The 121,896-nt window shown below is 37.3% G+C and overlaps 8 protein-coding genes across 27 annotated transcripts; 3 read left to right on the top strand and 5 right to left on the bottom strand.

The window, feature by feature from the left end:
* Positions 1-4,028: 4,028 nt before the first annotated feature.
* kcnc4 (potassium voltage-gated channel, Shaw-related subfamily, member 4) lies at positions 4,029-33,651 on the bottom strand. 2 transcript variants are annotated; one of them, XM_048210216.1, is made up of 4 exons: positions 32,343-33,651; positions 10,912-11,848; positions 9,507-9,662; positions 4,029-5,319 (listed from the first exon to the last, which is right to left on the bottom strand). In XM_048210216.1, exons 1-4 carry the CDS (start codon positions 32,967-32,969, stop codon positions 5,252-5,254), a joined length of 1,788 nt encoding a protein of 595 aa, XP_048066173.1. In that variant the 5' UTR covers positions 32,970-33,651; the 3' UTR covers positions 4,029-5,251. The 2 variants fall into 2 exon arrangements, with proteins under 2 accessions (XP_048066173.1, XP_048066172.1); XM_048210215.1 differs by having other exon boundaries at positions 9,507-9,701; positions 32,343-33,648.
* Positions 33,652-33,957: 306 nt separating this feature from the next.
* Positions 33,958-37,711, bottom strand: hspa1b (heat shock protein family A (Hsp70) member 1B). Its single transcript, XM_048209872.1, has 2 exons — positions 37,090-37,711; positions 33,958-36,416 (listed from the first exon to the last, which is right to left on the bottom strand). Exon 2 carries the CDS (start codon positions 36,388-36,390, stop codon positions 34,474-34,476), a length of 1,917 nt encoding a protein of 638 aa, XP_048065829.1. The 5' UTR covers positions 36,391-36,416; positions 37,090-37,711; the 3' UTR covers positions 33,958-34,473.
* A 107-nt stretch (positions 37,712-37,818) lies between these two features.
* On the bottom strand, positions 37,819-67,815 carry ahcyl1 (adenosylhomocysteinase-like 1). 4 transcript variants are annotated; one of them, XM_048209874.1, is made up of 17 exons: positions 67,320-67,815; positions 52,291-52,405; positions 51,601-51,744; positions 49,089-49,189; positions 48,598-48,700; positions 48,403-48,497; positions 47,911-48,017; positions 47,582-47,698; positions 47,389-47,452; positions 46,429-46,517; positions 44,566-44,636; positions 43,292-43,386; positions 42,765-42,863; positions 40,219-40,287; positions 39,964-40,042; positions 39,744-39,864; positions 37,819-38,910 (listed from the first exon to the last, which is right to left on the bottom strand). In XM_048209874.1, the coding sequence occupies exons 1-17, from the start codon at positions 67,503-67,505 to the stop codon at positions 38,904-38,906; spliced, it is 1,662 nt and encodes a 553-aa protein (XP_048065831.1). In that variant the 5' UTR covers positions 67,506-67,815; the 3' UTR covers positions 37,819-38,903. The 4 variants fall into 4 exon arrangements, with proteins under 4 accessions (XP_048065831.1, XP_048065830.1, XP_048065832.1 ...); XM_048209873.1 differs by having other exon boundaries at positions 52,291-52,408; XM_048209875.1 differs by lacking the exon at positions 67,320-67,815 and adding an exon at positions 61,535-61,691 and having other exon boundaries at positions 52,291-52,408.
* Positions 67,816-68,562: 747 nt separating this feature from the next.
* nfyal (nuclear transcription factor Y, alpha, like) lies at positions 68,563-80,938 on the bottom strand. 13 transcript variants are annotated; one of them, XM_048209882.1, is made up of 10 exons: positions 80,711-80,932; positions 79,991-80,076; positions 79,156-79,242; positions 78,379-78,525; positions 77,991-78,122; positions 77,414-77,516; positions 76,530-76,702; positions 71,637-71,810; positions 71,441-71,548; positions 68,563-69,343 (listed from the first exon to the last, which is right to left on the bottom strand). In XM_048209882.1, the coding sequence occupies exons 1-10, from the start codon at positions 80,916-80,918 to the stop codon at positions 69,281-69,283; spliced, it is 1,281 nt and encodes a 426-aa protein (XP_048065839.1). In that variant the 5' UTR covers positions 80,919-80,932; the 3' UTR covers positions 68,563-69,280. The 13 variants fall into 13 exon arrangements, with proteins under 13 accessions (XP_048065839.1, XP_048065840.1, XP_048065843.1 ...); XM_048209883.1 differs by having other exon boundaries at positions 76,548-76,702; positions 80,711-80,927; XM_048209886.1 differs by lacking the exon at positions 79,156-79,242 and having other exon boundaries at positions 76,548-76,702; positions 80,711-80,869.
* On the top strand, positions 80,852-83,894 carry ngrn (neugrin, neurite outgrowth associated). Of its 2 annotated transcripts, none has more exons than XM_048209893.1 (4): positions 80,852-80,982; positions 81,590-81,811; positions 81,882-81,992; positions 83,133-83,894. In XM_048209893.1, exons 2-4 carry the CDS (start codon positions 81,591-81,593, stop codon positions 83,704-83,706), a joined length of 906 nt encoding a protein of 301 aa, XP_048065850.1. In that variant the 5' UTR covers positions 80,852-80,982; position 81,590; the 3' UTR covers positions 83,707-83,894. The 2 variants fall into 2 exon arrangements, with proteins under 2 accessions (XP_048065850.1, XP_048065849.1); XM_048209892.1 differs by having other exon boundaries at positions 80,953-81,081.
* On the bottom strand, positions 83,892-104,420 carry sort1b (sortilin 1b). The gene is made up of 20 exons (XM_048209871.1): positions 103,833-104,420; positions 101,965-102,024; positions 101,150-101,223; positions 100,953-101,055; positions 100,532-100,693; positions 98,962-99,035; positions 97,583-97,629; positions 95,105-95,259; positions 94,883-95,027; positions 94,472-94,627; positions 92,692-92,798; positions 92,462-92,564; positions 90,527-90,698; positions 90,204-90,391; positions 89,920-90,109; positions 88,311-88,427; positions 88,018-88,126; positions 86,545-86,657; positions 86,323-86,443; positions 83,892-86,208 (listed from the first exon to the last, which is right to left on the bottom strand). Exons 1-20 carry the CDS (start codon positions 104,091-104,093, stop codon positions 86,194-86,196), a joined length of 2,472 nt encoding a protein of 823 aa, XP_048065828.1. The 5' UTR covers positions 104,094-104,420; the 3' UTR covers positions 83,892-86,193.
* Positions 104,421-107,590: 3,170 nt separating this feature from the next.
* sypl2b (synaptophysin-like 2b) lies at positions 107,591-111,627 on the top strand. Of its 2 annotated transcripts, XM_048209899.1 has the most exons (6): positions 107,591-107,719; positions 107,960-108,034; positions 108,694-108,815; positions 108,911-109,115; positions 110,431-110,619; positions 110,856-111,627. In XM_048209899.1, the coding sequence occupies exons 2-6, from the start codon at positions 107,963-107,965 to the stop codon at positions 110,964-110,966; spliced, it is 699 nt and encodes a 232-aa protein (XP_048065856.1). In that variant the 5' UTR covers positions 107,591-107,719; positions 107,960-107,962; the 3' UTR covers positions 110,967-111,627. The 2 variants fall into 2 exon arrangements, with proteins under 2 accessions (XP_048065856.1, XP_048065855.1); XM_048209898.1 differs by lacking the exon at positions 107,591-107,719 and having other exon boundaries at positions 107,945-108,034.
* A 144-nt stretch (positions 111,628-111,771) lies between these two features.
* On the top strand, positions 111,772-121,619 carry atxn7l2b (ataxin 7-like 2b). Of its 2 annotated transcripts, none has more exons than XM_048209894.1 (10): positions 111,772-112,427; positions 114,684-114,752; positions 114,839-115,145; positions 115,225-115,397; positions 116,502-116,584; positions 116,693-116,904; positions 117,054-117,222; positions 117,407-117,528; positions 119,445-120,198; positions 121,335-121,619. In XM_048209894.1, exons 1-10 carry the CDS (start codon positions 112,274-112,276, stop codon positions 121,350-121,352), a joined length of 2,061 nt encoding a protein of 686 aa, XP_048065851.1. In that variant the 5' UTR covers positions 111,772-112,273; the 3' UTR covers positions 121,353-121,619. The 2 variants fall into 2 exon arrangements, with proteins under 2 accessions (XP_048065851.1, XP_048065852.1); XM_048209895.1 differs by lacking the exon at positions 111,772-112,427 and adding an exon at positions 113,814-113,851.
* Positions 121,620-121,896: the final 277 nt, after the last annotated feature.

A 121,896-nucleotide genomic window follows, 5' to 3' on the forward strand; every position in this document is an offset into this window, starting at 1 on the left:
GAGTGACGTATCCTTCATACTGTCTTTCCTCCAAGAACGCTTGGAAATGGGGCGCACCCCTTCTACTCTTAAGGTTTACGTAGCAGCCATTGCGGCGTTCCATGCTCCCATTGCTGGCCAATCAGTGGGACGTAACGGCCTTATAATCCGTTTCCTGAGGGGTGCTAGGCGATTGAATCCTCCTCGCCCCCTCACCGTTCCCACTTGGGACCTCTCGTTGGTCCTCAGGGCCTTAAAGGGAGCCCCCTTTGAGCCAATGGGTTCAGCCGATCTCAGGCCCCTAACGCTAAAAACCGCTCTGCTGTTAGCACTGGCATCGGTTAAGCGCGTTGGCGATTTGCAGGCCCTCTCTGTGAGCCCTGCATGCCTTGAATTTGGGCCTGGAGACTCGAAGGACGTTCTGAAACCTAGGCATGGCTACGTTCCTAAGGTGCTCTCAACCCCGTTTAGAGCTCAGGTCATCTCGCTTTCTGCTCTTCCTCCCTCGGCGGATGAACGAGAGCTAGAGCTACTCTGCCCAGTCAGGGCATTGAGGACCTATGTGGAGCGATCGCAGCCTTTCAGGCAGTCGGATCAGCTCTTTGTTTGTTTTGGTGGCCGCACCAAAGGGTCTCCCGTCTCAAAACAGCGCCTTTCCCGTTGGATAGTGGACGCTATTAACCTGTGCTACTCCTCACTGGGTGCAGACTGCCCCATAGGAGTCAGGGCCCACTCCACTAGAGGAATGGCTTCCTCGTGGGCTTGGTCCAACGGAGTTTCCATTCAAGACATCTGTGAGGCGGCCGGCTGGTCTTCGCCGTCCACTTTTGTCAGATTCTATCATCTCGATGTCCCGACCTTGCAAGCTCGGGTTCTTTCAGTGTGATTAAGCGGCCTCTGGCGAGTTCCGCCTCACACAACCCCAGGAATTATTTCCTTAAGTGTAACTAGGGTTCGATTAAGGCTTTGCCTTCTCGCTTGTCTTTTGGACCCACTCCCATGTGTCCAATATCAGGCTGTATCGTTCCCAGCCGTGGCACGGCGTGGTTGAATTCGTTCCCCATGCGCAGTACGAGTGAAGTATCGAAAGGGAACGTACTCGGTTACTAACGTAACCTCGGTTCCCTGAGATACGGAACGAGTACTGCGTCACTTGCCGTGCCACGAGGCTGCGGCTTCAGGGTCGTCGCTTCAGTCGATTACACTGAAATCCTATGGCGAAACGCCTGCTTATATAGCCCCTAACCCCGCCCATTTCGGCGGGAATATTCGAGCGCTTTGTCGCCATAGGTCGCGCAGCTATGCCGCGCCGTCATTGGTTCAACAACTTGTCTATGAGTGAACCAATGACGATGCAGTTACACTGCGTTATTGAAAAAGGCTTCAGCAGCGGGGAAAAAGGGAGACCTTTCCCCATACGCAGTACTCGTTCCGTATCTCAGGGAACCGAGGTTACGTTAGTAACCGAGTACGTTTTGCCAACAAAAACACGTCATCTCTGAGGCACTCTATTAGTATCAGTATCAGTATTAGATATGGCCTTCATTCATGAAAAGATACCATTAAACAAATATTTAAAATATACCGTCTTTAAGTTGTTTCTACATTAATTTGGAGAGTAACGTGAAATTATTACAATATAAAAATATTAAAAACTCTGAATAATGTGCGATTAATTAGTTATTTTTTTTAATCGATTGACAGCACAAATTATATTTTTATTATATTATGAATGAATCAACCTGACTACATTAGGTTACACCAACAAAAGAAATTTTAAGGGTCAGATAAGGGTCTTAATTGCATGTTTCCATTTTTTAAAGTAGTATGGTATGGGAAGAGACATGGAGAATATTGAAGAAGAGAGAGACAGAAGAAGGGGAAAGAGAGAGATGCATATAGAGAATGAAGGAGCTAAACAATAATTAATGGGGCTTATCTCTCACAGTCGCCATGGAGATGGATGTGTATCCGCTGGAATGGAGCCAGCACAAGCTCAGGTCTGCAATCAGACAGACGCGCTGAGGCTTTGGCTGCCATTCTCAAAATACACAAGAACGCCTGTATTCCAAAACATACAGCTCAGACACTGATGGGACACCACTCGAAATAAAGCAGTGCAAACCTCAGTTCAATATTTAGATTTTATTTGTATTCCTGCAGAAATGCATAGACACACATGCCTACATAATACAAGATATGAACTGCTTTTTCATTAGACATATAACATTGTACATGTTCATCCAAAAGTTACAGTGTTGTACCATATCATCTATTAGTATACTGTATGAGGCTCTTTTTTAGCATGTTTTTAGCATGTCATCCCTGAAACACACAAACAAACTCACGGTTACTGGCTAAAGGCAGATACTGTTGGACTGTATAACTAGACAGTGAATGCACCTTCTTGCTAGATAGTGATACTCTGCTACATACAGCAGTACTGATATTTACATTATGCACTTTTTGGGTCTAAATAACATGTTGCACTTGAACTGTTATGAAACATAAGGCAACTATGGCAGACGACAAAGTTTCACACAAAAAATGTTTTTGTTTTTTTGTCTGTGTGCGAACATGATTGACATCTCAGCAATATGAGCCTTTCTTAACAACAAAGTATTCCACTGTTTTTTTTATTATTATTATTATTAGTAGGAATATTATTAGTAGTATTACAAGACAGTAGGCACAACTTGGACAGGTTATACAGCGTGTACTCGCAAAAGAAGGTTAGATTACAGTGAACTAACATCGCAGAACATAAAGGTTTCAGATTTTGGTCCCATCTCAACCAGCGATGTTATGTATATTGATGATTTCAAATGTAAGACTTTACGTAATTTGGATTACAGAAAACGATGGTTGGAAAAGCATGCAGCTGCCACTGTGCTCTTTAAGAAAGCTGCATTTGGTATTTATTTCCTTTATAAGAAACTGTTTTATGCATTTACCTTCACGTTTGGAAAACTCCTCTTGAAGATCCTTGTTTGAGGGTTATTTTTACAGTGATTAATGGGTCATTTTTACAGTCGTGTTAGTTGGCCTGTGATCTCTGGAACGATAATATACAGACACAGGCTGGTTTCTGCTTTTGTCCAAATTAAGACAAGCTGAGAATTGGTATCCTGAGGGGAGAAATGTTTTATATAGATCTTGAAGTGCACTGCTGTTCGAAAGTTTGTTTGTTTTTTGAAAGAATTTTTTTTTTTTTTATTCAGGAAATATTCATTAAACTGATCAAAAGTGGCAGTTAAGCCTTTTATATAGTTACAAATTAGTTTAATTTCAAATAAAATCTGCTCCGAACTTTACGGAAGAGGATTAGGGCCAAGTAATAATAAAAAAATAAAACCATCTTGAGATTAAAGTTTTTAAATTTCGAGAAAAAACTCGTTAAATTTTGAGAAAAAAGTCGAAATAAAATGTTGAGAATAAACTCGTTAAATTATGAGAAAAAACTCGTTAAATTTCGAGAAAAAAGTCGAGATAAAATGTTGAGAAAAAACTCATTAAATTATGAGAAAAAAGTCGTTAAATTACGAGAACAAATTCGTTAAATTGTGAGAAAAATATCATAATTTAACGAATTTGTTCTCATAATTTAACGACTTTTTTCTCGTAATTTAATGACTTTATTCTCAACATTTTATCTCGACTTTTTTTCTCGAAATTTAACAACTTTTTTCTCATAATCTAATGACTTTTTTCTCGTAATTTAATGACTTTATTCTCAACATTTTATCTCGACTTTTTTTCTCGAAATTTAACAACTTTTTTCTCATAATTTAACGAATTTGTTCTCATAATCTAACGTCTTTTTTCTCGTAATTTAATGACTTTATTCTCAACATTTTATCTCGACTTTTTTCTCGAAATTTAACAAGTTTTTTCTCGTAATTTAACTAGTTTATTCTCAACATTTTATCTCGACTTTTTTCCTTGAAATATAACGAGTTTTTTCTCGTAATTTAATGAGTTTATTCTCAACATTTTATTTCGACTTTTTTCTCGAAATTTAACGAGTTTTTTCTCGAAATTTAACAACTTTAATCTCGAGATGGTTTTATTTTTTTATTATTGCTTGGCCCTAATCCTCTTCCGTAGAAATTCCTGTTCATCAAAGAATCCAGAAAAAAGAATCACTTTCCATAAAAGCTTTAAGCAGCACAACTGCGATAATAACATTGATAATAATAATAAACATTTCTTGAGAAGCAAATCAGTATATTAGAATGATTTCTGAATGATCATGTGACACTGAAGACAGGAGTATTGGTGCTAAAAATTCAACTTTTTAGTTAAATTGTAATAATATTTCACAATATTACTGATTTTATTGTATTTTTGATCAAATAAATGCAGCCTTGGTGAGCATAAGACACTTCAAAAACATTTTAAAAATCTAACAGACCCAAACTTTTGAACGGTAGTGTATCAAGAACAGGAACACTGGACATTTCTAATGATCTTAGTCTGATTTTGCACTTTTAGATACATAATCTTGACAATTTTTGTAGAGAATCTTGTATATAACAGAAATATTACAGACTCAGTGAGAGAAAAATCAATAAAAATCTTAAAGTCATCATGAAATTGACCCTATTTACTTTGTTAGCACACATTACCAGTCTCGTGGTGAACAATTAATCCGTGCAAGTTAATACACAGAAAAAAAAATTAGTTTGACGTGGTAATCTTTAATCAAGATCTGAAAATTTGCTTCCGCTCTGGAATGGTGTTCCTTCTTTGATCAAGTCAGTTTGACGGCTTGGGTTGAATATCCTTAACCACTCCCCTCCAGCCGTCAGTCTGCTATGAGCGAGGGATGGAGAGGAGGTGCGCTAAAATTAAACTCCGCCCTCTATTTAATATTCCGTTTCACTTGGAAATACGTCACAACACTGAAGTAAAGTCGGTTGCAACTTCTGGTTCACGGAGACTTTAAAGACACCACAGAGTTTTCTTTCCTGTGCTGACATAACAAAAGAAGGGCTGAAGGGTTTGTCCTTTAAAAAAGTTATTTTGTAAACTTTCAGCATTAAACAAGCATTTAGAATGATCCTATTTTGATTTAATGGAGTCTTAAGCAAAACTGATCACCAGTAATATTTTAAAGAGACAGACGTACATGATGATTTGACTAGAAATCATTCACATTTTACCAGTCTACAGGGGTATCGCACCCTTCACTGAGACAGATGATGCATGACTGATGAGAAGATGAATGATTGGTGAATATCTCAGAAGAGTCCTATCAGGACAAACCCCCTCAGGTCAGGGTGGTGACTTCTGCTTGAGTGTAGTTAGCTGGGGATGTGAGAGTGTCTTTACAGCTCTCTGAAACAAAGACACAGAGAAAGAAATCAGTTGAACCAAACTTACCATTATTACACATTTAACCAGCAAAAATGTTAAAGGTGCCCTAGATTATGTTTTTAAAAGATGTAATATAAGTCTAAGGTGTCCCCTGAATGTGTCTGTGAAGTTTCAGCTCAAAATACCTCATAGATTTTTTTTTATTAATTTTTTTAACTGCCTATTTTGGGGCATCATTATAAACGCACCGATTTATGCTGTGGCCCCTTTAAATCCTGTGCTCTCCGCCCACAGAGCTCGCGCTTGCCTTAAACAGTGCCTTAACAAAGTTTACACAGCTAATATAACCCTCAAAATGGATCTTTACAAAGTGTTCGTCATGCATGCGGCATGCATACGTCGGATTATGTGAGTATTGTATACTGTTATATTGTTTACATTGATTCTGAATGAGTTTGAGGCTATGCTGCGTGGCTAAAGCTAACATTACACACTGTTGGAGAGATTTATAAAGAATGAAGTTGTGTTTATGCATTATACAGACTGCAAGTGTTTAAAAATGAAAATAGCGACGGCTCTTGTCTCCGTGAATACAGTAAGAAACGATGGTAACTTTAACCACATTTAACAGTACATTAGCAACATGCTAACGAAACATTTAGAAAGACAATTTACAAATATCACTAAAAATATCATGATATCATGGATCATGTCAGTTATTATTGCTCCATCTGCCATTTTTCGCTGTTGTCCTTGCTTGCTTACCTAGTTTGTTGATTCAGCTGTGCACATCCAGACGTTCTGCCCTTGTCTAATGCCTTTCATAATGATAATGTTGGGAACGTGGGCTGGCATATGCAAATATTGGGGCGTACACCCCGACTGTTACGTAACAGTTGGTGTTATGTTGAGATTCGCCTGTTCTTCGGAGGTCTTTTAAACAAATGAGATTTATATAAGAAGGAGGAAACAATGGAGTATGAGACTCACTGTATGTCATTTCCATGTACTGAACTCATGTTATTTAACTATGCCAAGATAAATTCAATTTTTCATTCAAGGGCACCTTTAACATAAGTGAGATGAAGGGGAATCAGCGCATGTACACACTGCAGCTAAATTCGGTTGTCAATTCACCTTTTAGTGCTTAATCCTGTTCTATTCACACACAGTTCAGCAAGTTACAGGAGTGACAACCGCATTTACATGCAGTGTGTACAGAACCGAACAGAACTAGTTTATTTAAACACACATCAGAGATCTGTTTCTCTTCTGTAAGAGTGGTGCAAGAAATCACAGGGAAAGAGGTATAAGCGTCGACTTACTCTTGTTGACAGATCTTGCAAACTTCCCACTTTAATAACAAAATAAACTTGATCACTTCATGAGTCAAGCCCAAACAAGCCCAAAAGACGGTTATAATATGTGGAAACCTGGCAACTCTGCTTTGCAGAGTGTTCTGCAGTGTTGCCAGGTTTTCACAAAAAAAACCTGCCTAATTGCTTCTCAAATCTAGGCCAAAACTAACCCAATTGCATTTCAGGGGGGCCCCTGGTAAAATTCGCATTCCAGGGGTTAAATATCATGTTGGTTGGAGTCGCTTCAACCCGCAGACATGGCAACACTGCTGCAAAGCAGCCTTACAAACATATAAAAACACAATGCCTCTGTAGATGGAGGTTTAGTTAAAATTGCAGAACATAAGACTTTTGTCTCTGTATTAATACTTGTGGTCAAAATAGCGGATGGTAAACATGCAAGTCAATCATGTCAATCATCACAGTTTTGGAAGCGAGTTGTGTTCCGTACACACACAGAACAGTAATAATTTAGGGGATTCACTCCTGTATTTGCATTTGCATGGTTGTCACTCCTGAAAGTTTACAGTGTGTGCGTGCCCTTAGTGAATTAAGTAATTGGAATTTAAGTCCTTTTTACGATTTCAAATTTTAAAAATAAATAGATTTTGCAACAAAACGACGAATACTGAGTTTATTATCTGAAAACAAGTCTGAATATGTAAATACAAAGTTGCGTTATGAAACTCTAGATGGCGCAGGCTAATAGGTCCTTTAACTCAAACTTCTCGTAATCGCATCATTATCTATAGGACACAGATGATTGGTTCCTGATGTATCAGTAGCCAATGAGCTTGCATGCTCAACCTTCAAATACATGAGTAGCATTTGCCTTAGCAGTGCAGCGCACTTTAAGAAACCCTCCACCTTCCCCAGCTCCACCTGTATAGATCTGCTATGGATAATTCATGTAAACTATATTGTACAGCAGCAGCATGTCTTGCTTGCTCACAGCTGCATGTCGTGTATGTATTGGCAGTAGCAAATCCCGTACTTGCTCTGCAGATCAACAGTCATACCCATTACCATACCAAACACTCTGAGAGTTTCATGACAGAATTTTCCTCACCTCATATAAGAATATTTAGATAATTCTACTGTGTGTATTATATGGCAACAAAAATACTCCAGAAATTCAATAACAGGGGGAAAATATTTCCTCTTAATAAAGTTAATATCTGAGACTGACTGATGTACATTAGTGGTGTGATTTAGATCATTGAATCAAGAAAAACTTTAGACAACAACACTGCAAATGTATTTATGTAATATTGTTAAAATAGAGAAAGATTCCTGCCTATTAAAACAAAAAGACTTCTGGGCTTCAGAAGCCTTGCAGTGAACTCAGAGACTCTGGGGAAGCCTTGGGGTTTGTCCATGTTGCTAATGGAAACCTATTAGCAGCAATTAAGTTGAGCTGCCTTTCGGGACCAGAAGCAGATCCAGAACTCGCATCAGGACTGCTGTAGATGATGCCTTTTACTGGATGACTGGCTTGCCACATAATTACACACAAATCAAGAAATAAGTCAGCGTGAAGAAAAAAAACTGCTGTATGAGGGAAGACAGTAGCCAGTGAGACTCTGTCTTTACTGCAAATAAACATGCTTTTGTGTGTGTTTCAGAAAAAAATATAGAAATATGCTTAAAACAAGTCAACATGTATTTAGCAAAATAGGAGAAGACTTGTTTTCAGTTTTCATATGTTTCACACAACAAATAAACGCACAGAAGAAAGTGTGTCTCTGGCCTACGGATCATTTGTACATATTTATTTTTAACATCGGCGATGACATTTTCAAGGATGGAGCATCTTTGCTATGTCTGGTGAGGGAATTATTGTCTGTAATCACTGTTCATTTTCTGACAGGACCACAGCTGCTGTCGCTCTGCCCCTCATTGATTCCCAGAGTGCATCTGTCTCCACATCAGCGAGGAAAATTGCATGCTTTTCACACAAACAAGAAATCAACCATCACAGAATGTCTGAAGGGCTTAGACGACCTTTGTTTGAATCTTCCGAGAATGGAGGGGAAAGGAGATCAAAACAAACATGTATGCTAACTGGTGTGATTAATATTCATAATATTTCCTTTTATTGCCTCTTGAAATTAAAATTCATGTTCATGCTGCATCAGCTAGTCAAAGATGAGATCACATGACTTTATTTAATTATGCATTTATTAATTTATGGAAATATTCATTAATTTACCCATTAGTGAAACCAAATGTATGATCAGGCTCAAAACACTGTATTGGGGGCATTAGAAAAACAACTACACCACAAACTGTAGCAATTCTCAGTTGCAAGAAATACTGCAATCACAAGTTTTTCCGGTGTAATGTTCAGTTATGGATTTCAGATGATTTTTCCCACCTATCAGTTGTTTCGCTTCAGCAACAGGTGCTAATAAGCTCCTGTTTTACATCAGCAGCATCGATAAAAGAGCCCTCCTGCATCTTCATTTAGAGAAGGGGGCTTCTAGGATGTAAAAGGTGGAATGTTTGCTCAAGCAGCTCGTGATCAAGCGATTATCTCCAGAAATAGACTGCCGGCAACCTGTCAGAGCTTTGGGGAATTTGGGAGCTGAGGCGCAAGTCAGTCAGGCTGAGACGAGGTCTGACTTGACAGCAGCCGGTAATGAAGGATGTCGGGTTTGTCAAATGGTTTGTCTATCATGATGCTCTCCTTGTTTTGTGTGAGGTTATCATCCTATTTTTCTCAGGTTTGAAATGTCAGTTTACAGAATATCTGCACTTATTATATGGCGCTCTAGAATCATTTATTCTGATTAGTAAGTTATGGCAATTTGCGGTCAAATAACTCCATAGCCACCAGTTCCCCTTTACCTGTGTGGATGGTGGGGTCAGCTCCACAAGAAAAGTCTCCAGAATTCAGCAGGAAGCAAGTTGACTCTTTCATGGTCTTGTCTCTGTTGCGTGAACATCGGACGGTCCACCTGTCGCTCGGAGAGAGCGGTTGGGTCAGACTGCAGCCCTCCTCTTCTGAAAGAGTAACATTGGCATCACCGTTCTGCTTTGAATCTGACAACAGGACAAAAAAGACAAAAACATGCATATCATGACAATGCTGGCCATCAGGAAAGAACAGATTTCAATATTTGTGGTGAATATAATGTTAATTACACCGATCAGGCATAACATTATGAGCACTGTCAGGTAAAGTAAATAACACAGATTATCTTTTCCTCACGGCACCTGTTAGTGGGTGGGATATATTAGGCAGCAAGTGAATATTTTGTCCTCAAAGTTGATGTGTTAGAAGCAGGAAAAATGGGCAAGCGTAAGGATTTGAGCGAGTTTGACAAGGGCCAAATTGTGATGGCTAGACGACTGAGTCACAGCATCTCCAAAACTGCAGCGTTGTGTTCCCGGTCTGCAATGGACAGTATCTATCAAAAGTTGTCCAAGGAATGAAGAGTGGTGAATCGGCGATAGGCTTAATGATGCACATGGGGAGGGAAGGCTGGCCCGTGTGGTCCGATTCAACAGACGCCGAAAGCACCAACAGTGGGCACGTGAGCATCAGAACTGGACCACGGAGCAATGGAAGACGGTGGCCTGGTCTGATGAATCTAGTTTTCACGTGGATGGCCGGGTGCATGTCCGTCGCTTACCTGGGGAACACATGGCACCAGGATGCACTATGGGAAGAAGGCAAGCCGGCAGAAGCAGTGTGATGCTTTGGGAAATGTTTTGCTGGGAAACCTTGGGTCCTGTCATCCATGTGGATGTTACTTTGACACATACCACCTAAGCATTGTTGCAGACCATGTACACTCTTTCATGGAAACAGTATTCCCTGGTGGCTTTGGCCTCTTTCAGCAGGATAATGGGCCCTGCCACAAAGCAAAAATGGTTCAGGAATGGTTTGAGGAGCACAACAACGAGTTTGAGGTGTTGACTTGTCCTCCAAATTCTCCAGATCTCAATCCAATCGAGTGTCTGTGGGATATGCTGAACAAACAAGTCCGATCCATGGAGGCTCCACCTCACAACTTACAGGACTTAAAGGATCTGCTGCTAACATCTTGGTACCAGATACCACAGCACACCTTCAGGGGTCTAGTGGAGTCCATGTCTCGACGGGTCAGGGCTGTTTTGGCAGCAAAGTCATTGTGTTATGCCTGATCGGTGTATTATTTTCTAAGTCTTAATATAAATGGTATTTATTTAAATATATTTCGTTTTAAGAACAGACAACACAATTGTCATGAAAATCCTGATTTTCTACCTGAGCGGTTTCTTCCGATGTTCTCCTCAGCGGCGAGGGGGCAGGTGTCGCTCTGTGTGCTGTTCCTTGGCGAGTTGCTTTCAGACTTCCCAAATGAGGCTGAGTCCACCACCATGTCTGGGTTTGGGTTGTGCTTCTTCTTCTTCTTGGGCAGCTTCTGCTTGGCCATAGCTAGGGAGTAGTACATCCCAAAATTGTTAACGATAACAGGCACCGGCATGGCGATGGTAAGCACGCCCGCTACTGCGCATAACGCGCCGACCATCATGCCCAGCCACGTCTTAGGGTACATGTCCCCATAACCTACTGTCGTCATGGTGACCACCGCCCACCAGAAGCTAATGGGAATGTTCTTGAAGTGAGTGTGGCTGCAGTCACTAGGATCTCTGGGATTTGCGCCGAAACGTTCGGCGTAGTAGATCATGGTGGCGAAGATGAGCACCCCGAGCGCAAGAAAGATGATAAGCAGGCAAAACTCATTGACACTCGCCCGCAAGGTGTGGCCGAGAACCCTGAGACCCACAAAGTGTCGCGTGAGCTTAAAGATCCGTAGGATGCGCACAAAACGGACTACACGCAGAAAGCCCAGGACATCCTTGGCAGCTTTAGATGTGAGGCCACTCAAACTCATCTCTAGATAGAAGGGCAGGATGGCTACAAAGTCAATGATATTCAGCATGTTCTTGACGAAGAGAAGCTTGTTCGGGCAACATATGATGCGGACCAGGAACTCAAAGGTAAACCACAACACGCAGATTCCCTCCACCAGCGTGAGCACTGGTTTGGTCTCCATCTCCAGGGTGTAGTTGGTGATGGTGGTGTTTCCCACTAAAAATGTTTCAGTGCGATTATGAAGCTCATTAAAGTGCTCATGGGTCTCCAGGCAGAAGTTGGTGATGGACACCAGGATGAAAAAGAGCGAGACAAAGGCAATTATCTGAAACAGACAAATGTAGAGGTAAGCAGATCAGACTAGAAATAAAACACATCACAATAAACAAGTTTTTAAATACCTTTGATTGGACCATAATATTTTAATGAAGCTTTTTCACATTTTATGTTGACAGTCTGATAAGATGATGATATGCTTCGCAAACCATACAATAAACCCAGGGCCCTTTTTATGAATTATGTAAATGCTATTTAATTTATGTCTACTTACACATCAAAAGTGAATGTTTCTTTTTCTTCAAATTTAATGTATTTTGCCCATTTCATTTCCTTATGATGGTCATTTAAATCAATTTAATTTTTAGCAGTATATGTCAGAATATGTTTATATTTTCCATTGATCGTTATGTTTTCATTACTGAAAAGTCAACATTTTATTTATAGTTTACAGTTTGCTTTAACCCACTGCTGTAAAGTTAACTCATTTAATTCTGTGAAAACCAACTGAAAGATCGATTTAAATATATATATATATATATATATATTTTTTTTTTTTTTTTTTTACAAATAGCTAGCATTAGCCAACATGCCAAAGGTAATAGAATATTAAACTCTAATAGATCTCCCACTATATTAAACTTGTGCGCAAACAGATTTCATAACAGTTAATTTCAACATTTTCTCTCCTTACACAAAGCATGCTGATTACTGTTTATTAGTTCACATAACTTCTTTCCATTAAGTGCAATGAACCTTCAGTCATAATTGAGTGAAAAGAACTTGTTTTATTTAGTAAACTTTAGAGTTTTTGTCACATATTTAAATGAGTTGCTCAATACATTACCGAGCTTTATGCTATTACAAGGATTGAAATCACTTTTTGCAGTACTTGCCCGAAACTCTCTCACACCATCCCCAGGCCACAACCAATCCTTATTTGTTGAGCCATATTAGTGTATGGAATACTGAAAATTTGACAACCATTCATTTCTTTTTCCTTCATTAGCAAGAAACAATTAAATTAGCCCAAATTAAGCTCCAAATTATCTCCAACAATGATGCCATGCAGAGTTCAATGAAAATCATCAGAAGAATTGAAATGAAATTAACAGCAGCTAAAAGAATCTATATGGACTAAGTGGCAATTTTCCTTTTTTTTTAAGAAACTGAAATAGAAAGAATATATGTGAATATGTAGAGAAAGGATGGAACAGCAAAGCAAGCCTTGGGGGGGGGGGGGGGGGGGGGGGCGTGTTTGGGGTTAGGTAACCATGACAACCATGTCGCACTAGCACCGCGCTGTTGGAGACTTGTCACGCTCAGGGAGATACAAGCCCATGGGCGGCACGAGAGCAATGTAATCAATTTTATTTATGTTTACACACATCCTCACAGGAGCAATAAATAAATGAAGACACTTTTAACCATTTTAACAAGCTTAAGATTTGGCGGGCTTAATAAACCATGACAGAGCTTTAAGAGCAGGAGTCTTCAGTCTTTTTCAGGTCAAGGACCCCTTGATGAATATACAAGCATATTGTTAGTTATATGCTTTTTTAGGCTAACATTTGGTGAACATGATTTCACCAAGTACAACATGTTACTGGATCAATTATAGAAATGAGAACAGCATCGGAGACTGACACAAAAGAGGGAATAAAGTCGTCAAAAAATATTCTCGTCACTGTAGTCACATGGACAATTTTAATGATGTCTTTACTATCTTTCTGGGCCTTGAAAGTGGTTATTGCGTTGCTGTCTATGGGAGATCAAAAACATTAAAAATATCTTCATTTGTGTTCCGAAGATGAACGAAGGTCTTATTTGTTTGGAATGACATGAAAGTGAGTAATTAACGACAGCATTTACATTTCTGGCTGAACTAACCCTTTAAGCTTTGTTTGAAGAAATCATTTTCCTTTTTCTTTACTGCTATTGTCCTTTTTTACACAAAAAAGAGTTTCAGATAACACAACAATTGCCGGACACCCTGTAGCTCCAACTGTTGAAGACCTCTGGCTTTGACTTCACACAAAGCAAGCTTCTCTGTATTTGTTTTTGAGAAGGTGAACCATCAATTCTCTTTTGAGGAGGTGAACATATTGACCCTGTACATTTAAAATGGGCAGATGTGTTTGTGCAAAGGAGAGCGATGGTCACGTGACTAGGATGGACCCACCTCAGATCCTATATAGAGCACTTCCTGTTGTTGTACGGATCAAAATGAGCAAACTTCCTTTACACTTATATACTATCGCATATCTGTGCATACACTTTTCCCCTGAATTATGCAAACACAACAATACTTACACCAACCAAGGCTCATTGGAAAAACTTGGCTGTTGTAAAATTATATTTCACTGCTTCTTGCACATTTTGTGACACTTTCAGAGTTAAATGTCCAGCAAGTGTCATGTTCAGTTTTATAAAAACAGATGAATGTGAATCTGGCAAAGTTTTGTTACATTGTTGTACTTATTTCTACAGTGTGGAAATGAAATAGCTGTTGAGTGATACTAAAGGCCAATTCACACCGCAGAGACAAACACGTTTGTTGGGTTTTTTCTGAACAGTGTGTTACCCCTGTTGGCATCTGTTGGCATTGATTGAAGTTTGTTTTCATCCGACTGAACATGTTCAATCAGTGTTTGTTGGTGTCTGTTTGGGCAGTGTGAACATGACAGTTATTTTTCATAAAATTCTAAAATCCAACTTGTTTGTTGGCATTTGTCTGTGTGGTGTGAATTGGCCTTAAAAGGTTTATATTCTATCGCGTTTGAAAATAATGTACCACCTTCACTAATCCCTACCCTAAACCTAACTGATAGTGTTAACAACAGCAAAAGTGAGCTTAAAAATGCATTGGCTGAAGCAACAATTCCATTTTAACTTGCTTCCTTAAATCTTTGTGCTCTTTTATCATTCACAGGAGTCATTCCTGGACGCTCAGTTTACTGCATCACTGTGCTACCGAGCAAGTTTACTATGTTAGAAAAGCCTTATGGAGCTGGTTATGTGATGCAAACATCAAAATGTATAAATCATGCACTATCGTAAAAGTGTTTTGAGGTCTTAAAGGTGCCCTAGAACACCTTTTAACAAGATGTAATATAAGTCTAAGGTGTCGCCTGAATGTGTCTGTGAAGTTTCAGCTCAAAATACTCCGTAGATTTTTTGTATTAATTTTTTGAACTGCCTATTTTGAGCCATAATTATATATGCACAGATTCAGTGCGCGGCCCCTTTAAATCTCGTGCTCCCCGCCCCCGAGCTCTCGACTGCCTTAACCAGCATAAACAAAGTTCACACAGCTAATATAACCCTCAAAATGGATCTTTACAAAGTATTCGTCATTCATGCTGCATGCATACATCGATTCCTGTGAGTATAGTATTTATTTGGATGTTTACATTTGATTCTGAATGAGTTTGAGGCTATGCTCCATGGCTAAAGCTAACATTACACACTGTTGGAGAGATTTATGAAGAATGAAGTTGTGTTTATGAATTATACAGACTGCAAGTGTTTAAAAATGAAAATAGCGACGGCTCTTGTCTCCGTGAATACAGTAAGAAACAATAGTATCTTTAACCACATTTAACAGTACATTAGCAACATGCTAATGAAACATTTTGGAAAGACAATTTACAAATATCACTAAAAATATCATGATATCATGAATCATGTCAGTTATAATTGCTCCATCTGCCATTTTTCGCTATTGTTCTGGCTTGCTTACCTAGTCTGATGATTCAGCTGTGCACATCCAGACGTTTTGCCCTTGTCTAATGCTTTGAACATGAGCTGGCATATGCAAATATTGGGGGCGTACATATTAATGATCCCAACTGTTACGTAACAGTCGGTGTTATGTTGAGATTCGCCTGTTCTTCGGAGGTCTTTTAAACAAATGAGATTTATATAAGAAGGAGGAAACAATGGTGTTTGAGACTCACTGTATGTCATTTCCATGTACTGAACTCTTGTTATTCATCTATGCCGAGGTAAATTCAATTTTTCATTCGATGGCACCTTTAACATAGTATTGTGCAAGGAACCGTGTGAAAATAAGTCTTAAAAACAATAATATGCGTCTATAATCATTAGGGGTGTGACGAGATCTCGTGGCACGAGATCTCGCGAGACTAATATGTGACGAGATTTCTCGTCGAGGCGAAAAGTAGTCTCGTGATGTTGCCATAACAGAGTGTTAGAGTGATTAGGAAAGAATATGCCACCGCTTCATTTACATTACGCCTCTACTGTCATTTTGCTTTGTATTTAAATAAAAAACATTTAATTAAGTTGGATAACGGTCGCCGCCGCTCAATATTTACAGAGTTACGCGCGATCGCTGAAAGTGAAAGTAAACGCGATCGCGCATTCAAACGCGATTTCAATACCCGCATTTTGAAAGCGGCTCCCTGATAAATGCACATATCTCTCAATATGAAAGCTATTTTAGGCTGGGCAGTGTAGTTGTAACCATCTCTTAGCTCTGTATCAGAGAAAAATTTGGTCTTATTTGAATATTGAGAGAGTGTGATTATGGTTGCACTTATTGTAAAGTGTTAGGCTACCATAAAAGATGAATAACAGTTTTCTCTTAAGAAGCACAAACAGTAAGGTTTCATTTGTTAACATTAGTTAATGCACTGTGAACTAAAATGAACTAACAATAAATGACTATTTTTATTAACTAACATAAACAAAGATTAATAAATACTATAGTACATATATTGCTCATTGTTAGTTGAAGTTGGTTAATACATTAATGTTAATAAATGAGACCTAATTGTATAGTGTTACCATTTTTACTTATACTGTTTTTATTTCTATGATCTGTTTGTGGAAAGGAGTTCAGTTAGGAGGTCAAAAGTTGTAGAAGCTCATAAATCATGTACAGTAAGGTCTGAAGAGACTGAAAGCATACAGAAGAGAAGTCAGTCAGTTGAGTTAGTGGCAAAACCTTTTACAGTGCTTGAGTATTGTTGTCTTTTACTGCATATGATAATTCATACTCAGAAAGTAGAACTGAAATGACATTCATTACAAGATGATTAGTTAAAACATTTCAAATACACGTGCAGAATATTTTTTCTAGTCATGTATTTCACCATCGAGGATTTCTTAAAAATAGTGTGTAAAAATCTTGTCTCGTCTCGTCTCGTGAACTCAATCTCGAGTCTCGTCTCGTCTCGTGAGATACCTGTCTCGTCACACCCCTAATAATCATAATTTGTGTGAAAAGATAGTTCTGTTACTGCCACAAATGGTCATTTTTATCAAAAATGTAGGTACAGTAGACACACATTTTTCTAAAAAGCCTGCTGCTTACACAATGCACTTGTGCAAATATATAGAGAACCAAAGATGAAGTATGACCTTTAAACATAGCGATTGGAACTGTGGACTGTTCCAGCAGCCCTTTCATTTCTTCTCCTGATTAAAATGCTGTACTGAGTACCTTTAATCATCTTTAATCAATAGCAAAGTGGTCACAAAAATGGAAGAGCCCTCAGATTCAAACCTGCAACAATTTCAATCCTGTTCAGGACCACATGAAGCTTTTTCTTTTTTCATTTTTTTCAGCAGCTAAAATGCAAATGCAGTAATTAAATGAGAACACATATGTGGGCAGAGCAAGCCAGGGCGTCTGTGTTCAAAGGCACTTCTTCAGGAGATCTTTCTAGCAATAACAAATCTGAACCAAATGCTTTTAACATCATCATTTAGGATTAACTGGTGTTAACCATAAAAATTGATTCTTTTAAACAATATTTTAATTGTAATAGAGAAGAGATGTTCTACATTTACTTCAGGAAATAATTTACTTAAGTAAAAATGTTGGCATGTTTCTAAAGTCACTTTAAGGAAATTTCTACCACAAAGGATCTGCAGAATTCTCTGACTTACACTAGCATCTTAACTCATACTAGCTCTTCATGCCCATTCACATAAAAGCAGACACCATATTTTCAGTAATGTACGAGACGTTGTTCCGTAGGAAGGGATTCTTAGCTAAAAATATTTGTGTTCTAATGAGGAAATGGGGAAATAATTGAGTCGAGCTGCTGTCGCACCCCGCAGAGTGCTATTGTTACAACATTAACAAAACCTTTCAGAGTGCTGAACACAAACAGTTTAAGTGGAGTTGTAAATTGCTGGACAGATGGGTCATTATGCACGTTTATCCAGCACTATATCACATGACAGAACACACATTATAAAGACATCCTGTTGCAACAGTTCATTAAGAATAATTCATTAAACAAAAGCTAATCTCACGTATCCAGTGCAACTGTTTTGTATGCTGACAGCATTTTCCCCATATGAATTATGTATAAATACATGAACATATGAGGATATGGAAATATGAGCTAAGATCTTGTATTTGAGCAGTAACAGTAAGTACAGACAGGTTCTGTATTGGTTGCTACACTGTGCTAAAAGTGTATTAACATAGAGGCCAGATGGCTTAGTATTCATCGTAAAAATAAACAATGATTGTTATGTGAGATCTACTCAGTTCATTTAGGTGTAGAAATCACTATTTTTGTCGAGTGATTCATTGAAATAAATCTGGCAGCATTAACACTTTATCTTTTTACTATAACTGTTACTGAAATCTTACAGAGTATATACACCACGAAAAATGTTGAATAGGTGATAGTTCGATGTTCGATAGACCGATGATGAAGAACTATTTATTCAACCCGAGCCTCCAACGCAAGAACTGATATACTACTCAGTCTGACGTATATTATGAGATGTCACAACTGCAATTCCTCTACATCAGCATTAACAAGAGTATGTTAATGAATCATATTTAAAGGGCCGTGAACAGTGTGTTGTGATTAAAAGTGTGAGATCCTCTTTTCTTAAAATTAAAACAGGTATTCCTCAGGGCACGGTCTTGGGACCCATACTCTTCAGTCTATACATTAATGACTTACCGGATGTAATATGTCCAGATATAGGTCTACTGATGTATGCAGATGACACAGTGGTGTATGCATCTGCTGATACATGTATCTCTGTGGCTGACAAACTTAATACTAATTTAGAAAGAATATCATCTTGGCTGGCCTCATCTTGTTTAACTTTAAATACTAAAAAAGCAAACTCTGTCTGCTTTTCTATTCAAAAACGACCTCCAACACAACTTTTGAACATAAAAATTAATGGGGAACTTATTGAACAAGTACCTGAAGTGAAGTATCTTGGAATAAATGTAGATTATCAGTTGAATTTTAAAAGTCATATTAAGAAAATCTGTAAAACTATTAGGGCCAATTTAAGTTGTTTTATGATGATAAGAAACTGTCTGACTCTTGACTGTGCTTTTATTTTTTTAAATTCTATGATTCTTTCACATATATCTTATGGCCTAACCACATGGTCCCAAGCTCATCAGTCATCAGTCAAAATCATAGAGTGTCTTTATAATCGAGCCTTGAAAGTTCTGCACAAGAAGAGAATAAGGTACCATCACTGCCAAATTCAAAGTAAATATAAGATTCTAAGTTTTGTTAATTTTATTTCTCTGCATCTGGTTAAACTGGTCTTCAAATGCTTAAATGATGCTGCTCCACTACCGCTTTGCAAAATAATAACAAGACAGCAAAGTACTAGATCCACCAGATCTGCTTCTAAAGTCAATTGTAACATCCCTTTTCGTAGAACATCATTTGCCCAGGTTGCTGTTTCAGTGAAAGGGGCAAAATTATGGAATGCTCTGCCAGATCATCTGAAATGTATCCCGACATTAGCCACCTTCAAAAAAAAAAATCAAATTGTGGTTAATTCAGGAACAATGTTGTTCTCATATTTAGTCCTTTGACTTTGCCCTTTCTGTATACTTTTAATCCTTTTTTATTATTTTCTATTGTATTACATTTTTATTCTTTTTCCTTCCTGGTCTTTTATTAATGTTGATGTTAATGTTAAACTGTATTGTTTTTTTGTTTTTGTTTTCCAAAAAAGCCCTACTAGGGACAAGTGTTGTAAATTAGCTTTAAGCTAAAAACATTGATACATGCATCAGATGACTGTCAAAGTTTATCTATGTTATTTGTATCTGTCCCTATCTAAATAAAACAAACAAAAACAAATCTTGCTCCATCCTTTATCATTACTCTGAGTTGTAAGAACGACAGACAATCTGCATTAATGGACACAATTTAGGTAATAGTGGGCCACAGCTGATTTGCAGAAGTATTTCAGTATAATGTGAGTTAGCCGGTTAGTCGGAGACATACACAATATAAAACACAAAACTATGTGTTTTGAACAGCCAGTAGAAAATATATAAATCAATAATTAATCGTACTTAAAGCGTTAGTTCACCCAAAAATGCATTACCGCCCCCTTCTGCTCCGGACTGTGACGCTGATGACGTGTTATGTAGTGCGCCCGAGCTTCGTTTACAGTCTGAGGGAGGCTGTCTTGTATTCAAGCTATTCTACATTGTTTGTATTTTGGTATTGCTATATTTTTTAAAATGGTGCGTAGGTGTGCATGTCGCGGATGTCCTAATCGCGTCACAGTCCGGAGCAGAAGGGGGCGGTAATGCACCAATAAGCTGGATGCCAACCGCCGTAGAAGAAGAAGAAGCAGCGTCACTGTGGATATAGACCTTATGTAGCCCCGCCCCTTTTCAGCGTTGCGCTTGTTGTCTTTTGACTTCCGGTTTGTATTTCCACAGCGATATTACATTTATGAATGAACTGCTTGTTTTAAAATCTTCCCAATCTACTGACATTTGTGAAGACATCTGCTTTAAACATAACAATGCTCATGATAACTTTCATTAACTCTACAACAAGTAAATCCACTTAACCAACTAATTATTCTTTGACAGCGATGCCATAGAAATGTACAGAGCTACCGCAAAACGGAAGTTCAAAGACAATTTTATAAAGATGGCGGCGCGCTTGTTTCTCTGGTAAATAAGGTCTATACACAGACCCGGAAGAGAAGACAATGCTGAATAAAGTCGTAGTTTTTGTTATTTTTGGACCAAAATGTATTTTAGATGCTTCTCCTCACGGAGATTTGAGAAGCAATCGTAAAAATGTTATTCTGCTGTTATATCGCTGTGGTAAGTTTAACCACTGACTCTTCACATCCTCATCCTTTGGAAGTGTTTATAAAGAGGATTTGCTTTTGCAGAGCAGAAAACAGCGTCTTCTCGACATGTATACAACACGAAACAGCTACAGCGTTTGAGGGCGGGTCAAAGTAGATGTTGTTTGCGGACAGCCAATGAACACCATAGGCGGGCATCAGGCAAATGTGTTACCCAGTGACGTGTAGACGTGTAACGATTCGTTTAAGCGGTTCAGAGTCAATTCTTTCTTTTCAGAGACAATAACTTTATTTATTGTGCACTTTCGGCTTCACAACTTTGCAGATCATTTACATTCACAGACAACTATGTTACACGAAAAAAAATGTCTCTTATGCTCACAAAAGCTGCAATTATTTGATAAAAAAAGGTAATATCATGAATTATTACAGTTAAAAAAAATCTATTTTAATACGGAATTTATTTCTGTGATGGCAAAGCTGAATTTTCAGTCTTCAGTGTCACATGATCCTTCAGATATCATTTCAATATGCTGATTTGGTGCTCAAGAAACATCTCCTATTATAATTGATGTTGAAAAAAGTTGAACTGCTTAATATTTTTGTAGAAACCGTGATCATTTTTAGGGACTGTATGATTTATAAAAAGTAATATTAAATAGATAGACTTTATTTTATCACTTTGACAATTTTTAATCAATTTAATGCCTCCTTGCTTAATAAAAGAAAAAACTATACTGACCCCAAAATATTGAACGGTATATGTGTGAGAGTGAGAGAGCAATAAAGACAGAGGGAACGTGTTGCTTGTGTCTGTGAGTGTCCACTTAGATCGTCTCCCGTACCAGCTGTTCACTACAGCAGCCTCCAGCTCATTTTGCATTTAGTCACACCTCACAAAGACATTTACCCATAGTGCAGCTGTCACATTCCAGTCCACCTGTAAGAGCAAACCCTATTGTTTCATGATTAAGTTTCCATGGAAAATAATTCAAGCCTCCCATAACTGTTAAAAAAGAAAAAAACAATATCAGTATAAAGCAGGAAGACTCAATATATAGAATAAATGATAAATATAAACTTTCAGTCCTCAGGGGAGGTGTGCTAGTACCAGTCTCTTAACCACACAGAAGCCTTGCCTAGGACTGGAAAAACAAATATGTTACCTATCCATCAGTTCATTAACATCTTTTACAAAAATATAACACCCTAAATTGACATCCTGTAGCTCAAACAGTAGGGCACGGCGCTCAAGAATGCATTTATAAATACAATGTCTTGAATGCAATATACGTTGCTTTGGATAAAAGCATCTGCCAAATGGATAAAACTGTAAATGTAATAGTGTTGTTTGGCTATAAATGTACCATATTTTTAATGTTTTAATGATAATGTTTTTGTGAGGGATAAAACAACACCAAAATTATAATGTATATTTTTAAATGAAAAATATTAGTGGAAATTATTAATATAATCTTCCCCTCTGCTATAGGTCTCATCTCTAATTCATACTTCCACATATCCAAACTTGCTATATCATGATAAATCACATGGCAACGTTATTGACAAACCAATGTTGAGTGCAAGATTTGAGAGCTCAACAAAAGAATGAATGACTAAATATCTTTAAAAATGCAAAGCTCTATAACACTTAGCAAAGCTTCAGTAAGTGAACCATGATTTCGACTGACGAGAAAGATATTCCCTCCATGCTTTATATTGCTCCTAAGCTGCAGACTGTAGGGAATGAAAGCAATTACATACACCAGGGATGAATTAAGTCACTATTATTTTGTCTGTCATATAACTCTGAGTCCAGTGCCAGAAGCCCGTAAGCTGTTGTGCCAAGCATTTCTCCAGAGAGACTGTCTTTTCCCTGCATGAACAACAGTGTTTGTGCATTTGATACATTTCTCTGCATTGGCTTTTGTGTGCGAATGCTCATTTCTGAGAGTAAGAACATTAAAAAACAAATGTCAGGGAAGTTTTTTTACTGCACATGGTGTCTAGCAGTAACATGCTGGGGCAAAATGCTCTTGAGTTAAGGTCAGATTAACCACAGAAACCCAGGAATGAAAAGTGCTGAATAATTTAAATCACAAATCAAGCTGTTCTGCGCTTGGTCTCCTTGACCTTGTGCTTGTATTTCTTCATTGTGTAAAAGTCTGTCACTGTGCATAATTGTGAAAACAAATCAGTATCAGTAATATATTTATTCCCTATATGGTCTACAAAGATTTTAGTTTTTTAATATATGATAATATTTTTACTTAATGTTACATATTACATTAAAGGTGCCCTAGATTCAAAATTTGAATTTACCTTGGCATAGTTGAATAACAAGAGTTCAGTACATGGAAAAGACATACATTGAGTTTCAAACTCCATTGCTTTCTCTTTCTTATGTAAATCTCATTTGTTTAAAAGACTTCCGGAAAACACGCGGATCTCAACATAACACCGACTGTTATGTAACAGTCGGGGTGTACGCCCCAATATTTGCATATGCCAGCCCATGTTCCCAACATTATGAAAGGCATTACACAAGGGCAGCCAGTAACGTCTGGATCTGCACAGGTGAATCAACAGACTAGGTAAGCAAGAACAACAGCGAAAATGGCAGATGGAGCAATAATAACTGACATGATCCATGATAACATGATATTTTTAGTGATATTTGTAAATTGTCTATCTAAATGTTTCGTTAGCATGTTGCTAATGTACTGTTAAATGTGGTTAAAGTTACCATCGTTTCTTACTGAATTCACGGAGACAAGAGCCGTCGCTATTTTCATTTTTAAACACTTGCAGTCTGTATAATTCATAAACACAACTTCATTCTTTATAAATCTCTCCAACAGTGTAGCATTAGCCGTTAGCCACGGAGCACAGCCTCAAACTCATAGAGAATCAAATATAAACATCAAAATAAATACTTTACTCACATAATTCGAAGCATGCATACAGCATGCATGACAAACATCTTGTAAAGATCCATTTGAGGGTTATATTAGCTGTGTTAACTTTGTAAATGTGCTGTAATATAATCGAGAGCTTGTGTGGCAGGGAGCACGCGAATTAAAGGGGCGGCGCGCTGAAAAAATCAGTGCATAGTTAATGATGCCCCAAAATAGGCAGTTAAAAAAACTAATTTAAAAAAATCTATGGGGTATTTTGAGCTGAAACTTCACAGACACATTCAGGGGACACCTTAGACTTATATTACATCTTGTGAAAAAGCATTCTTGGGCACCTTTAAAATGCAAATCCTCAAAAAGTCCGCATGAAATAAAAGTGTTCAAAAGTTTGGGGTCGGTAAGATTTTTTATTGTTTCTGAAATAATTTTCTTATGAAAGGGCTCCATTTGTTTGATTAAACATATAGTAAAAACAGTAATACTATGAAATATTATTATAATTTAAAATAATTGTTTTCTATTTTAATACGTGATTTATTCCTGTGATGTGGAATATGCTGATTAGGAAACAGTCTTAATTTGATCAATGTTGAAAACTTTTGTGCTGCTTAATATTTTTGTGGAATCTGTGATAGATTTTTTCAGGATACTTTGATGAATAGCAAGTTCAAAAGAACAACATTTATTTGAAATACATTTTTTTGTAACCATGTAACTTTACTGTCACTATTTATCAATTTAATGTGTCCTTGCTGAATAATTTTTTTTTTTTTTTTCATCTTTCTGAGCCCAAACCTTTGAACAGTAGTGTTCCTGGTATTTTAATGGTTCATAATTGCACATTGCTTCAAACAACAAATAAGGTCTGCATTAGTAAACTTTTATCAAAATGTAATAACTTGCTCCATTAATAAAATGACTCCTTTCCATTGATGTCACCAAGCCCTCTTTACCTCCAAACACATCTAAAATAAGATTTTTTCATCTTTATTCCCAATTGTTATAAATAATTAATATACATTTTCTGGGTCAAGTTGACTTATTTTAAGTGATTTTCTCAAAAACAATCAGCCCAGCCATTACAAAACACCATTGCAGTGAAAGTGTCATTGCAACAAGCTGTGAGTATAGGTCTGTGAGCATGTCTAGCCTGTGAAGGATATCTACATTTTGGTTTATCTAAATGCCAAATGGTTTACCACACTTCTAAACAGACAAAGCCAACCTGTTCATACTCTGTTGCACAGAACTATGAAACTGCTAGAGACACAAGTCTGTTATTTACACACTGTCATTGTGTTCATATAAGGCTCATACCAGAGACCACTGCTCACTGCATACCTGGACCAGCTTGAGCAGGTATAAATTCTGTGCATTTTATTAGAAAGAGACGTACAGCCTCTCTAATGACTTGATTTATTTTTTCAAACACACAGTTTACATGATTTTGAGATTACATAGTAACAATAAACAGGGCGTTCTTTAAATCCATTCCCTTGCCAAAAACCTTTTCGTGTGTAAGCCACTGCTCCGTACTGCCTGTTAAAAGCTTCCATTTCCATTTTTAATAGTTGTTATATCGATGAAAAACAACAACAACAACAACAACTACAAAAACTGCTTTGTGAATCTGGCAGGCAGCAGGCAGTCAATATCAAACAATAATCCCACTACATCAACAATGGTCAAGAAACATACCTTTTGTGAGAGAGAGAAAGAGAGATGTAAAATCGATCAAATCACAACAGAATAACTGTCAATTTGAGAAGCAAGAGCTTCATTTGCACACATTTTACTTCTAGTAATTTCTCAAATTCAGCGACGTGTGAAAGTGTTCAAAATCTAGAGCAATTCAATCATATCTAGCGTGTTATGCTATTTAGAAAATAATACAGTTATTGCAATGATTCACATTTTGTTAGAGGCAATTGTTTATGCCTGTGGAAATTTGGATCTTAGACAGCACATGGCATGAATACTTATGCAGCTGCACATTTTAGATTATTCTTAACAGTAGACAAAATCCCATTTAACTGCTGTTTTCTCACCTTAAGTGCTAAAAAAATGTGTATCTGCCTTAGGGCTTAGCAATATATATATATATATATATATATATATATATATATATATATATATATATAAAATATTCACATATTCATAATGAATTAGTTAGCAATATAAAATTGAAGGTTCACTAAGTAACTTTTTTTTGTTTAAAATGATCAACATTTAAATAATGAGTCAATACAGCTTAAACCCTTCTTCCAAAACATGCATTTGTCTTACCCTGATTCACTATTATTAGCCTATTTTAAGTGATTATGGGATGGTTTTCGCAGGAAACTGCGCACATACTTCACTCGCCCATGCATGTCTCATCATATTCATAAATAGAGAAAAGTTACTCCGGCTACTTTGTTTTTTCCTGTGGACACACAGTTTACATGATTTTGAGATTACATAGGCTGTGTGTGCTGTGAGAGTGGCATATGTTAGTTGTCACAATGAGTGAGAAAGGCTCACATGGATGGAGGATGCTAAATCTTTGGGGAATCATTTGTTTTAAAAAATGCTTTTGGCAAAAAAAAAAAGAGAATGCAATAGAGTTTGTAATAAAATGAGAATCAACACTGGCTTGCTTTTTCAAGGATAGCGAGAACTAAGGGATTTGAAATATTGTAAAAGTGATGAAGAGATAAATTGCTTTATTTTCAAGGAAGTACTGTTTCTATTAATGAGTTTAGGTAAGGTACAGTAAAGCCTTCAGTTAGTCAGCTTGAGATCCTTTCCATCTAAACACAGGTGCCCATATTCATCTGCACAGTCACGCAAAGCCAAAGCACAACCAAAACAATGTTCTTCAGCAAAATGCATTCTGTTTTGTTTTTTAAACTCTAGGGGTCGAAAGTTACATAGTGGACCTTTAAGCAACAGTGAATATCACAAGTTTTGGATGAATTGATTGAGTGAATCATTCAATGACTCGCTCATAAAAGAGACTGTCCTCCTCCAAAAAACGACCCTATAGGTCATGCACCCTCTAGCTGGCGTAAATATAATGACAGTCATGTTACGTCGCTTGTCATGAAATGACGTATGACCGTCGTTACCAATCAAAATGTGTGTTCATTTAAATGCAATGTGTGGACTTTTTACACAGTCCCTTACCCACCATTTGTCCTATTTCCATTTAGCAAAACTCTTTTTTTTTTATTAACGACTACACCTACCCCAAACCTAAACCTACCCTTAGTGATTTATAGTGCATATACACTTTATGAGCACATGCGTTCCCTCGGATCGAACCCACTATCGCATGATCACATGATTGCATATTGTTGTATATTGCAATGCTCTACCAATTGAGTCACACAAAACCAGAAATGTAATGCAGATAAAAGGGTACAATGCATTAAAATTAAAGTCCTATTTCAGGGAAGTGACAAACGACCTATATGGACGTATTGGTTGGAGGACATCTTGTCATAAAGAATAATTATTTCAAAGAATCATTAAATCATTATTTTGTTTCTGAATGAATTGAATGCTTGAACGAACTGATTGAATAAGTGATTCAATAACTCACTCATAAATTCTCTTTGGCTACGTTCACGCTGCAGGCTGAAACGACCCAATTCCGATTTTTTTGCCCCTATGCGACCTGTATCTGATCTTTTCATGACAGTCTGAACGACACAGATCCGATCTTTTCAAATGTGACCCAGGCCACTTGGGTATGTGGTCCTGAATCCGATACGTATCCGATCTTTTGAAATGCGACCTCCGTCTGAACGGCCAGGCCACATGTATCCGACCCGTACGTCATTGATACGCTACAAACGTCATAATTGTGCGTTGAAGTAGGCGGGAACGAGAAGATAAACAACAACCATGGCGGACGATGCTGCTGAGACCAGTCAATGGAAGGGAAGCGAGGTCACAGATTTAATTAATATTTGGGGTGACAGCTCTATTCAGGCCAAACTCGAGGGCTCTTATCGGAACCGGGCAGTTTACGAAAACATTTCCAGCGAAATGGCAGAGCGTGGTTACAGACGAGAAGATTGTAATTGTGCTGGCTCCGTTGGGAAAATAACTTTAATATTGCAAAAAGAGCTCCGCTGTTGACTACACTGTTGTTGACATCCATGTTTAACGTTAGCTACTTCCGCAAACAACGAGTGACGTCGTTGACAGTTGCGTACTCTTCTGCGCATGCGGGTCACTTCTGGGTCATTTCACGTTCACACAGAGGGTCGCATTTAATTGAAAATGTGAACGGCCTTGCAAAAAAATCTAATTTTTTCAAAAAATCGGAATTGAGCATTAAGCCCTGCAGTGTGAACGTAGCCTTTGCCACCTACTGGTACAACAATGTAATGTACAGAAAGAGTCACTAAAAAGTAAAAACCTCATAAGTCACAATTAAGAATAGCAAAGGTTCAAAATCTCTGTTAATGAGCAGAGAGACCATTGTCTTACACAGTGAGTTCCCTATAAGCCTTTCAAAAGAACAGACTGTCCACATGCCACTGAGAAATACATGCATGATTTAGACTTAGCCATTTATATGGCTGATTAAACATCAGGTTATATTTTATATTAGGGATCTCTGATATCTCATAACTTCTCCACTAGAGCCCCTTTAAATCCCAAGAGCAAAAGGCTTTTTAATAGCACAAAACCATTCAAAATCATGTTAGCAGAATGCCTAGCACGGCACACATCCAGACAGTGTCTGCCCTCGGTCAATTACCCGGTGAATGATTAATTACCATGACGGTGAGAACGTAATGCTGTAATTATGAGGTAGAGCTTACACATCACATACAAACACCAAAACCAATAAAAACAATCAACACATATCCAACAAAATTCCCATGTTATAAAACAGCTTAAAGGGACAAATGATACGTGAATAACACTAATGTAGAAACACCTAATCCTGGTTGTAAACTTGACATAAACTGTAAAGTTGTCCCTTAAATCTGATTGGTTGTTTGGAGTGTTGTACAAAAATGTTGTACTTGGTGAAATCACATTCACCCATTGGATGGATAAAAAAGTAAAATGGAAGTCAATTTGAACTGAAACTGTTTGGTTATCAACATTGTTCAAAATTTAGTCTTTTGTTGGGAATGACATGATGATGAATTTTCATTTTTGGGTAGACTATTCCTGCACTTTATTAATGTATTAGACTACACTTGGGTCAAATTATTATTTTAATAGGGTAAGAAAATAAACTAAAGTAAATTTATCTTAAAGGTTTTGACATTTTTACTGGAAGACAAGATAAATGTATGTAAAAATGCTGGTTAGGAAAATTCATTTTTGCAGTGTTTCTATCTCTTTCCATTTCTCCTCTGCCGTTTGGATCTTGTGATTAATAAAAGCCCTCATAGATGGATTTTCCTCTTTTCTAACTGTATTATCTGGCCTGAGTAGCCGTCAGTATGGTAACATGAGCCCTGCAGCCCATAATGCTCAAGGCAGAGATAATTGAGAGAGCCGAAGAGCAGCAGGGTCCAAGAAACCCAACCATTTGCTCCTTGTCAATTCTGGGTTATTGGAATATAATGACGTCTTGTTTGCTCTGAGAGGTTTATTCTTTAGAAGGTGTGTCTGTTCTGTTTTAAATCTTTCTTCCTTATTACTGGTTTTCTGAGAGGCGTGATCCCCATCTAGTCTGTCAGGCCTGTATACTGGAAATCATCTAAATTAATTATGGAAAAACAAACAGCTAGCTTAATAATGATGAAGTGATGGACCTCAAGGCAATGGTTCAGCTGTGATGTTAACAACCAAAGCAGCTCAGCTGTGACAAACACACTGCATATCAATGAATCTGATGTCTGTTTTGTAGCCTGAAGAAAAGAGACACATTGTATGACAGCATTGTTTTTTTTTTTTTAAGTGACCTCTCTGCCAAGCAACTAAACAATTAATTACTTCTAAATTCCTCTAAGGGAGGAAATTGATTTCTCGGTCAAAACAAAGGAGCCATAAGGTCCAGGGTTCAATATTGTAACAGATATTTTGTCCAATAAAAAGGTTTCACATTACTGAATTAAAAAGCTCATTTCAGCAGAGATTGTATGTTCTGCCAAAAGTGCTCTTGCTTGTGATGTAATTACACTTTGAAATGTGCCTCAAAACACTCAGATATGATTAGCTACAAAATGCACAAAATGGGTGTTATAACAAAATCCTCAGTGCAAGTTTGGGGTTAGTAAGAAATTAATACTTCTATTTTAGAGTTTTCAAAGTTTTATTGCATAATTACTATAATCTTACAAAAGTCGATCCTACTCATCATTCCATCATCATTTGATGGACTTAAAACTGACATATAGACATTTTAAAAGCACTAACCACACTCTTTTCTGTCATTAATTACTCACCCTGTCCTTCCACACCCGTAAGACCTTCGTTCATCTTCGGAACACATATTAAGATATTTTTGATAAAATCTGAGAGATATATGTCTCATCCATAGACAGCAATATAATCAACACTTTCAAGGTCCAGAAAGATACTAAAGACATCATTAAAACAGTCGACAAGACTGCAGTGGTTCAACCTTAATATTATGAAGCTACGAGAATACTTTTTGTGCGCAAAAACAACAACAACAAAAAAATGTATTCAACAATAATAATATGTCATTCTCATAGATTGTTTACGTCCACCGCTTCCAGGTTCTACGTCAGAATGCTGACTCATTATTGGCTGGTTCCTGCATCAGCATCACACGCATGCGTCGCGCTGCTCACGTGATCAGCTTTGGCCAATACTGAGCCGGCATTTGGACGTAAACACAGAAGCCTTCACTGTGCTTACTGCGTCACCTGCATAAGGATAATGACAGGGAAGAGAAGAGATTGTTGAATAAAGTCGTTATTTTTGTTATGTTTTTGCGCACAAAAAGTATTCTCTTCGCTTCATAAAATTTAGGTTGAACTATTGCAGTCACGTCGACGGTTTTAGCAATGTCTTTAGTACCTTTCTGGACCTTGAAAGTGTTGATTATATTGCCGTCTATGAACGATTCATATCCCTTTCGGATTCCATCAAAAACATCTTGATTTGTTTTCCGAAGATGAGAGAAGGTCTTACGGGTGTGGAATGACATGAGGGTGAGTAATTAATGACAGAATTTTCATTTTTGGGTGAACCCTTTAAGTCTCAAATTCTAAAGATCACTCCTCGACACAGCCCTCAAAGCGCATCCTTTGTCTAGAGCTGGTTAAAGGCCATTCCAGTGCATTTACCTAATAAATCACCAACCTAGCAATAAAGGAGACAAGTAGACAAATCTGAATGTTGCACAACTTTTGATAAGTGGGCACCATTAGATTTCATTAAAAATAAATCACTCTGTCTCTGTAGCATCATAGAAACTTCTCAAAATGACATTCATCCATCACAGAAACAGAGGATTTCACACATCTGACATCAGCATGTGACACATAAACACTAGAGCAGGTGGCATCTGGGTGAGTGCATGTTTGCAACAGTGTGAGACAGGTGCTGTTTAAATAGACAGTTGGTGCTGACTGTGTTTCCACTGGTAACCACAGAGTAAAGATGATATTTTATTCAAAACTAACTTACAGATTGAGAGTAAAGCCTGAAAACTCGAATGGCCACAATGCAACACCTGCTGGCATGCATCACCTGTTAGAAGTGCATAACTTACAGTAAATACTAAATGATGCAAGACTATTTTTGCCAGTCTTATAACAATGGTTTCTAATTTAGATGCACATATTATGATCTGGTTATGGCTCATTAAAACATGTTACACTTTGGTGTTGCACTACCTTTTTTAAAGCATTATAGAATCACACACGTTGTTAGAACTCTTGGATATGTTAAATAGAACTATTATCTAAAATAAAAATTAATCTATCCTCAAAAGTAGCTTGTTTTAAACACATGAAAAGCCTGCGTCCCCCCTTTTAAAAGTGATTATGGACTGTTCCACCTCAGATGTTAAAAAACAGTTGGTGCTGTAGTCATTTAAAACTTTTTTAATGTTCATTTACTTTTAATTATCAAATATGTGACAACTAGCTGTATCATATTTCATTATTTCCCCCTCATTACTACAAAAATTTAACATTCCTTAACATTCTGACACCCAAGAAATAACATACAGCAATTTGGCCCCTTCCTTGAAATAAAGGTTCTTTAATAGGTTTCCCTCTAAGAACCATTTTTGAATGTATAAGGTTCTTGAATTGAGCTACAGCTCCTTGAAGATTTAAACAGAAGTTTCATTATATGTTTTTCATACCATTGTTCTGGTTTTGGGGTTCTTTAAAGCACAAATACATTTATGGTTTTCAAACAAAAAGTTTTCTAAGGAACTTTACATAGGTATGTTGTATATCATATATGCATACGATGAAACAGCTCATAGGATAAAGGATTAAGCATCTCCTCGACCGTTTGTGGGGATTTTTTTTCTTTTCAAAGGCCTAATTTCCCCCCCATATTCGTGTATTGTGCATTCTAATCTCTTACCCGGGCTGCACGCGAAGAATATGGATCTTCAAAGAGCGCCCATATTTTTGGTTGCCAAACTTCACAGCACCCCCTGGAGCGGTCAGGGCTGTCTTCAATGCCGAAGCGTCTGGGCAAGTCCTGGTCGTCCTCCGCATCCTCCGGATCTGGCGGTTCGAACATGTCAAGCGCCTCTTCTGCGTCCCTGTGCTGGCGGTAGGTCATCCAGCAACAGGGCTCCACGTCCGTCTCATCAATGCCCCAAAATGCCAACTCCTCTTCAAACAGAGGGCCGCACACATCCGCCGGGCAGTGGAGCTTGCCAGTCCTGTAGTAGTTCAGCACGTAGGCGAATATGCCCGGGTGTCGGTCAAAAAAGAATTCGCTGGTGGTGGTGGTGGTGGGCGTCTGTCCCGTGTCTGCGTCCGGGTTCCCTTGGTTGTCCGTGTCGGCGAGCCAGGCGAGTCTCGTGCCCGGTATGGTCCTAAGGGTGCTCCTGTAGGTTTCGTGGCGCGTGCCGCCAACGTTGATGATGATTTTGTCCGAGTCTTCCCCTCTGGCCATCTCTTCCCTCAGACATGATTTGGAAGGAGGTTTGTTGCCTGACTTGCGCCCGCGGTACGACGAAACACACACCGAGCTGATCATAGATTTCGATGAAGAGGCTTTTACCTAGTAACTCTCTTGGCTTTCTAAACCTGCGCAGCTGTCGTCAGTTATAAAAGTCGAACAACTGTAGTGAGTTTCCGGCGTCAACATGACCATCAGAGGCGCGAAGAACCACCTGTTAACGGAGAAACTCTTCTCGAGTCTCAGTCTAAGGGAGGATGCTTGCGTTGATCCTCATTCATGGGCACTCTGACACTATAGTTAACCCCAAAACATGAGCAAACCTTCCGCGTATCACGACAGAATTAAGCGCGAGCGCTTCGGCATTTATCACATTGATAAAGAAAAGCAGGTTAGTTCAAATAAAAGTCACACAACTCTAAAAATTCTCCCAATTTCATCTCTTTCAAAACTCTCGTCACCTTGTCGTTTGAATTAGTAAATCCCATCCTGCGCGCGCATTATTCCTTAATCACAACAATGAATTTACAATAAAACCTTGCTGAATAGCGTCTGCGATGTTAAGGCCAAATCATCTGTTGTCGAAGGTTATCATCAGTTTGTTGGGAAAGATCTGTTGCATCTTTGTGACAGTCAGACGACACAGCCCATGGGAGGATGATGATGATGATGATGATGCTCCAGCGTTTCAGTAACCCTTACAGCGCTGCATTACGTGTGATTGTGAGCTGAATTTGATTAGTATAGAGGAAAGGTTCAGTTTATCAGATTATGGACCTTTTTTCACGAAATATGATGACGTATTTCCGCATTAATTAACATTTTAATTTGATTTATGTACATTTATAACACTATATTTTGTGCATTATTATTTATTATATTGTGCATTATTATTATTATTATCCAAATGCATAAATGTAATGGCATTAAATTACAAAAAGAACAACAAAAAAACTACTAAACACTGCTGCATGGGGGTTTATTCTAATACAGTTGGGGGATTGACGGTAAATTTGACATTTCTATAATATGACTGCCATATAATGTCTCTATATATTTTTGTCCTCTTTTAGAAAATCATAGGAACGCAGTAGTTTATTTATTATTGATTTATTTTGCTGTTGAAGAAGCAAATGGGAAATACTACAGCTATATATATAGTTATTTATGGCTATATGCCCTGCTAGTTTCCAAAATGTGAAAAGGGTCTGTCTTACAACGTCATCTAGTGTACAAACTAAAGTAGAGCAGGTTTAACATCATGCATTTTCTACCATGGCTGCTTTAATAATAATAATAATAAAAAAGACTGGTTTCTTTGATTTTTGTGGTTTAAAATTCGCATTTATTTTTATTCTTGTAAATAATAAATACATTATATCACCATATTAATTTATTTCATTCCATTAATTCACTTATCAGCTGACACAGCTGAAGGACAATTGGTCTTACAACATTTAAATTCAAGCACATTTGACAAACAAGATATAAAAAATAATTTAGATCATATAAATCTGGAAGTATCATACAGTAAGGCCACTGAAATTAATTTTGCACTATAGTAAGGCAAATTTTCCCTTCTTTAATCCACCTCTTCAATGGTGGGACCCTTTGATTCAGGCTGGGCTTGGAATCCACAGCCACCTGCGGGAGGAACTCCTCCTTGATACAGCCGACTGATGATTGGATTACACACACTTTCCAGTTCCTTCTGATGGTGCTCATACTCTTCCTTTTCAGCCAACTGATTGTTCTCCAACCAAGTGATAACCTCCTTACACTTATCAATGACCTTCTTCTTCTCTTCTTCACTAATCTTTCCTTTCAGGTTTTCGTCCTCTACGCTGTTCTTCATGCTGAAGGCGTAAGACTCCAGGGCGTTCTTCGCAGCAATCTTCTCTCTCTGCACCTCATCCTCGGCTTTGTACTTTTCCGCATCCTGCACCATTCGCTCGATTTCCTCTTTGCTCAGTCTACCTTTGTCATTGGTGATGGTGATTTTGTTCTCTTTTCCTGTGCTCTTGTCAACAGCAGATACGTTCAGGATGCCATTGGCATCAATGTCAAAGGTCACCTCGATTTGGGGTACTCCTCTTGGTGCCGGGGGGATCCCCGTGAGCTCAAATTTGCCAAGCAAATTGTTATCTTTGGTCATAGACCTCTCGCCTTCAAACACCTGGATCAGGACGCCTGGCTGGTTATCAGAATATGTGGAGAAGATCTGCGTCTGCTTGGTAGGGATAGTGGTGTTGCGTTTGATGAGAGCAGTCATGACTCCACCTGCGGTCTCGATACCCAGGGACAAAGGAGCTACGTCCAGAAGCAACAAGTCCTGAACGTTTTCCGAGGTGTCGCCCATTAGGATGGCGGCCTGCACCGCTGCTCCATATGCCACCGCCTCGTCTGGGTTGATGCTCTTGTTGAGATCCCTGCCATTGAAGAAGTCCTGCAAAAGCTTCTGGATCTTGGGGATCCTCGTGGAGCCGCCGACCAGAACAATATCGTGAATCTGAGATTTGTCCATTTTGGCATCTCCCAAAGCCTTCTCAACTGGATCCAGAGTGCCTCTGAAGAGCTCAGAGTTAAGCTCTTCAAAACGAGCCCTTGTGATGGAAGTATAGAAATCGATGCTGTCAAACAGGGAATCGATCTCGATGCTGGCCTGAGTGCTAGATGAGAGGGTTCTTTTAGCTCTTTCGCAGGCCGTGCGAAGCCTTCTCACTGCTCTCTTATTCTGACTGATGTCCTTCTTGTGCTTCCTCTTAAACTCTTCAACAAAGTGTTTCACCATCCGGTTGTCGAAGTCCTCCCCACCCAGGTGAGTGTCCCCTGCTGTGGCTTTCACTTCAAAGATCCCATCCTCAATCGTCAGGATTGAGACATCAAAGGTGCCTCCACCCAGGTCAAAGATCAGGACGTTCCTCTCTCCTCTCCTGCCCTTGTCCAGCCCGTAGGCAATGGCAGCCGCTGTGGGCTCATTGATAATTCTCAGCACGTTCAAACCGGCGATCACCCCTGCATCTTTGGTTGCTTGCCTCTGCGAATCGTTGAAGTACGCTGGGACCGTGATGACGGCGTTATTGACTCTCTGACCCAGGAAGGCCTCTGCGATCTCTCTCATTTTGACAAGGACCATGGATGAGATCTCCTCAGGGTAGAATGTCTTGGTCTCTCCTTTGTACTCAACTTGAACTTTTGGTTTGCCGTCTTCGCTGATGACCTTGAACGGCCAAAGCTTCATGTCAGACTGGACCACTGGATCATTAAACTTTCTACCAATCAGCCGTTTGGCATCAAATATTGTGTTGTTGGGGTTCATGGCGACCTGGTTCTTGGCAGCATCTCCAATGAGTCTTTCTGTGTCTGTGAAGGCAACATAGCTAGGAGTGGTTCTGTTTCCTTGATCATTAGCAATGATTTCCACCTTGCCATGCTGGAACACGCCCACACAGGAGTAAGTGGTTCCCAGATCAATGCCAATGGACAGACCTTTAGACATCTTGATTATTAGTAATGAAATAACACCTGCAACACAAAAAAGTCATGAGTTATTTCATAGTTATTACTATGAATATCTTTGTATAATTCATGTTCAATATAAATATTTAAATGAATAATTAAATATATTTAAGATCTATTAAAGATTTCATCTCTCATATTAGACTCATTAAACAATTTTAAAAAATCAATAAACCAAATAATCTATACTTAAAGGGATAGTTCACCTAAAAATAAAAAATCTGTCATCATTTAATCACCCTCAAGTGATTTCTATAGTATTTTTTTTCATACTATGAAAGTCAGTGGCTACAATCAACTGTCTGGTTACCAACATTCTTCGAAATATCTTCTTTTGAGTTCCACATAAGAAAGAAACTCATACAGGTTTGAACAACATGTGGGTGAGTACATTTTCATTCTTGGGTGAACTATCCCTTTAAGAAAAAGTTTTCAAGTTTTAAAGCTTTAAATTCCTAATAATTTATATATATATATATATATATATATATATATATATATATATATATATATATATATATATATATATATATATATATATAAAGATTTCAAAAGTTAATATAACTCAAAATAGTTAAGGTCTCTAAATATTAGACTCAATTTAATAATCCAAAAGCTTACAATTATATTTTAATTTATATTAACATATAGCATATAGAAAATATATAGAGTCACTTACAGGTCTTGTGAGTTTGTAGTATCGCTTCGGAGAGCGGACTCTTCTGCTCTGCTTTGCTTCAGGTTGCTTGAGTTGTCTTTTCTCGACTGCCTTGACCCGAGTGATACTTCGAGCTTTATACCTCCCATGTTCCTTCTAGAAAGAGCAGACTTCTCTTGACTCTGGTAACTTTAGAGGCTGACGAGCCCTGAACTTTCCAGGCGCGCACTGATGATCTCGTACATACTGCGGTCCAAACATAGAAATAGCGTAAGTTGGCTGGTACTAGGACCGGGTGGGGTTAAACGATGTGTCGAAATGAGATTTTTTCTTTTATAATTTTATAACTCTGTATTTTTATTTCAAACTCCATTCAAATTGGTCATTATTCCGGAGTAAATTGTTGTTTATAGCGTTGTTGTTGTTACTGTAAGCGTCTGTCGTTACTTCAGCAGTCTGACTTGATTTTCTCAGCGCTTGCCAGTATGGACCAATCATAGTCGTTTGTTATTACTACATATGGATTCAACCATATTTCATACAAATTTATGGGTGGATTTACGCTTTAACGTGGCGGATTGGCTTTTTTGGCCCCAAGTTCACAATTAAACATGAATTCCTAACATTTTCCTACTAGATTCCCTTTGCACATGGCTATCTTATCATAAAAAACAATATTGTTGCAACAATATAACAAACTTTTTACACAATAATTTTACACATAGAATAAATAGAGGTCAAAAATGCATATTTAGTGACAGCAAGATCTTTAATGCAGGGATTTGATGATGACATCAAGGCAAAGGGAACACATCTGACAAATGATGTAATGCAAAGGTAAATCACAAACAAAGTGCAGATGAGGAAAATATTCAAATGACAGCATTCACAGTGATTTTTTTCTTAAGACATTTGCAGTCCCTTAGAGATGGTGATCAAAATATGTGTGCTTCTTGTGAATCTAGCTGACTGCGTGTGGGAATGTTAGGGGTCGAAGGTCAATAATATTAAGCGAACGTCTTACAGAATATCCCAAAATCTCATTTCAACTGGGGTTACATTTATACTCATCTAAAACTGGCCTACATAACATATAATGGTCTATATTATTTGAATATAACAACTATATAAAAGGCCACAGAGATGTTGAAGGTGTGTGAGAAAGTGAAAAGGAAAAGAATCCCTGTTGGTGACAATTCATAAAATCCCCCAAGCGGGGTATATTTAGCAGCAGGTGCTGCCGGGTCACGGAAGTTTCTGCACACAGTGGTGTGTATCATATTGCCAGAACACTCTAGCTTTTACAGTTATACACAGTACATTCATTCAAAAAAGCTATTATATTTTCTTATGCAAGAGCAATAAATCAGGAATATTATGCCGAGACTAACATTTTTTTATATTAAAAAGCCACAAAGACAACTTTTTGGTCATGAACGATTGAGTGTAGCGTAACCTTGGGTGAATGGAGTAACCATGTAAAAACAAAGCATATAGTAATAATTATCAATTATTCTATGAGATCAGTAACTATAACCAATATTTGGCACATTTTTTTGAGCCATAGATAGATAGTGGTCCTTTTCGTATTTTAGGTTAAAAGAAGATTTACAACAATTGCTATAATACATGAATTCTAACAATGCACATAAGCCTAAAAGTGACATGAATGTATATTTTGTCACAGGACATTAGTAACACTATTAAATAAGAACAACATTCAGTAAAATCAAGTTTTGCTTTAAGAAATGCATATTAATATAAAATAAATATCTTGCTTCACTGGTTAATACAGGTCTCTCCATCTTTGATGAAGGCTGATCGATCCAGTCACACTAATATCTGTAAGTAAAACAATAGAAAATGTTCATTTTTGTCATAACTGTTCAGTCTGGTATGAAGAATATTTATAATATAAAAATTATTTAGTTTTTTTTTTTTTTTTTTAACTGATTCTTATTAATTACACTATTCAAAAGTTTGGGGTCAGTTTTTAAAAAAATAAATTTTATGCATCAAGGACACATTAAAATGATCTAAAGTGACAGTAAAGACATTTATAATGTCACAAAAGTACTGTTTTTTACTTTCTATTCATCAAAGAATCCTGAAAATCCACAACATATTAAGCAGCATGACCGTTTTCAATATTGATAATAATAAGAAATGTTTCTTGAGCTTATTATCAGCATATTAGAATGATTTTTGAAGGATCATGTGACACTGAAAATCCAGCTTTGCCAACACAGGTATAAATTTCATTTTGAATCAAAATATTACTGTATTTCTGATTAAATAAATGCAGCCTTGGTGAACATAAGCAACTTTATAAAAAAAAAAAAAAATCTTACAACCCCACATTTTTGAACAGTAGTGAATGTCATACTGATCAGCTAAAATAATACATTTATATATTTTATATATTATTATAAATAATTGAAAAGATTTGTACTAGACTAAAATGCTGAAGACAATTAGCGGTTTCGCTGGTTGCTGTATGTGAGACTTTTATTGAGAACCAGCAGAGGGCAGTAAGTGACCAAACATTTTATTATTATTTAGTTGCATGTGTTCATCACACACACTAGGTATATAAAATGTGTACATTATGATGAGTACTATCAGTCAAAATCAACAGTATAGTGATGTGAGGTGTTTTAGAGCACCTCTCATACCTGTAGTAATTTGGTTTGAAGGGTCCATTCTTATTGAGGCCCATATATTTGGCCTGCTCATCTGACAGCTCGGTAAGATGAGCATCAAAATTGGGTAGGTGCAAGCTGGCCACATATTCATCTGAAACACACACACACACACACACACAATTTATCACAGTTAATGCATATAACTGATGTATTTAAGTTGCCAGTTGCGATTGGTTTAGATTACTCTTACCCATCTTCTTGGGCAGCAGGTAGACATCCTGTTTGTAGCGACCTTCTGGTGCATTATACAGCTCTATTAGGGCCAAAGCCTAACATTAAAATAAAGAACACAACAGCCTGCGATTAGAGATGTTAAATCAGGAATAATAATCACACAGCTGTGCAGCAGCACTCAGAACCACTAACATAAATGGATAAAATGTCATCCGTACAGAGGGTACAAACACACTTCGGCTAAAACCCAAATGGTGACAAGTTAAATTACCTGGGTTGTTGCCGTGATTGACAGCACAAATGAGGGAACTGTTGAGCAGCTCAGGTTCAAGAGCCGGCCCTGAAAAATAGCACACAAATGACTGAGATTTACTGTGCTCCACCAGGAGAACGCACAAAGGAAAGAGATTTATCTTGGTGGGCACATTAGAGAAAACTGAGGCTTCTGTGGAGGGAGCTATGGACCATTATCTTGTCATGGTACAAATCACGATTTAGTGGGTTTATTGAAATCTATGGATATTATATCTATTGATAGAAATAAATGGTTTTGATATTAAATGACATTTGCATAATCCAAAGAATTAAATACTTAATTTCGTTTGATTATTTACTTGGATGCAAACCAAAACACATGATTATTCATCACATCAGTTCAAAACAAGTGTTAAAAGAGACTAATAGACTAATATTATATTTGTATATAAAAATATACACTACCGCTCAAAACTTTGGGAACAGTAAGATTTTTAAATGTTTTTGAAAGAAGTCTCTTCTCACCAAGGCAGCATTTATTTAATCAAAAATACAGCAAAAACTAATATTGCGAAATATTATTACAATTTCAATTAACTATTTTCTATTTAATATATTTTAAAATGTAATTTATTCCTGTGATGGCAAAGCTGAATTTTCAGCAGCCATTACTCCAGTCTTCAGTGTCACATGATGCATTAAATTGATCTAAAGAGACAGTAAAAACATTACAAAAAATATATATATTTCAAATAAGTGCTGTTCTTTTGAACTTTCTATTTATCAAAGAATCGTGACAAAACGTATCATGATTAACTCAAAAATATTAAGCAGCACAACAGTTTCTCACTGTTATCTCACTGAACCCAAACTTTTGAACAGTAGTTCATAATAATGCATACATTTGCTCTGTAACCATAGGCGGAGGGTGAACCAACTCTAGGGCAAGGCTAGATGTGATTCCTCCATAAAAACACATTTAAATAGAATATATTGAATAGTTGAAATGAAATAGTTACGTGTTGCCTATCAGCAACCTGCGCATCCCAGCAACTGTATGCATGATTTTGCAATTGCCTGACCATTGCCTTACCTAATGCAGCAAAACATAGATTTTTTCAATTTCTGAATGAATTATATATCGCCTAGAAAGCGTACACAAAAGCGCTCCCTTTTCGATCGGTCATTTTCTAAAAAAATTTAAATGTATATGCAGGAACACACCAAGCCGACGGTCGGCCGTCGGGCAGTTTTTCTTCGTCAAGTTTTCAAGTTTTCTCAGTGTGTTCTGCACCGTCGGCTGAAGTTGGTCCTCGTCGGCATTTTTTCGGCCGATTCGACATGTTGAATCGGCGTTGGAGCTCGTCGGTCCGTCTGGCCATCTGATCATTCTGATTGGCTGTTGAGCTACTGCCGCCTGCCGTTCGGAAAGGCATTTCATCTCACGCAGGCGTCGAACTGACGTGCTACTTGGCCGTCGGCTGTTTAGCGTCGGTTTGGTGTGTCAGGGCAACTTTGAACACAGACGCTGCCGACGTGAGCCAACCCCGCAGTTTGCTTTCGTCGCCACTAGTTCGTCGGCGTCGGCTTGGTGTGTTCTGGTAAAAAAAGTATCACCTTCCAAGTGCTTCCGCCAAAACCGCACTTTCGTATTCCTGAAAAAAGCTTACGCTGTCGCTGTATGTCCTACGCCTTCCCTATTCTACTTACGGATAATGCTTTTTTTATATAAAGCAGATACATTTACATTTTTTAGAAAATGACCGATCGTTTCGCTAGATAAGACCCTTATTCCTCGTCTGGTATCGTTTAAAGCCCTTTGAAGCTGCACTGAAACTGTAATTTTGACCTTCAACCGTTTGGAGGCTATTGAAGTCAATTATAAGGAGAAAAATCCTGGAATGTTTTCACCAAAAACCTTAATTTCTTTTCGACTGACGAAAGAAAGACATGAACATCTTGGATGACATGGGGGTGAGTAAATTATCAGGAAAATTTTATTTGAAAGTGGACTAATCCTTTAAGATGAGTGACAGCTTGGTGAATATAAAGGGAGCGCTTTTGTGAACGCTTTCTAGGCGATATATAATTCATTCAGAAATTGAAAATAACGTATGTTTTGCTGCATTAGGTAAGGCAATGGTTAGGCAATTTATTATTTGAACTGGCTGCCTTGCAAAATCTTGCATACAGTTGCTGGTTATAGTGCGCAACGGTATAAAACAAAAAAAAATTATAATGCAACATGTGCAGATCTATATTTAATGCCGCAATCAACACTTTTCATTGAATTTTCATTTTCTCTTTATTACTAGATTTAGTTTAAATAAGCCTTACACACGCTCCGCCTATGTCTGTACCTATAAAACAACAAACAACTTGCTTGTCTTGACTTGTTGTTTGGGGCACTTTTTTGTCGCTCTCATGTATAAATAATGTGAAGTTGTTCTAAACCTCAGATTGCCATGCAAATACATCTAGCTTAGTATAAACTGTATGAGCCTATCCGTCACACCGCTCATACTGGCACACATTCATGAAAAAATGAGAAGAAGGAAAGACCTCTGCCAGTAAAATCACTCGTTTCCCGTCAGGCCAGATGACGTGGTCAACCTGTGAGCGCACCCTCTCCCAGGTGAGCTCTGGAGTCCGCAGACTCGTCTGGAACAGAGGAAGAACAGACACACATGAGCGCACACAAACTAACAACACCCGCTTTAACTTTTCACCAGTACAGGCTGATAAACCTACAGAGCTAAAAACACACACACACACACACACACACACACACACACACACACACACACACACACACACACAAAAGGGCATTCACTATGAACACAGTCAGCACACTTGACTTTGTTGTCAGAAACATGGCGCTAAGAGGCTTTCAGGTTGATTAAGTGGCCCTGCTGCTCATGGAACATCTACAGCTGTTGACGTTAAAATTCTTTCCCTGGACTACATTCACCAGTAAAGTACACTACAGCATGAGCAAATGGAGCCTGCTCATAAATACTGAAAATATTTTCAACAAATAAAGATAAATGCGAGGGAAGGCGATACAAAGAATTCCGAGAGTTACTCACAACATCAATCTCAGTGTTGGAATGGCCCATGTTACAGACAATACAGCCGTTCTTCATTCGATCCAAGTGCTCCCTGGTCACAACATTTTTGTTCCCTGTAGAAACAATTTTTTTTAAGGAAACCCCAGTAGACATATTTGTGCAAACCAATTAAAATGTGTCCTTTTTTTCTAACTAAAATTTGTGATTTTACAGAGTGTAGCAGTCATGTTCCAGAAGTAAAAATTCCATAAATTTTCACCATAGGGAAAATGATTTTTAATAATAACTTATAAACCATTTAAAACAGACCAACTGTGGACTATATATTGTTAATCAATGCTGTATAGCCACTATCCCATATTATTTATTCACTTTATTTAACATATTTTTCAAATAATCGTGTGAAATTCCTAGTGGAAAAACTACATTACCCATGATTCTGCACCATAACAAGCAAATCATGGCAAAAGGACACTTTCCCATGAAGCACTGAGAATGACAATTGAGTTAATCTCCCTACGCTCTCAAACTACTTAAATATATTTATATATGCATATTTTGCAATAAACTCAAAATATATTGCTTCTAAATACATAATCAACGTCCTTAAAATAAATAGTTTTATACTTACGCATCATTTTTAATTTAATAATATCATTTGCAATGCTTCATGGGATTGTAGTTCTTTTCCCCATTAAAGTACACAGTCTTGTACCGTTGTCTTTTTGTCTGATTTTCAAATGTTTTTAATCAAAGTTTGTAATGTAATGCTTCAACAAAGAATTTAATAATCCCTATGGGAAAAATACTTCCGGAACCAACACTGCTGAAGAAGGGGGTGGGCACTGTTGCACTCCATTAAGAAAAAAATATCAAACTTTCAAATATGGAACCAAAAACAAATATGAAACAAATCTTTTCTTACTTAACAGTAATATTATTTAAATAATAATTCAAATTACATTTAAAATAATACATTATGCATTAAATAAACTTAAATTTAATACAAAGCAGTGCCTTTGACTAGCAGAGACCACACAGAACTTATCTAAACCTCAACAACTCTCTACTATGTATTTACACAAATATTTTATCACTTGCGGAGCAAATATCACTTTTCCAAGACTAGTTCAGAGTAGCCAAGAGATCAGCCACAGCTGACAAAGGGCAAACCGTTTCACAGCAGCTCAATGAAAGGGCATTTGGGAGGATGTGTTTGTGCTGATAAGAGCTGCATGAAACAGAGGAAATGGATCTGAAATTGGAAGCGAGCCAGCTGTAACCAGACGTACCCGTGCAGGTGATAACCATGTCCATTTGGCGAACCACCTCATTTAGCTTCACCACTCTGAAACCATCCATACTACGAGGGAGATAAAAACAGATCGATTCAACTGGTATCTTAGGTCTTTATACAGACAGTGAGGGAAAATGTGGTTAAATATTCTTGGTAAATAAGCACTTCAGCTTGTTCACAGACTTCCTGTGTAAAGACTTCCTGTGGCCATGTGTTTAGCTAATATGGGAAGCTAATAAGAGACTAGTTTTCAGACGTTGTTTGGAACAAAACCGCTCTGTAAATACTAAGGAAACATTTTAATAAATATATATGGCAATAAAAAAAAAACTTGCTGATATTTAACTTTTTATTGTTCATATTGTAAAACTTTTGTGGCTCTATTTGTAGTCGATATAAATCTGATTACAAAATTGACTTTTAATATAAAATATACACAATTCACACTTTGTGTGAAGAGCATTTATCGCTTTTTGTAACAAAGTGTAATGCTAACTGTTGCTATTTTACACTGTATTTGCTGCCAAATCAGTATTTAATCTTCAAAACAGTTATCATGATTCCTCTGTGTTTGCAGGCTAGTAATCGTCATACCATTTTTTCTATGTTTTTTGTATCTTCCACTTCCGGACAAGCGTATGAGTGTACCGCAGCGCTGATTTATCATTGTAGATACATTTGAGTGCGTTGCTGCCAAGCGAACGCTGTTAGACACTTGTTGCACACTGCAGTAAGCTAGATCGATTTTACAATATCATATTAAATGCTGGATGGCTTGTGCTGATAAATGGCATGCAATTAAATACAAATGTATTGTATGATGGAGAAAATGCTGTATTATACTGTTACTAAAAATAAAGCTGCATCTGATTATGCTCTGTTAGCTACTACACAAAATAGTGTTTTTCTCTGAGGCATGGTAAAGCATGGTACTCGCAAAAAATCAAGAAAACTAGATTTAAACAAAAAGACTGAACGTGTTGAGCTATATAACTATAATTTGTTTTCTGTCTATAAATGTAACCAAACAATTGTTCCCTTGTCTAATAAAACGTAATATATTAAAGCGTCTTTGGTGTTTCCATGGTTTCTACAAAATAAAATCAGAAATTGTTGATAGGTGACGCACGGACAGTCGGACACGCCCATGTCCTGGTTAAAAATTGCTTATTTCTCTGGATTTAAGCATTCTTGGAAACATTTGGGATAATGTACGTATACAAGTCAACAAAATATATAACATTGTTCTAGTGGTTTTTGGATATTTTAATCCAAAAATCCTACATATTGTGCCTTTAACTAAAGCCCATTGGCTATTTTAAAAAAGGGAAGTTGCTTTTTTTAAGTGTTTGGATCAACAATCCTGTTACTTGTTATTGTTAACTAAAACTATTACAAATCACTTTTGTTAATTGAAATAAAGCTGAAATAAAATATAAATTTAAATATAAATATTAGATGAAAAAATTTAAATTAAAAAAACAAACTAAATTTGTGTTGCAATGGCAACAAACTGAAATAAAATAAACAAAAGTACTAGAATTATTGAAATAATAAAAATAAATTAAAGAAAGCTAGAAATAATATAAAAAAAAAAAAAAAAATGACTAAAGCATATAACAAAAGTACTAATACCTAAAGTAAATATAAAAATAAAAGTTAAAATTTATAAAAAATATTTTAATATATTTATTAAAATTAAAAATATTAATAAATAATGCTATAATATTATTTAAATAATTTTTTTTATATATATATATATATATATATATATATATATATATATATATATATATATATATATATATATATATATATATATATATATATTATAGTAATTTGTGGGTGTTTGTCTTACCAAGCTTGAAGAGCACAAATAGGGTCGATCTCCGTCACGCATACAATGGCTCCAAGCGCTTTCAGAGCTGAACAACAACCCTTTCCCACCTACACCAGAATCAATACATGAATGAAAATAAAACCCACAAAAATATTCTTAAAATCTCTGTGCTTGTAGTACCCTAGGGATGACGTGTTTTTGTAGGCCAACCCGGAAGTTAGCGGTGCACGGGTTTCCTCGATTGAAAGCCTATGCATTTTTCCCATAGACTTTTGGAAAATCGCAGAAAATAAGCTCTGTGTTTAACAAAGGGTCATGACACTTGCACGTTTTGTCTATCAAGATAATCTTTACAAGTTAACACAACATTTATAGATTTTGAAGCCTAAATAAAGTCGTCAGATATAAAAGGCTAACAGTAGGCTATAAACGGACTACAGCACACCATGGTCGCGGATCGACATCGTCACCACCAAGCTTCCTCAAACTGTATTTAAAAAACAACTTTATTTATAAACATGCTCGCTGATTATGATCTGTGCTGTTATGAAGACTTATCCACTTTTTCATGAGAAATGCTGTCCAAATGTCCCGTTTTTAATGATGACGTCTAAAGTCCCCACCAAAGGAAGTAGTCCCTTTTAGCAATTTGTTAGCAACCGCAGATTTAAAAAAAAAAAAAATTACAAGTGGGTTAAAACTGGCGTGTTTTATGTGATAGATCAAAACGTGAAAGTATTTAGAGGCTTTGTTAACCACAGACCTTATTTCAGGCGATTTAGCAAAAACCCATAGACTTTACGGCGTTGGAACCGGAAGTCCTAAAATGCTAACTCCCTTCCGGGTTTTGCCTACAAAAATGCGTCATCCCTGAGGCACTCTGGCAGTTAAGAGAAATTTAGAGATAATTTTTTGCATTATGCAGATTATCTAAAATCCACTTTGGGGCATTTTACAAAATCACAGATGTTGACTGACCTCTCCATAACCACAAACCACAACCTGCTTCCCACCAAACATCACATCTGTCGTTCTCTTCAGACTAAGAAGAAAGAGAAGTCAACCATGATTATACTCTATGATAAGTTTTAGTCATGCTTGGTAAGGAGTCAGAGAAAGATATGCTAAAACAAAATCAGAAAAGCATATGTCAGCATTGCAGGTATCTTACCCGTCCAAGATGGACTCCCTGCAGCAGTACAGATTATCAAACTTCTGCTTGGTGACAGAATCGTTGACATTCATAGCGGGGACACAAAGCTTGCCAGCTTTGGAGAGTTGGTACAGCCTAGCAGAATGAATACAAAGAGACAAATTTGATTCAAACACAAATATGTTTCTATTAGGGAAGTCAATTAAATATTCAAATGTGATTAATCTCATTATTCTAATCATATACAGATTAATAATACAATAAAAAATAAAGATTTGTGTTGTTGTGTTAGGTTATTGTGTGGGATGACAAAAATAATAAAATAAAATAAAATAGTCCTCCCTTACCTGTGTACACCTGTAACGCTCTCCTCCACAATCCCACGTACTTTCTTAAAGACACTGGGATATTTCTTATACACCCAGTGGGTCAGATCGCCCCCATCATCCAGGATCTGTAACAAAAAAAATGGTATGACGATTACTAGCCTGCAAACATCAGGAATCATGATAACTGTTTTGAAGATTAAATACTGATTTGGCAGCAAATACAGTGTAATAGACACAGTGTGCTAGTGCAAATAGTGGTAGATATGTTTGCACAAAGTGTAAATAGCAACAGTTAGCATTACACTTTGTTACAAAATGCGATAAATGCTATTCACATAAAGTGTAAATAGACGTAATATGCAGTTTGTACAATGGATAAATGCTGGTTGGAGTTACTTAAAATAATCTTTGCACACAAGGATGGTTATCTGCACTCAGTGTAAACAGACACTGCCCATTATTTCAGTTTTTTTTTATATATCACCAGATATTAAGCACAGAATATTATACCATGTTTGCCTGCCAGCCTTCCATGTTGACACAGCGATCGATGCACCACCAGAAGTCGTCTTCCGATTCACCTTTCCAGGCAAAAACCGAAACACCTTTAAAGGGCACACAATAAATACACTGTGAGTCCAGAGCCACATTGGACCAGGTTGGAATTGCTAGTTTAGAAAACATTATGTTTAAAGGGTTGTTTACCGCTCTCTGCCAAAGCTGCTGCCACTTCATTCTGAGTGGAGTAAATGTTACAGGCAGTCCAGCGACACTGAGCACCCAGTGCCACAAGTGTCTCAATCAGGACCTGAAAGAAACCAGTACGGCATATCAAGCACATGGGAAAGCAAACTAGGAGTAACAAGGTGTGTATTTACATTTATTTGTTCTGGGATATGTTCACACATAAGCAAATATACATTGAGCACTGTGGTTCTGATTTATTTATATGAAAATAAAGTAGTACTATGGTTACTTTTGCTCATTTGTTGATCATTCAGCTGGGTATTTTAATGGACGCAATGCTGCTACAGTGTTATTTTAGGATTATTTATACAATACTACAGTACTGTGCATACAGCAAACTTTAAGATTCATCCAAAAAACTATAAAAATATGTAAATATTTTGTATTAAAATCAAAGATTGGTTGAAGAAGTGTGTGTTTGAATTAGTGCGGCCCTGATGAAAACCTACTGCAGTCTGTGCAGTGATGTGGGTACAGCCAACCACTTTAGCCCCGGCGAGGGGTTTCTCCCCTTGAGCTCGCTTCCGCAGGGAAATGAGTGCAGACATATCTGTGAATATGATTGAGTCAACAGTTTAGAGATGAGACAACTTTATTAAGGAAGGTACAGTCTAGAGTCTGAGACAGAGATCAAACCTTTAAAGGAATAGTTCACACAGTATTTGCTCACACTCATGTTGTTCAAAATCTGTATAATTAATATTGCGTCGCCGTAATCGATTACGTCAATTATGCACTGTTTATGTTCATCCCTAATTCCCTGTCATGTTTCACATCAAACAAAACTCTAGAGCAGATGCAAATATCTAGTATGGCAGCGCCACTTAATACGGTTGTGTTATTAAAGCATTTTTTTGAACTGCATTCTATAACCGAACTGACACCTGCACATTTTCAGGACTCACTCTAGAGCAGGGGTCACCATTCCTGCTCCTGAAGGGCCGGTGTCTCTGCAGAGTTTAGCTCCAACCCTAATCATACACACCTGAAGCAGCTAATTAAGGTCCTACTAAGCATACTAGAAACTTCCAGGATGGCATGCTGATGCAAGTTGGAGCTAAACTCTGCAGGACACCGGCCCTCCAGGAACAAGTTTGGGGACCCCTGCTCTAGAGTTTTGTTTTGTGTGAAACACGAAAGGGGGTTAGGGATGAACAAAAACAGTGCGTAATCAATGTAATCGATTATATCGACGAGTCGTTCCAGTTCTAAAATTCAACCCAACAAACATTTGGATCTTTAATGACCGTTGAAAAGACAACCCTCCGACACGTTCCGTCATGGTTGAAAAATAGTTCCAAAATAAAATGTGAACGGACATCTTTGACGTTATCTAATGAATTAATTAACTATTATACATTGAACTACACAGAGCTAAAAGTCAAAGTAACAATTACACATGCAACCCCAGAGAATTGTAGAAATGTACAAACATATCTTAATGCATTTTTAGGAAATGTTCTGTGTTACGTATTTTTATAGATTTATGCTGTCCAACCACGACTATTTTTGGCCAGGGACACAACGTTGCTGTCTAACCAATGTTTGCTGGGAATGAATGTGGACTGAAGCTATCAAGTTTACAAAAAGTACACAAAAGCATCATAAAAGCATAATTAAAATGGTCTGTATATGAATCATGCACTATATTCCAAGGGGCATTGTAAGAGAAACAGAGAAGTTTTTTTATTTTGGGATCATTTAGTCACTGAGTTGAACTTGAGTCAGTGAGTTGAGACATTTTTGTGTTTTTTTCCTAAAACAAAGCTATTTGTATGGCTTTAGAAGACTAGTATAACGAAATGTTAGGCTTTTTCTTTTTGAGTAAACTGTTCTTTTAAAGGGATGGTTTACCCAAAAATTAAAATTCTGTCATTAATTACTCACCCTCATGTCGTTTTAAACCTGTTAGACTTTTGTTCATCTTCAGAACACAAATGAAGATCTTTTTGATGAAATCTGAGAGCTTTCTGTCCCTCCATAGACAGCTACGCTACTGACACTTTGACGCTTCAAAAAGTTCATAAAGAGATTGTAAAACTAATCCATATGAATAGAGCGGTTTAGTCCAAATTTTCTGAAGAGACTTGATCGCGTTATATGATGAACAGATTTAATTTAGGCTTTTATTCACATATAAACATTGACCAGCGAACATAAACAGAAACTCAACCGAAACTGTTTGACGCACAAGAACAAACATCTTCCAGAAGCTCAAACGTGCTGCATAACACACGAGAATGAACCTCACTGGATCTCGCACATCAAGCAAACACACTTGAGCTTCTGTTTATATGTGAATAAAAGCCTAAATTAAATCTGTTCATCATATAAAGCGATCGAGTCTCTTCAGAAAATTTGGACTAAACTGCTCAATTCATATGGATTACTTTTACGATCTCTTTATGAACCTTTTGAAGCATCAAAGTGTCAGTTGCATAGCTGTCTATGGAGGGACAGAAAGCTCTTAGATTTCATCAAAAAGATCTTCATTTGCATTATGAAGATGAACGAAAGTGTAACGGGTTTGGAACAACGTGAGGGTGAGTTATTAATGACAGAATTTTCATTTTTGGGTGAAGTAACCCTTTAAGTACTGTACTGTATGGACTGTGTTGATGGCATTAAGATCTTGACCCAGTTATCCCTTTAAAAAAGTTGAAATCATGAAATTAAATTGAGTTCCTGACAGCAGCAGCTGTTACCAAACATGGTTTACTTGACAGCACTTATACACACCTACATTTGTGTTCAACCGGTACAACAGATGTCCTGAGTCAACAGTACATTACTAAACCATCAAAATTAATTTAGAAAATTTGACAAAACATGACAAACTAGTTGAGAATCAATACTGTAATGGTTATGTAAATCCATATTTATATCACACAGCAACAAGAATGTGAAGGTGTGAAGAAAACCTGACACACAGTAACAACCATAAAAGGCGACTCTCCTAACCTTGCTCAGCGATCTCGATCTCCCGCCGACCAAACTCTGCCTGCTTGATGTTCTTGACACAGAAGTCGCTGCTGCCCTTTGAGTTGACCTGGCTTTTCTCACGAGGAGACGTCTCATCATCTGAACTGTCGGTGTATGAGGCCGCTACAGAAGCATGGAGGCACATTTTAGTTCATGCATTTAATCGTGTTTGCAATAAAAACATGACATATGAAAACCTTTCTTCTGATCTTATGAAATTATTTTTCAATTCTGTTTCAGCAGTCTGCGATTGGTGGGGGTCGGTCTGCAGTCGCAAACATGTAGGAATGTTTATCCCTCACTTTTGTTGGTATTACGAACGATTTAGGAATGTGAATTTGTCTGATCCGCTGCCAACGCTACCAAAAGTCTGTAGTTTTCGCTTTAAGCTGGTCTGGGATTATGTTATACAACACACAAACTAGCATGAACAAGAAATAAGCAGTTTTGGGCCACAATGATGTTTGTTGACATTAAGTTTCTGGAATAAAACTAAACCCATTTATGTACTAAAAAGGTATTAGACCTGAAATGTATACATTTGCATGCATTTAACGCTTCATGCCACATGACAATGTTTGTGTTTTTGTTCTTCTTCTGAACTACAGAACCTTATTGACATATATATGGCTCTGTTTGGCTTGCAGTGAGGGTGGATGAGGGTCTGACCTGAGCTGTAGCTGTCCGTGGAGGACTGAGAGATGGAGCGAGACAAGGAGCGACGGCCGGTCTTTGTAGGAAACTTGCTGAACTCCTGCTTTTCCTCTTGGTTGGCAAACTGAATCTGCTACAGTAAGATGGAGGTATGGAAAAAGAGAGGATGGGGGAGGGATAGACACATGAACATGTGATTTCGTTGTATAAGGCTTTCTAGCAGTACATTTGAATGTAGTTAAAGGTGCCCTAGAATTAAAAATTGAATTTACCTCGGCATAGTTAAATAACAAGAGTTCAGTACATGGAAATGACATACAGTGAGTCTCAAACTCCATTGTTTCCTCCTTCTTATATAAATCTCATTTGTTTAAAAGACCTCCGACGAACAGGCGAATCTCAACATAACACCGACTGTTACGTAACAGTCGGGCTCATTAATATGTACGCCCCCAATATTTGCATATGCCAGCTCATGATCGAGGCATTACACAAGGGCAGCCAGTATTAACGTCTGGATCTGTGCACAGCTGAATCATCAGACTAGGTAAACAAGCAAGGACAACAGCGAAAAATGGCAGATGGAGCAATAATAACTGACATGATCCATGATAACATGATATTTTTAGTGATATTTGTAAATTGTCTTTCTAAATCGTTTCGTTAGCATGTTGCTAATGTACTGTTAAATGAGGTTAAAGTTACCATTGTTTCTTACTGTATTCACGGAGACAAGAGCCGTCATTATTTTCATTTTTAAACACTTGCAGTCTGTATAATGCATAAACACAACTTCATTCTTTATAAATCTCTCCAACAGTGTGTAATGTTAGCTTTAGCCACAGAGCACAGCCTCAAACTCATTCAGAATCAATTGTAAACGTCCAAATAATAATACTAACATAATCCAACGCATGCATGCAGCATGAATGACGAAGACTTTGTAAAGATCCATTTTGAGGATTATATTAGCTGTGTGAACTTTGTTTATGCAATGATAGAATCGAGAGCTTGGGAGGGGGCAGAGAGCGCGAGCAATTAAAGGGGCCGCAGCCTGAATCGGCGCATTTCTAATTCTTTGGGAACCAGACTGTTGACGGCACCCAGTGACTTCCATAGGATTTTTTTCCTACTATGGGTGCCGTCAACAGTCTGGTTCCCAACATTCTTTAAAATCTTATTTTGTGTTCAACAGAAGAAAGGAACTCATACAGGTTTGGAACAAATTGAGGGTGAGTAAGTAAGTAATGACAACATTTTAATTTTTGGGTGAACTATCCCTTTAAGACATATATAGCAGATATTACTGTATATCATCCTACATTTACCTTAATGCAAACAGCAATCTCTTTATAGTTCAGGCTCGATTTCAAGCAGTACAAATTTAATCAAACAAAATATGAAAACATAACTTTGAAATATAACTACTGAACATTAAATACACCAAAATACTCTAAGGATCAGCACAGCTTCAAACATGTGCGGTCTTAATTTAGCCCAAAAGAATGCTATAAATAGCATCTGCTCACTGCTGTATTAAATATATTTCACAATTACATAACAGATGTGGGGAACGAATCTCATAAGGGGATTTCAGTTCCATTTCAGTCATTTTAATAATGCAAAACTTTAAATATTCATGGAATATATGCTAGCAGACTGATGAAGGCTGTGTTTTCTATGTGTGTGCACTGTGTGATCTTGTTTTGTGGAGAATGCAGATGAACTTGACTGTTAAATTATAGCTTAAGTATAGCTTAAGCAGCAAGATGCTTTGAGCAGATTACAAGAAAACTGTGACTGTAGCTTTATTCTCTGAAGTAAACACTATGAGTTAGCATTGAAACAAATGCAATTTTCTTTCCTGTGTTGTTGTATTTCGCCAAAAGCGTTTTGTTTATATTGCCCAATCAGTTAGTGACTTCACAGGTGTTTTGTGTATGAATGCATCTTGTGAGGAAACGCACCTTAACGACTATATAACGTCATGTCTAATGATCTAGAACATATTTATGAGAACTTTTGATATAGCCAAACAAATACTGCAATAGTTTGTGACAGTAACTGATTCGTAAGCTTAAAAATGGACATTTGTAAATGAAGGTATTTTAACCACCCCTTTAGACACCATTTTTATTCTTTCCACAAGCCAATGAACCAGATAAGATAAAATTGACCAGATCAAGATATTTCAGTAGACAGATATGTGATGCAAATATTTGAGCCTAGATGCTCCATATATTAAAGGGTTAGTTCACCCAAAAATGAAAATTCTGTCATTTATTACTCACCCTCATGTCGTTCCACACTCGTAAGACCTTCGTTCATCTTTAGAACAAAAATTAAGATATTTTTGATAAATTTCGATGGCTCAGTGCCCAGAAAGCTACTAAAGACATATTTAAAACAGTTCATGTGACTACAGTGGTTCAACCTTAATATTATAAAGCGACGATAATACTTTTTGTGCACCAAAAAAACAAAATAACTTTATTTAACAATATCTAGTGATGGGCGATCTCAAAACACTGCTTCATGAAGCTTCGAAGCTTTCCGAATCTTTTGTTTCAAATCAGTGGTTCGGAGCTTGTATCAAACTGCCAATGTCACATGAACTATTGAAATTTCGAAACACTTATGATGTAACAAAGCCCCGTTTACTAAAATCACATGATTTTGGTGCTCCGAACCACTGATTCGAAACAAATGATTCGTAACGCTTCGAAGCTTCATGAAGCAGAGTTTTGAAATCGCCCATCACTAGATATTGTTGAATAAAGTTGTTATTTTGTTTTTTTGGTGCACAAAAAGTATTCTCTTCGCTTTATTATATTAAGGTTGAACCACTATACTCACATGAACTGTTTTAAATATGTTTTTAGTAGCTTTCAGGGCATTGAAAAAGGAAATGATCTTGCTGGCAAGGCCTCACTGAGCCATCAGATTTTATCAAAAATATTTTATTTTGTGTTCTAAAGGTGAACGAAGGTCTTACGAGTGTAGAACGGCATGAGGGTGGGACATAATTTTCATTTTTGGGTAACCTATTTTCCTAAAACAGAAAGACCAAAAAAAAAAAGGTAAACACAAAAAAAAATAATAATAATAAATAAATAAATATATAAATATTTGGAGAAAATTGAGGGGAAAAAATACTTTTAGGAGTACATTAGCATATAAGATGCGCTCAAAGCTAACGCATGGACTAAAACTACATTTTTAAATGTTAATGTCATTGTGCAATTAAAGTAAAGTAATGTAAGCTGAAAGATAAAACCTTACAGTGCACATAGGCTGACAGAAACATTAATATTATCATGAAGGGCAATATTACCAAAATACCAAATGAAGACAGATCAGTGTTTCACATTACACTTCATGTAGGACTGATCATGTGTCTGAAAAGGAAGAAATGATGGGGAGGATCGGGGCATCTGTGCTGGGTTTCATGGCAGACTATTAGATTTACACAGTAATGTGCAGGTAAATCACAGAAGCAGAGCTCTGGTTCTGACTGTTCCTTCTTTAGACCTGATTTATGTTCCTTTCATACACGCATTACACAGATGTCTCATCTACAGACATGGATCACAAGCGGCTCAGCTTCAAAGCATCTGCAGATTCAGATTTACCATGAAAAAATAAGCAGAAAAATGACTGTGCTTTAGCAAACAGAGCACTTTTAAGCAGTTTTTGATGGGGCAAAATATTACCAAAGATAATACTTTTCATTGCAAAATTAGATATAAAACAATTCTTGCAAAAGGTGTGTTTGCATTTTACACAAAATTGTATAGTCTTTAGAGAAATGGCATGAATGTAATCCAATAATTGGCCTTAACTTTATATTAAAGGGTTAAAAATGAAAATTCTGTCATTTATTACTCACCCTCATGGCGTTCCACACCCGTAAGACCTTCGTTAATCTTCTGAACACAAATTAAGATATTTTAGTTGAAATCCGATGGCTCCGTGAGGCCTCCATAGGGAGCAATGGACACTTCCTCTCTCAAGATCCATAAAGGTACTTAAAAAATTTAAATCGGTTCATGTGAATACAGTGGTTCAATATTAATATTATAAAGCGACGAGAATATTTTTGGAGTGCCAAAAAAACTAAATAACGACTTATTTAGTGATGGCCGATTTCAAAACACTGCTTCAGGAAGCATCGGAGCACAAATGAATCAGTGTGTCGAATCATGATTCAGATCATGTGTCAAACTGCCAACGGCTGAAATCACGTGACTTTGGCACTCCGAACAGCAGATTCGACACTGATTAATTTGTGCTCCGATGCTTCCTGAAGCATTGCTTTGAAATCGGCCATCACTAAATAAGTTGTTATTTTATTTTTGGAGCACCAAAAAAACATTCTCGTCGCTTTATAATATTAATATTGAACCACTGTACTCACATGAACTGATTTAAATATGTTTTTAGTACCTTTATGGATCTTGAGAGAGGAAGTGTCATTGCTCCCTACGGAGGCCTCACGGAGCCATCGGATTTCAACTAAAATATCTTAATTTGTGTTCTGAAGATTAACGAAGCTCTTACGGGTGTGGAACGACATGAGGGTGAGTAATAAATGACTGGTGAACTAACACTTTAACAAACAAAAATGTGGTAACACATTTCATACATTTATTTTCAGAAAAAACTACTAACAAAACTATGTGTCTATATGTCAAGATCTATAATAAGTCTCTTGTAAGCTGTATGTGTTTGAGTCACTAAAAAACCAACGCATTAGTCATTTGTGCGGGAATCGAGCTGTGCTTTTCACGCTGTATGTTTAAAAAGCACTGACTCATAAAGTCATTTGTTTGGGGTTGAGACTACAGTGGTTGCACTAAAAGTTTTTGGCTGCATTAAAGAGTAATTACTCTTTATTTACTAATTACTTCGCGACCATTAAAATTATATAGTATGAATGTGTGTAGTATAAATGAACAGCGCTCTCTTCCACTCTCATTACTCACAACTAAGGTGCCCTTGAGTAAGGCACCTTACCCCCAATCACTCCCCGGGCTCCGCAGCAAAAATGGCTGCCCACTGCTCCGGGTGTGTGTGTCTCCCATGGCTCATGGGAAGTGTCCACCGGATCTGCTCTACAGCATCTCGCTGGAAATAGTAGGTCATCTGGGTACTATTTAACTACCGTTTTACTGTGAATTTGGACATACTGCTTTTTAACTACTATACAGTAAGTAAGTATGCAATTTCAGATGCAGCCTTTGATTCTCAAAAATTAAAGTCATTAAAGTCAATCATTCGTGAGTTTGCGCGATGTGTGTTTCAGGCTTTAGATTCAGTTTTTCGGTGACATTAAATAAATAGTGCATAATAAATTATGCTATTCCATTTGCATTTGCGGAAAAATGCATGTGCGAGAACTGTTAAAGGACACGGTGACATACAAAAATGGTTCTCAGCCCTAGTCTATTTGCTTTGGACTGGTCCAGTTGTCAAATAGTGAGCAAAAGGATGCTTCAGGATGAAGTAACCTCCAATCTGTGACCTTAATAAGTGACATCTACCTGAATATGTGTGTGTGTGTGAGAGCGTGTATGTTTGTGTGCGGTTATAAGCAGTCAAATAATCCGAGCGTCTAGTATATTTACTGTCCAAGCGCACCGCAGACAGATAGAGAGGGCAGCACCTCTATCTGTGTTGTATTTAAAAACATGAGATTTCGTATAATGCATCTGATGATAATCAGACTACCATGTTCTTTTTGAAAGGGTTCTGGATAGTTCAATAGTGCTCATGAATCTGATACTTTTCCCAAGCGAAACAGCAGATCCCTCAACCTTACAAAACACAGCTGCCATCACAACTCCTACTGTGAACAATATGGAGACCCAAAAGAAAGTTTTATTGCTTAGAGGCTGCTCTTTCATTGCTCAGGGCACTTATGGACATATTTTATTTTTAAGTATAAATTATATTTAATATTATTTTAATATACACTACCATTTGAAAGTTTGGAGTCGGTAAGATTTTTTCATGTTTTTGAAAGAAGTCTTTTAATGCTGACCAAGTCTAAAATTATTTGACCAAAAATACAGTAAAAATAGCAATATTATGAAATATTATTACAATTTAAACAGTTTAAAGGGTTAGTTCACCCAGAAATTAAAATAATGTCATTTATTACTCACCCTCATGTCGTTTTACACCTGTAAGACCTTCGTTCATCTACTGAAAAGATATTGTTGATGAAATCCGATGGCTCCGTGAGGCCTCTATTGAGAGCAAAGCCATTCAAACTCTCAAGGTCAATAAAGGTACTAAAAACATATTTGAATCAGTTCATGTGAGTTCAGTGGTTCTATCTTAATATTATAAAGCGACAATAATACTTTTTGCGCGCCAAAAAAAACAAAATAACGACTTTTCAACAATATCTATATGGGCCGATTGCAAAACACTGCTTCATGAAGTAGAGGTCTGCATTCCCGCGGCTGACAATAACCCGGTCGCTCCCGAGATGCATTGACATCCGCGCATCTGTGCTTGAATTTGAAGTGAACAAAACTTTCTGCAGTGGTGGCGTTCAAAAACCTGGCAAGATATGTTCTTTGCATTAGAGGTGCGCGAGTGCACGTTCAGAGAACATTCAACCTTTGTGATCAGATTTTGGAGGAGAGACGTTCTGAAACGGTCGTCAGTCAGCGTCATTCTGTTCTTGCGTGGATGGTGTTGACAGCATTATAGACAAATAACAAATCTTGTATATATGCAACATTTTATATTTGTTATCCTCAATCACTCTCTTTCTTTAGGGGAAGTTTAAATGCGAGATTCTGAAAACGATCTTTAGCGGGACCCGTCGGGTCGGGAAGAAAATCACTATATGCGGATAGCGGGTGAACACAGAGTGAATTTTAGGCGGGAGCGGGTTCGTGCGGAATAGAACCATTGCGGGAAAGTTTGGGAGCAGGATGAAAAAAACGGTCCCGCGCAGACCTCTATCATGAAGCTTCTGAGCTTTATGAATCTTTTGTTTCGAATTAGTGATTCGGATCTCCTATCAAACGGCTAAACTGCTGAAATCACGTGACTTTGGCGCTCCGATTCACTGATTCGATTCGTAAAGCTCCGAAGCAGTGTTTTGAAATCGGCCCATAAAGATATTGTTGAAAAGTTTTTGTTTTTTTTTGGCGCACAAAAAGTATTCTTGTCGCTTTATAATATTAAGATAGAACCACTGAACTCACATGAACTGTTTTAAATATGTTTTTAGTACCTTTATGGACCTCCAGAGTTTGAATGGCTTTGCTCTCCATACAAGCCTCACTGAGCCATCGGATTTCATCAATAATATCTTAATTTGTGTTCGGAAGATGAATGAAGGTCTTACAGCGACATGAGGGCGAGTAATAAATTACATTATTCTCATTTTTGGGTGAACTAACCCTTTAATATTTTGTTATATTTTAAAATTTCATTTATTTCTGTGATGCAAAGCTGAATTTTCAGCATCATTACTCCAGTCTTCAGTTTCACATGATCCTTCAGAAATCATTCTAATCATTCTGAGTGGAAGGGGACGGAGGGTGGGTAGGTGGATTGGTATGTGTTTTCATGTTTTCATACTTTTGTTTGTTAAAAAAATAAAAAATAAAAAATTCATTCTAATATGCTGACTGATGCTCAAGAAATATTTCTTATCATTATCAATGTCAAAAACAGTTATGCTGCTTAATATTTTTGTGAAATGTTTTTTTTCAGGATTCTTTGATGAATAGAAAGTTCAAAATAACAGCTTTTATTTGAAATAGAAATCTTTATTTTGTCTTTTAAAATGTCTTTACTGTCATTTTTGATTAATTTAATACTTGCTGAATAAAAAAATGTATATATATATATATATATATATATATATATATATATATATATATATATATATATATAATCTGTTGGTATTTCCTCTGGAGAAAGAATAAGGACACTTAAAATCTTCTCCTGAGATCTTTTCTATGAAGAGATTTTCCTAAAACTGCTCCAGATACTGCACGACTTCAGATTTGAGTTTGATATGCTGTGACCCACTACACAGTTTCACTTTACACAAAACAGTCAGCAATCTATTTTCCAATCCCAGAAAATGCTCAGTTTCCCCTGTAGCATTACTTTAACACCATCATAAATAGGTTTATCTGTTATCTAACTTTGCCAAACAGCATCCAAGTCCTGAGTTTAGGTATGTTTGGACACAAAACTGCAGGACATGCCAGTGAAGTTGACACAACACACAGCTGATATTTCAAGGAAATTGGAGTGATAATAAAAATGCCATTGCACGGTAGTATTGTGGCCCAAAGGCAGAGCTTTGAACTAAAATAACTGAAATAAGTGCTTGAAATAACTGGACATTTATGATCAGAGAAGTGCAAAGTATAATTTTTCAGGTGAAGGACAGAGACAAAGAGAAAGCTATATGAACCCTGATGACGCCTCATAAGCATTAACATTACTTTTAGCTCATTTCACTGATTAGACTGTCAGTTAAATTATTAAATTGTACTATATTCTTTTTTTAAACATGCTGGCAATGTGCTGTAATTATCCAGAGGGCTGTGGATTATGTTAAATCAGACTTATGCCACTGCCCTAGCCAGTGTTATGTAGTATATAGTCCAATGTAAGTGTCAAAAGACTGTTTAACTGGCAATGCATGACTGTTGCAGATGTAAATATCACCCTTTGGCAGAGATCAGTCAGACTTACAACTTCACCTTCACATTCTGAGTAATAATTGCTTAAGTCTATTTTAGTCTGTCAGTCATTGGAAAACAGCACATGATGTCTCAAATCTTCCAACTCAGAGAATAACTAAGAACTTCATATATCAGAAATCATTTACAATAATCTTTCAATGTGCTGACAGGGTTTTAGCATAACATTTCAAGCATAACTGTTTATTGTGTGGATAAAAAGGCAAAGGTTTAAGCACTCGCTCCATATCAATAAACTCTACAGGGGCTAACTTAAATGATTTATACATACATACACACATATATGAATCTTATATATAAACATTACAACACATAGGAAATTAATCTAATAACTGTCTCTTATTTTAACTAGGTTTTTTAATATATTTATTGATATATTTATATTCTTTTTTTTTTTCAGTAGTATATAGACTCTATGTATATAAACCATATATATCTTCACCAAACAAATCCAAGCTCTTTTTGCTTTGTTCTTCTGTAGAAGATGGAAGAGAGCATAATGAGGCACTTACCCTGGGAAAGTCATAGCCATGGTTCATGGTCCCTGTCTGTGCCGGCTCTGTGTGCCTTTGTATTGTTACTACTGGTGTTTCACCAATGTAGTTTTACACACGGGCGGGTGCAGGGGGGAGCGTTCTGTGTGGAGTTCTTACAAGCGGACATGAGGGTATGGGAGGTGACAAGGGAACCAATAAATCAACCACTCACAAACACGGCCAGCCTACTTTTGCTCTCTCTCTTTCTATAATCTACTGCATCCACTGTAAGGGCACGTCTGTTTTTGGTGACTGAATACTTCAGGAATACTAAAGGAAGGGTGTATTTGTTGCCCCAGAGTGTTTTAATCCAACTGGTTTTCCCAGTGCCGTCAGAAACAGACTCTCCTGCAGAGTTTATTCAGGGCGGCTAATAAAACAGGGATCTGGGGGGAATTAAACCATGTTTCTACAAACCCCTAAAGCATCCACTATAGGTCACGTCGGTCAACTCTATTCTGAGATCTGACTAAAAATAGAAGAAAAAGAAATCCATCCAGTTCATTGACTGTTCTGCTTAACAGCTCACAATGATCCATCCTGGTCGAAACATACAGGCAGTACTAGGCCAGCAGACGCTCATGCGTTAAGCAGACACCGTTGAGCGGTTTACCGTGACTCTGACAATACCTGCTGTAGTCCTAAAGTTACCAGCTTGGCTTTCAGCCACAGTCTCTAATCCCAGGCCGAGGTCACGCTGTGTACACTACACTCCACATGATTGTCAACAAAAACAAAGAACTCTACAGCACTACACATAGTACTGGTTTTTTGATTCAATCAATGGTACAAAAAAGTAGGGCTGTCAACTCATTAAAATTTTTTTTAACTGAATTAGTTACACGATATGCTGATTACATAATCAAATTAAACCCAATTATATATCGATTTTAGCCCCCAATGAAGAGAATTCAATGAAATTACATTATTGTGGAAGATTAAAACATTTAAAGACATTTTAAGAAGTGGCTTTGGAAGTCAATATAAGCGGCATTTCCAACACAGGAACTTTCCCCAAGAACTAGGGACTTTGGGGTGGTACTCGGTGTGTTTCGACGGCAGGCCACATTCACACAGCAACAGAATACGGTTGTCAGTCCTGTATTTGAGTCCTTAATACGGTTACGTTCACACACAGTATGGTTATATACAGGAGTGACAACCGCATTCTATAACCGAACTTACACCCATAAATTTTCAGGACTCTGACAACCGCATTCTCTGAAAATTTACGCTGTGTGAACGGAACTGGACTGGACAACTAGTTGTCTGTCATGTCATACAGTGCGAGAGAGCCGCTATGCTACGGGATTTCATAAATTTATCGAAGATAAGAGCTGTGTGTCCCATCGGAGCTGCTCCCATCAGTTTTGTATTCTATGTGCGACTCAAATGCTGTGTCATTTGTGAGAAGCTGCAAAGAAGGACGTGAGGTACGACGGTTAAAGGTGCCCAGCGAGCTCATGTTTACATCGAAGCTGTTGTTGGTTAATGAAGACTTGATGGATGAACTCATGGCTCAATTGGACTCTGTCATGTCAAAAGTGATAAGACTTTTCAGTTCTATGGATGTTGCCATCTTTGAAATTACTTTGGTCACTGTCACTATGTTTACTAGTAAGAGAATACGGGCTTGACTCGCGTTGCATGTTCATACAGACAGTATTCGAGAAGCTGCTGTTTGAACGAGACATTTCGAGACTCACACCTTGAAGTAAAGGCGGTTGTCAGTCCCAAAAACTGACAGTGTGAATGTGGCCTAGTTGAAATTATGGGTAAAAATTTCCCCCTCAGAAAGTCCCTGCTCACAAGGTAGTACTTTTTCAAAGTTCAGGAACTTTCAGGGATGGGACTTGGTTGCTGAACATTGGTTGAGTTCACGCAGCATTTTGATTGGTTGACTTCACGCAGCATTTTATTTCAACCACCATTTTTAAAAGTCTGTTGAGGTGCAGGCAGTTGTTTGCTATTCTAATCAACAATGGACTTTAAAAAATGCGACAGATGGACCAACGATGAGGTACAGGCTTTATTAAGCTTATATGCGGAGGATGAAATCCAGCGGGAAGTGGAAAGTTGTGTGCAGTTGTACAGCCTAATCTTCATGGTACTTTAAAAACACAGACAACAACAGGTCTGGGGGAAAAAAAGTTCCTGGGACAAATTGTTCTGGGTAATTTCGGTGGAAACGTGGCTATAGTGTTTTATTTCACTACCATTAAACATGAGCCCGTCATTGGCCTACAGTCCACATTGATCCATATGATATATACACAGTATATATGTACCAGCTTCACGAGTTTGTTTGCCCATATAATCTTTAAGCTATTATGGTTAAACGTATTTGGCTTGCTGTCCGCAGTAGAGCTCGAGGAAGCAGCTTCAACTCAAGCTTATATAGTAGTCAACATTTGAAGTGGATCAAAACCTTTCATCAAAGTTGTCCTAAAACCTTCTTCTTAGGACAACTTATTTCTTAGGACAACTTAGATGAACTTTTTTGATCCACTTCAAATGCTGACTACTGTATATACCCCCCAGTGGGAATACTAATGCTTGGAACATGAGTCTGGTAGCAAGATGCCTAAATTATATTGGTGGAGTTAGGGAGGTGGAGGGATGCCAAAACAGCTGAAGCAGGAGAAAAGTGATTGGCTGCTATATGCTCCGGCAGTTAATTGAAAGATCAGATGGGTTCACTCCTCCCGAAATTACATTTAGGAACTAAATTTTTTAGCATCATTACTCCAGTCATCAATTTCACATAGGCTAATCCTTAAGAAATAATTTTAATATCCCGATTTGGTGCTCAAGAAACATTTCTTATTATTTAGATATTATTCTTAACCATCAAAGAATCATGAAAAAATGTATCCTGGCTTCTAAAAAGATATTAAGTAGCACAACTGTTTTCAACATTAATAACGACCATATTATCAATGTTGAAAACGGTTGTCCTGCTCATTTTTTTTTTTTTACAGAAACTGTGAATTCTGGGTTCAAAAGAACAACATCTATTTGAAATAGAATTTTTTTGTAACAATGTAAAAGTATTTACCGTCACTTTTGATCAATTTAATGCATTCTCTTGCTTAATAAAAGTATTAATTTCTTTCAACAACAACAAAATGACCCCAAACTTTTGGACAATAGTGTAAAATATATATAAAATTGTCTAAATACACAAGCAGACTGAAATTTTTGACCATTACTCAGATGGCACAAAAATTATTTTTTGAAGAATTTACATATGGAAAAGGAGGCATGATAAATTACCATTAATCATTGTATTTTCTTGAGATTAAAAAAAAAAAAAAAAAAAAAAAAATCACACTAAATTTACCCTACAAAAAGTCATTTATATCATAAAGTCCTGACTTTATACATGACTCAGTGTCATAATGATGACCATAGTTTTAACAGCTAATAGAGCAGTTTAGTTTTCAACCCAAATGTTTTTTTGGGGGTTTTTTTGGTTTTGTTTGGTTTTTTGTTTTTACTGAAAAAGGAACAGGCAAGGAATCATCTTGACGTAACCAAATTGCCTTAAAATTGGTGTGAAACAGAAGATGCAACAGCCTTTTCGTCCATATTTTGTTATATGTATCTGAGTAAAATGGATTCTCAAAAAAGAAAAAATGTAGGGCATGAATTGCTATTGCTGTGATCTCATATGAGTGACAGGTCGCCCCTCTCGGATAATTCATTTGTAATAAATACTGCGATATTCCATAAAAATAGGAATTTTGATTGTATGGTGACTTTAACAGGATTTAGATGAGAATGTGAAACTTCTGAAACTGTTCTGAAACTCCCAGTCAAAAACGATCATCCTACACAAACCACTTGAGTGAATGAGATAATAGGGCTCTGAAGTGCCAATGGTCTAACGTGAATAAATGAAACGCGATCTAAGCTCTCTCAGATGACTGCTCGGTGTAAAGAGACCCTAATGGCGGCTCAGGCACTGAAGCAGCAACATTGGTCTAAACCCTCAATGCATCTATTCAGCAGAACTGGACGTGCAACCAATATCTTCCCTGAAAAATTCCTGAAATTTGATCTAATCTTCAAAATTATGTGCATTAAGTGTTGCGTGTCAAATTAGGAGAGGAATAGATCTATTCAAAGAGATGAAGAAACTTAACTCTCCATATTGTGCTAAATCCGTATGATGGGCTGAATGTATGTTTGAAGAGAAAACACGGAGAACAATAACAAGGAGGAGAACCCAAGGTCAAAGCAGGGCTCTCAGCAGGTAGGGTCGGATCACGGCCCCATGCCAAGACTCGGTCCGAGAAACAGGAGAAAATGTTCCTGAGCGAGTCAGTAGACATGTGTCATATTTCTCCGCTCAGTGCAACTTTCTTTCACAATGTTATCAGAGCCTCCCGCTCACAGAGGGACAAAGCTAGCGGAGGTACCGAGAGAGAAACTTTCTCACACCCTCACACTGTGAGGAGAAAAGGATACAATTACACAAAAAACTGTGATTGCTAGAGGAGAGCACTGCCAATACATACAAAAGAGGGAAAATCAGAGAGTAAAAAAGATAAATGTATCATATATTCAAACCATTGAGCATTTCTCAAGAGACTTCACCTGTTACAAGGTAATTTGTGCACTAAAAGCCAAGCACATAATGTACATAAATCTGCAAATCAATGTCCCTTGTATTTATCTGGTATAAATGACCCTATATTTATTAAACCAGATAAATACAAAGAACAGGAATCTGCTGGTGTTGGAGTCAGTAATCCTTTTAGTCTTAAAAACTTCATTTTTGATTCAATGTGTCAATTGTTGATTTATTTGTAATTATTTGGTAAATTTGCCAGCAATTTCTGTAAAGTAAATCCTACACCAATTTCTTTTTCAGTAGTGCGCACACAATCTTTTTAAGAGCGCAAAATACTGCTGTTGAAAGATTTAGATATTCTGAACCTTCATTATTTATATCATACTCACTATATATACTAAGCCAAATTCAGATTTGTGAAATCTTAAACAGTAAATGTAAACATCAGCACTGAATTTGATTTGGTGTTGAGTGTTATGCAGCTGAAGAGAAGCTGCAGAACAGCCTGTGGCTCTGTTGTATAACCAGCTGACAACTCGACGAGCGAGTGGGCAGAGTAGTGTGCCTCTTTTACCACCCACTCACACACACACACACACTTCAGAGGGTCACACTTAATACATTTACACAATCTGAATTGGATCATCTTTCTTTTCCAGTCTAAATGATCTGTCTGTCTGTTTCATATCAATCTATCTATGCTGCATCTTCACTCTTTGATCCGTGCAGTGAAGTGCTCTGACACTTTCAGCTGTCCTACATGCAATTCTGGGCCGATTTTTTATAAATAGGCTAAGTATTAGACACCAGGAGAATATTTAAGACATTTTAGATACAATTAAAAATATATTTCTCCACAATTCCTTTAGCTTGTATGATATTTTCCAGAATTTGTAAACTGCGTTGGACACAGTGACTGACAGATGTGACAGTCACACTACCGCAGGGAAATTTACTGGATGCGACGAGAAAGAACTAAAGAAACGCTGGAAACATGCGTCACGTGATTCTAACAGGCTCCAGCACACACCTCTAGTTCAACTCTTGTCAGGGATAATCTCTCCTAATGATCCCAGTAAACTAATCGACGTGTCCCAAACTCGAGTGCGATGTTTTCAGGACACACATGATGTGTGCTTCAGCCTGTAACAGATAGCCGGACAAAAGACACGTCCTTCTTACCTTTTTCACAGATTTGTGGGTCGGAACCGCAGTGAATGCGGCGGACAGCTCGCCGACGTTCATGTTCACGTCGCTGTTCTTCGTGGCTGTCATCGCAGAGTATTTCTCGGCAACGTTTTCGCTCTCTTTAAACTCTTTGCTGGCCTGTTTCACCTCCAGCTTCGCATCCCCGCCACAGTCTGTCATGGCAATCTAAATCTACGCGGTTTCCGAGCCGTTGCCGGTGGTTTTACGCGATAGTCCTTCAGCTCTGTTACTGTAACCTTTCGATTCGTCCTTATGTTGCTGCTGGAGCGCTTCAAAAGCTCCGACTATCTAAAGCGGAAGGGGTGATTGCGCAAAAACGTCTGAAGGGAAATAAAAAACTGTCGAACGCGGATAGAAAACGGATGCGGACGAGTTTAAAAGAATGTATTTCAGTCCACGCCGCAGTGGACCACAGATTATTATATTTGACTGTCCGGTTGACGGCCAGCAGCATCAGCGGTGGGCGGGGCGTCGAGGCGAGCACCTGCACGCAGAGGAAGTTGCACGAGAACCGTGTCTTAACGGTGCATGTACCGAAATGTCGCTTTATTTTAAACAGTTCTTGTCGAAAAGCAACTATTTGAGAGTTTAGCTAACTTTATGAAAATACATTACAATGTAAAAATAACATTAAGTTTAATATATTTTGAGAAACGTATTCCTCTCAAAACTTACTCAAAAGATAACCAAATATGGATAAACTGACCTGGATAATGGGATTTAAATAGGCAGTTCCGAACCAGTATTTCTTTCTTTCTTCTGTGAGACACAAATGTTGTAGTTTGTCTACACAATGGATGTGAATGAGGCTGTCTAACATCCCTTTTGGAAATCTTTTCCTGTGAACTGTTCCTTTAAATTCCATAATATGCAGTATTTGCCTTTTGGTTCTAATTTTCATTTATGAGTGAACCGTTTCCGAGACAATATTTAAAAGGGCCTCCTATCTAAGCTAATATGCATCTCTGGCACTTTTTGTTGTAATACAAACAATATACCTATTTATAATATGCACAATATAAACAAATAAATATACAAGTAAATAATTGTAAGACTTATCGGGCCCCGGCCCCCAGGTTAAGAGCCACTGCTTTAAAATATCTGATTTCAATCGCACCTAAGTGGATTGAATCATAGAACTGTTTGAATTAGGATCATTTACAGCCTTCTTGTGCTCACACAGATTAGAATAATAAAGGCAAGTTCACAAAGCAAGATCTTTCACAATGCATTCGCACACAATTTTTATCAAAATACAGGTTAGACGACTCATTGTCTAAAACAATAACTCAAGAGTATTCACATTTCCTCGTAAGAACTAGATGAGCCAGGAAGACAGGTCACTGGATACACAAAACTCACTCAAATTACAAATGATAGTTTTTTTCCAAAACACTAATGTAAAATGAATTCCTGTTAAGGGCAAATCCTGTATAAAAGCTTGGGAAACAAGGACACCCCATATGCTTGGTGTTTCCTTGGTGACTAGGACTGATTTCCCAAAAATGTTGCCCTTTTGCCTTAATGGTTTCCCCAATGCTCTTTCCGCCATGCCAAACATGTAAAAATACACTGAACAACACTACAATGAGCTTCTACTACCACCTTCGAGAAACATCACGGTAAACGAGTCATTGGTTAGCCGTCTCTGTGGGTCAATTTACGCTTCGTTATTTAATTGCTTTTTAAACCGCAAGCTGAATTCATTACGCTGTACATTAACAGTAATGGCTTTCTATGTGCGTCCTCAGGAGCAATACCAGACTATGGAGAAAACAGAAAACAGGGCCCCTCCCTTCAGTGGAAGACAGGAGGAACACAGGCCATGATGAATTAGGACTGTCTGTCTGTTAGTGTTGCGTTGGAGAAGGTGATTCACACTGGTGTAAATTTAGGCCTTCAGAGTCACTAAAAAAATGGCAGCAGTCCTAGTGCTATGACACCCGGATCATCTGGGCCACAGCCTCGTCTCCAGTCTGGTTCTGGTCCTGTTGCTCCTGCAGGGGTGAAGGGGAGAGGAAGAGGGTCAATCATTACCCTCATGACTAATTTCAGATATGCTTCACTCAGCACTAAGACTTTTTACTAGGGTTGAGACATCATGACTTATAGCATCAGGAAAACACTGAATAACCAAGAAGGAACAGCTAAAGGTTTATGTTTACCAAGCTGTCACATCATTGGATTTCAGGGAAATTGAGACTTCTGTTCTATAGAACTGTTTAACGTTACAGACTTCATAGCAGATATTTGTCCTTTTCTAGTCAGTGATGTATATGGAAATATATTTAAATCCCAAAACATTTCTGGAAAAAAAAACAATGACTTGACAAGACACGATAAACAGGAACATGCATCACAAGGAACAGTTTACACTACTGTTCAAAAGTTTGGGGTCAGCAAGTTTTTTTGAAAGAAGTCTCTTCTGCTTACCAAGGTTGCATTTATTTGATACAATAAAAACACTAATATTGTAAAATATTTAATATTTTTGTAGAACAAAGTTTAAAAGTACAGCATTGTTTAAATAGAATTTAAAGGCTAAGTTCACCCAAAAAATGAAAATTCTGTCATTTATTACTCACCCTCATGCCGTTCCACACCTGTAAGAGCTTCGTTAATCTTCGGAACACAAATTAAGATATTTTAGTTGAAATCCGATGGCTCCGTGAGGACTGCAAAGGGAGCAATGACATTTCCTCTCTCAAGATCCATAAAGGTACTAAAACATATTTAAATCAGTTCATGTGAGTACAGTGGTTCAATATTAATATTATAAAGTGATGAGAATATTTTTGGTGCGCCAAAAAAAACAAAATAACGACTTATTTAGCGATGGCCGATCACACCAAAAATATTCTCGTCGCTTTATAATATTAATATTGAACCACTGTACTCACATGAACCGATTTAAATATGTTTTTAGTACCTTTATGGATCTTGATAGAGGAAATGTCATTGCTCCCTATGGAGGCCTCACGGAGCCGTCAGATTTCAAATAAAATATCTTAATTTGTGTTCTAAAGATGAACGAAGGTCTTACGGGTGTGGAACGGCATGAGGGTGAGTAATAGATGACAGAATTTTCATTTTTGGGTGAACTAACACTTTAACATTGTAAATGTCTTTACTGTCACTTTTGAGCAATTTAATGTGCCCTTGTTGATTAAAATTATATCTCTTATATCTTAATTATATATATCTTACTGACCCCCAACTTTAAAACGGTAGTTGAATTTGGTTGTAAATTGTTATTTTTCTCAGTGAACCTTTTGGAAGTCAGTCAGAATGTTTATTCATCATAAAAATCACAACATGCGACAAAAATGAACAGTGACGACACTGCAAAAGTAAAGCCAAGCAAGAAAGGACAGTATCCACAAAAAACAAATGCTTCCTCAAAAAAAAAAAAAAAAAAATGTAGTAAACAAAACAACATAAAATATATACATATCAAACAAATCTCACATTTCTTTCAAACTGGTCCCTCAAAAAAATCTTTTTTTATATTTTCAGGCAGTGATTTCATGATTGAAACTGACACACTTTGCCAACGGCAGAGCTCTCATGCTTTCTTCAACCCCCGTGCTGTTAATAATAATGGTGCTTAGATCAAACAGACAGTCACATTGCATTAGCAATTCTTAGTCCTGAAGAGCTGCATCAGTAGGATGCAAGGGATATCAGTGATTTCATCCTGATTATGTCATTACTGCGAAAAGTTGATCTTTTTCTTGTTAAATATCGCAGAAATGGAAATCCAAGTTCAGACAGCCAGGTTGTAAAATACCACAGCAGATTTTGCAGATCATGCAGTCTGTTTGCATGAATGCTTAACTAGCAGTGAGACATGATGGGACAGACTCAAGTAGCCAACAAGCACAGGAAAAAGCAGGAGGTGATGCGTGCAAGAGCAGCCAATGACAGCATGTCACACCATGAAAGGAGTGAGAATCAATCTGCTAAGGAGTTGTAATGACAGCGGTGATGAGCGTCTATGCGAGGGGCGGAGTGTGCTCGGGTAGCCAATGTGCGCTCGCGAGTTCGGTGACATTGCGGAGGTCTTCCTGCTTGACATGGCCCTGCGCTCTCACCTGCATGGCCAAGGCCATTTCTTCTTTCTCTTTAGGTGAGAAGAAGCGCCCCCCGTCACCGCGCTTCCGCTGCATGGCGTGTCTGTGACGTGACTCGTGAAGGTATTTCTGCAGAGGAGAGCAAGGAATCAGTCTGGATATGAGACAGAATTCATTTCAAGATGAGCATTATGGCATTCAGAAGAAGAAGACTCACCCTTCTTTCTTTAGGGATTTTGCCCTCTGCCTCCAGCTTGGCACGAGCTTGCCGTCTCTTTAAGATACGATGATATTGCTTGGCATTAACATAAAGTGGCTCCTCTTCGAGCATCTCGGCCCCTGGCAGAGGGATTCGTTGGATGGCTGGCACAGCACCACCACCCGGCACCATCTGGCAGAGCGGGAAAGGAAGGAAAAGAGCACAGAGAATTAATTCATTTTATGTCCAACTAGAAGTGACATAAAAATGTATTTGCAAATGTAACAACTTCAATCAATCAGTCTAATCAAATTAATTAGCAATCCAGTGATCAGTCAGGTGACAGATGATGTAATATGGACTGAAATATGACACACTAGCGTGAGAAAAGGACAGCCACAGAACAGCTGAGTGGATCATTTGTGAAGAGACAACAGGTGGATATCATCCTTACACCTGAATCAGTGCTAAATATTAACAGAGCAGAGGTCGCCACTTTCCAATTGCTTCTGAGTAAATCATCAAATTCTAGGAATATTCTTGAAACCAGGATTTTTTTTTTTTTTAAATTGGAGGACACTGAATGCTATTACATATTAAAGGAATAGTTCACCTAAAATACAATAGAAGGTATGCATGTGACATGACTGTTGACCGAAGTGACTGCAGTTTCACCCACTGAGTGGCAAAAAGACTGAGTGGCAGCTTTGGTTTTCAGCGTGAATGCAACGAAAAACACACAAAACACATTTAAAACGGGAAAGAGCTTTGCGATTGACTGTACAAATAGATTTGACAAGAAATCTGAAGTATATTTTTACTAACTGGTGAAAGCTAAAGAAAAGAGAAGCAAATGGATCGCTGCAAATCACAGAAACAACTGGACTCTAGGCAGCGAAAGTGGATTTGCAGTTATTTTGTCAATATGTTGAATTTTGGGGTAAAATCATACTCTATATATTGTATTGACAGTCTTATATTCTGCATAATTGAGTGTTTTTAAATAAACTGACAAAAACTTTACAAGTTTTAGGACTGGATGATGTACAGTCAAACCAAAAATTATTCAGACATTTTTTATATATTTTTACTAGTGGGTGCAGGACACTGTAGTTCATTTATGTAAATGAGGATAGCAAAATAAAGTTAACTGTGACACATTATACCCAAAAATTCTTCATATAGTGGACTGCCAGTAAAATTGATAAAAATTTGAAACCAAAAATTACTCAGACACTTTGACCTGACCATGTTTTGTTTAAGTGTTATCTGACATAATTAAAGGTGCTAAAGAGGATGTTTTGTTTTATACATTTTTGCAATATTACTTGAAACTGTCTTTACTAACTGATAAAAGACTATTTATTAGGTGCACTGAAAGGAATAATATTAATATACATCATCTGTGCACGAGGTAGGGCCTTAAAAACATCAGCCAATCGTTTACACGATCATCGCGTAAACGATTGGCCCTCTGGCTTGTGCCAGTAACTTTCCACACTCCACAGGCGCTGCATGCAATGTTTTTGTCAGGAGACAGGAGTAACAATGCAGATTATGAGTTACCTGCAGTGAGTCCGACATAATGAATCCACTAACGCAACACAGCGAATGCCGGTGGTAAACACTCGTGTTCCAATACTCGTGCACGAGTTTTGGGAGGCGTTCCTTTGAAATGAGCTGTGAAGGAGGGGGGCTGTTCTTACGCATGCGCTCATTTCAAAATAGGGTTGTTCCGATTCCGATACTAGTATCGGAAATACCACCGATACCACAAAAATTTCTGGCATCGGTATCGGCGAGTATTTTAACTCACGTACCGATCCGATACCATTTTCTTAAACAATACCTAGTTGTGCCCGCTATCTTTGCTTAATGCAGCAAATCGGAAATCAATTCTTCTTCGCGGCTCAGAATGCAAACACAGGAAGTTGTGCTGTGTTGCCACAAGCAACCACTGTTTAGAGCAGCGGAGAAGTGAAAACGCGCTAGCAGTATGTCTGCTGTTTGGCAGTATTTCAGACCAGTAAAACGGCGACATGTCTCATATGCAATGCTGCAATTTCGAGTGGCACAAGTATTGGCAACTTTAACACAAATAACTTAATAAAGCATTTGAAGACGCGTCACCCCGCACAACACGATGGTTACATTTAGGCTAATGCTGCGTTCACACCAGACGCGAATGAAGCGATAAGCGCGAGTGATTTACATGTTAAGTCAATGCAAAGACGCAAATTGACTCCCTGCGGTGCGATTCGCGTGAATGACGCGGTGCGAATTGAGCGATTCGGGCGTTTGACGCGCTTAAGATGGAGAAGGATGAGGCGTGCCAGCTTCATTCAAACAAAGAGAAATGTTTTCAAAAGACAAATAAAGATAACCGACAAAATTGTCGGATTTATTGTTCTGGATGACCAGCTGCTGTCAGTCGTCGAAAACGTGAGATTTTTATTTAACAAAATTGTTTCTGGACTTCAGGTTTTAAAGAGATTATTTTCTTATATAGCCTAATTATATTCCTAGATTTATTTGTTGCACTGTTTTTATAGTTATATTGTAAAACTAATATACCTTTTTCAGTTTACAGTATTAGATTTGTGGCTGCATTTGAAGTTCTTTTTCACTTAAAATAAATAAATAATATAACTGACAAATGTATGTCAGATAATAAACATACTCTAGTTCACTGTATGTTTTTGTTCTTGTTTTATTAAGGGATATGTCTGAAGCACACCATAAATAATTCTATCAATTCATACAGGGCTAGTAGTGTATATTATATATATATATATATATACACCCAGGTATCGGATCGGTACTCGGTATCGGCCGATACCCTGAGCTCAGGTATCGGAATCGGTATCGGGAATGGAAAAGGGGTATCGGAACATCTCTATTTCAAAAACTCACTAACAGTCTTTGGATTCTCAGTCGACGAAAAAATCCTCTCTATCACCTTTAAGATTAATTTTTTTCTGACACAGTTCAACTCTGAGATCTTGTCATATTTTATTACCATTTATTAAACTATAGTGAATAAACTGTATTAATGAATGAAATGTTCAAGGTGTGTGAATAAATTTTGATTTGACTGTATATAACATTGATAAAAGTGATGACCCAGATTTAGACCTACCGATATTGTATTTATTTGAAACGTTCACTGGCAAATTTGCTTTATGTATTTCCCTGGCGTCGAAATCAGGCACACACACATATATATATATATATATATATATATATATATATATATATATATATATATATATATATGTCTGGAAACACGATTCCTGGCTGCATGTCAATATCCATGGATTACTGGATCTTTGGTAAATTGAAACAGGAACACTATCGAGTCCAACCTTTAGTTTAATCATTTGTTTTACTTGTGTTTTACTCACGTTTTCGCAGTTTCCGCTATTAAATTCAGTCATGCAGCAGGCTTTTTTGAAACTCATTCCAGCTGATAGGGTTGCACGATATATCGCATGAGATTGTCACAAATCACTGAAAAGCCACGCAATATCGCGTTCATTATCGAAGGCGATTCATCTGCGATATGAACGCGATATTGCGTGGCTTTTCAGTGATCTACGGCTCTATCTATTAAATGGCGCTCCATTTGAAAGCAGGTGATGGCGATTTAGCGGTAATCAGGGAACCGGCTTTACTGACGAAATGCACGTGACAATCTCATGCGATATATCGTGCAGCCCTACCAGCTGAGGGGTGTGTTCTGGCGGGAAAGTGACATCAGTGCATACCCTCAATATCATTATTTACACCTTCATGATGTTTCAAACCTGTATGACTTTCTTTCTCTCCTGCAAAACAAAAAGAAAAATGTATCCCATCTAATCTTTTTTTCTAATCATCTAATCTAATAATGAAATTCCAAATGACAAAGAAAGCACTGTTCACAATTCATAAAAGTGGCCAATATGACTTGTGCGTTATATTTCAATTGAAATTCAATTGAAGTCATACAACAGCTTTGTGATATGAAAAGAAACTAATTTCTGTCATTATTCACGTATAATCTTCCTCTCCACTGTAGTTCTTATATCTCATTCCCACTTCAAGCATGGCACATCGTGATCAGACAATGTGACACACCTAATCATTCATGATGAAGGGTCGCATCAAAAAGGTCTAAAGGTGCCATAACTGAGTTTCAGTGAATTACTTAAATGTCACCACTCTTATAATACTTTTATGGTGCTTTTTTTGTCATTTAGAATTTTGACAGCCCAATTCCAGATTGATTTCTGTAATTGAAATACAACTGAAATAAAACATAAATAATAAATATTAGATGAAAAACGCTAAGGAACCTAGAAATGTTGCCATCAGGGCGGAGTGATATATCGAGTTTGTATGTTATATTGATATATTTTTATAAAAGTTATAGAATTTGATACTATAAGCACATCTGAACAACAGCGGAGGACTCAGAGTGAGCTGCTGCTTGTCCTAAACATGAGACATGCTTTATATTAAGGGCTTCAAAATAACTGTTGATTTTTTTGGCCACATCGCCCAGCCCAAGTGTACGTTTAAGTACTAAAATTACTAAAACTAAGACAAAAATAAATTAAAACTGTATAGAAATATTAAAACCTAATAAAAATGATAAAGGCACATAACAAAATTACCAAAAACTAAACTATAAATAATACTAAAATAACACTGCCACAGAAAAATGAAAGTCATGTGAGTTCAGAACAACATTTGTGTGAACTATCCCTTTAAGGTAAAATCACTCATACGTATCTATTTGATTTCAGTAGGTTGGATCAGCACGTGAAAAGACGAGTCCACAAGCAAAGTGATTGAGTTTTAACACAGCATGCACCCTCCTACACCTCTGATGACTAATGAAGGGGACGGTTTAAGTTTGTTAGATACCTCATCAGGAGGTCTTACCATGACCATTCCCCCAGCGTTCACCATGTTTCCGGATACTGGCAAGGTAACGGTGACTGTGCCCTGCCCGCTGTTGGTTGTGGAGGTGTTAGCGGCACCTGCTGCCTGGACAATCTGAGTGCCTGCCAGGGTGCCTGCTGGGATGGTGATCATGCCTATGGATGGGAGAGAACCATTAGTCCTAACCCGAATAACCTTCAGTAACATGGCATATTATTCATGCCGTTAAAACCCTGATTGATCCAAGCCACAATTATACTGCAGGTCTTGATGCCCAATTCCGATTTGTGGACTATATTTGATTTTTTTGATGACCAGCTAACGTCTTTTTTTTCTTCTTTTTTTTTATATAAATGTCCTATATCCGAAATCTGAAATCACTATACACTTGGCGAAACAACCCAAGGTAGACGTACTGACCGATTTGCAATGGACGCAGACAGAATGATAATACAAGCTTTTGTTTTCCGCACCATCTTTAAAATGCAAAACATTGGGTTGAATCTTTGTCCTCCATTGCGCCATTGAAAAAGGTCATGTGATTGAGGTTGGTGTCCATCTGACTCGCGTGGACAGTGGAACATCCGATCTGTTCGCTTACATAGCAGATGCAAATGCACGTATTGATTCATATCAGATTTATTTCCACATATGAATGAGGCCTGCAACCAATCTGAGAATATCGGAATCCATTCGTTTTTTTCTGCCTGCACGTTCATGGGTTATATCCGATCTGTCACATGAGAGGAAAACAATCGGAATTGGGTCACCTGAACCATGTAATGTACTGTAAATGCGGCCTAATAAATGTTCATGTCTGATTTAATTTACATTGAAGACCAGGTATAGGTATTGTATTTAAATACCCTGCTGCAGAACTGTTCCATCAGCGTTCACAGGCTGGTATACAATGGTCTGTCCTTCAGCTGTTTGGGCAACCTGCTGCCCCTGTACTGTAATCTGCTGCCCCTGTAAAAAAATAACACAAATTAATTTATAGCTCATACAACAAAAACTGTGTGAAGTAATCTGAAAAAAAAAAAAAAATTAAAATAAAAAGATCTGCCTCATACCGGTTGCACAAACTGTAGTCATTATAGTTGATATGACAGCATTCTCTATGACATAATATGCATCAGGGAAAATATAAAGTACAATGTTCCCACACCATTTTAAATGAAATGTTATTAAAGGGATAGTTCACCCAAAAATGAAAATTCTGTCATACTCATTGACCGGCGACATTCTTCAAAATATCTTCTTTTGTGTTCAACAGAACAAAGAAACTCATACAGGTTTAGAACAACTTGAGGATGTGTAAATAATGACAGAATTTTTATTTTTTGGATGAATTATTGCTTTAATTTGCATAATTTTCCTAGGCCTGGAGTTTTTTAGTTACATTCCAAATAACCAGAGAAAAAAATAAAGTGTGTTTGAGACCTGGTTCTGGCCCGCTGTAATGGCAGTCTGGGGCTGCTGTATGATGATCTGTTGAGCCTGACCCTGCTGACCCTGCAGCTGCAGAGTTTGACCTCCCTGCAACTGAATCTGACCCGGCTGAACCAACTGGATCTATGCATTTTAAAAAAATGCATTAAAAACAATAATAACAACAACAGAGAAGTATTTAGATCATTTTACCTTGAAATATAAAAATAATAATAATAATAAGAAGCCATTGTTTCATAAAGTATGAGCATTAATAATAACAACAAAGGGATATTAAGATCATTTTACTGTTGTTCAGTATAATAGGACAATCTACAGATCTATTTAAGGAGCCTTTTCCACATTGAGGAGTGTTGATGACAACCAGAATTGCACTTACCTGCTGAAGGCCTTGAGCTCCTGACACAGGCACCTGCATGATGGTCTGGCCCTGAGCCCCAGACATGGCCTGTACCATGATGGGCTGACCTGAGGATGTTATCAGCTGCCCGCCACTCACCTGGACCATCAATGGCTGACCCTGGACCTGAGCGCACACATAAACTGAAAGTTAGCATGGTGAGATATAGATATTCAACACAGTATTACACCTGCACATGCAGCTTTAGGCATTACACAGGACATACGTCAACGTTTATGATGGAAAAAGTTTGATGGCCATGTTGTTCCAGTTACTATACAATAAATGTTATTTTTACAGTTTCTACAGAAAATGCCCTAGGATGGTGGTAATGGCTGCAATAAGGTATCAAGATTTCCACATGTTTGTATTCTTACACAAACATGATCATAGTGAGAATCCACTTAAAAGACGAGCATGCAGTTCATCCAAATCCATACAATGCTGTGAACTAGTATCACAGTATAAAGCATAAAGTGGTGATGACATGCATGTGATCTTGTAATGTCTCCACAGTTACTCTACAAATTCTGTTCCAAACACATTAAAAGAGGTGAATCCCTCTTCAAAATGTGTCCTAAGCAGATGCTTTGCTGCCATGGGCAACATGGAACATGGCAGAAAAGCTCATTGGACGATCCGGACCACGATTTGCTGCAAGTAAAAGCAGGGCATGCTGGACAGGCTCACATCCTCACAGACAGTGTGACATGACACATGCAACATCACAAGCCTGAAGGTCGGAGTTCACACAACTACCTGGAGCGTCTGCACTTGCTGGCCTGTTGCCGTAGCGACGGGTGCTTCTGTTTGCAGCTGTACTGCAGTTACGGTGCCTTGAGCCTGTGGACAATCCCACATCACACCTTGCTCTGCATTTTCTTGTTTTATACTTCCTAATATAATTCAATCTAATCCTGTAATTCAAACTGTCCATTTCAGATATTCCAGATCAATAGTTCTCATTAGATTCAAAACCCAAAAATGGTTTAGCAACTTTTTAAAGGGAGGAAAAGGGCTCCCTATATTTGGATTTGGACTTTTAATTTTTAGACTTTATGGGGGCAGTCTTTTACTTTTGAAAAATAAACATTTTTATTACAGTGTTGGAAGTCCAATTTAAAATCCGGCTCTAAAAGCAAAGCTATTTGACAACCAGTTGTACAGCGATAAATCAGCAGCTCTTTTGTTAAAAAACTAAATAAAATTCTACATATATAGAGAGAGAGATGACAAAAAGCTGTGATTAATATAGTGATTGTGCACTGGGTGTGTTGTGTCACATAAACCTTGTTCTTATCAGGACTGAGGTATTTCATTTCAAAGGAGAAAGACTGCAGGCCAGTTCAAAAACTATTTACCCAGTCCTTTCCTTGAATTGGTAACCGCTTCCTGAAGTAGATTACTCTCCTGCTATGTTAAAAATACTACCGCACCTGATATACATCTGCAGTGCATACAGTAAAATTTACAATTTAGATAAGTTTAAAAATGCATGGGGGAAAAAAACTAATCAAACACACAGTCATGGTCTTTTTTTCCACAGTAAAAGTCACTGGTTAAACAGTAACCTGTTTACATTGGCTCTTACCTGCTGCTGGATTTGCCCATTGGCAGCTTGCACCACTATCTGATCCCCAGTTGTAGCTGTATATTGCTCCATCTTTCCTTCCTCACCTAATTTGTCATAAAAACATAAAATAAATGAGGTGCAAGCCGTTTCCTAATTATTCTTCAGTATAAATACAACCAACAGACGTCTATGAAAACATGATTTCTATGAAGTCTGATGTTGAACACACAAGTCCCTAGCTGCAGGTTTTGGCCAGAAGCCAGGTGTATTTTGAGACTGAATGTTTCCTTGTTGAAGCTGTTGTTTAACATTATGAACAGCATCTTATATTCACTTCTGACTGCTTGTTTGAGGTTTTTAGCTACACATACAAAGTAAGTGGCTGAAAAGTTGACAAAAAGGTCTTAATAATTCACAAATTTGCAGCATTTCACAAACATTTGCTACTTGTTATGGGCAAACCAAGGTAAATAAAAGCCAACCAGCTTTTAATTAGTTCAAAACAGCCCCTAATTCACAAACATTTGCAGGTCTGTCTTTGTCTGTGACCCCTTCACTAACTGTCTCATTCATGTCCAGTGTCCGTTCTCGCGCGCGTATCGCTTATGGCTCGCGCTCTCTACCTCTCGCATTAACCGATTTGATATCTGTATTCGGAATTACTCATTTGGTTGGTCACTGACAAACCAATCCGTGTTGTCAGCTACCATTTCCCTTAGAGCAAGCGCAACCCTTTACCGTTTCTCCGGTTGTCCGGTACCCTTCTGATTGGCTCCACTACAGATCTCAAAAACCCAATCAACACAGTGGTGTGGACAAAATGGCGCAAAATGAGCCACACAGAGAAGAAAGGAGGCAGGCTTGACGCATGTGATCGGCGAACGGAGCCGAGTGTTGCCGAGTAAAAACGAACCGAATCGGAAAGAATCGAATGACTGCCGCGCATGCGTGGATGAACCGTGCTTCCGGTATAATGTCACCGTGAAAGGAGAGAAGCGCAAGAGGAACATGTGAGTGTTTTACAGGCACTGTTTACAAAATGTGTTCACACAGCATTTGACATTATATGGTTGTATAAATGTAAAGTTTGACCTACGAAACAGAACAAGGTAAATTTGACCTTTTGTACGATGGTTCACTATAATTAGCTTACGTTTGAGAAGTGACGTAGAAATATTGCTTTTCAGTTTTTAGGAATAAAAACTAAAAACCTTAAGAATATAAATAGGAATAAAACTTCAAAGTGTGGCATATTATGTTTCATTGAAATGGTGAGGTCTGGCTTGGTGCAGGAGAAAAAGCCCATTCTGAGAAAACAGTCTTTGTAATTGAAATCTACAGTAGATAAAGTGTAATAAAATAAAAATGAATTATGAATGTTTCCTTTCTGCTAGTCTGAAAGAAGACAAGTTATGGAAGCAAAATAGTCCAAAATCTCAAAATTGAGCAGTTCAGGAAAAATGGTTTTGCCTGCAAAAAAAAATCCTAGACTTCCAGTGTGTTCTCAGACTTTTCTTAAGACTCTTATTATAAATAGTTATTTCATAAGTAGTAGTTTTTATGTTGGATTAAGTTGCAATTTCGGATGTCACTGTCTTTATGTTTGTGACTGTTCAGAATGGCCACACCATGGAGAATGGCCCACATGTTGGCTACCAAACTGGCTTCTTTCCCAGGACCTGCTGCTTGCCAGGTTTGTCGCCATGCCAGTCGAGGCCCAAACGGGTGGATGTCACAGAGGTATTCTGATTCACATTCAAAACAGAAACAACAGGAAGACATTTTTGAAGATGACCATGATATGGATGCAGTGGAAGCCAAACTGAACTCTATTATTAGGTGAGTCCTTACACAGGAGCACAACAGCAAATACCTCTGTCTTCATGTATTTAAATGATTTCCTGTGCAGTGAAGAGAAGAGAAGGCATAAAGCAGCAAAGTTTCACATAATCAAGAAGCAAATGAACAATCCTGGATCCCCAGAGAGAAGTCTCACCTGGGATGCCATTGAACAGATAAGGTATCAGTGTGACTATAGTTGCGTCCCAAACGCCGCACTATACACTATGTATTTATGTACTTATCCATGTAGTGTGTGAATTGTATAAGGTTATTTTGTCATTTAACAATGGAGTCTGATACCCTCTCACACTCCGCTACGTAATTAAAGCTGCGACAGTTAAGTGCATGAAGTGTCCAACATTCCACACTTCAGTTTTCTGTTAATTTAGTGCATCATCCGGGTATTTAAAGTGTACTTTTTCTTTTTGGAATTTTCAAATCATTCTAATATGCTGATTTGTTGCTCAAAAACATTTCTTATTATTATCACTGTTGAAAAAAGTTGTGCTGCTTATTATTTTTGTGGAAACCATGACTTTTTTCAGGATTCTTTGATGAATAGAAAGTTCAAACCAACAGCATTATCAAAATAAAAATTATAAAAAACCTTTTATAACAATATCAATGTCTTCACTGACATTTTTGATCAATTTAATGTATCTTTACTAAATAAAAGTATTCATTTCTCTCAAAAGAAAAATCTACTCATTCCAACCCAAACCTTTGAATAGTAGTGTATATATATATATATATATATATATATATATATATATATATATATATATAATATGTTATATCATTTTAATATGATTTTTCTTAGCAGATGCTTTTAATGAAACTTTAAAGCTGCAGTCCGCAACTTTTTTGTGTTGAAAATTTACAAAAATTATAGAATGAGAATATACAACATGAATCCATTTTCCAAACTGTGTTTTTGTCTTATCCTGAGTCATTATGGTACACTTATAATAAGTGTTTATATTCGGACTATTTCAGACCGGACTGGTAGGACCCGCCGCAGAGTATCACAGTAACTGCGTGACTCGCCATAGACATACATGGAGAAAAGTAGCTCCGGCTAGAATGTTCCTCTGCAAGACGCATGCAGTTCTGTTTATTAACCGCTAGAGGGCCAAAAATTGCGGACAGCAGCTTTAAGTAAAATAATAATTTCAAATCCAACACATTTCTGTATGTAATAACATAACACTATATATATATATATATATATATATATATATATATACTTCTTGGCAAAAATACTGTAGTTATCTTCCACCCCTCCAAACACTGACCAGTCATGTATTTCTTTTCCCAGGTACTTAAAGCAGGAGTCCCCAGAGGAATGGACACTACAGAGATTAGCAGAGGGTTTCTCTGTAAGCCCTGATGTCATCTCCAAAGTCCTCCGCAGCAAATTCACCCCAACAGCAGTCCGAAAGCTAAAGCAAGACTCTAAAGTGTTAGTCAGTACTGGACAGCAGTCTCTCAGAGATGGCAAAACTGAACAGTCCAGACTACCAAAGAGTGCATCACCAGCCATACTCTCCTCTGGAGAAACAGGTGCCCTGACAACACAGAGTAAAACAGCCCTTGCAGTGAGGGACGGTGAGACTGGACTGGCGCCCTCTGGTGGAAACATAGTACCATCTGCTGTATCATCAGCTGTACACAAACTGACACCTGCTTTGCAGGAGCAACCTGACTCTACAGCGAGATTGGGCATGAGAGATGACATAGAGTTAGAGGAGGAGGAGGAGTGGGATGGAGTGATTCTGACAGAGGAAGAGCTAGAGCACGTCGCACAAACACTGCAGACAAACCCCAGTCCAGTGAAACAGAAGGGAAGTGAGTTTTTTGACAGCGAAGGCAACTTCCTGTACCGAATTTGAGTGGCTGCTAAGTCATCCATGTTTATCAAGACACTTGTTGCTCAAGTTTAGGCCTGTTCTTTAAGAGGAAAGGACTTTATTGTTACAATTTGTAACAAAACTTATATGGCTTATTGTATACTTTCCTTTGTCACATTTTTTTTTTTACTCTTATGAGCAAACTTAAACACAATAAAAATACAAAATCAGTGGGACAAATCAATTTATTTCTCAAACAAACAGTTCCAAATATACAGAGCAAAAAATAACATACAAAGTCGGAATTGCCGTATATACAGAGCTTCACAACTAATATGTACACTGATTTTGCACAGCAAGAAAAGTTTTACACCTCATATAAATAAAATCACTGTCACAATGCAAATCATTTACCTTAAGATTTCATTTGCTTTGCATCTATTATTATTATTCCCAAGCATGGAGAGCAACCCAATTTAGTAAGACAATAAGTATTAAATCATTTAGGGGCATGTTTGTTTTTAAAATTTTATACAGATCTTTTCATCAACTGAAATATTAACTGTTTGTCAATGCTAATGTTATGAACTGGCAATTCTTTCAGAAATTAGATTGTTCTCTTCTTTTTAAATGAATCTATATTTCACTGGAAGGCACAAGCTCTGCCTCCATGCTAGGCACTTGAATCAAAACACACACTAGGGTTTTTATACCTATTAACATCATATATAACTCATAGTTTTTGCAAAGGAGATTGTCATTCTCTAAGGAAATATGAGACTTTTGATTATATATGTGTATATAAACAAACAACTGCTAGAGATGTTGAAACAAATGGCTCCAAATTAACTGTAGAACTGATATTTAAATGCACACTTAAAAGAAAACAAGCATCAATGCAAACAGGAAGTACCAATTGAAAGGTGCTAAATTTCTCTATTGCATTTGAATATCCAAAATCAAATCACACGGTCAAAGCCTTAAGACCACTGGATTTGATATCGAAAAAACTGATTCCATTATTACGGTGTATCAAGCGCTGAGGAAGCCTCCGGAGATGAAATTCAGATATGGTAATAGGCATTTTTGGCCTTGAATGCATGTGAACCTATTGTAGGAGACCTTCAAAACAACATTAAGAACCTTCAAAATAGCACAATGCACACTTAATAAAAAAAAAAAACTCACTGCATCAGACATCAAGCATCTATGCAAACAGGAAGAATCAATGGAAAGGTGCTAAACTGATCTATTGCATTTGAATATCCAAAATGAAATCACAAGACTTCAGACCACTGGATCTGTTCTCACCTCGCTGAAGTTGCTGCACACACATGAAAATAATTAACACATGCAAAATTATTGCGACTAATGGTTTGTCATACAAACACTTAGTCAGGTTTTAGGCGTCTCTATGCGCAATGGTAAAAAAAAAAAAAAAGGGTCACACTTTTTCTGCATGATGACATGGGACTTCCTGCTTTCAATACAAGAAGCAAGAAACCACAAATGTTGAAAGCTAAGAAAACTATTTAACTACAAAATTTGATTTGGGCAAAATGTTCAAGGTTGTACACAAACTACAGTCGTGATCTATTTTACATGCATCTGCATCATTTAGTTCATAAAAATATTTATTATTACAAAATTTTGCCTAACCATCACAGAAATTGCTTGGTTTGAAGTGTGACAGTTGCTTATTTACAATTACCACAATGTTATCGCCATGTTCTACAGTTATTTGTCCAAATAACAAACGCACTTTATCAAACTCACAGCCTAGCTACACAGTTTCAGCTAAATAATCTTAAAATTATAAATATATTCTCCCTTTTTTTGTAAAGCCAAATCTATTGCCTGTTTCTCAGCATTTTATTGCTATATTCATTAATGTACCTGCTTGCTTACAGTAACATTATACTAAAGCTTTGACAGCAGGTATGATCACATTTTTGTGATAAACACAGTCAGGGTTCAGTAGCACAGTATTTTAAACATCACATATGATATGATTCATTTGTCTCCTATTTCTGAATGAAATTCCTGCTGAAATAAACAATTTCAAAATTGATATCACTGTGAGGATGAACTATATCTCTAGTTCTGATGTAAGGGCATCTGTACATAAAAACAAACGCAAGTATTTTACAAGTACCCCCGCGACAGTCTCATCAAACAAAGGTTTGATCCTTAAAATCCCACCCAGAAGACCCCAGTGTCAGAAGAAAGAACTGAAACTTCCACATACAGCATTTTAAACACTTCTTCTCTGCTTCAGAGAATTTCAGCAGAGCTACATTCACAAGATTATTCTATCATTAGAATAGGATCATCAGAATGCCCTCCAATTGGTGGAGAAGCAACCGGGTTCCCTCCCAATGGTCGAGAAGCAGGAAGCGCATGACATTAGCTGGTAGATTAAGTTTGAGAAAGCTGACAGCTGGTTTGTGCTTTAGGAGAAGAGAGACAGCAGCAGTAATGCCTGAATGACAGGAAATGAAGCTCCATATGCTCATCTAATGCACAGCTTTACTCCAGTAGGTCCTGCCAAAAACACACTTTCATTTAGCAAGATCACTACAACTATTTTGCATTTTTTTCTAAAAAGAAAATTACATATAGGTATATGTATTAGTGTGAGATGGTCCAAATCTGTACCTCATCTGAGTCATCATGGAAATCATTCTTAGGTTCTCCAGCCACATCTGTGTCCAGTGGTTCGTCTATGGCGTTGGCTTCCGCATTATGTTGTAAGACTGAGTATCTGTGTACCAGGAACCTGCGAAATATTGAGGCCAAGACAGTCAGAATGTTTATTTGATTTTATATCATTAAAAAAATCTATATGTAACCCATAAAATGTCTGGAGAACAGACTGACCTTCCACCACAGACATACTTCTTTACAAACACAACCCCAAACACTGCGCCGGTCAACAGGATGGCAATGACGATCGCAATGATAGGGGCGGTATGTGAGGTGGATTGACCTATCTGTGGATTACAGAGATACAGGGTAAACAGCGGTGCACAAATATTTGAGGTTTTCTCGAGCACTGTAGTTGTAGTTGCGGCCTGGAAGAGATTGGTTTCCTGTTGTCAACATGTCAAGAAGATGCTATTTTCAGCGCTGTAAATCTACTTTGCATGTATTTCAAAAGGATGAGGACCAATAGATATGGGAAAAAAACAGATGCTGTTGTTACAGTCCGTATCACTGTGTATCAAGCGCTGAGGAAGCCTCCGGAGCTGAAATTCAGATATGGTAATAGGCATTTCATTTTTCAACATGCAATTTAAGCGGTAGACCAATCACAACAAACTTGGCCGCCTGACCAATCAAAGCAGAGTAGGTTCTCAGAAAGAAGGTGAGTAGAGAGACTAAGGGACCGTTTGCACGACACCATTTTCAACTAAAAACGTAAAACTTTTTATGCATTTTGGACGCTCATTTACACGGCAACAGCGTTTTGGGGTCCTGAAAAGAAAAACTTTTGAAAAGGGATTTCAAAGTTCAAGTTTTTGAAAACGCTACTATTATCATCTCTGTGTAAACTACAAAAACCCAAATTTGTGAAAACGGTGACGTCATGCATATGCACATTACGTGTTCGGTCTATAGGTGCCTAGTGGTTCTTTACAAAGTCACATTGCCACCTACTGGCCTGGCATTCATAATACAGCGTGTTTAATGGTTTCCGTGGATCCGTGTGAACGGGGAACACAATGGTGTTATGTGTACTCTAAAAAATTCAAAGGAAAAGCTTTTCCGTTTTTAGTACATCGTTGTCGTGTAAATGTATTCTGAATCTTTGAACAAACCGTTTTCACACTCTTTGCGATGATGTGCAATGTATATGATAAAATTAAAGAGTTTTGACCTTGGATGCATATAAACATATTGTAGGAGACCCCCAAAACAACATTAGGAACCTTTAAAATAGCATAATGTGGCAAATAAATATTTTTATACAGTTTTTATTATTATTATTATTATTATTATAAAAAGATCTATCACTACTACCATTTCATTGTGACTTTAACACTTGCATGAGAACAAAAGCTTTAAAGAGATAGCTCACCCAAAGATAAAATTTTGTCATTATTTTCTAACCCTTATGTTGTTCTTTGCCTGTATCTTTCATCCCTGAACCTGGGGATTGGGGTTGTTAAACTCCAAAATGACAAAAAGCAACTTAAAAGTATTATAAAATGTATTATATTCAAAAGAGTGGTCTACTAATATATATATTATATATATATATATATATATATACACTGTCTATGTGACACATTTGAACCCCTGTCTGAATTATTAAACTAGTAATATGCAGCAGGGTAAATGCAGTCTCACCAGCAGCTGAGGTTCCAGCAGGTCGCTGACACATCTCTTGCTCAGGTCAATCACCTTTCTTTTTGGTTGTTCTCCTCCCTCACATTTATCACCTGGAATCTTTCTGTACCTGTAAATGAATTATAATCAGCATGTTTTTTAGAGCTCTTTTAATAAATCACAGAGAAGCAAGCAGGTGCTGCTAACCAGATGTAAGGTAATAAAGCAAATGAAAAATCTTGACTCTCAAGTGTCAACTTGAAGACGAAGATTTAGTCTTCAAGCAATGGAGAATAATCCAAAGAGTGCATTACCCACTGGTCTGTAGCTGTTCCTTTCTCCCGTGGATGCAGATCTCCAAATCGTGGCCTTTGAGATCAGCTTGCTCAATACATACTGAGCTGTTCTCTTTACGGTAGTATCCAAAGTCACTAAGAAGGAGGGAAGAGAATATTTGAAAACTTTGAAAAAGAGCTGCACGATTAATTGATAATAGATCTCGATTCAAACATCCACATGATCTCATTCCTAAATGACAATGATTCGCCTATGTCTATTAAACCTTTGACAAAATTCACACCGGAACATACCGGAATAGTTCAGATATAAACACAGATGTCTACGGGAGCATTCAAAATAGGGTAAATCACTAAATTACAGATTTAAACACACATGAAAATTACAGATTTAAAAACATTTTAGAAACTAAAATAAAATAAATCATAAAAAAGATGTTAAAGGATTAGTTCACTTTCAAATTAAAATTTCCTGATAATTTACTCACCCCCATGTCATCCAAGATGTTCATGTCTTTCTTTCTTCAGTCGAAAAAAAATTAAGGTTTTTGATAAAAACATTCCTGTATTTTTTTCCATATAGTGGACTTCAATGGAGCCCAAAAGGTTGAATGTCAAAAATAGTTTCATTGCAGCTTCAAAGCGCTCTACACGATCCCAGACGAGAAATAAGGGTCTTATCTAGAGAAACCATCACTCATTTTCTAAAAAAATTAAAAATTATATACATTTTAACCATAAATGCTCATCTTGAACTAGCTCTCTTCTTCTTCTCTATTAGAATTCTGGCAGTGTAGACGCTGCTAAATGTATTACTGCCCTCCACAGGTCAAAGTTTGAACTAATTGTTATATACTTGCACTAGCATATTGTATATGACAATTTAGTTCAAACTTTGACCTGAGGAGGGCAGTAATACACTTAGCAGCGTCTACACTGAAGAAGAAGAAGAAGAAGAAGAAGAAGAAGAAGAACTTCAACTGTTTGGGCTCCATTGAAGTCTTCTATAATGAGAAAAATCCTGGAATGTTTTCATCAAAAACCTTAATTTCTTTTCGACTGAAGAAAGAAAGACATGAACATCTTGGATGACATGGGGGTGAGTAAATGATCAGGAAATTTTAATTTGAAAGTGAACTAATCCTTTAAAAACAGTAATTATGAAATATAATAAATAAATAAAATAAATGAATAAACATACTAAATCATTTTTGTTTTGTTTTCCTAATCATCGAGCCATCTTTGCATTACTGTGAAGTCGTCTGATAGTTAGTGATGTGTGTGTTAGTGATATGCGGATCACGGTTATATTCATGGACACTGCGGATAATCTGCGGATCGTGCGGGCCAACTAATAAAAAAAATATCATTCTGGTTATTTGCGGGAGGATGAGATAAATCGACGACTGCACTGAAAATATGTCCAAAAGTGTCATCCAAAATTTTAGACTAAAACTGAATTACCAAAACTGAAATAATATATATTAAAATGAATTAGAAATATGTATGAAATAAATAAAACTGAAAAAAAAAAACAATCCATTCCATTCAAATGAACTAAAACTAAAATGAATTTTAAAGTAGAATTCGAAAATACAACGCTATAATAACTTTGGTTCCCACTCACCACAGGAAGTCATCCAGTGTGCATCTGCATGGTGTGGGCTGCTTGTTGACAACGTAATCCCTGCCAATCCAACACACCGAGTCCTTTCTTACACGCAGGAATCGTTCCTTATAACCCAGCATGCAACCGTCTTCTGGGTCGCTGATGTCATCAGAGTGCGCCAGCCACTGGACATAATCAGTTGCTATGCCTGGGAAACAGAAAGATTAGTTTGTGCTAAACCCAATTATATAAAGTTCAATAGCCTTTGATTTTGTGTGGTTCAAACAGAACTGGTCACTCACAGTTACGTGTCAGCAGGTCTTTAAAGTCAATGGTGTAAGTTACCCAGTGGCTGATCATAGCATCTTCATAACCCCAGAGACTGACATTCACTGAGCGGGCACCAGGCTCTGAGGCCAGCCCTGTGAAGTACATTGGCGTCTTGGTGAACTTATAAACATGCCAGCATTGCCCCTCGTCGGTGGAGAACCTGAGAGACACAGAAACAATGAGTACCGGCACTCGGCATGTGGAAATATTATCATATTCTTCGGGTTAGCGTGGAAAACTGGCTGTATAAAAGCCAACTGTATGGGTTTCGTCTCAAGAACTAAAGGAAGCTCACTTAATCTCAGAGATGGGTTTGGCTTGGTTGTGCTCCACGGCCACCAGGAGGCCTCCCGAATCCAGGATAGCATAGTGGTGCGGCCCTTTCAGAGCCAGCTGCCAGGAGTAGCCTCCATCATCAGACACGTACACATCAGGCGTCAATAATGAGATAGCGTCACCTACGCTGCCTGAAAAAAAGTAAGCGGGATAGCTTCTTTTAAGTTTCATTATTTTCTCAATTCTCTTTGGTGATGCAGAAATTTTTACACACTTTATATTTAAAGGTGCAGCTAGTGATTTCTGAGAAATGCTTTTGAAAGTGGATCGGACCGAGTGCCACAACACACTCGTGGCCGATCAGCAGTGGGGGGGCGTATAAAGCCATGATGAGGGAGGAGAGAGAGTGAGCAAGAGGGAGATTTGAAAAAAGACTGTAGAAAGAGAGATGGCTGAGAGACATGAAAAGAAAAAAGGTCAGAGGAATTCCATTGGAAAAAGAAGAACTATGATCAAGCAAGAGCTTTAGGATATGTTAAAGCTGCTGTAGGTAACTTTTGTAAAAAAATATTTTTTACATATTTGTTAAACCTGACATTATGTCCTGACAGTAGAATATGAGACAGATAATCTGTGAAAAAAATCAAGCTCCTCTGGCTCCTACCAGTGGTCCTATTGCCATTTGCAGAAATACACCGCTCCCGGTAAGAAACAACCAATCAGAGCCAGGAGGAGTGTCTTAGCAGTGTCAATCAATCAAGCTCGCGTGCGCGCTGATCACACTCCTGTCATGCACAGTGTACAGGCGTCAAATTCAAGATTACCGGTGTGCCGCAGCTTTGCTTATGGCGAAATAAAACGATGTTATATGCAAAGGACCACCCTGAAACTAAAAGAAACCTGAAACCTGAAATCTACAAGAAACCATGCCATACATAATTTGTCAGTCCTGTTTTGAATGAAACAAATCAAGCAGGGATACTTACTTGTCAAGCAGAAATGTGGCTGACTCTGCATCGGTTTTTAATCCGTTCAGGACACATAGCTCCCTCCACCTCGGAAAAGCCGCTCCGATATTTACCCTCGTTTTATTTCGGGCTCTGTCTAATTCTTTCTTTTTGGCCTTTTTATCATCGTCATCTGTCTTTTTCCGTTTACCCGTCTTTATTTTATGAGCAGGTGCCACTCAAGGAATTGACAGTTTGGATTGTTTTTCCGCCATAAGCAAAGCTGCGGCACACCGGTAATCTTGAAGCCTGTATGCGCTGGCGCTGTGTATGGGAGGGGTGAGATCAGCGCGCACGCGAGCTTGATTGATTGACACTGCTAAGACACTCCTCCTGGCTCTGATTGGTTGTTTCTTACCGGGAGCGGTGTATTTCTGCAAATGGCAATAGGACCACTGGGAGGAGCCAGAGGAGCTTGATTTTTTCACAGATTATCTGTCTCATATTCTACTGTCAGGACATAATGTCAGGTTTAACAAATATGTAAAAAAAATTTTTTTACAAAAGTTACCTACAGCAGCTTTAATATTAGAACAGCTTTCCAGCACAGGAGAGACCTAAGCGGGACGGCCATCCACTCCTGCATTTCGTTTGTGCATTTTGGTGGGCCGAGCAAAAAAGGGAGGGTGTGTTTGTTTGGGTTGATTTCAAATAACTCAGAAATTATTATAAATTTCTCAGAAATCACTTACTGCACCTTTAATTTTCTTGCATCTATTTTATATAATTTCATATTAGTTACTTTTATATGTTTTACAACTTGTTACTACAAATAATAAAATAAAATAAAATAAAATAAAATTTAAAAAACTAAAATTTAAAAAACTAAACTAAACTAAAAAATAATAATAATAAAATAAAATAAAATACAATAAAATAAAAACATTACAATTTGTCACAGAACTGAATCGCACTTTGGACTTTTCTTAAAAGTGTGCGTGCATTACCATGAGCCAAGATGAGTCCCACAGCATTGGGTTCACTCAGAGGCAGCATGGGAACATTGAGCCTCATGGAGGTGCTGTATGAAGCATGAATATGCAGACTACACTGCACAGGAGGAAGACAACACAAGGTAAGTAAATAAACATACTGTTAGAGGTAGACTTCTCAAGGATTTTAACTTTTTTGTCATATCTGTCCAATTATCACAGCTTCCATTCAAAGTGATTCTTACCATTTCTTTATCTTTGGCTGTAGAATCGCACTTGCTGTTCTCTGGTTTCTTCAAAGGAACCCATTCTCCTCCCTGATCAAATGATATTACGGTCTGTACCGAGTTGTCTACAGCAGAAAAAGAGAAATAGAGTGAAACACAAAAATTACTCTGACATTTCAGAAAATCCTTAATTTCATGTGAGATATATGTTGTCACATTTAGTTGGCTATTTTTATTGGTTATTTTATTAATTATTTTTATTAAAATGTTTAGTAGGGATGCATTCAATTTATCAAAAGCGACAGTAAAGACATTTATGATGTTACAAAATTTTGGTTTAAATAAATGCTCTTTTGAGAAGCTTCTACTCATCTACTCATGTGACACTGAAGACTAGAGCAATGGCTGCTGAAAACTTGTGGTTATTATATGAAAATTAAAGCCATAGAAAAACATTACTAAAATAACACAGCTTTTTCATCACATGAGTAAATTATATTTAAAAATATATTGAAATACAAAATAGTTTAAAACAGCTTAATATTTAACAGTATTACTGTTTAAAGGTGCCCTAGAATGAAAAATTGAATTTATCTTGGCATAGTTAAATAACAAGAGTTCAGTACATGGAAAAGACATACAGTGAGTCTCAAACTCCATTGTTTCCTCCTTCTTATGTAAATCTCATTTGTTTAAAAGACCTCCGAAAAACAGGCGAATCTCAACATAACACCGACTGTTACGCAACAGTCGGGATCATTAATATGTACGCCCCCAATATTTGCATATGCCAGCCCATGTTCAAAGCATTAGACAAGGGCAGCCAGTATTAACGTCTGGATCTGTGCACAGCTGAATCATCAGACTAGGTAAGCAAGCAAGAACAATAGCAAAAAATGGCAGATGGAGCAATAATAACTGACATGATCCATGATATCATGATATTTTTAGTGATATTTGTAAACTGTCTTTCTAAATGTTTCGTTAGCATGTTACTAATGTACTGTTAAATGAGGTTAAAGTTACCATCGTTTCTTACTGTATTCACGGAGACAAGAGCCGTCGTTATTTTCATTATTAAACACTTGCAGTCTGTATAATTCATAAACACAACTTCATTCTTTATAAATCTCTCCAACAGTGTAGCATTAGCCGTTAGCCACGGATCACAGCCTCAAATGAATTCAGAATCAAATGTAAACATCCAAATAAATACAATACTCACATAATCCGACGCATGCATGCAGTGACGAACACTTTGTAAAGATCCATTTTGAGGGTTATATTAGCTGTGTAAACTTTGTTTATGGAACGATAGAGTCAAGAGCTCGGGGGTGGGGAGCGTGAGCATTTAAAGGGGCCGCAACATGAATAGGCACATTTCTAATTATGCCCCAAAATAGGCAGTTAAAAAATTAATTTAAAAAAATCTATGGGGTATTTTGAGCTGAAACTTCACAGACACATTCAGGGGACACCTTAGACTTATATTACATCTTGTAAAAAAACGTTCAATGGCACCTTTAAATGTATTTATTTCAAATAAATGCAGCCTTGGTTAAATATTTATAAAATCTTACCGACCCCAAACTTTTAAACAGTAGTGTATGGAATCTTAAATATCATATTCATCTTCAAATGTATGTTTAGAAAGTAAACTGCAAGCTGCTATTTAGAAACCGCTTAAATCCATATTGATTTAAAGCATACCAAGTGATACAGGCCTCCTAGAGTAATCTGAGGTTAAATACACACAGACTATAATTGTATATCCGTCTTATGTAGAATGTAGTCATACCCTCAGCCAGCACGCTAGTAGTGAAGACTCCTCTGAGGGAAGTGACATTCGTGAAGTCTGTCTCACCCCCTGGTGTTGTATACAGATGGCGTTCTAGAGACTTGGAATACACAGTGCCTCTGTCATCTGACACATAGATGGTGCCAAACCCAGCGTCTGGGGGAAAAAAACAAACACAATACTGTTAAAAGTCTATAAAGTACAAGAACAAATCAAAATGTTGTATTTTTTTAATGTTGTTTCACTCTATATCTATATTACTAAAGGCCAGTGGTTAACCAATAAAAGTTTTTCATACTATATTATATATTTCGATACAATAATGTGGCATGATGGTTTCTACAACAGGAAATGTTAGTTGAAAGCATATGTATTATGGTTACGTTAAATAAAACAAAAAGGAACACTGACCTCCTGGTTCATCCACATGCATGAAGACCATTTCATCATTGGCTGCTAGTATTGAGTAGAACTGCTCATGACTGACAGGAGGAAGTTGCGCCATGTTCCATGTCTCACCTTGGTCTATCGACACATGTATTGCGCGTAAAATGTCCTAAAGAACATCCACACAGTTAAAGCATCAAGTTCACGAATATATACACTCACACTCGGGTGCACTGTCACACACACCTCTGACGCTGTCTGCATTACGTTTCCTGATCCAGCCATAACTGAAGCGAACAGGAAGCGTCCGCCGATCCCAAATGAGTAGATTCTCTCGGCGACTGTCTTAATGTTAACACCAAGGTCAACTGACTTCCTCAGCACCAGCATCCCTTTATCATCTGAAAATACAAAACAACAAACAGTGAGGTAACATTACCCAGACCTGTATTTCTTGCCGCAGTGGTGTCGTGCTTTTCTATAGCAATAACACAAGGTTTGCTGACTCAAATCCACTGTGGGATGCTGAATTCTAATTCAAAAAAATTCTAAAAACACTTTATTTAAACAGTGTTAATGAACTCTTGAGCAACACCACTCACAGGGTGCTGCATCATCCCCTCTGACACTGGTGCAATCACCTTGCAAAAAAAGTACATTCACACATTGCAAAACATCATGAAAAGGAAGCTTCAAAAGTATACACTTTTACTCAAGCTGGGTTCAAAAATAAGGATAGCCGCGAGAGAGTTTTGGGCCAGATGACAGGATTGTCATTGCTGTATTGTGACTCTGACTTACATTTGTTGATCATGTACTTGTAAACAAAATTATTTGGACTTTTTTGTGAATTGCTGTTTTTTCTTCAAAATTTCAAGAATGACTATGACTATTTCATAATAAATACAGAAAAAAACAATAATATTGTGAAATATTATTACAATTTAAAATTATAGTTTTCTATTTTAATAAACTTTAAAATATAATTTATTTCTGTGATGCAAAGCTGAATTGTCAGCATCATTTCTCCAGTCTTGATCCTTCAGAAATCATTGTAATATGCCGATTTATTATCAGTGTTGGAAACAGTTGTGCTGCTTAATATTATTTTATAACCTGTGATACTTTTTCAGGATTCTTTGATGAATAAAAAGTTAAAAAAATATCAGCATTTATTTAAAATAGAAATCTTTTGTAACAATATACACTACCGTTCAAATGTTTGGGGTCAGTATTTTTTTTTTTCTTTTTTTTTGAAAGAAATTAATACTTTTATTCAGCATAGATGTGTTAAATTGATAAAAAGTGATAGTAAAGATTTATATTGTTAGAAAAGGTTTATATTTTGAATAAATGCTGTTCTTTTTAACCTTTTATTCATCAATGAATCCTGAAAAAAGTATCACAGGTTCCAAAAAAATATTAAGCAACACAACTGTTTTCAACATTGATAATAACTGAGTATCAAATCAGCATATTAGAATGATTTCTGAAGGATCATGTGACACTGAAGACTGGAGTAATGATGCTGAAAATTCAGCTTTGCATCACAGGAATAAATAATATTTTAAAGTATATTAAAATAGAAAACCATAATTTTAAATTGTAGTAATATTTCACAATATTACAGTTTTTTCTGTATTTATTACATTTATAACAAATAAATGCAGCCTTAATGAGCATAAGAGACTTCATTTAAAAACATTAAAAATAGTAATATTTCCAAACTTTTGACTGGTAGTGTATATTTTATAAATTTATTTTATGGAATAAATACATATTCTTATTTATTTTTATAGAAGATAGCAGTTAGAGAAAGAAAGTGTGAATATATATATATATATATATATATATATATATATATATATATATATATATATATATATATATATATATATATATATATATATATATATATATATATACACACACACAGAGATAGATATAAACTGTATATACATACACACACACTACCGTTCAAAAGTTTGGGGTCGGTAAGATATATGTTTTAGATGTTTTAGAAAGTTTCTTATGCTCACCAAGGCTGCATTTGTTTAATCAAAAATATAGTACAACAGTAATATTGTGAAATATTATTAAAATTTGAAATAACTCTTTGCTATTTTATTATATTTTAAAATGTAATTTATTCCTGTAATGGTAAAGCTGAACTGAATTTTTATCGGCCATTACTCCAGTCTTCAGTGTCACATGATCCTTCAGAAATCATTCTAATATGCTGATTTGGTGCTCAAGTAACATTTCTTATTACCATCAATGTTGCAAACAGTTGTGCTAATTTATATATTTTGAGATGCATTTTTTTCAGGATCCTTTGATGAATATAAAGTTAACAGAAAGAACAGCATCAATTTGAGATATAAATCTTTTGTCGCATTACAAATGTCTTTACTGTCACTTTTGATCAGTGTAATGCATCCTTTCTGAATAAAAGTTAATTTCTTTCAAAAAAACAACAACAAAAAAAACAGTGACCCCAAAACTTTTAAGCGGCAGTGTGTATCTTAAATATATATATATTTCAGAAAATGTTGGCAGGGCAATCTCAAGATCTTTCATTTCAGAATTAGAATAACTCAGCTTTAATACAGTAACTAACGCACAAGGATGCACAAACAGAAACACACATAAGAAATCATTAAACACAGCGACAGAATGGATATCACCACACCTTAGATCAACAAAGCTATAAATATTACTCACAGCAGGATCCGTTAAGGTTGGCTGAGAAGAACAGACTATCTATTCCCCTGTGGAAATGAGGAAGAGAGAATTGATCTGTGAGATTAAACTCAAGAGACCTCATAAAACAACAGCAGTCAGATCAGTTCACTTCGGATCAGTCACTTGTTTGCACTTTACAGCATAAGTACAAACATGCTGCACACTAAAAAGTCAAGAAAGGAGACAGTTTATGACAATCACCACACAAACCATATTTTCAATTTATAGATAACGTATGACCAATGCAACAAGAAGCTGGTTGCAAAGAGATTCTCCATTAAAATTCATGGCATTGTTGTAACAGGATATCTACAATTGTCACAGATCATATGACATTTTGTTAAGATAAGACTTAAGGTAGTGACTCCGGTCGAGGCGCTTTCAGGTTGCAACATAACTGAAAACTGTTTCTAAAATTAAAATGTAATGTTTCATGCAGCACATTTTTTATACTTAATATATAGGATAAAATATTAAACTTACCATTTTTTTAGGAATGAAATTATATAAGTTAGTTTGTTTTCTTTTATCACAATATTACAATATAACAGTTTGAGGTGATTTTTTTTTTTTTTTTTTTTTAAGAAAAAGGATGTGACATTATTTGTGGTGGAAAAACAACAGAAAAAAACATCCCAATTTGATGAATACTGAGATGTTTTGTGGGATCACTCTAAATCATCGCAGGCTGTTTAAAATTAAAAGAATCCATTTTCAATTCAAAATTTCAATCACTCACTTTTGCTCTTTATTTCCATTCTGTTCATTTTCTTGCCGTTGTTTAAATAATCAAGATATAATAATTAAAGTTGATAAAGTGTCTAAGCTTGAATGGTGCATGTTTCTGAAACTCTGGTGTACGCTTATATTGAAATTCTTCTTTAAATTACAACATAAGCATATTCTAAATAAGCTTGTGCTGTAATTTGAATATGAAAAAGATTTTCATTTAAAAGAATCTGCATAAAAGGAACAACATGTTTTTGGTTTGACTTTTCTGGCTACCAAAGCATGCCCAAACGACTTCCTTAGTCAAACATTAATTGTGCAAATGAGCTTCCTTGTTGATATGTATAAACCAGGGACTGTTGAATTCAAGCAAAAAAAAAAAAAAAAAGGAGAATCCAACTGAAGTTTGATGCAGCAGTTTATCTGGAGCAGCCGAGCGTCCTCGGACATTTGAAAGCTGAGCCGTGTGGAAAAACACAGTGACTCAGCAGAGAATGTCTCGTGTTGCTGCCATGGTGGCCGTATTTGCATGTTTGTGTTTTTGTGTGTCCTGGATGTGCAGCCTTTAAAAGACTTGTCAAACAGTAAAACATACAATACAAAGTTAAAAGATCATTAACAGTTCTTACCATTTCACCACACACACCATCTCATGAATTTTCGTCCATGTTGTACCAAAGTCTTTAGAGATCCAGAGATCATTCTGAAACAACAACAGCAATTAGATGATATGCTAATGTGCAAAAGCAGCAATGCACCACTTGAAATGCATAAAAAAGGAAAAAAGCATTTACACTAATAACTATGTACTGTATATCTTTGTGTATATATCTTTTCTTGTCTTGTATATGTTCTTGTTTTTACAACTATACTTGAGAAGGAAGTGAATAGCAAATATTTACAATAAGTATATTTAACTCTTTCCCTGCCAGCCAGCATCAGCATTTTTGATCACATTCACAACTTACATGGCCCCCAGATTATTTAGTTGTATGGACATATAAACAGTCAATATATGAACAAAAAAACAGAGCCTCTGCTTTTTTTTTCTTTTATTCCAGCTTCATTCATTCTTTTTTTATCAGCACTTTTAAAAAATCTTGTGAAAAAAAAGCTTAAAATCACATTTTTGTCAAAAACTACGTCCGGATCTGATCAAAACATAGATTAAGTAAATAATGTTACTTAAATAACGTTACCACATTAGCTTACTTGTACACTGCCCTCCAAAAGTTTGGAAACGCCCTAGAAAAGTGGGGTTTTGGACAATATTGGCATGAATCCTTTTTAATTTGTGATAATTTTGCACTGATAAGGGACAACACAAACTACGAAAACATATTTTATTACATAAACAGTTTATACATAGAAAAATCTTAAATTTTCTATTCAACAAAATATCCACCATTAGCAGCTATCTGACCTAAACTGGGTTCTAATTGGTTCATTGTATTCTAAACTTAACTGGCAATCAATTGTTGAAGCTATTAAGGTGTGCTGACCCAAAAATCTTTTACAAACCTGGGCCAAGTTTAAACCAGTAACCAGGCATCACAGCTGGCAAAGGGGCATGTCTGACTTTGACATGTATATATTGCCATTATTATGTAATCAAAATGAAAATTATTATTGCTGGTCTTGATAATGTCAAGTTACTTTAATGTATTTGCACCAAAAAATGATAAGGATTTATGCTGATATCGTCCAAAACCACACTTTGCCAGGGGTGTTTCCAAACTTTTGGAGTGCAGTGTACATAAATAAACTCCTATTTGGTCCCTCTGATTTACCCAGATCTTTTTCTTCGCTTGTTTTTGGATGCGGAGATGCTGTACTATTTCAGAAGGTCCATAACAGCGCCCCCTACCATATAACAGTGAAAGCATGGCTTGCCGGAAAAACTGATGTGTCGTAAAAGGCGGAAAATCTTGTCAATGCCGTGGAAAGAGTTAATATGCTAGCATATCATTTAGACAAGCACAAAATAAAAACTCTAATCAGTTCAGGAAACCCAATATGTGTTGATGGCAGTTTTGAACTTCACTATGAGATAAACTAAATACTTAAATGCAAAATGCGGTCATGATGCATACTTTGTGGAAATTTACACTTATTAAATTCACTGATCAAACGGCTTTTAGTAACTTTCTGTTCGTTTTAATCTGTAAAGAAATAACACAAATTTTGATAGGCTCTCACCTTGATGCTGATGGCTGCAAGCATATCAGTGTTTTGAGGGTTGTACATTATCTGCATTAGAGGGTGGAAGGGCAAATCTGTGCGGACGAAACTCTTGCCAAAGTCTTTTGAACGGAAAATTTTGCCGCCAGTGCCTCCAGAAGCATCTCCTGTGAGGATCACCTGAGGGAAAGAAAATCTGTACTTTCAAGCGCTGTCACACATCCGTATAATTGCTTTGAGTATCGGAACATCAGCAAAGAAAAGAAAGTTCAATTAGTCTAATTTTACTTTGATTGACATGATGCATTTAAGTGTCTACAGGCCAGTTCAGCAACTTGAGAAACATCTTTAACATAGCAAACTGATTCAGCTGCCCTGCCCATGCGGGCGTATCGGGAGAAGCTACTGAAACGCTGGATTTTTGACATGTCTTGCCCACCTTGCCAGAGTTTTCCGGACCGATAGCGATCCCAAACTCAGTGTTGATGAAAGTGTTGTTGATGAGGTCTGTGACATCCTCAAACGACTTTCCATAGTTTTCACTGTAACAAGGAGTGGAAGATCGAGAAAGACATGGAGTAAAGCAAACACTACATTGATATTACAAGAACAAACACAATTCAAACCAGCACTCACCTCCTATACAGTTTAGATTGACCGAATCGCAGGAAGACTAATGGCATCTGAAATGTTGTCAGGGCCAGTACTACCTATGATTGAGACATAGAGACAGTTATTTACTTTGATACAAACCTTCAAAAAAATGATGGGAAACTTCTGATTCTTCCAGGCTTGATCTTTTTTAAGAAGCACTTTTTTTTTCTTCTTTTTCCAAAGAAATCTGTACACGGATGCAATAAATTGATCAAAAGTGACAGCAAGGACATTCATAATGTTACAAAAGATTTCTATTTCAAACACGTGCTGTTTTTTAACTTTTATATTCATCAAAAAATCCTAAGCATGTCTCCTAAGCAGCAAATTAGAATGATTTCTGAAGGATCATGTGACACTGAAGACTGGAGTAATTCAGCTTTGCCATCACAGGAATAAATTAAAATAGAAAACAATTATTTACAACTCTGGTGAGCATAAGAGTTCTTACAGAGTGTATGTAATTTTTATTGCAGTAAAGAACACAACAGCTGTGGTCAGAGTAAAAAATAAGACTTCACGAATTGAATGTGGGCATGAGAAAGGTCAAAATGGTTATGAGTTTGCATTTGGCCATGTTGATAGTTGTGTTTATTTTTCATTGTGAGCCCTGCGAACAGCCAAAGAGATCTTCGGAGATTACACAAACAGTCTAAATTTAAACCTAAAGATAAAAAAGTCCTCATTTAACCTTGAATGGTATTTTTAGTACAGTGGAAGTTTCTTCCGGAGAATTCATCTCAAAACAGCAAGCTTATGATAGTGCGTACACATAATAAATCAAAAGTGAAACTCACCCCAGTTCCGTCCCCCACCCAGGCCAGAGATACAGATCCACTGATATCTGGAAAAGTCCACTGAAAGAAACACATTTTATTAATATTAAATAAAAACAATAATGAAAGGTGTATCATCATGGACTAAACATAAGAATTTTCACAAACACAATAAAGCTTTTATTATCGAATATCCTAGAAAGACATTATCATCAGGCTATGCAAAACACATGCTAACCTTAAACAAAGACTGAATCAGAAACCTAGCAACTATACCCACAAATACTCAAAACACCTAACCATGAAACACAATGAATATGACAAATTACTGAGATGAAAAAGTAGAAATTAATTGTGAAACTGAAGATGACATATCAAAACAACGGTTTTATCATTTCAACATCTGTTTATATATATTGGACATTTCCTCTGGTATTTCTGCTGTAATTATGACAAACCTTTTTTATTAACAGAATCTGGGAGTGTTGATGTATAAAATTAATTCACAATTATAATATTGATCTGTTTGAAAAGTCACATAAATTGGTTCCTATACACTTTCATAGTCAATGTGAGTCATATGAAGATATCAAATGGCTAAATGGAAGTGTGAAAAAATAAATTCTGACTGCATTCTCTCATTTAATGCACTTCTCTGGCTGATATCCATGGTGCACCTACATTGAATGAGGAGAACAGCTAAAATACTTTCACTTTCTTTCTCTGGGCTGCATCTGTGTCCCTTTAAATAACAGTTAAATCTTCTAATCCCATCTAGCGTTTCTGAACCCAGTCTAGAACTGAACATATACCCAAATGCTATACAAAGGCCAAAAGGTCAGTACAAGTATAATCCTAAAACACTTTGGGACATTAAGAGCTGTGGCAGTTTCTATCACCACTTTTGTATTTACAGACCACAGTAGAACTGTTAAAAAAAAAAAAAAAAAGGTTGACGCATCTGTGAGTAATGAACAGAGGAAGTTAATGAGAAGGTTGGTTAAGTAGAGATGAGCTTATATTTCAAAAAGGTGTAGTTTCAACCAACCCTCAAACACCTCGATTGTTCACCTCATCTGACAAGAAGCAACCACATTTTTTTTTTCCGAGAAAAGGAAGTCATTTTAACTTGCAATGACTAGTATGTTCCATTCTGTAAGCCTTATACTTTCTTGTATTATAAATTATATGGTTTAGCAAAACTTAACATGCATTAGAAAGGCATAGCTATTTGGGGAGAAAAATATATGAAACAGGTTGTAATACCAGTTTAACTGGTTCTACAACTGCTGCAAGCCAAGTTACACCTACCTGTCAAGGACACAGTTCAAACACAACCATCAACATTTTATAGTTATAAAAACAGAAATGGAAGAGAATTTAAGAAAAAAGTTCTAATAAAAAAGAAAATGTGCATTTTTAATCACATTTTACAGTATTTACATTTATGTTTATCACAGAACTAAAGTACTTTCGCAAGAACTTTGAATGCGTTTAAGCTAAACAAATGTGACATGGACTGTTTCAATATTTAGTGCGCTTAAAAACAATATAAAACACGTATTCCTTATAAATAACTAGTATATATTTTTATGTTACTAGTACCTATTTTTACAGTTTTTAGCAAGTAATACAATTGTGACCAGTATCTTGTCCTTATTACAAATGCATTTGATACAAGTCATCATACGTATGGTCACTATTGAATTACTCACTAGCAATTAAACAAGTAGCCTACAAACAAATAAGTGTTAGCAACATAAAAATATTAGTTTTAATGAATACATATTTCAATAAGAACTCTATATGTTGTTAAAAACAACGCTGTCTAGGGTTAGGTGAAGATTTAGTTTTGAGATAAAGCTGCACGGTGCTTCGAGTGAACTTACGTTGTGAGTGTTGCTAGTTAACTTGCTCTCATATCCCTTTAAACCGTTACAGGAGTCTGACACATCAGCGCTTCTTTTCTGGATGTGACGATGGATTCGAGAAATATCGGCATCCGATCCCGTCCCGATCAGACTTCTGGCGGCTACTGGAGACTTCACATACACCCGGTGCGCGTTAAAGGATCCTGGTTCCACATGGAAATCCACACTAAATGCAATGGGAAAAAATAAAAGTGCAATAAAGTGTCCAAGGCCTCGCATTTTTCTTCAGTGTATTTCCAACACGATTGTGCTGCTGTTTAAATACGCATTAATTCCTCAGTGTCTTCTTCCTGAACGGCTGCTGGCGGTATCAACAAAAACAGACTGCCTGTGACAGCGAAAGGTCCCTGCTGCTCATTTTATTAGCGCTGCCTCCTCAGAGCATTTCAACACCCCTTTTGATGTCTAGATTATTTCCAAAAACGCAAAAAAATCGCAGACCATCCAAGACGCTGTATCCTTTACAGTATTTCGTGCTAAACACTTAAAAAAACGAGCAACCTTACAAAAAAATAAAAATAACGCTGAAAAGAATGCACCTTGCAGGGACTGTACCTGATTGGTTGCAGCGACTGGTGCGTTTTTCTGAGTGGTCCGTCACTGCGCAATCATGTTTCTGTGAGCCTGCGCGGTCAAGTTAGTTTGACATGTCACACTACAGAGGACAGTATCATGTTTAAAAATAATAACTCATAATGTCAGTAACATAATTGTAGTCATATATCCTTTGCAAAGATTTAACTGTGAAGGCATGTTGTAAAATCGGCTATTCTTTATCAGTTTATTCGTTTTTTTTACTAGGCTAATGTCCCAGCATGGATGCAGTTCTCAGATAATGTGACCAACATGCATGATCTTTCACATTTAAATGTTTGCAAAAGCTATTTCTTTTATAAGACGAATAAAAGGCTGCATCTTTTTATTTTTATACCAGCAAAATCATTTCATGCCTTAATAGTAGCAAGTGCATGACTCAAATTGTCAGTGTTCTGAGAGAGATAGTAGTGGAAAATAATGTAGCTTTCAAATGTGCATCATGGAAGAAAGAAGCATCTGTTGATACACTTGACACTGAAGCCTACAACATAACTGTGTAGTCTCTCTGAGTCATATCATAATGAACAAATTTAGTGCATCTTCCCACAGATTCTGCATTTTATCATTATATAACATCATCAAGACAGTCGGTTACTTGCTCAGCCATTTCTCTTAACCCTGTTTGACCTTTTAAACAGTTTACCTGTTCAGATTTCAGCATTCATTGGGCTAAAATAAATGACATAACATTCTTACATTCTTACAATGTATTTATGTTCCAGAGCGTAACATTTCTATTACATTGTTGTTATATTTTGTTTGTGTGTACATATGATTTATGGCAGGATCTGGCATAGAAAAGCCTGCCTATCCCATGATCACAAACCATGTGACACAGAAATAAAGGCTTATTGTGACTCCCATCGGTGCCCTGTAATTCTGATCTACAGTCATGCTTATTCCAGATCTGTACTGCTGGCTGAGAGCCACGTGCTTCCCATTGATACTCATCCTGTCTCTTCTATTAGAGGATAACGTTAGCAAAAAAAGCAATGTATAGACGTTGTTGCTTCTGTAAGGGGGATTATTCTAAATGTCAGCCCAATGTGACTACAATAATGCCTTTAACTTTGCAGTGCATTAAATTCTGCATGGCTGGAAAAACCTGTCACACAAGTCACTGTGACCTGAATTCCTCAGTAGTGACTGTATAATGTCTGGACACCTCCTATCCATTGAGCTGCAACTGTAAACAAAAAGGCTTATGTTACCCCAAGTGAATCTGACAGAAACTCCCAGTGAGCTGTGAATCCTGAGACTCTTTTATATGAACTTGTTACTTTTGCAACATCCTCAGTATGTTAATGATGTTCACTTAACATTGTTTTACTCAATTAATTAATGCAAGGGAAAATAAGTACCATTTTATAATATTTTAAAAGGTTACTATTTTTCTTATCGATGTGTTAAGAAAAATGCCTTTAATAACAAATAGTAAAAGATGGCTAATTATTGTAAGAGTCAGTTTTACACATGTTAAAGGGTTAGTTCATCCAAAAATGAAAATAAAGTCCTTTATTTCTCACCCTCATGTCATTCCACACCCGTAAGACCTTTGTTAATCTTCGGAACGCAAATTAGGATATTTTTGATGAAATCCGATGGCTCCGTGAGGCCTGCATAGACAGCAATGGTACTTCTCTCAAGATCCATAAAGGTACTAAAAACATATTTGAATCAGTTCATGTGAGTATAGTGGTTCAATATTAATATTATAAAACGACGAGAATATTTTTGTGCACCAAAAAAAATGTGCGCCAAAATAATGACTTTTTAACAATATCTAGCTTCTGAGCTTTACGAATCGAATCAATGATTCGGAGCACCAAAGTCACGTGATTTCAGCAGTTTGACGGTTTTACACGCAATCTGAATCACTGAATCGACACAAAAGATTCGTAAAGCTCCAAAGCAGTGTTTTGAAATGGATATCACTAGATATTGTTAAAAAGTCACATTATTTAGTTTTTTTTGGTGCACAAAAAATATTCTCGTCACTTTATAATATAAAGATGTCCACTGTACTACCACTGTATACCACTGTACTCACACGAACTGATTTAAATATGTTTTTAGTACCTTTATGGATCTTGAGAGAGAAGTCACCATGCTGTCTATGCAGGCCTCACTGAGCTATCGGATTTCATCAAAAATATCTTAATTTGTGTTCTGAAGATGAATGAAGGTATTACAGGTGTAGAACGACATGAGGGTGAGTAATTAATGACATTATTTTCATTTTTGGGTGAACAAACCCTTTAATAAGGAATTCTACAGGACTAAGCTGTTTCGGGTGAGAAGAGCGTCCTCTTATGGTCATACTACAGCAACGCTGAATGCAGTTAAAGGGATATAGTTCAACCAAAAATGAAAATTCTGTCATCATTTACTCACCCTCATGTTGTTCCAAACCTGTATGAGTTTCTTTCTTCTGTTGAACACAAAAGAAGATATTTGGAAGAATGTTGGCAACCAAACAGTTTCTGGTCCCCATTGACTTCCATAGTATTTTTTTTTCCGGTTACCAACATTCTTCAAAATATTGTAGCGTACAGAATCTTTATAATTGTTTTTTTAAATTGCTGTTTTGTTTGCCTCTGCAGGTCTAGGGTTAGGAAGTTAATAAGCCCGGAAGAAGCAGTGAGAGAGTTAGTTAGTCTGCGCTTGTGTTGCAGTTGTTCTGGTTCCGATTAACATTTCAGAACGAAGCCTTGTCTGTCTTTCTTCAGACATTACAATATCTTCCTTTGTGTTCAACAGAACAAAGAAACTCATACAGGTTTAGAACAACTTAAGGGTGAGAAAATGATGACAGAATTGTCATTTTTGGGTGAACTATCCCTTTAATAAAAAAAATGCAGTTAATCACTTTTATATTATTTTGTATTTTTATATTATATATTTATGTTAATTTTATATTTATAAGACAATAGCCTAAATATAACTAAAACAAATGCGCAGAAATGATGCGTAAAATCACGTAAATGATGGAAATATTTTTGCAAGCCCGAACGATGATGACGATAAGATGTTAAGTAATTAAGGGTAAATAAAGCATAATTAGTGCCATGTACAATACAACACTTTTTTTTTTCTCTATCTCGACAATGTTGGCTCGACTATGTCGCAGATTGTCTGTGTGAGGGTACTACGTCACGAATCACGTGGTCAAACCATGCAGAAACAAGAAAAGGGAAGGGAACTTTGACAACTTTTTGAAATTTGTCTGGGGAATACTGCTATACAAGGTAATCTTTCTGAATCTGCCTTATTTTTCTGCAGTTCAACAAAGTCTCAGCGTTTCCCGCTTTACATACTTTAATTCACTCAAGTTACATGTAGAAATTTGCTCAGATTTGATGAAATTGGTGATAAAAGAGTCCAAAATGTGCCGCGTTTCATAGTATTTCCGGGTGTTTGATTATTGCACCATTTTCTGACAGTTGTAACGGTTGTTTGATTGACCTCTGTTGATGCTTTATTTGCAGAAGATGATGAGCGCGTTTCGACTAGATCTCAGCCCTTTGAAAGAACCACTGAGTTTTATGCGTGTATTGGAATGGGTACGTACTTTTCAATTCATATATTTTGTTTTGAGTTATACTGTGTAAAACCATCAAAATTTATTATGAAAAAAAAAAATCAATAATCACAACATTACTCCCATAAGTGGAGTCACAGCCATTTTAAAAAATGTTTAGCTGTAAAGAAACACTTTAAACCTCTCTGGCAGTCTCTCTTTTTATGTTACTTATGGTGTTTGTATGATCTTTGAAGTTGACTGCCTCAAGATAAAGTAAACAATTACTGTACTGTCCTTTTAAATTCATTTTGGTACTATTTACCATGAATGTAGTCCAGAGGGTCATGCATTCTTTACTTTTTTTACTGATATTTTTATTAATGCATACATGTATGCATCATGCCTCTATGATGCTCCTTATTTTAAGGTAATTGCAAGATATTACCATAATACAGATTTTGTGGTATTAAAAACCACAATAAGCATTTCTTTTTTTTGAAAAGGATTCCACTAAAAAGAGGAAGTAGAAAGTAATGAGGATGTGTGAAGATAATGTTTTTTTGTGTTGCTAATTAATCTTCATATGCTGGTCTTGTGGCTATGTAATCAAACACACACTTCCTTTGGTTTCCATTTGAACTATATTCATTCATATATTTATTAATTTCACCTCTCCGCATTTTTTAACTGTCTTTTCAGATATTCGCCATTTTTGCTTTTGCTACAACTGGTGGTTATTCTGGCTCTACTAGTTTCAACATTGTGTGCAATAACAGCAGTTCCAGCCAAGAAATAAATGCATCCTTCAGCTACCCTTTTAGGTAAACATATTAAATACACACAATATACTTTTTGTTGTTTTTGATATTTTTCTGCCTTTTCATAATTTCCTTTGTTATTATTCTTTGATACAAAGGCTCAATACCCACAGTATCCAAGTCCCAACCTGTGAAAAGAATGGAACAGTGTTTAAAACCATGTACCTGACTGGAGATTACTCATCTTCAGCTCAGTTCTTTGTAGCTATTGGAGTTCTGGCATTCCTGTACAGCACAGCTACTCTTGTGTTGTACCTGGGTTACCAGCACCTCTACCGTGAATCTCCTCGCAACCCCAGCATTGTGAGTGTGTATAGGTTCAAGTTCATGTTGTTGCTATTTAAAGGGTTAGTTCACCCAAAAATGAAAATTCTGTCATTTATTACTCGCCCTCATGCCGTTCCACACCTGTAAGAACTTCGTTAATCTTCAGAACACAAATTAAGATATTTTTGTTGAAATCCGATGGCTCCATGAGGCCTGCATAGGTAGCAATTACACTTCTTCTCTCAAGATCCATAAAGGTACTAAAAACATCTAAATCAGTTCATGTGAGTACAGTGGTTCAATATTAATATTATAAAGCAACGAGAATATTTTTAGTGCGGCAAAAAAACAAAATAACGACTTATAGTGATGGCCGATTTCAAAACACTGCTTCAGGAAGCTTCGGAGCACAAATGAATCAGTGTGTCGAATCACGGTTCGGAGCGCCAAAGTCACGTGATTTTGGCAGTTTGACACGCGATCTGAATCATGATTCGATACGCTGATTCATTTGTGCTCCGAAGCTTCCTGAAGCAGTGTTTTAAAATCGGCCATCACTAAATAAGTCATTATTTCGATTTTTTTGGTGCACAAAAAATATTCTCGTCGCTTTATAATATTAATATTGAACAACTGTACTCACATGAACTGATTTAAATATGTTTTTAGTACATTAATGGATCTTGAGAGAGGAAATGTCATTGCTCCCTACGGAGCAAGACTCCTCACGGAGTCATCTGATTTCAACAAAAATATCTTAATTTGTGTTCCAAAGATTAACGAAGGTCTTACGGGTGTGGAACAGCATGAGGGTGTGTAATAAATGACAGAATTTTCATTTTTGGGTGAACTAACCCTTTAAAAGTTCTCAGTACATTCTTAAACCTTGCTATGCCTGTGCATGCCTTTAAATTAATTTTCATATTCCATGGCTGACTCAGACGTTCACGCTTTTGTATGAGAACTGAAATCCAGCCACTGCATGCATGCCTGATGAGTTAATTTATAAACTTTCTGGCCTTCATTATATTAGCTTATTCAGTATTATGCAGGATTTCAACATCACTAGTTTGGAGTGACATTTTTCTGAACTGTTTGGGGGTGTGAAGACTTTCTCTGTTGTGTAAATGAAGAAACAGAGGGGTGGGTTTTTCTGACAGCTGTTAGCCCAAAGTGTCCTGACGGTAAAGACATTTGAGTGTTCAATATACATTAGTCATTATTGCAAGGATGAAATTAATTGGTTTATGAACAAACAATAATAATATTTATATCACATTCAATATATTTATACTTTATATATTGATATGTATTTACACTCATTCTCACTCACATGCATGACTCTCCTTAGGATCTACTATTAACTGGGATCTTCACGTTTCTCTGGCTGGTGTGTTCATCTGCCTGGGGAAAAGGCCTCACTGATGTGAAGAGGGCAACCAGTCCAAATCATCTTCTGTTCATAGCTGATGTGTGTAAAAAATTACACATGTGCACTGCTGGGCACACCCCCTTAATGGGCCGGCTCAATTCCTCAGTGGTAAGAGAATTATAATGTATAGCAAAATATGAAACCAATTATATTATACCGAGATTATTCATCCTGTTTTCCCACATTTTTTATTACTATCCTTTGTCTGCATTCATGTTGTAGTTATATGGATATTACACTGTTTCATTTTAACTCGATTTAAAAAAAAAAAGAAAAAAAAAAGTGAATCAAATGAATTCAAAACAAAACAAATTAGATTAATGTGAATCAATGAATCTTTATAGATCTTTGGATTCCTCAACTGTATCCTGTGGGGAGGAAACTGCTGGTTCCTTTACAAGGAGACGCCATTACACAAGCCAGCCAATCAGCAAGAAGGAGCAGGACAGCCATAATTAAACAGCAGGTCACATCCACATTCATCAAGCAGGTGTCGTTGCAGTATTAAAGTGGTGCTACATAGCACCCTGGTCGACTGATGTTATGGATCTACCTGGCGTGATATGTGTCACAAACGCACCAAAGGTATATCTTCAATATATTCAAATGTTTGCATATTAATACACACTACAGCAAAGCTGTATATTTAGAGAAGGTACTAGGGCACCTTACCATAAAACGGTTTGTACTAAGTAAATTGCACCATTAAAATGTTACATTTCATTTCTTTACTGTTACATTTCTGTATCATTTGAACTTGTTACATGAACATGTATGTTTTTGATTCCTGTTCACTGACATATTGAATTGGATACATAAGTTTACAGTTGTTCTGATGTTCCCTTTTTAAAGCAATTGAGGATGTGCAGTACACCATGCTGTTGTTTAGTTCATTTTTGCCTTATAAAATATCATCTCAGCTTACATTTCCACTGTACTTCTCATGTTTAAATTGTCCTTTTATTAATTAAACTGTGTGCCTTATAACTTAGCCTATTTTAAGAAATGTTTACATCAATCCAGGCAAAACTGTTGTTAAAAACAAATTGATTGTTTTGTTTGTTTAACAAAGAGGATTTTTTAAAATAAAAAATAAAATAAATTCATGTTTTATTACCTATTGTGCATCATATCGTGATTTGACCCATGTGTACTTCTAATTTCATCATGGTAATTTACATTGAAATTAATTTCTAATTCTAGTTTACTTATGCAAACTGCATAAAAGGCAAAGCATCTATTTTCTTAGACAAAATTTAATATTTTTCTTAATTTGATGTTCACAGTACAGTGTTATTGTGGATTTGTGCTTCTGTTGATGCTGGTGGGTTGTGAGGACGTTTTCATCAACGAATTTACAGATTATGATGTAATATACAAAAAAAAAAAAAAAATTGGGTATTTCCAACGTTTCAAGCGTACGGACGGACACGAGCATGAAGCGATGTCCGATTCGTGAACGAATTGTTATTTGGAGTCAGATCTTTTCAATAAATAATTGAAGCGGTTCACAGACATCTGAACGACTCGTTCATGAATCTAACTGGATCGATCTGAGCAGGGCTCGTATTGATTCAACGTGTTTTTCGGACGTCTCTTCTAAAAGTGTTTGGAGTGAACCGGGCATTTGACTGATGGGGAAAAAGTACTTTAAACCAAAAACAATATGTGACTATATTGGTTGGGATGTCGTTCTTTAGAACCGACTCGTAAAAATGAGTCGACTTCCCATCGCTACGGTAATCCGTCGTGAGCGCGCAAGATGACGTCGCAATGCGCTCCCGTCGTGATGGTGGCGGATCGTGCACGCGCTAAAACGGTAATGGCTGCCCTAGATCGGCGAATTTCCATCCTTGACTTTGTAGGGCAAAGCTGGACCGCTTGGATCGACAAAGCGAACGTATCTACATTGGACGGTGAGTAAAACAACATCGAGCTCTCGATACTCTCGGTTGTAATCGCTTTGAGCGAGCACAGGAAATGGATTTGTTTGAAAAGCGCAAACCCCGGCCACCACGACCCAAACAAAGGCCCCGCCGGGTCCTAGCGCCGCATGGGTTGTAGTCCGACACAATGTACTTTCGGAAAATCTCCCAGGTCCTAGCGCTCCGTTTTGATGATGAATATCGCCTTTCCTAAAATGTACATTATTGAAAATGAGTTTGTAATATGCCTGAATTGATTTTGTATATTGTCGTGTTGGTTTGAGGGTTAAAGAGAGAAGATGCGGCTCAGTATATCATCTACTGTGAACTGACAGCCAGCGCGACGGGAAGTGAAGGTGGAGACGAGTCTCTGGCCATAAAACTATCAAGATAAATAAACCTCTGGACCCATTTACACACTCCCAGATTCATAGCTGTTCTCGTCGCCGCAAGAACATCTCATTATTCACATTCAGCGATAGTATTATGAAACGCTGGGCTGATATTTCCCTTTGCAATAGCCAGGAACGGTGCCAGTGGCATCTTCACATCAAACTGCCCTTGCTCTCACTTTCCTTTACATTATATCTATTTACAGAACCCTGAGATGGTCTCTCAGCATCTGTCGCACTGATCAGCTGATTAAAAATAAGAATGCCATTTTCTCATGTATGTGGTTTATATAATGCAGGAAATGACCCACATTGAATGCAGCGAGCTGTGGCCAATAGAAATTGGAACATTCAGCACTGTTGCTTTGATATTTGATGGAAGTGTCTAAGGAAGTTGCTCTCAACTGCTGGGCCTCAACAAACTTTCAAGAGAACGGTACAGGGTCCAGGAATGACCCAGTCATGAGCTTGACCTCAACCACTTTCACAGCCCACCTTAACATGTTACAGCTAGAGCTGGATGTGACTTAAAATAAGTTAAGAATAATGTTGTACTAAATTAATCAAACGTAATTAATTCGCTAAAAACTGCTAGAAAAAATGTAGGCCGACAACATATAAACCAACGTCACCACACCCACGTAAACGCTGCGGTTCAAATTCATCACAAAACTTGGCAAACTGTTTTTACATCCTATTTACTGGTGTGAGTTTTATTCCACACCCTCAATCGCCTAATTTGACTCAGAATACCACTATACAGAGCACACATGGCCCCTGCTTATAATGAATGGCTGCATCTGAAATCGCATACTTCCTTACTATATAGTAGGTGAAAAAGAGTATGCAACAAAAGAAGTATGTCCGAATTCACTGTACTCATAAAAGCATAGGCAAAAAGTACCCAGATGACCTACTACTACTGGCGACATTCTGAAGTGTGCATACGATGGACACTTTACTATCCCATGAGACCACAGGAGAGGATTTGTGAAGGGCAGTGAAGCGACGCAACTGACGCTGGTAGGTCACATGATAAAGACAACATGGTGAATGTAGTATGTCTAGATTACACTCATACTACATACATTTATACTATATAGAACGTACTTTTTTAGCGGTCATAAAGTAATTAATTATTCAAAATAAGTACCTACTCGAGAGTATACGATTTCGGACGCAGCCATCTTGTTTTTGCCAATGTTATAAAAATAGTATAATTTATATTCTATAGTGTTTATTAATAAAAGGTTGAGTTGACTTTTATTTTTGTATTTGGAGTTTTCATTTTAGTTTAACTTCTACCCATCCATCCATCCATATACCCATCCATCCATACATCCATCCACCCGACCCATCCATCATCCATACATCCATATACCCATCCATCCATCCATCCATCCATCCATCCACCCGACCCACCCATCAATCCATCCATCCATATACCCACCCGACCCATCCATCCATCCACCCGACCCACCCATCAATCAATCCATCCATCCATCCATCCATCCATCCACCCACCCGACCCATCCATCCACCCATCCATCCATCCACCCATCCATCCACCCGACCATCCATCCATCCACCCGACCCATCCATCCATCCATCCATCCATCCACCCGACCCATCCATCATCCATCCATCCATCCATTCATCCATTCATCCATCCATCCATTCATCCATCCATCCATCATCCATCCATCCATCCATCCAGTCGCAACAGAAATGTTGTCTAACATTTACCAGTGTGAGTGAGTTCTGCTATTCTGAGAAGAGACGCTAATTTGAATGTACTTTGCTTGCTGTTTCATTTCCTGTTTTGATGTTCTGTTTGTTTCATTGCCTCTTTTAGGGTCCTCTCTGGAAGAGTGCAGCAAAAATGTGAAGAAACGTCTGGAAACCATGACTCTCAAGAAAGAGGGTGAGGAAGAGTTTGTTAGGCCTGTGATTAACAGATTGCAATGATGATGATGAATGACATAAAAAATAATAATCTTTCCCTCACAGACATGTCTATATATGGCCACTGCCCAGCACATGATGACTTCTTCCTGGTGGTGTGCAGCCACTGTGGGCAGGTCGTGAAGCCACAGGCTTTTGAGAAGCATTGTGAGCGACGGCATGGCCTCTTCAGCAAGCTCTATGGTACGCCATCCAACTGCTCTCCTGACCGACCCCAACAGGGGAGACCCCCCTCCCAATATGGCAGCCCCTGTGAGGGTCAAGACGGCAGGCACCAGGGGGCTGGACCCCCACGACTCCCACCTCATTCTCCCCACCAGGGACGTTCCAAACCTCAGCGTGAGGGACCCAGGTGAGAAGGAGTGAAGTGCAGTTTACCTTGATCTTACGCATCCACTGTTTATTCCAGTGTCATCTCGTTTAAATTCCAGTCTTCAGCAAGTGGATAAAGTTTCCCATGGAACCCCTTCATCACCTCCACATTTGCCCACCCCACCAAAAAAAACACCTCCATCAGCCGAGAAACCAATCCAGAAGAGTTTGGATTCACAATCTCACCTGCACGGACCAAAAACATACAGCAGAACCTACAGGAAAGTCCTTAGTACGTCTCTGATGCTACCCATACTATTATTTGTTTTGTCAAAATCGAGTTTTAGTTCTGTTGGTTCTGTGAATCTATTCAAATGATCCATTTAATTAGATTCAGAATCTGTTCAGATAGGTTCCATTTAGATTTATTATCATTTGTCACCACCAAATGTTAAAGAGTTAGTTCACCCAAAAATGAAAATTCTGTCATTTATTACTCGCCCTCATGTCGTTCTACACCCGTAAGACCTTCGTTAATCTTCGCAACACAAATTAAGATATTTTAGTTGAAATCCGATGGCTCTGTGAGGCCTCCATAGGGAGCAGTGACACTTCCTCTCTCAAGATCCATAAAGGTACTAAAAACATATTTAAATCAGTTCATCTGAGTACAGTGGCTCAATATTAATATTATAAAGCGACGAGAATATTTTTGGAGCGCCAAAAAAAACTAAATAACGACTTATATAGTGATGGCCGATTTCAAAACACTGCTTCAGGAAGCATCGGAGCACAAATGAATCAGTGTATCGAATCTGCTGTTCGGAGCGCCAAAGTCACGTGATTTCAGCCGTTGGCAGTTTGACACGCGATCCGAATCATGATTCGATACACTGATTCATTTGTGCTTTGAATCTTCCTGAAGCAGTGTTTTGAAATCGGCCATCACTAAATAAGTCGTTATTTTGTTTTTTTTGGCGCACCAAAAATATTCTCATCACTTTATAATATTAATATTGAACCACTGTACTCACATGAACCGATTTAAATATGTTTTTAGTACATTAATGGATCTTGAGAGAGGAAATGTCATTGCTCCCTATGGAGGCCTCACGGAGCCATCGGATTTCATCAAAAATATCTTAACTTGTGTTCCGAAGATTAACGAAGGTCTTATGGGTGTGGAACGACATGAGGGTGAGTAATAAATGACAGAATTTTCATTTTTGGGTGAACTAACCTTTTAATGGAATGATCATGATACTTAAGTTTTATTTCAAATATTTGAGTAAAAATATACACTACCATTCAAAAGTTTTGGGTCGTTATGATGTTTTTGAAACGTTTTTATGCTTACAAATGTTGATTCCTCTTGTTGAAACCAATTTATTTTTAGAGAAAGAATGTGACTTGGACAAGCACTGTGGGGTGATGGATCCTGAGAGGAAGAAACTGTGCACCAGACTGCTGACCTGTAATGTGAGCATATAGTCAATATATAGAAAAAAAAAGCACACTAACATACACATTTGAGTGCTTTTGCTTTAAACGCTAGTTGTCATTTCTATCTTCTCTCCTCTGCCGCAGATTCATTCCATCCATCAACGACGGCAGGTTGTAGGGAGGAGTAAACCCTTTGACCAACTTGTAATGGAGCTGAAGATGAGCTCAAAGCCTCGAGAGCGCCCCCCTCTGCCCAAAGGGGTCCCCGATGGAGGCTCTGCCCAACATGAGACCCCTGCGTCTCAGATTGGGCCTCTGCACTACAAAAGCCAAATGACTAACTCTTCTATTCTCAGGTCTGTTCTTATGCTGCTTTCTGTGGTTTGAAATATTCCAGTGTACCTGGTAAAATGAGCAAGAAAGAAATTACAGTGAATGGAGACTGACCCTTTCAAGCTTATACGATGCGTAAACAGAACATTTATTTGAATGTGTGTGTTTACAGGTCCATGAATCCATCAGATGCTGTTGTAGAGATGGAGGAGGTGATGCGTTCTGAGGAGACGCAGGTGGAATCTCTCTCAGCCGGTCTCTCCAGTGAGGAGAGTGACGGGGAGAACCGTGATGAATTTGCTCATCTGCCAGCAAGTACCTTGCACCCCAAACCTCTGGGTGTAAGTGTTTTCCTTCATATCTACATTTAAGCAGTTGTTTAAAAACTGCAACAAATCCCTCCAAATCCTAATGTAAGATGATGTTCATAACAAAAGTGACACAAAATAGTATAGTTTCATCCCATGATAGAACATTTAAAGAAAAATGAACCCATGTTTGTCCCCTCTCTCACATTTTACCCAGCTTTGCACTTTCGGGGCACGTGTACTTGGCCGTAGCGTCTTAGCGTTTGACCGAAGGCTGTTCCACCTGCGGTCAGCTTTCAGTGTCATGATGGAGCAGCACCTCAGCACTTACCTGTGGAAGTAAGATGATTTACAACATTAGGCTGATGTCTTTGTGACATTTATAGAGCTTATTTTGTGTGTTTTCAACATTGAGCCAATTGACCCTTCGCCAGGAGTTTGATTGACAAGCGATCTAACCAATCATAACACTGAATCCGCCATTTTGTCCAACAAAGCAGTTAGGAGTTAGAAGATTAACCTAGTTGGACTTGAACTTGAAAAATGATGTGTACTGACGTCTTTCCGCGTTTGAAACATATTCCTTCTCATGTTCATTCATGTTTATTTTATACTATAAATTATCTAGTAGGAAGAGATGATCGGTTCACGAGCCGCTTGAGCTGAGGCGCTACAGCAATCTGTCACGACCATGGTCAGTCACAATACATTAAAGAGCCACAAAATGGCTTTTATTGTTCTAATTTCTTAAAGAATTACACAATTTGAAAGCTGGGACTTTGTTTAATATCATAAGTAACCTGCTCTGTTTTGTGTGTCGATGTGTTGTCAGTGTCCTCTTTGCTCCGCGATGTATTTTTCACTCTGTGTGGCGTGACAGAGCCATGGCTTGTTGAACAAAGCAGCAGTAACTAAGGAGGGCGGGTCTTTGTGAAGGGTCAATTGAGAAAATGCAGTGGGGTCCAAAAGTCCAAGATGACTATTGAAAAGCTGCCTTCTTTTGTATTTCCCTTATTTAATACAATGTAATTTTGGTAACACTTTACAATAAGATCCCATTAGTTAATGCATTAACTAATATTAACTAACAATGAGCAATACATTTGTTACAGCATTTGTTAATCTTAAAAATACAACTGTTCATGTTAGATCAGGGTCATTAAATAATATTAACAGATACATTTTTTGATTTTAATAATGTATTAGTAAATGTTGGAATTAATATTAACTACAATTAATAAATGCTTTAGATTTTTTATTTATTTTTTTTAATTCATGTTAACTAATGGGACCTTATTGTAAAGTGTTACCATAATTTTTTCATTTTTCATTGCAAATATACTGTATTTATCAGAATAATATTTTTTTATAAAATTGTAAATAAATACTTTATTATAGTAGCTTTTATTTTATATTTTCAATTTTCATTTTTAGTTTTAATAATTTATGTACTTAATATTTTCTTAATTTTCCATATGACTTTCATTTTTTAGTTTTATTTAAATGGTGTAACTTTAGTTATGTTTTTCATCTAATATTTATATTATTTCAACTGTTTTGTTTAATTTATTTTTTCATTACCTCAACATAAAGAGTCTTTTAGTATTTTATTAATTTGCTACTGTTTTTTAAATTATTCATTCTTTTTCAAGACTTCAGAGTTTAAAGGTGCTAAAGAGAATGTTTTGTTTTATACATTTTTGCAATATTACTTGAAACTGTCTTTATTAACTGATAAAAGACTATTTATTAGGTGCACTGAAAGGAATAATATTAATATACATCATCTGTGCACAAGGTAGGGCCTTGAAAACATCAGCCAATCATTTACGCGATCATTGCGTAAACGATTGGCCCTCTGGCTTGTCAATCACTGCCATGATGTTCCTTGTGAGAGACGCGCGGCTGCGCGCTCCAGTAACTTTCCACACTCCACAGGCGCCGCATGCAATGTTTTTGTCAGGAGACAGGAGTAACAACTGCAGATTATGAGTTACCTGCAGTGAGTCTGACATAATGAATCCACTAACACGACACAGCGAATGCCGGTGGTAAACACTCGTGTTCCAATACTCGTGCACGAGTTTTGGGAGGCGTTCCCTCAAAAACTCACTAACAGTATTTGGTTTCTCAGTCGACGAAAAGATCCTCTGTAGCACCTTTAATTATAAAATCGGTTGCCTTTAAATATGTATTCAGGAATGTTCTTTTTCCTCTGAATTTAGTTTGTTGTAAGTAAAATCTTTTATCTGCAGGAAACTCCCTCAGGTGTCAGAACTATGCTCTCATCAACCCCTAGTCACCACAAACACTTACAATTCCCATGATGCCACGCGCGGATCGGTACCCGTCCGCAGTGCCTCTACTCTCAGGACAAGCACCTCAGGACAATCCGAGCCCACTAACCTAACAGCCGCCTCCAAACTACCAACAAAAGCCCAGACACCCTCAGGCCCCGGCCGGCAACGTAACCCTGCTGGTCGGACCAACAAACAGGCTTTGCAGGCGAGTTTCAGGGAGCTTCAGGACAGTCCTACAGCCAGCAAGCGGCGAAAATCTCCTAAAGTGGACAAGGACTTGCCTGGACAGTCCAAAATCCTGTTTCTCCCCCACCACAGAGACCACCAGTCCTCCTTGACCAAAACTGCCATTTCTTCACCACATGGCCCGCTCAATGGTGCGCTCTCACCTGGCAGCAAAACACGCCCTCCTGAAATTAAAGGGCTGATTAAGCAAAGTCCCGCCCACATCTCCCCTTCTCCCTCCCCAGAGTCTGATAAGGGAGGGGCCTCAGGACTCAATCAAAGGGCTGTTGGGAGTGAGCATAAAGGGCCTGGCAGGAAACGTAAGACCAGCGGTGCCTCTCCCCCCAAAAACACTTCATTTGCTCCTAAACCCAATATCCTCTCCTCTCTCTCCCAAACTCACTCCAGCCTGGTGTCCTGGGGTGGGGATGGCAGACCAGGATCAACCTCCAACAGTCTGCCAAAGAAACTGGCTGCACAAAAGGTATGTTTATCACATTTATTCGTAGTTTAAAAGCCTCAAATGTTTAACTAAAGGTGCATTCAGTAATGCGTTTTTTGTTTGTTGTATTGGTCTTGGACTTAGAAATATGGAGATACAGTCTTCTCTAGTTTTAATAGCTCATAAGAGTCTCAAATCAAATAAAAAAGCATGTCTTAAAAGATAACACTAAATATGATTCATAGAAAAAAAACATGGTAGTTTGTTGCCGATGCACACCCCACGTAAAGATGATAGTTCCCAAATAACTGCAATTGCAGTTTTCAAATAGAGATGGCGACAAAGAGGCAAAACTTACGGAATGCAGCTTTAACAATAACATGGGGAGGGGTTGATGCTCATATTTTGTTGATTCTGACCTTTGTTTCAGGAAATTACATAAATGGCAATTACATAAATGGACTTGAAACTGCTAATTGTTAGTTTGAAGCTACAAATTTGGCCACTTGGTTTAAACTGTCCTGTGGTGTGACAGGCTAAACATTTAAAACATTTAAAACTTATTTTAAACAGCATTTTATACATTTTTATTTAAAATATTTGTTAAATTTTCTATATCATAATTACTGTGCATGCAGTGAAAAACATCATCTTAAAATATAAATTTTCCTTTTCATAGAAATATTTTTATTTTTATTTTTTTTTTTTGTCAGTTTATCAGCAACCAAGCCTGCTTTTATTAGGCTACTAATATGATTCATCTAATGTGAGTGCAAATGATTTTAAAAGTACTATTGATTTTAGTCAAACACTTTAATGATGAAAAATACTGAGTGCACCTTTAAGTGCTTGTACCATGTGTTTTTAAGTGTTGTGTTAAATGACCCAATAGTACAAATGTATAGGTGTCAGGAGGCTCAAGCAGCTCTTGGTAGACATAATTCTCCTGTTAGGAAAAGAAAATACACTAAAGTTGTTGAAGAAAACTGGCAAAGCTTACTTCTTCAACACTTCAAGGATAAAAATACACAGTGGTAATGAGAACTAGAAGTATAGGAAGTCACAGATTGATAGTCTGTTAAGATGAATCATCAAGGTTTAATTCTGCACAGTGGTTGAGTCTCAGCTCTGAATTTAGATCCTTTTCCTGACCATCTGCTCTTCTTTTCTCCCAACAGCCAAAGCTTCTTCACTGAGGGAGTCTGCCTTAAACTCCTCCAGAAGCACAGGCTTACTGCCATGTATTTGCCACAGACTTTATGCACAGGATGGTGAAAGTGTCTGAAGTTCACTGTAGGAGGACATATCTGTATGTATGTGTGTGTCTGTATTTTTGTATACTGAATTTCTATGTGAGTGGATGTATTGGTGAATGACCTGCAAATGAATATAGAAATACCTCAAGACCTTCCTTATGCTGCTAAACGGACTGTCAGACTCTGAAATAAATACGCCAACATGTTTCTGTTGTCTTGATGAATTGAGCTGCTTCATCTCACCACTAGATGACACTAAAAAGTTAGATACCTCCATTTTACACAAACATGCCAAAGGGTCTTTTTTGTTGTTGTTGTTGTTGTTGCGCTGGATGATAGTGGGCTTGTTCTTTAATGTGAATGTTTTTTGTTTTGTTTTTAAATTAAAAAGTCAGTATTTGTGGGATACTGTCAATTTAACACTAAACCGAAGTTTATCTTATCCCTCAGGGTAAATATTTAATTCAGGGTAGTTCATTAATGT

Source organism: Megalobrama amblycephala, linkage group LG12 (genome assembly GCF_018812025.1).
Source record: "Megalobrama amblycephala isolate DHTTF-2021 linkage group LG12, ASM1881202v1, whole genome shotgun sequence".
NCBI classification, from domain to species: Eukaryota; Metazoa; Chordata; class Actinopteri; order Cypriniformes; family Xenocyprididae; genus Megalobrama; species Megalobrama amblycephala.

What these genes read in the sequence shown, in the direction of transcription:
- kcnc4 (XM_048210215.1), bottom strand. Translation starts at nt 32,969, where the DNA reads ATGATCAGCTCGGTGTGTGTTTCGTCGTACCGCGGGCGCAAGTCAGGC. An exon ending in ATTCTTCGCGTGCAGCCCGG is followed by an intron (nt 11,849 to 32,342) that starts GTAAGAGATTAG and finishes TGTCTGTTTCAG; the next exon opens with ATAATTGCCTTTGTCTCGCT. An exon ending in CATCGGAAGAAACCGCTCAG is followed by an intron (nt 9,702 to 10,911) that starts GTAGAAAATCAG and finishes TCCTGTTGTCAG; the next exon opens with ATTCAAAGCAGAACGGTGAT.
- hspa1b (XM_048209872.1), bottom strand. Translation starts at nt 36,390, where the DNA reads ATGTCTAAAGGTCTGTCCATTGGCATTGATCTGGGAACCACTTACTCC.
- ahcyl1 (XM_048209873.1), bottom strand. Translation starts at nt 67,505, where the DNA reads ATGACAGACTGTGGCGGGGATGCGAAGCTGGAGGTGAAACAGGCCAGC. An exon ending in TGGTTTGTGGTTATGGAGAG is followed by an intron (nt 46,518 to 47,388) that starts GTCAGTCAACAT and finishes ATTCTGGTGTAG; the next exon opens with GTGGGAAAGGGTTGTTGTTC. An exon ending in CCAACACTGAGATTGATGTT is followed by an intron (nt 42,864 to 43,291) that starts GTGAGTAACTCT and finishes CCTCTGTTCCAG; the next exon opens with ACGAGTCTGCGGACTCCAGA.
- nfyal (XM_048209877.1), bottom strand. Translation starts at nt 80,918, where the DNA reads ATGCGCGGCAGTCATTCGATTCTTTCCGATTCGGTTCGTTTTTACTCG. An exon ending in ACCGGACAACCGGAGAAACG is followed by an intron (nt 80,077 to 80,710) that starts GTAAAGGGTTGC and finishes ATGACAAATTAG; the next exon opens with GTGAGGAAGGAAAGATGGAG. An exon ending in AAATCCCTAAAGAAAGAAGG is followed by an intron (nt 71,549 to 71,636) that starts GTGAGTCTTCTT and finishes TCTCCTCTGCAG; the next exon opens with AAATACCTTCACGAGTCACG.
- ngrn (XM_048209893.1), top strand. Translation starts at nt 81,591, where the DNA reads ATGGCCACACCATGGAGAATGGCCCACATGTTGGCTACCAAACTGGCT. An exon ending in AAACTGAACTCTATTATTAG is followed by an intron (nt 81,812 to 81,881) that starts GTGAGTCCTTAC and finishes TTTCCTGTGCAG; the next exon opens with TGAAGAGAAGAGAAGGCATA. An exon ending in GATGCCATTGAACAGATAAG is followed by an intron (nt 81,993 to 83,132) that starts GTATCAGTGTGA and finishes TTCTTTTCCCAG; the next exon opens with GTACTTAAAGCAGGAGTCCC.
- sort1b (XM_048209871.1), bottom strand. Translation starts at nt 104,093, where the DNA reads ATGCGAGGCCTTGGACACTTTATTGCACTTTTATTTTTTCCCATTGCA. An exon ending in GTCCGGAAAACTCTGGCAAG is followed by an intron (nt 100,694 to 100,952) that starts GTGGGCAAGACA and finishes TCTTTCCCTCAG; the next exon opens with GTGATCCTCACAGGAGATGC. An exon ending in TAATGCAGACAGCGTCAGAG is followed by an intron (nt 95,028 to 95,104) that starts GTGTGTGTGACA and finishes GATGTTCTTTAG; the next exon opens with GACATTTTACGCGCAATACA.
- sypl2b (XM_048209898.1), top strand. Translation starts at nt 107,945, where the DNA reads ATGCTTTATTTGCAGAAGATGATGAGCGCGTTTCGACTAGATCTCAGC. An exon ending in TTATGCGTGTATTGGAATGG is followed by an intron (nt 108,035 to 108,693) that starts GTACGTACTTTT and finishes CTGTCTTTTCAG; the next exon opens with ATATTCGCCATTTTTGCTTT. An exon ending in GCCGGCTCAATTCCTCAGTG is followed by an intron (nt 110,620 to 110,855) that starts GTAAGAGAATTA and finishes GAATCTTTATAG; the next exon opens with ATCTTTGGATTCCTCAACTG.
- atxn7l2b (XM_048209894.1), top strand. Translation starts at nt 112,274, where the DNA reads ATGACGTCGCAATGCGCTCCCGTCGTGATGGTGGCGGATCGTGCACGC. An exon ending in CATGACTCTCAAGAAAGAGG is followed by an intron (nt 114,753 to 114,838) that starts GTGAGGAAGAGT and finishes TTTCCCTCACAG; the next exon opens with ACATGTCTATATATGGCCAC. An exon ending in TGCACCCCAAACCTCTGGGT is followed by an intron (nt 117,223 to 117,406) that starts GTAAGTGTTTTC and finishes CATTTTACCCAG; the next exon opens with CTTTGCACTTTCGGGGCACG.